Raw genomic sequence first — 144,179 nt, forward strand, 5'->3', positions numbered from 1 at the left:
TACTGACGACAGCTTCCTGTGTACTCACTGAATATACTTACAACAGCCTCCTGTACTCACTGTATATACTGACAGCAGCTCCTTGTGTACTCACTGTATATACCGACAGCAGCTTCCTGTGTACTCACTGTATATACCGACAGCAGCTTCCTGTGTACTCACTGTATATACCAACAGTAGCTTCCTGTGTACTCACTGTATATACCAACACCATCTCCCAGTGTACGCACAGAATATACTGACAGCAGCCACCTGTGTACTCACTGTATATACCGACACCAGCTCCCAGTGTACGCACAGCAGCGGGGTACAGCGATGGGGAGTCCATGTGCCCCAACTTACGCAAATCTGTACCTCGGCTGGTGGGAGGATAGGGTCGTCTTCGGAGAGGAAATGCTACGGTGGTCCAGGCACATCCAGCTATGGATTAGATTCATAGACGATGTGCTGCTTATTTGGTCCTCTACTCCTGAAAATTTCAGCCAATTTGTTGATGAGCTCAACAGAAATGAGATGGGCCTACGGTTTACAAAGACCATTGACCAACACCATATGGTCTTTCTGGATTTGGACATACAAGTAGCACCCACAAAGAAACTTAAAACTACTGTCCACCGGAAGGAGACAGCTACAAATTCCTTATTAAAATGGGATAGCTGTCATCCACGGCCATTAAAAGCCGGTATACCTGTTGGCCAATACTTGCGCCTACGGCGAAACTGTTCGAGCTTGGGAGAATTTAAGATCAAGGCTGAGGATTTGAGGAATAGGCTAATGGATAGAGGGTACCCAAAAAAAGTCTTGAGGCAGGCCTATTGGAAAGCGCTACAAAAAAGCAGAAATGAATTGCTTGCCATGGGACAAAAAGAAGTAAGTGATGACCATTTGTCTCGCATTATAGGGACCTATGATGTGAAATCGGACGAAGTAAGAGCTATATTGACACAATATTGGCCGGTGCTACAGTTGGACTCTACGATTGCAAATGCGATATCAGAGACCCCACAGATTACGTTCAGACGTGGACGTAATTTAAGGGACCGATTGGTCCACAGCTATCTACCACTCACTGATAAGGTTAAATCCACAAAACCGACAGGAACTTACAAGTGTAACAACTGCACTATGTGCAAGCATATAATTCCTGGTAAAATATTTACAAGCAGTAGCACAGGAGAATCATATGAAACAAGAAGCTTTGCTAACTGCTCTACGAGTGGAGTGGTGTATATGCTTACTTGCCCATGCCCACAAAACTATGTGGGAAAGACGTTCAGACCATTAAAAAAGAGACTGAGCGAACATGTGGGTGATATAAGGAACAAAAGAGAGACCCCTGTAGCCTTGCATTTTGCTGAAAAACACCGAAGTGACTGTGAATCTCTCAGATGTCAAGTGATAGAAGTGGTGGAGAGATCACGACTTCGGGGTAACTATGATAAAAAACTCCTGCAATGTGAAGCACGGTGGACATACCGGCTAAATACTGTGAAGTCGCACGGCTTAAATGATTACATTTCATTTGTATGTTTCCGATAAAAACAATATATATAAAATGAATGATCTACATATTGACTCGGCGCTGCTATACACAGTAGGAGGCTTGACACGCAAACAGCGTCCCAGGTCTCCTAGCAATGATTAAAACAAAATACCTCCAAGATGGAAGATAAATGTACCGTTCAGGCTAAAAGTCCGTAGCGAGGCTTGACACGCAATATGCGGTTCAGGTCATCTGATAGGAAATAAGCGATCATGTGATCACCTCTCTGTTGCGTAATAGATGGGCCGGACCCAGAGGAGGGGATAGGCCACAATAGCAATCAATCAAATCGGGAGGAGGACCCTCGAGAGATATAAAAGAGAGCTCAGTAATGGGAGTCAGTGTGCGGCCATCACCAGTGCTGTGCATATGGATATAATAACGGGATATCTGTGAAGCTACCAACCGGCCCCTGATGATGAGTGGTTCAAGAAACGCGTTGGGCCAGCGAAATGAAGTATGAAGGAACCCCTATAAAAGTAAAGAAATACACTAAGGGAAGTACAAAAACCTTCTTTGAAATATTTTAAAAAAAGTATGAATTTTGAAGCTCACAGAAAAACATTGTATATGGAACTAATATAAACTGTGATATGAACTTAATGAAATAAAATAAGCACCAAAAAATTGCTGTGCATATTACACTATTGCGGAAAGGTTGCAAAAAAACACCGGTGAAATGTGCAATACAGTGAAGGGGATTGAGCAATTTAAATCAAGGTGCAATATGAATTTGAGAATAAGCACTTTATAATTGTTATGCACATTACACGATTGCGGGAAAAGTGCAAAGATAATGTGAATAGTGCAATACGACTATTACAAGGACTGTGCAATTTCTATAAGTGCAATATGAACTATCCTGATGGATTTATGTACGGTGTTTTGGTGATGGCCACTGTATAAGTAAAAAGTAAAAAATCAAAGTAATGAATTTGCTGATTCTACGAACTGAGAGTTTTAACAAGGTAATAATAATAAAGGTTATATTTTAAAGTTTTCCTCTATCATCAGTATATTACTCACTGTATATACCGACACCAGCTTCCAGTGTACGCACAGTATATACTGACAGCAGCTCCCTGTGTACTCTGTATATACTGACAGCAGATTCCTGTGTACTCATTCTCAATGTATATACTGACGACAGCTTCCTGTGTACTCACTGAATATACTTACAACAGCCTCCTGTACTCACTGTATATACTGACAGCAGCTCCTTGTGTACTCACTGTATATACCGACAGCAGCTTCCTGTGTACTCACTGTATATACCAACAGTAGCTTCCTGTGTACTCACTGTATATACCGACACCATCTCCCAGTGTACGCACAGAATATACTGACAGCAGCCACCTGTGTACTCACTGTATATACCGACACCAGCTCCCAGTGTACGCACAGTATATACTGACAGCAGCCACCTGTGTACTCACTGTATATACTGACTGCAGCTCCCTGTCCCCTTCTAGGGTTGAATGTGTAAATTCCCAATCCCCCTGCTGGCTGTATGTTTGGATTGTGGCAGGAAAAGCAGGCCCGCCCGGCGCACACCCACACAGGGAGAGCATCCACACTTCTTGCCCATGCGGGATTAGAACCCAGGACCTGAGCGTCCCTAAGCAACAGTTGTCAACTGCCACAGACAAGCACAGGCTGAGGCTTCAGCCAGAGTGCCGTATGCAAATGAGGAGCCAGCCAGAGGGCCGTATGCAAATGAGGAGGCAGCTGGTGGTGGCAGAAATGCTGTTAATGCGCCTCCTTGGGTGAGAGTTTATGCTCAGGAAGTGACTATTAAGACCGGGAAAGAGTGTGGCCATGATTTTTTGGCCAGTCTTTTTCAATGGACTTGTACAAGGGGAAATGGCCCCGGGTCTCTCCCCAATGAATAGTCACAAGCTCCTGTGGGGTTATAAATACCAAGATGACCCACTCATATAGTGTGCTAGGAAGGCGGAGCTTGTATCATTCAACCACCCTCAATGACACCCACAAGGAAGACACCCACCAGGATATATGTCCGAAAGGACCGACGACGGACCGAAGAAGATTCATTGAGGACTTGAATGATTGCAATGCCTCCCTGACACTTTTGGCTTCTTCTTTTTACACATAACTTTTACTTCATTTGCTTTTTGAGGGACAGAGGAATCACAGCCATTGCCCCCTGCCCTCTATCACTGCAAAAACCACCGCCCACTACTTATGCCCCTTTAACTACCTACTCATCTGCCTGCCTTCATGGAGTAAGGAGGGAGTTGGGGGTCACATATCACCCACTAGCGGAGTACGGGCGTTTAATTTTTAAAGGGGTTGGTCACTTTATAGTAAAATAGTTCACTTAAGTGTACTCACTGTATATACTGACAGCAGCTCCCTGTGTACTCACTGTATATACTGACAGCAGCTCCATGTACTCACTGTATATACTGACAGCAGCTCCCTGTGTACTCACTGTATATACTGACAGCAGCTTCCTGTACTCACTGTATATACTGAGAGCAGCTCCCTGTGTACTCACTGTATATACTGAGAGCAGCTCCCTGTGTACTCACTGTATATACTGAGAGCAGCTCCCTGTGTACTCACTGTATATACTGAGAGCAGCTCCCTGTGTACTCACTGTATATACTGACAACAGCTCCCTGTATACTCACGGTATATACTGACAGCAGCTCCCTGTACTCACTGTATATACTGACAGCAGCTTCCTGTGTACTCACTGTATATACTGAGAGCAGCTCCCTGTGTACTCACTGTATATACTGACAACAGCTCCCTGTATACTCACGGTATATACTGACAGCAGCTCCCTGTACTCACTGTATATACTGACAGCAGCTCCCTGTGTACTCACTGTATACACTTACAGAAGCTTCTTGTGTACTCACTGTATATACTGACAGCAGCTCCCTGTGTACTCACTGTATATACTGACAGCAGCTTCCTGTATACTCACTGTATATACTGACAGCAGCTCCCTGTGTACTCACTGTATATACTGACAGCAGCTCCCTGTACTCACTGTATATACTGACAGCAGCTCCCAGTGTACACACTGTATATACTGACAGCAGCTCCCTGTGTACTCACTGTATATACTGACAGCAGCTCCCTGTACTCACTTTATATACTGACAGCAGCTCCCTGTGTACTCACTGTATATATTGACAGCAGCTTCCTGTATACTCACTGTATATACTGACAGCAGCTCCCTGTGTACTCACTGTATATACTGACAGCAGCTTCCTGTATACTCACTGTATATGCTGACAGCAGCTCCCTGTGTACTCACTGTATATACTGACAGCAGCTCCCTGTACTCTCTATATATACTGACAGCAGCTCCCTGTGTACTCATTGTATTTACTGACAGCAGCTCCATGTGTACTCACTGTATAAACTGACAGCAGCTCCCAGTGTACACACTGTATATACTGACGGCAGTTCCCAATGAACTCACTGTATATACTGACAGCAGCTTCTTGTGTACTCACTGTATATACTGACAGCAGCTCCCTGTGTACTCACTGTATATACTGACAGCAGCTTCTTTTGTACTTACTGTATATACTGACAGCAGCTCCCTGTGTACTCACTGTGTATACTGACAGCAGCTCCCTGTATACTCACGGTATATACTGACAGCAGCTCCCTGTGTACTCACTGTATATACTGAGAGCAGCTCCCTGTACTCACTGTATATACTGACAGCAGCTCCCTGTGTACTCACTGTATAAACTGACAGCAGCTCCCAGTGTACACACTGTATATACTGACGGCAGTTCCCAATGTACTCACTGTATATTCTGACAGCAGCTCCCTTTGTACTCACTGTATATACTGACAGCAGCTTCTTGCGTACTCACTGTATATACTGACAGTAGCTCCCTGTGTACTCACTGTATATACTGACAGCAGCTTCTTGTGTACTCACTGTATATACTGACAGCAGCTCCCTGTGTACTCACTGTATATACTGACAGCAGCTTCTTGTGTACTCACTGTATATACTGACAGCAGCTCCATGTGTACTCACTGTATATACTGACAGCAGCTCCCTGTGTACTCACTGTATATACTTACAGAAGCTACATGTGTAGTCACTGTATATACTGATTGCAGCTCCCTGTGTACCCACTGTATATACTGACAGCAGCTCCCTGTGTACTCTCTGTATATACTGACAGCAGCTTCCTGTGTACTCATTCTCAATGTATATACTGATAGCAGCTCCATGTGTACTCACTGTATATACTGACAACAGCTCCCTGTATACTCACGGTATATACTGACAGCAGCTCCCTGTAATCACTGTATATACTGACAGCAGCTCCCTGTGTACTCACTGTATATGCTGACAGAAGCTTCTTGTGTACTCACTGTATATACTGACAGCAGCTCCCTGTGTAGTCTTTGTATATACCGACACCAGCTCCCAGTGTTCGCACAGTATATACTGACAGCAGCCACCTGTGTACTCACTGTATATACTGACTGCAGCTCCCTGTCCCCTTCTAGGGTTGAATGTGTAAATTCCCAATCCCCCTGCTGGCTGTATGTTTGGATTGTGGCAGGAAAAGCAGGCCCGCCCCGCGCACACCCACACAGGGAGAGCATCCACACTTCTTGCCCATGCGGGATTAGAACCCAGGACCTGAGCGTCCCTAAGCAACAGTTGTCAACTGCCACAGACAAGCACAGGCTGAGGCTTCAGCCAGAGTGCCGTATGCAAATGAGGAGCCAGCCAGAGGGCCGTATGCAAATGAGGAGGCAGCTGGTGGTGGCAGAAATGCTGTTAATGCGCCTCCTTGGGTGAGAGTTTATGCTCAGGAAGTGACTATTAAGACCGGGAAAGAGTGTGGCCATGATTTTTTGGCCAGTCTTTTTTAATGGACTCGTTCAAGGGGAAATGGCCCCGGGTCTCTCCCCAATGTATAGTCACAAGCTCCTGTGGGGATATAAATACCAAGATGACCCACTCAAATAGAGTGCTAGGAAGGCGGAGCTTGTATCATTCAACCACCCTCAATGACACCCACCAGGATGACACCCACCAGGATATATGTCCGAAAGGACCGACAATGGACCGAAGAAGATTCATTGAGGACTTGAATGATTGCAATGCCTCCCTGACACTTTTGGCTTCTTCTTACACATAACTTTTACTTCATTTACGTTTTGAGGGACAAAGGAATCACAGCCATTGCCCCCTGCCCTCTATCACTGCAAAAACCACCGCCCACTACTTATGCCCCTTCAACTACCTACTCATCTGCCTGCCTTCATGGAGTAAGGAGGGAGTTGGGGGTCACATATCACCCACTAGCGGAGTACGGGCATTTAATTTTTAAAGGGGTTGGTCACTTTATAGTAAAATAGTTCACTTATGTGTACTCACTGTATATACTGACAGCAGCTCCCTGTGTACTCACTGTATATACTGACAGCAGCTCCCTGTACTCACTGTATATACTGACAGCAGCTCCCTGTGTACTCACTGTATATACTGACAGCAGCTCCCTGTACTCACTGTATATACAGCAGCTCCCTGTGTACTCACTGTATATACAGCAGCTCCCTGTGTACTCACTGTATATACTGACAGCAGCTCCCTGTACTCACTGTATATACAGCAGCTCCCTGTGTACTCACTGTATATACAGCAGCTCCCTGTGTACTCACTGTATATACTGACAGCAGCTTCTTGTGTACTCACTGTATATACTGACAGCAGCTCCCTGTGTACTCACTGTATATACTGACAGCAGCTCCCTGTGTACTCACTGTATATACTGACAGCAGCTCCCTGTGTACTCACTGTATATACTGACAGCAGCTCCCTGTGTACTCATTGTATATACTGACAGCAGCTTCTTGTGTACTCACTGTATATACTGACAGCAGCTCCCTGTACTCACTGTATATACTGACAGCAGCTCCCTGTGTACTCACTGTATATACTGACAGCAGCTCCCTGTACTCACTGTATATACAGCAGCTCCCTGTGTACTCACTGTATATACAGCAGCTCCCTGTGTACTCACTGTATATACTGACAGCAGCTCCCTGTACTCACTGTATATACAGCAGCTCCCTGTGTACTCACTGTATATACAGCAGCTCCCTGTGTACTCACTGTATATACTGACAGCAGCTTCTTGTGTACTCACTGTATATACTGACAGCAGCTCCCTGTGTACTCATTGTATATACTGACAGCAGCTTCTTGTGTACTCACTGTATATACTGACAGCAGCTCCCTGTGTACTCACTGTATATACTGACAGCAGCTTCTTGTATACTCACGGTATATACTGACAGCATCTCCCTGTACTCACTGTATATACTGACAGCAGCTCCCTGTGTACTCACTGTATATACTGACAGAAGCTTCTTGTGTACTCACTGTATATACTGACAGCAGCTCCCTGTGTAGTCACTGTATATACTGACAGCAGCTCCCTGTGTACCCACTGTATATACTGACAGCAGCTCCCTGTGTACTCATTCTCAATGTATATACTGACAACAGCTTCCTGTTTACTCACTGAATATACTTACAACAGCCTCCTGTACTCACTGTATATACCAGGGGGACTCAACTGGCAGACCGCGGTCCAGACCGCGGATGCCAGCTGTCCGCACCCCTGGTCAGACCTAACCGCCCCGGATCCGGTCCGTCCCGGGGCGGTTAGGAGGTCCTGCTCCCCACTGCACTGCCTCCCGCCCTATAGGCGTACTGTCCTTAGGTTGCAGTACGCCTGTGGGGCTGGGGGCAGTGTCGGCCCGGCCCCTGGATGATACGCGCTCTCTGGGGAAGTCCCGGGAACTCCCCAGCAGAGCGCGCACCACAGACCTCAGTGTACGCCGCCGGCCTGAACTTCCGGGAAGTTGAGGCCGGCAGCATACACTGAGGTCACTGGTGCGCGCTCTGCTGGGGAATCCCCGGGATGTCCCCAGAGAGCGCGTATTAGCCGGGGGCCGGGCCGACAGGAGAAGAGGACAGCCGCAGCGGGGAACGAGGTACCTAATACCTAATACGAGGTACCTTTTGTACCTAATATCAAAGGGCTGGTGAGAGAGAAAAAATGCCAGTTTTCCCGCTAATAAGCAGCAATTCTGTATATAAATAGTTGAACGTTTGTGAAAAGTAACAAAACACGTTTCCTACAGTTGTTCAGCTCGGACCTTCACCTGACAATAGACCCCGGGAAGTGGACCTTCACTAAAAGTTGTTGAGTACCCCTGCTCTAGGCCTTGGGTCTCCAAACTGCGGCCCTCCTGCTGTTGCAAAACCGCAACTTCCATCATGCCTGGACAGCTAAAGCTTTGGATTTGGCTGTCCAGGCATGATGGGAAATGTAGTTTTGCAACAGCTGGAGGGCCCTAGTTTGGAGACCCATGCTCTAGGCCGCAGTTTGGCACAGGGCTGCAAGTTTAAAAGTTGTTTTTTAGGACAATAACTGCATTACCTGCCGAACTGACCCCAGGACAGCTCTTGGATTAAAAGCAGCTAAACGAAGGTACAAGCGTTTTTTTTTTTTTGGGGGGGGGGGGGGGGGGCAGATTGTGGGTACAGAGTCGCTTTAAGATCCAGCTCTGATAATACTTGTCACACTTTCACTGCCTTACCCAATTCATTTTTTATAACTATAGGTGTCACCACCTTGAAGAAGACAATCTATTAAACCAGCCCAGGGCACAGGTTCACTTTAAAGGCTCCAGGCATGAACACTGGCTACCATGAGTGCAAAGTGTACTAAGTGTAAGTTCAAGTAGCAGTAAAACACAAACATGTGCAGTGTCCAAGTACAGGGTCCTGTTATACTGAAACGGTTGGTTGTCACCACAGTTTTGTTACTTTGTATTACTGACATTGCACTGCCTTGTTTTATGTGTGATGTTGCTTTGTAATATGGTGTTATGCTGCCATGTCCTGTCTAATGTTTACCAAGCTCAGTATAAGAAAGATACCAACACACATTGCTGCAGATGGTGTCAGTTTGCAGCAGAAGAACCAGCATTCAGACTTTATGGGAATAGTAAATTTTACTTCTAACGCACAGAAAAGATCATGTACAATATAATCAAAATGGTGTATAACAGGAGAGTAATTGACATGATATCCAGATAGTGACACGTACATTATGCAGGAGAAACGCTATGACTATTAACACTTACCACATGGAGCAATAAAGTTTATTTTGCACAGTTTTAGTGAAAGGTATCTATGTGCACCAGATTGGAGCGTGAATCCATGCAGCACATGTGTAGAACAGCATAACAGAATTTTTTTAAAAAAGTGGGTGGGACTTCACAACAAAGGGAATGAACCATCAAGTGGCGTAAACTATAGTAGAAATATACTCTAGCTAGGAGCTGTAATAAATTTTTAGGACTGTCACTTTGACAGACAAAGAAGTGCTGGATTTATGAATAAATGCGAAAATATGTGTTGGGGACCCATTCCCAGGTTGGTTGGTATCTCTATTTCTGGGATAGGAGTTTAATATTTGTGAAAATAGACATTAGGAATAGACCTTACTTACCATTAGAGATGAGCACAACTAAAGCATGCTCGTATCTGTTTTTCATGGCTGTATCCATATTTACCCGGATTCCCACTCCTCTTCAGCCTCTGGTAATCAAATGGCGAACAATCAGACTCTAACATGCTCGAGTTGCGCTTATCTCTACTTACCACTCAACTTTACATGTTAAGCTATACATACATGTTTCTGTATATAGTGGTTTAGGGAGCCACCACCTATTTTATGATTATGTGGTTCCCATTGTATAGGTGACGTGATTGAACACACATATATTGTTGCCTGTATTTATACAGAAGGGTTTCCAATCATTTAAAGAGCGCCAACAGGAAAGAACCTCGATCTCAAGATGAAGTGAAATTATTCTCCTCTGACAGGTTTTACTTTTCTTCCACCAGCTGAAATAAGGTAAAATGATGACATCAGTTGTCATGATACCAGAATTTTGAGTTCGATACCGATACCATCTTTTTTTTTCCGATACTCAATACCATTTCGATACTTTTGAAAAAAAGCACTTAAAATACAAATATAATGACATCCCCCCCCCCCTCACCCAGACTGTGGGTATGATGCCCCCATGCACCACATTTTTATTTATGTGACTTTTTGATCGCTTTTTTTGTTACTTTTAATGGTTCGGACAATTCCGCATGCAATGATGCCAAATGTTTATTTTTTGACATGAATAAAAGGGAAAGTTATTAGAACTTTTATTCTGAAATTTTTTTAATTGTCATCTGCCTCATAGGGGTTTTCGCCTTCCCCTGGATCAGCACAGTAGGATTTCCCTAGGTTTTTTTTTTTACACTTTTTAATTCCCTTGTACCTCCCAGCATACCTTCTTGTGCACTACAACTCCCAGCATACCTCCTTGTCCACAAAGAGGTATGGTGGGGTTGTAGTACACAAGAAGGTATGCTGGGAGGTACAGTGGTGCAGCAGCAGCCTCCCAACACAACAACTCCCAGCATACATCTTTGTGCACAAGAAGGTATGCTGGGAGTTGTAGTGCACAGAGGTATCCTGGGGGTTGTTGTGGTGTCAGGAGGCTGCTGCTGCACAACTGCAACTCCCAGCATATCTTCTTGTGCACAAAGAGGTATGCTGGGGGTTGTAATGCACAAAGAGGTATGCTGGGAGTTGTTGTAATGGGAGGCTGCTGCTGCACAACTACAACTCCCAACATATTTCCTTGTTTGTTATAACTCCCAGCATACCTTCTTGTGCACTACAACCCCCAGCATACCTCCTTGTGCACAAGAAGATATGCTGGGAGTTGTAGTGCACAAGGAGGTATGCTGGGAGTTGTAGTGGACAAGGAGATATGCTGGGAGTTGTGTCGGAAGGCTGCTGCTGCACAACTGCAACTCCCAACATCTTCTTGTGCACTAGAACCCCCAGCATACCTTTGTGCAAAGAGGTATGCTGAGAGTTGTAGTGCACTAGAAGGTATGGTGAGAGTTGTAGTTGTGCAGCAGCAGCCTCCCGATCCCAGCATACCTCCGTGCACTACAACTCCTAGCATACCTTCTTGTGCACAAGCAGGTATGCTGGGAGGGGACTGGCCGGTGTGAGGGACCGCAAAGTGCAGCGGCGGGTCCCGGGGGACGGAGGGGAGGGGTGGATGAAGGGCTGGACTGGCGGTGCAGAGGTGGCTGCCGGGGCTGACAGTGGGGGGCAGGACTGGAAGGACGCAGCCGCGGTGGGGGAATAGTTAAATAACTGCCACCCGTAATATCGCGGGCTGCAGTCATTAGCAGTGGGGGCCGCTCCATATACAGCAGACTTCTGCTGCATATGGAGTGGCTCTGGGGGGGGGGGGTTAAATGCCGCTGTCAGTTGTGACAGCGGCATCTACCCTGTAAAATAGCCGGCACTAGCGATCGCTATGTGCCGGTTATTTGAAGTTGGCGCCACCGGGAGCGGAGAGCGCGCGGGCGGAGGAGGGGACACCAGGGGGCGGCACACAGAGAACACGGCCGGCGCTCAGCTAGCTGCCGGCCGTGGTCTCTGCGCTGTACTTTATATTAAGCTGCGCTATTATGCAGCTTAACATAAAGTATCGATACCAGGAAATCCTGGTACCGAACCGTTTTTCTGCCCTAAATATCGATAGTATTATCGATATTTCGGTGCATTGTGCAACACTAACTAACATTGGCAAGAACATGTTTACCCATGTAGATGGTAATGTGTTTGCGTCTTTATTTTAGGGGTTATCCAGTGCTACAAAAAACATGGCCACTTTTCCCCCTACTGTTGTCTCCAGTTCAGGTGCGGTTTGCAATTAAGCTCCATTTACTTCAATAGAAGTGAGTTTCAAAACCCCACCCGAACTGGAGACAACAGTAGGGGGAAAGTGGCCATATTTTTGTAGCGCTGGATAACCCCTTTAACGTCAAAGACTAAGGGCCCTATTACACAAAGCGATAATCAGCAAAATCGGCCCAATTCGGCTGATTATCACTCTGTGTAACAGAGACAAGGATCAGCTGATGAAACGATTATTGGCTGATCGTTTCTTTGGGCCCTGACCTAAAATCATCGGCGGCCGACCACGTATCGCGTAATAGTGGTGTAATAGTGTAATAGTGATGCGAGGCCAACAGCTGACGATTCAACAGTTTAATTTACCTGTCCACTGTTTCATTCTCATTCTGACCACTGTCTGTAGTGGTCTAAGGGTTACATAAAAGATCCAGCAATCCTTAGTGAGGCCCTACCTACCTGATGCTCAAGCAATGTAAAGGCTCTGTAAGCAAGTGCCGATCTAAGAGATCAGTACTCATTTACTATGGAGCATTGGTTTATGTAATATCTAGAAATCTTATCTAGGTCAGGATTTCTTTGCCATGGGTGACTTGTGTCCCATTTGCAAATAAACACATATATAGCTTCCAGCTGCAGCAAATAGAACTCCTACACAGCTCCCATACTGTATCTGTGGTGTCTTCAATAGTAAGTGTAGTCACTGGAAAAACATCTTTTATTCCGGCACGGGAGGCAGAGAGAGAGACGTGAGATAGTCATGTGGGCGGTGTCCGGGCTGTGACTAATCACGGCTCTCTGCCTGTCTGTGTGCTCTGCCAGGATGATTGACTGGCAGAGAGACACGTTAGTTGCCTCTTTGCATGTCAATCATATCTGTAGAGCACACTGACAGGCAGAGCCATGACTAGTCGCAGCCCAGACACCACAAACACGACTAGTTCACAGCTCTCCCCCTGCCTCGTGTGCAGGAAAATAAAAAAAGATGTTTTTCGAGTAGCTACATTTACTGATGAAGACACCACAGATTTAGTATGGGAGTTGTGTTGGAGATCTATTTGTTACAGCTTGGAGCTATAACAGCATGATCATGCTAAATGGTTGCCTTCAAGCGGGCTGGAAGAAGGTTCAAGGGAAATATACTGGAAGACCAAAGGGGGGGGGGCAAAAATCATTATGGGCAGGGGGTAGGGCGACAATAAAAAAGACACTAAGCTTTCCTGTCCCCGCATTGTGCCACATGACTGGGTTCCCATATCCCGCCAGGTGTCATCTTCTGGGTTCCGGGTATGTCACGACTCGGCTGAAACTCGGCGTCACAAGTGTGTGGAATTTATCCAGCTCAGGCAGTCAGTAATGGCAGAGGTGTCCCGACCCAGTCACTGACTGACTAAGCAGGGAATCAGTCAGGCGGGTTGTGATGTAGCCGTAGAAGAGCTAAGAAGACAGGCGGCTGAGGTCCGCGAGGGGTCTGTGGCGCTGTGCAGGTGAATATGATCTATTTTTTAAGTTCCCCCACCTCCGGCCAGAAATAATTTTTTTGCCCCTCCCCCCCCCCAGACCTCACCTCTAAAGTGTCACTGTCTTTATAACGTTCATAATTTAAATTAACAGTAGATAAAGCACATTCTTGCCTTTCACCCCTCGAGAAAGGCGTGTTGCCGAAACGCACGTTGGGGCATACCGCATGGGCGTAGTGTGAACCAGCACTTTAGGTAATGCTTTACCAGTAGGGAATACTGTTATTTTTTTAGATTGTCGACACATGTAGTTTTCATATTGCATATAGTCCAACTGGTTATGTAGAATACAGTGGTCCCTCAACATACAATAATAATTGGTTCCAGGACAACCATTGTGTGTTGAAACCATTGAATGTTGAGACCAAAACTCTATGGAAAACTGGAAATTGGTTCTAAATCCCCCAAAATGAGAAAAAATTAAACATTAAAGGAAAATAATCAACTAACTAATATGGATAAAGCAAACCCTTACATACAACTGTGAGAAAGATCTACAAGAGATTCTAAATTTCTTTCTGTTTAGAGGACTGGAGCGTTTTCAGGGTTCTGTACAGATCACACAGGGTCCCAGAAAAATAAAATGAAGCCGCTCTCACCTGGTGCCCAAAGGAGCGACTCATCCTGGCCCAGGTACAGAACATGTAGTATCACACCGTACTGTAGGAAGGAGATACCAACCAGCCAACCAGTGCAGATACTTCACTAATACTGGGATTTTACCAGTAAAATAGCCACTCTCATTGGTCGATCAGCTATTTTTTTTTTACATGTTTCGCAGATCTGGACTTTCTGTAGCACTGTATGTTGAGTCTGGTCTCAAGTTACAATGGTCCAGAAAGTATTATTGTATGTTGAAAATATTGTATCTTGAGGCCATTGTAAATTGAGGGATCACTGTATTTGGATTACTGGTGTTAGGCACCTTATTATTACCATCTATATATAGACTTTATGTCATTTCTGTCCCATAACCACATTATACGTTTTGTTCTTTTGGCCATGTGTCTGCAAGCAGCTGTTCTGATCCATCCATTGTTTTTACAATATGGTATTTTTGCTCATGATTAATAAAGATTCATTTTATTACATATCTTTTGGGTAGAGCATTTTGTTTTTGTTGGTGGTCTATATTGTTTTGCTGTAGTATAACCCTGTTTAGTCTCCCTGTAATTGTATCATATGCACTGGCTTTATCTATGTTGGAGGGGTTATTGGTTTAGCTATTACATATTAGTTGTGTAACATGTAGTGATTTACATGTACAAAAAACAATTTTTATATCCTCACTCGTGTATCTAATTTATTGTGCCCTACCTTAAAAACTAACCTAGTAATAAGGGTGGAAAACTTTAAAAATACAGTAAGACCGTACTGCAGCACATTATTCATGGTTCTTTAGACTTTTCTTTTGTGGATTTCTGTTATTTGAAGTTTCACTTGGACTCTTCCCCTGTATGTTCATGAATGATTAACCTGCCTGTCATAGTCATTTATTAATTAACTTAGCTTCAGATGATCTAACATTTCTTTACTTACCTAATTTTTCTATGTGTATATGTATGCAGAAAATCCACACATTTTGGAAAATTATGCGAGAATTTTGCATTAAAATTCATCTGTGGAGCAGTCCTAAAGTGGTATTCCACTCAAACATAACTTTTGGTTTATTGCTGCCCATGGTGAGACTAACAATTCATTCCATACTTGTTATTATCTATTCAGTCTCCTTCCCCCAGTTCTGAGCTGCTGCTTTCTGCTGAAGACACAAAAATCTGTGTGTGAGCCTCTCTCTTCGTCTTTCACTCCTCCTCCCTCCCTCTCTTCTGGAACAGCTAATGTAAACAACTCACTGCATTACAAAGAAGCTACAATGCTGCAGATAAAGCCAGTCAAGCACTTGTTTACATCAGCCGTCTCAGAAGGGAAGGGGGAGGAGGGGGGCAGAGGGAACAGCTCACACATACTTTTTTGTGTCTTCAGCAGAAAGCAGCAGCTCAGAACTGGGGATAGAAGACTGAATAGATAATAAGTATGAAATGAATTGTTCGTCTAAACATGGGCAGCAACATGAAGGAAACAAAAATACAGTTCAGGTGGGGGGAACATGATAAAGAACACATATTTAACGTTCCCAGTGCCAGCACTTTGCACATCCTACTCCAGGGCTCCCAGCTCTTCAACGTCACAGCCCAGTTGATGAATACTCCACTCAGCCAGTCAATGACTGCGGTGGGACACCGCTGCAGTCACTGGTTGGCTGATGGGGCATCCATCAGCCAGGTCAGGCATTTCCCCCCAAGTTGTGACGTTATCAGAACCCAGGGGAAAATGCCTTCTGTTGCGGGTCCCAAACCTTTTGCGGGCACATGACAATTCGCAGGTAAGTAGTTGTGTAGCTGTTGCTTATTATGTTCCCCCCCTGCCAGCTGTCGATTTTTTTTTTTTTTTCTTAAATGCCGAACTTCTCCTTTAGGCTGGGTTCACACTACGTATATTTCAGTCAGTATTGTGGTCCTCATATTGCAACCAAAACCAGGAGTGGATTGAAAACACAAAAAGGCTCTGTTTCCACAATGTTGAAGTTGAGTGGATGGCCGCCATTTAATGGCAAATATTTGCTGTTATTTTAAAACAACGGCTGTTATATTGAAATAATGGCAGTTATTTACTGTTATATGGCGGCCATCCACTCAATTTCTACAGTGTGTGAACAGATCCTTTCTGTGTTTTTATCCACTCCTGGTTTTGGTTGCAATATGAGGATCACAATACTGACTGAAATATACGTAGTGTGAACCCAGTTAGGCTATGTTCACACTATGTATATGTCCGGCCGCATATTTTCGCGGCCGGACATATACGTGTTAAACTCCGGCCGGGGTTTTACGTAAGTTGCGGCCGGCTACGTACGGTCTGCGAACTTACGCCCGTAGTCTACTTACGCTTCCCGAGCGCCCTACGTAGCGATCTGACAGCGGTCTTTTACTTGGAAATCTTCGGCTAGCCCCGGACACCCCACAGAACCTTTTGGATCGGCAAAGAAAAGTACAAAAATGAAGAAATCACCACTACGTACGGGACCGCATGTAACGCTACGGGTGTAAGTTACGGCATTTTCGTCCTCAAACAATGGTCTGTTAAAATTTTTACGGTGCCGCGTACGATCTTGGCGTAGTGTGAACTGTGCAGCCGTAGATCGTATACTTTTCATTGTACGCAAACTACGTAAATCTCCGGCCGCTTATTCACGGAACACGCTACGTCCGAAAACTTACATAGTGTGAACATAGCCTTAAGAAGGGTTTACATATGTTTTTCAATTCAGCACAGCTGCCATCAGAGGCCACATCAAAAGGCAACTATGACAAAGGGTCCATAGGCCCAGCACCCTACCTATAGTATTTTTCCCCTAATACCATAGGTTTGGTAAAAATGAAGTTTACTACCTCGGACTACGGAGTGAGCGTGTAATCTGTAGTCTGAAGTATTGATGAGCTGCTGCTTCATCTCCCTGTTTATTGATGGATAAACCTTCAAAGTAAAAAATTACCAGATAAAACATCTTAGGTTACTGGAAAGAATGCATTGCTTCCTGCAGGACATACAGCAGCTGATAAGTACTGGAAGACTTACCTTTTTAATCCTCAATCTTTATCCAGGTTTGATACAAATGTGGGTATTCTGCGCTCATTACTGTTGAATAGATGGTCGTCCTAAAACAAATAGGGGATGACAATAAATGGGTAATATTTAAAGGGGAACTCCGGATAAGAAAAACTTGTTTTCTATTAAAAGTACATCAAAGGGAATCTGTCAGCACCTTTTCAGCTTCTGAGGTGCTGACATTGTGAGGAAGGTGTGTGTGTGTTCGTGTGTGTATTACCTTTCTTTTTCTGGTAGCTGCTGTAATTTTTCCATAATCTGTTCTGTAACTTGCGGCACAAGTGCCAAACAGGAGTCTTGGTGCTGCGTTCGTGATGCACTTCGTCCCGCCTCCAACTATCTCCTCCTCCCAGCTTCACCTGAATATTCATTGGGGGCTGGCTGCGGCCTTCCTGGCGACATCATCTGACGGCAAAGGCCCCATGCACACTTGTCAGTTCGCGCATACACCCCGCTCTGTGCAGTACGTGCGCTCCCGCCGAACAATTTGCACATGCGCCGTAAAGCATCAGAGCGGCGCAGGCGCACTGTGCGCATCAACTCTGGCCCTCAGCGATACCACGTCTGCAAATTGTTCGTCGGGAGCGTGCGCGCCGCACAGAGCCAGGCCGCATACGTGAACTGACAAGTGTGTGCGAGGTCTTTGCAGTCAGATGACGTCGCCAGGAAGGCCCCAATGAATATTCAGGTGAAGCTGGGAGGAGGGGGTAGTTGGAGGAGGGACGAAGTGCGGCACCAAGACTCCTCTTTGACACTTGTGCCGCAAGTTACAGAACAGATTATGGAAAAAGTACAGCAGCTACCAGAAAAAGAAAGGTAACACACACACACCTTCCTCACAATGTCAACACCTCAGAAGACGAAAAGGTGCTGACAGATTCCATTTAAAAGTTATATAGATGTGTCTATACAATGTATTACCGTATCTGTGCAGTTCTGCCAATGGTCATTGGGCCAAATGTGCCAAGTATTGTTGTATGAATTAGAACTAGATATTTATAGCAACAAAATATATCATATAATTTAAAGTGCAAAAGAGCACCAAACATATTTCTAATTGTGTATATAGCAATACTGGGCACATTAAATCAATATTTACATGTTTTAATGAGCTGATAAATTATCCTTTATTGCCTGTTGGATGGGATGTATAGACTGGCTCCTGCAGAGGTCAGGGGTTATCAGTGCACCAGCAGTAAAGCAGATATCTCCTTGTCTTTTGAACACTGGGTCACTTACACACTGCAGTACATAAGGGCTTAAGCAGAAGGTAGTCCGCTCCTGCACCTATGTATGTAATCATAACAGCTCCTAATGGACCTTTGTAGTTAAATACAGTGGACTGACAAAGCAAGCAGCCATTGTCTCTCTGCTCTACCAGTCAATCTTTTGGCTGCAGGCAGGATTCTGCCTCTGGCCACAAGAGATTTTATTTTTTGGCCACATGACCTGGTAAATATATACAGTGGTACCTTGGTTCTCAAACTGCTCGGAACTCAAACAGTATTTTCAAAGAAAGATTGCTTTGGTTCTCAAACTCTTGCTTGGTTTTCAAACACTTTCCGGGCACCCAGTCTTGAAGTATAGTAATACCCCGGTATTTGAACAAAAATTTATCTGGAAGTAACGTTCTGAATTCAAACTTTGCTCGGTATCTGAACGTTTTTGAGTGTGGATGGTGGGTTGTACCTGGTAAGTTTAGAACTGGTGTGGCTCCACATACAGTACAGTACTGTATAAGACTTCTGGAGTGCATATAGAGTACAGTAGTAGTACAGTCAGTGCACCACCATCTCCCATACTTTACACTACTGGAATGGGGGGTGGGGAGTTGGTGACTACTGCACCATAATTGCTGGTTTTGTTGAATGTTTCTTGGGTATAATGTCCTGTACAGTATATAGTGCTGTTCTGTTCTGTACTGTAGAGATTAAACTGGGCATTATACAATATAATATATGAATATTCTAGGTAATTATTGGTGTGTGCTGGAACCAATTAAACACATTTACATTATTTCCTATGGGAAAACACTGCTCGCTTCTCAGAGTGCCTTCCTGAACCAATTAGTTTGAGAACCGAGGTACCACTGAAATATACACAGGGTACACTTTGTGTTGTGCGTAGGGGAGAGAAACTGTTTTTTTTTTTACTATGGGGCCCCATGAATCCTAGGTATGCCCCTGTCTGAAGCTATGTTCACAATACGTAAAAGTACAGCCGTTGTTGCCATCGGCAACAACGGCCGTACTTTATGCAGTGTGGAACATTGCCTACATTTCTATGGGATCCCGGCCGGAGCGTATACATATTGTATACGCTCCGGCTGGGATCCCGTGCGGACCCGCAAATAACGGCCGTAGGAAACCCTGTCAGTTCACACAATGAAGTGAGCGGCTCCGGACGCTTGCTTCATTGTGTGTTGTGGAAGGTTCTGATGCGGGCGCGTGCTGATGCGCCCGCTTTAGAACCCTGCGGCCGGAAAGATCACCCGGTTGGTACTTAAGTGCCGGCCGGGATGATCTGGGCAGAGTCCGGCCGTTCCGTGACCCAGCCAGTCTCATACGTAGTGTGAACATAGCCTAAGAGTAGGTTCAAACTGAGTTTTTGCAGTATTTAACAAATCTGTTTATAAATGATTTCTTTTAATGTACACAAAACGTGGTCAACTATGTTTTTGTTTACTTAAAAAGAAAAAAAAAGATCTGTTTTGATCATTTTTTTTTTATAATTCAAGACAATGGAAAAATGGATCCAGGAGGATGCACACAATTGCATCAGTTTTTGCATCCCTTTCCATTAAACGGATACACTGTAGTGTAAACCTCCCCTTATTCACTATTACTATGTTCACATGCAGTAAAAAAAAAAAAAAACACAAGTGTAATTTTGAGTGCAAAAAAAACAATATGTTAAAAGGTGACAAAATTGGCTGTATTTTGCAAAAGCAATTTCCTACTGACTTAAAGGGGTACTCCCCCCAAGAGCTAAAAAAATGAAATGCTCCCAAACCTAGCTGGCCTTACTCACCAAGTCCCCCTGAGTATTTTGAGCCGTCTCCCGCCTTTCTAGCTGCTGCCGTTCCTGAGTTACAAGTTTTTCTAAAAGCCAATCTATATCCAAGATAGGAAACTACATTTCCCATCATGCAATGCTTATGCCTGATGATGGTGAAGTAGCAGAGCTGAGACAATGAAGGAGATGATGACAGTGTAGCAGAGCTGAGATGGCGGTGTCGGTGTAGCAGAGCTGAGTTGGAAGTGACGTTGTAGCAGAGCTGAGTTGTGGGTGACAATGTAGCAGAGCTGAGTTGGGGATGACAGCGTAGCAGAGCTGAGTTGGGGCGACCGCGTAGCAGAGCTGAGTTGGGGATGACGGTGTAGCAGAGCTGAGTTGGGGGAGACTGCGTAGCAGAGCTGTGTTGGGGGCGACAGCATAGCAGAGCTGAGTTGGGGGTGACGGTGTAGCAGAGCTGAGTTGGGGGTGACGGTGTAGCAGAGCAGAGTTGGGGGTGACGGCGTAGCAGAGCTGAGTTGGCGGTGATGGTGTAGCAGAGCTGAGTTGGGGGGGACGGTGTAGCAGAGCTGAGTTGGGGGGGACGGTGTAGCAGAGCTGAGTTGGGGGGGCGGTGTAGCAGAGCTGAGTTTGGGGGGACGGTGTAGCAGAGCTGAGTTGGGGGGGACGGTGTAGCAGAGCTGAGTTGGGGGGACGGTGTAGCAGAGCAGAGTTGGGGGTGACGGTGTAGCAGAGCTGAGTTGGGGGGGACGGTGTAGCAGAGCTGAGTTGGGGGGGACGGTGTAGCAGAGCTGAGTTGGGGGGACGGTGTAGCAGAGCTGAGTTGGGGGGACGGTGTAGCAGAGCGGCGGACGATTGGGGGGCGGAGCTTGTTGCGGGCGATGGGGGCGGAGCTTGCCGCGGGCGATGGGGCGGAGCTTGCCGCGGGGGGGGGGTGCCGCGGGTGAGTGCGGCGGCTATGCCTCGGGTGAGTGAGGGGTGCCACGAGTGATGGGGGGGCGGTTGGTTGTGGGGCGGGGGGCCGTGTGCTGCGGGTGAGTGCTACCGGAAGGCTCTGGACACAGCGGGTGAGCTCTGGGCTGGGGGTGACCGGGTGGCTGCTGTTAGCTGCGCTGATCACTGTCTCCCTCTCTAATAGCAGCCACCCCGTCAGTGTTCTCAGTCACTTTACTGTGCTGGGACTGAGGACACGTGATGCCGACACGGAGGGTGGGGGCCAGGAGCAGGGAGCGTGTCGGGTTGGACTGAAGTCTGATGATTCTATGCAATCCGTGGAGGTGAATGCAGCTGGATAACAGCAAAACTGTGCAGAATCCGTAATAACTTTATATTGGAAAGATGGAAAGCTATGGGTGGGCAACGTATTAATGCAGAAATAATTTTGGGGGGAATACCCCTTTAAATGGAGAATTTATAAAAAAAAAAATGGAGCGCCTAATATCATTATTCTGATTTTATTTTAATCTTACAACCACAAAGTTATTTTTTTACCGAGAAAGATATAGCAATGAGAAAAAAGAGTTGGAAGATCAGTTGGTAAATCTTAATGTGAATGATGATGATAAGAAAGACTTTTTGGAATAACAGAGAAGCATTGTCACCTTACATACAGCACCATCGATATCTCACTTACTTGTTAAACACGGGATAGCTTGTTAACATCTTAAAAAATAAAATTTACATTAACAAATATTACAAACAACAGAAACAAAAAAGTATAGTCCATGAAAAAAACAAACACGTGTTGATGAGTCAGGGACAGAATGAACTGGAACACATTTTATCATATGATTCCATAATCAGGGGTGTTTTGGCTATTTTGACCAATGGTGGGTTTAAAGCGACTCTGTACCCACAATCTGCCCCTCCCCCCAAAAACCGCTTGTACCTTCGGATAGCTACTTTTAATCCAAGATCTGTCCTGGGGTACGTTTGGCAGGTGATGCAGTTATTGTCCTAAAAAACAACTATTAAACTGGCAGCCCTGTGCCCAACAGCCGTGGTTTACATTGTGTATGCATTTGGCTGGCACAACCTCTCTGTCCCTCCTCCCCACCATCCTCATCATTAGGAATGCTCCAGGCAGATTGTCTCCTATTCCCCACCTGTGTCAGCCCGGCACATGGGCTGGATTGTTAAGGCACCTGTGCAATGTTCAGACAGGAGAAAATGTTCCAGTGGCATTCCTAATGATGGAGAGGGTGAGAAGGAGGGACAGAGGGTGGTGCAAGGTTAGGGCACAGATACTCTAAGCCCCGGGCCGTTGGGCACGGGGCCGCAAGTAGGTACAAACGACAGAAACACCTCCAACACCAAAATACACGGATCATGGGGCGCAGGTCCAACTTGGGATCGAGGCAGAGTTGAGGCGGAGCTCATCGCACAGTCCCAAGTTTCTAACAGCGTCACCTCAGCGTACACCACACGCTCCCTCCTGCCGTCCGCTGGTTATGTCTCCCCCTGCAGGCGTGATGTTCGCATTGATCCTCGCTATGGAGCGCTGTCGCCCTTTGTTTTGGCAAGTAAGTACAGATTGTCTGAATCCTTCAGCTTCTATTTCTTTCTTTTCTATTTTTATTATTTATGAATCTATGATTGATGGGGTTACCACTACTGGAAACCCTGTGATGGCTAGAACTCAGCCACTGTTTTGGCCAATCTGATTAAAAAAAATTAAAAAGTGGCAGCATATATGCTCAACTGCTATTATTTTAGGACTTCCTTGTCATTACTATGATGTTGAGAACGAATGGTGGATTCAGGACCCCTATATTTGTGATTAGATGATGTCACAGCAGTAGGTTCCCCACCAATTATTCATTTATCACCCAGCTGAAGCGCAAGTGAGAAAAAAAAAGTCAATTACTGGCAAATATATGAATCGATGTAAGGTGGTGACAAAGTAGATGATAGTATCTATTAAAACAAAAATTTTTATACACTACAACTGTGCCAAGCCTGATGAAAGACAAAGCAAATAAATAAATAAATAGGGGGACATTTTTCAAGAAAGGTGTACAAGAATGCCAATTTTAAATAAAGCCCCGTTCTCAGTTTCCCAATGAGATTTACTAAGAGGCGCATATCCCTTAGTAAATCTAGTAAGGAAGCTGGTGCAGGCATCGTGCAACTAATCTAAACCTGCTCGGAAGCATATGTAGTTTTGGCCGCGCCCTCCTGCCCGCCCATCAGAAGAGCAGGGGGTACAGCTGGCGTATGCCGCAGAAAAGGGGGGAATCTGTGGCATCCATACATTATTTTGATAAATGTCCCCCTACTACCCTTGCTTAAATAATTTTTCTTATTTTCCACCAAGCTGAGCACAATTATAGATAGCAGTATCCCTTTAATCCTTCCCTCATAAGGACATGCCAGTCAGTGCGACTGAAATATCTTTAGGGAGAACAGAGGGAGAATTCTTCTTCCGTTTACTATCGTGGCTCTATGAATTGATTGCAGAGTCCAGATAAGTAGGCCTCATTGAAGCCTCCAATGTCATAAATACGTAAGCTGATCAGGCTCTGGCCTAAGGCAGAAGCTGATCAGCCTATAAAGAATACAGTGGTCTAAGGGGGATAATAAAGTGCAGTGCAGAACAGCACTACAATGTATTATTATCTATCTGATCAGACAGTCAGATAGTGAAGTCCCTTAGTGGGACAGTAAAATAACACATAAAAGTAAAAAAAACAAAACACTATAAAAATTAACACATAATACCCATATTCCCCAATGCAAATGATAAATGTAGAGGAAAAAATAAAAAGTACACATATTTGGTATCGCCGCGTGTGTAAAAACTTAGGCAATAAAGTTTTACATGATATAACTAGAGATGAGTGAATATCGAGCATGCTTGAGTTCGTCCGAACCCGAGCGTTCGGCACTTGATTAGCGGTGGCTGCTGAAGTTGGATAAAGCCCTAAGGTTATCTGAAAAACATGGATATAGTGATTGCCTGTATCCATGTTTTCCAGACAACCTTAGAGCTTTATCCAACTTCAGCAGCCACCACTACTCAAATGCTAAACGCTCGGGTTCGGATGAACTCAAGTATGCTCGATATTCACTCATCTCTAGATATAACCCACAAGGTGACTGCAGAAAATTTTATTTTAGAAAAATGCAAACTTTGTCATTTTTTCATTAAATGTGAGCAAATGTGGTTCACATGGATATATTAAAGAGTCACTGTCGTTATAACTTTCAAAATCTAAATCAACAGTAAATGTGATATAAAGCAAGTTTGCAATTAATCATTTTTTGTTATCATGGAAAATACAGCACTTCTTGTTTTCTGACTCTTTTTTTCTCAAAAAACAGGAAACAGTCAGAAAACAGGAAGTCCTGTGTTTCCCAGGCCATCTGAGCATTCTCAGAGAGAATGCTGTCATGTGATTGATGAACACATTGAGCTGTGACTCTCTGTACTGGCCGGAATTCCTGTGCTTAGTCTGTTTTTTTCAGCCAGCACCAGCAGAAAATCTGCCATCAGGAGAGTGGACCTGGATTTCTGGTAAGTTCAGCTTTGTTTTACAGCATGAGAACAACAAAAAAGGTAAAAAAAAAAAGTATATTGCAAACTTGCTTTCACTTACTGATGATTTAAATTTTGAAAGTTATAACGAAAATGACAAGATTTACCACTAACCTAAAGTACAATGCGTATAAATGAAAGAAGAGACAGCAACCAGCACTACTATATATAAATGAATAGTATCATATGGTTATTTCTAGTGTAGGATCTTGCAATACATTTTTCCATATGGTGGGGCTCACTCTAATAACTGTTCGTACAATGTAGCAAAATAACTGTAGAAGCGTAGCCTCGATATGCGAAACAGCTGCCCTGCTGATTAGGAAGCTCAGGCATCCACATCATGCTCGTCCTGCACTTATACTATGTCAAGCTTTAAGGAAGATAAAATAAAGTAAAGTTTTAACTGTGAGTGCCCCCTAAAGTACAATGGGGGAGATTTATCAAAGGGTGTAAAATTTAGACTGGTGCAAACTGCCCACAGCAACCAATCACAGCTAAGTTTCTAGCTCTGGTGAAAGGAAAGAGGAGCTGTGATTGGTTGCTGGGGGAAGTTTGCTCCAGTGTAAATTTTACACTCTTTGATAAATCTTCCCCAATGTGTTACAAAAAAATCTTAGAATTGCATGGACAAGTTAAAGCACCCCAGAGCTATAACCACATAAAGTTAAACAGGTCAGTTATAAAAAATGGGCTCTGGTCCTGAAGGGGTTAAGGAAATAAAATATTTACCTTTTCCATGGTATTAGAGTCAAATTTCTTGCGGTCTTTTTTATTTTCTTTCAGTGTTTTAATTGTAGTAGATCTGATAATGGTTAAAGATGAGGAAACATTCATTACTTTTTTTTTTACTTTAAATTTTTATTCAAAAATTTTTCAAAATAAATCTCAAAGTTTAAAGGGAACTAATCACCGGAAAAAAGCATATAGAGCTTTTGAAATGTGCTGTTAGACCACACAGCACACTTGCCACACGTGTTTTCATAGACTTCGTGCCTTTCCGGTGTAAGCCGCAAAGAAACTTTATAAAACCGGCGCCCTGTATGCTAATTACCTGAGGTAGTCACCTGGGCGGTGTTCGGCTAGCAGGTAGTCACGGTCCCCTGGGCGTTCTTCCGCTGTAATCACGCCCCTCTGGGCGTGATTCAAATGGCCGAGTAGCTGTGGAGTCACTCGGGAGCGCACCATGCCCGAGGTCGGCGCGCTTACGTACTGATGCCGGACGCCGCCGCGCATGCGCAGTGCAGCCGCTTCCATTCCGGCTGGACTGCGCCTGTGCCGAATAGCCTCGAACTCCGGCTCACAGGCTATTCAAGGCTATTCTGCACAGGCGCAGTACAGCCGGAATGGAAGCGGCTGTACTGCGCATGCGCGGCGGCGGCCGGCATCAGAATGTCACAGTCACAAGGCCATTCGAATCACGCCCAGAGGGGCGTGATTACAGCAGAAGAACGCCCAGGGGACCGTGACTACCTGCTAGCCGCACACCGCCCAGGTGACTACCTTAGGTAATTAGCATACGGGGCACCAGTTTTATAAAGTTACTTTGCGGCTTACACCGGGAAGGCACGGAGGCTATGAAAACATGTGTGGCAAGTGTGCTGTGTGCTCTAACAGCACATTTCAAAAGCTCTATATGCGTTTTTCCGGTGATTGGTTCCCTTTAAGGTGAACGTTAATCTTTTTTTCTCTCCTCATCTTCACGACGGCACCACAGGAGTTAACTCGTACCCTAGGGACAGGAAAAACACGCACGAGAGGTTAAAAGCCCCTCCCCTTCCACTTCCACCAGTGTTTTTCCTGTCCCAACAGGGCAGGCACGAGAGGTGGGGATCCGTCGTGGAGATGAGGAGATCCCCTCTAAGAAGAAAGAAAAAAGTTACCTTGCCAGCGGATCGATCGAGGTCCGCCTCCTTCCTTCCTGAGGGCGGCTGGTGGGATATTATATCCTGAGGTATGGGGGAAGACCTGGGGTCCCGCGTCTTCTTATCCCGTGACGGAGGGCACTCGGGTCCCTCTTCGGAGGCTCCTGGTTCACAGTGACCCTGCACACCCATGGAGGGGAGGGAGAGAGGATTCAGCGTCCTTCAGCAGCTTGGGGGCATACGCTTCTCTCCCTCGTGTGCGGCCTACTTCCGGTGGGAGTCGCGCGTGCGGCAGCTGGATACCTGGCCTGGAGCGTAATCTCGCGTGAGACGTGAGCTCCGACGTCACACCGGAAGAGTCATCACTTCCGGTCCGCTCGCGAGAGCGGCATCCTCAAAAGCAGGTGAGGTCTGAACAAGCTGGTCTGAGGTCTGTACAGCAGCATGGAAGGATCCTCGTCCACCACACCTGACAAGCCCTCTCAGCCGCCTCCGGCGGTAAGTGTGCCTCCTCGGCAGCCACACAAAAAAGGGGGAAGACAGAGACTGCGAGTGGTGATTGCAGGCATACACCTTCGTTATAATCCACTTAAGGTCTCCCTCAAAATATTCATACACTGCTTGTATTGATACCTAAATCAGATCCTTATAAACATGTTATTATATGCTCTGTTTAGGAAAAAGAGAAAGGAGGGAAAAAGGACAAACCAAAATCCACTCCTGTGAGGAGATGTATAAATTGCAATGCTAAGCTCTCTTCTTCATGGCGAAAAAATATATGTTCTGCCTGTGTAAATGATATCATAAAGAAGGACAGAACTTCATTTCTTGCTGATATTAGAGAAATGATGAGGGATGAAATAAAGGCAGCACGGGCAGCAGAAACAGATTTATCACCTGCTCCCATTGTCCCTGGGTCAGTGGAGTCTATAGATCAGCCTCTACCACCCCCTACTTCCATAGAACCTCCTGTACATTCAGCAGCTTCTGTGACAACCTTTCAAACAGCTAACCCTCCAGCTACCCTACCAACCTTCCTAACTCCACCCAATCCCTTAATTGTACCATCTGTGACAGGATCAGGATTTGGAGAGGGAAGTGTATCCATACACTCTGACAGATCCAAAAGACGCAGGCAAGCATCTTCAGAATCTGAATACGAATCTGGTCAGATTTCAGATTCAGTAGAAATTATTTCAGAGGGAGAACCTTCTCATTCTGGAACAAACAAATATTACTTCTCTTCAGAACGCACGGACAATCTGATACGTGCTGTTCGACAGACTTTAGCAGTAGAAGAAGTACAGGAGGAATTATCCGCAAAGGATAAATTCTTTGCAGGACTAAAAGTGAAGGAAAAGCTAACCCTCCCGGTACATGAGACATTACAGACACTTATCACTGATGAGTGGCAAGATCCAGAGAGAAGACTAACGATATCAGGAGAGATGAGGAGACGTCTTCCCTTTAAAAAGGAAGATTTAGAGAATTGGGGTGAGATACCCCAAATAGACGCTCAGGTAGCAAAAGCTGCCAAAAGATCTCTCCTACAATTTGAAGATTCCTCACAATTAAAGGATCCAATGGATCGGAAGGCGGAAAGTCTTCTCAGAAAATCATGGGAGACAGTCTCATATTCCCTAAAAAACAATATTGCAGCAACTTGTGTTGCTAGAGCTATGTATGTATGGGTAGACCAGTTGGAGGAACACCTTAGGAATAAGGAAACTTCGAGAGAACAAATAATTGATTCCCTCCCTGTTCTTAGAGACGCTGCAGCTTTTCTATCAGACTCCACAGCAGATGCGGTACGAGTAGCCGCGAAAGACGGGGCCCTAACCAATGCAACAAGAAGGGCATTGTGGATGAAGAATTGGTCTGGAGATAGTATCTCCAGATCTAAATTATGTGGCATTCCCTTTGGAGGGAAATATGTATTCGGGTCAGTGCTAGAAAAGATTGTTGAAAAATCAGTAGACAAAAACAAAGCTCTTCCCGAGGTGAAAGTACAAAAGAAAAAAGAACAGCAGTACAAACGCCCTAAAACTCAGGAGAGTTATAGAGGGAAAGGGAAAGGAGGCCACTGGAGCTATCCAAAAGGGGGAAATAAAAAGAATATTTTTTACACCCCCAGATCCCAGGACAAACAATGACACTGGTCCGGTAGGGGGGAGATTGACCAGGTACCGAGAAGCCTGGTCAAACATAACACAAAATCCCTGGATATTGGACATAATCAGTCAGGGCTACAAAATAGAATTTATAGCCCCTCCCCCCAGACGGTTTCTAATATCTCGACAATCTTCCTCAAATCTACAAGACCATCTAATAAAATCAGTGAAGAAACTGATCTCATCAAATGTAGTTATGCCCGTCCCAGTGACGGAACTAGGGACAGGACATTACTCAAGCCTTTTTTTGGTACCCAAACCAAATGGCACTTACAGATTGATAATCAACCTGAAACCAGTCAACAAGTTTGTAAAGTACAAACGCTTCAAGATGGAGTCGATCAAGTCAACCACTCCTCTGATACAGAAAGATGCAGTGATGGCTTCCATCGACTTAACCGACGCATACTACCATATACCTATACATCCAGAATCTCAGAGGTTCCTGAGATTTGCAGTACGAATACAGGGTAAAGTACACTTCCAATTCAGAGCTCTTCCCTTTGGGATTTCCTCTGCTCCTCGCATTTTCTCTGCTGTTATGGGGGAGGTAACTTCCTTTCTCCATATACAGGGTGTAAGCATTGTTGCCTATCTTGATGATTTGCTCCTTATTTCAGAATCCTCACAGAAACTCCTCCAGGACCTGAAAACCACGGCCGATCTACTCAGATCATTGGGCTGGCTGATCAATCTTCAAAAATCAGACCTCACACCGGGTGCTCAAAAGGTATTTTTAGGAATACTTTTAAACTCCAATAGACAAATGTCTTTTCTCCCTACAGAAAAAAGGCAGGCTCTAATCCAGAAGATTAGATTCTTCAGAGCAAAACCAACCTGCAGTATCAGAGAAGCGATGTCTGTTCTCGGTTCTATGACGGCCTGTATCCCAGCAATCCCATGGAGTCAGGCTCATTCCAGAATGCTACAGAACCAGATTTTATCCACTTGGAACAAACGTAAGTCTGGTTTGGGAAAAAAGTTTTCTCTGTCTTCCCAGGTTCAACGCTCCCTCAGCTGGTGGTTGGTACCGGAAAATCTAGAGAAAGGAGTCCATTGGAATCCAGCACCCAGGAAGATCCTATCAACAGACGCCAGTCAGACAGGATGGGGGGCACGAGTAGACTCTCAGCTCTTCCAGGGGAAGTGGACCAAGGACATTGCAGCAAGGTCCTCCAATTTCAGGGAGCTCATGGCGGTGTGGATATCATTACAGCAGGCTGTGAGTATTCTAGAGCAATGTCACGTTCATGTTCTGTCAGACAATGTAACAGCAGTGGCACATTTAAGACATCAGGGAAGCGCCAAGCAAAATTCACTGAGACAAATATCAGACAAAATATTGTGCTGGGTGGAGGAAAATGTCCTATCCATCTCAGCAACACATCTCAAGGGGACAGAAAATGTACATGCAGATTACCTGAGCCGACACACCATACATCCAGGCGAATGGTGTCTAAAGCAGGAGGTCTTCGACATGTTAATTCACAGATGGGGGCAACCTCAGATCGACCTCTTCGCCACAAGACAGAACAGAAAAGTACGTACTTTCTTCTCTCTAGATCCGAAGGATGGACCGGAGACGATAGATGCTCTCTCCCAAACTTGGGACTTCTCCCTGGCCTACGGGTTTCCTCCAATACCCTTAATTCCGAAGACCTTACAAAAGATTCAAGCAGAGGGAACAATAACGATTCTTCTAGTTCCTTACTGGCCCAGGAGAGCATGGTTCGGGCTACTTCAGACCCTGGCCTTGGAATCTCCAATTCTTCTTCCCAAAATACCGGATCTACTTTACCAAGGTCCATTCTACCATCCAGATCTACTATCCTTAAAGATGTCAGCATGGATCCTGAGAGGACAATGCTCAGGAGCAAAGGCCTCTCAGAGGAGGTAATAAATACTTTACAGAGAAGCAGGAAGCCGGTCACCTCAAAAATATATCTTAAAGTCTGGAAGGTTTTCTCATCATGGTGCCCAGAAGTGATAAATACCTTTCCTGATGACCCAGATTTCTCTAAAATATTAAATTTTCTACAAGCTGGTTTAGAAAAAGGACTAAAACCAGCTACATTAAAGGTACAGGTAGCAGCTTTATCTTCCATATATGATTATAATATTGCAGAACATAGATGGATAAAAAGATTCTTAAGAAGTGCTACTAGACAGAATCCCACTATTAAGGACTTACACCCCCCATTGGACTTAAACATCGTCCTAGAAGGATTATCTAGGCCTCCATTCGAACCTATGGAGGAGGCCAACATAAGATTAATCTCCTTCAAGACTGCATTTTTGGTGGCAGTTGTTTCTGCCAGAAGAGTGGGGGAGATTCAAGCTCTCACAATACAAGAACCGTATTTTTCTATACAGGAGGATCGGATTGTGCTAAAAACAGATCCGAAATTCTTACCAAAGGTTGTGTCATCATTCCATTGCTCACAAGAAATAATTCTTCCTTCTTTTTGCACAAACCCCAAAAATGATCTTGAGAAAAAATTTCACTCTCTGGACGTAAGAAGATCAATTATAAATTATCTACAAGCCTGTAGTTCCTGGAGGAAGGATCAGGCACTGTTCATACAGTTTCAGGGTCCTAATAAAGGGAAGAAGGTTTCAAAGTGTGTATTATCCCGTTGGATAAAGAAGACCATAGAAGAGACATATAACATACAGAAGATACCATGTCCTCTACAAATAAGAGCTCACTCCACTAGGGCAGTATCCACCACATGGGCAGAGAGAGCATGCGCATCAATAGACCAAATCTGTCGAGCTGCCACATGGTCGTCTCCACATACGTTTACAAGGCATTACAGACTGCAGCTACAGCGTAATGAGGATCTCGCCTTCGGTAGGAAGGTTCTTCAAGCTGTGGTCCCGCCCTGAGGAATGGTTGGTATTTTCCTGTGGTGCCGTCGTGAAGATGAGGAGAGAAAAAAGGGTTAGTCTTACTGGTAAGACGTTTTCTCCGAAGTCTTCACGACGGCACCAGCATCCCTCCCTATACTGTGTGATATTACACTCACGTGGTGCCAAGAATGGTTAAAATTACACTGGTGGAAGTGGAAGGGGAGGGGCTTTTAACCTCTCGTGTGTGTTTTTCCTGTCCCTAGGGTACGAGTTAACTCCTGTGGTGCCGTCGTGAAGACTTCGGAGAAAACGTCTTACCAGTAAGACTAACCCTTTTTTCCATTTTAACTTGTTCTCTTTCTATTAGGCTGTATACAAGTTTTCTTTGTTACTCTATTTTAGGCCTCTTTAAGGCCTTGTTTGTTTGGTTGGAAACATTTATTACTATACATTATCATAAATAAAAATAACAGGTACAGGTCGGGTGGAAAGTAGTAAGGGGTTAAAAACATACAATTCTTGAATAACACTATCATAATGTTCAGAAATACATAATTGAAGTTGAAGAAATTCTAACAGTAAGTATTCTGTGTCACTGCACATTATAGACTGGCTTCTCATATGCACTATGCTGCTCCTAGCCCCAGATTCAAACTTTTATAAATGATCCCAGTTTTACATCATGGTACTTGCCTGGAAAACTACATCTCCCAGCATGCATTGCCACCTGCCAAGTACCCGTCCCTGTGTTGTGTATCTGCCCACCACTGGCTTGATTGGCTTGAACTTTGCACAGTAACCACAGTACCTAGCTATTCATCTACATATAGATAGATTAGAGAAAGAGATCAAACAACAGTGTCTCCTTTCCACTATCTCAGAAGAGGCTGTTTCCCCGCCTGTGGACAGGTGTCATGTCAGTGGTGGGCACAGTTACAGACGAGTTGTTACAGCTTGCCTGGCAACAGAAGAGACAGAGATCATGTGAAATCTGTCTCAGAAGGGAGGGGGGAGGACAGAGGAGTGGAGACAGAGTGGACCAGGAAGTGAGGATTTTCTGCAACTTCAGGGTGTGAGTCAAGATGTGCTGCAGACAAATGGAGCAATTCATGTAATAGAAACCTATTACAAACAAATTTAGATTTTGGGTGGGGATTGAACAGGATTAAATCTTTCTTACCCTGAGTTCCCTTTTAAAGGAAAGTAATTACCTTTTATATTCTTTTTTTTTTACCAATTTAAACCAGATACTGACTGAAGATGTCTTCATTCTATTTTCTGAACATGATTATGGGGATAATCATCTTGCCAAAATTTATGTAGACCTGCTCTATGCCATGCAGACAGGGAGAGGAGATGAGCTTTTACCATCACCTATTAGGAATGGTGGATCCTGTGTTATCTATATCTAGGTGTTAAGTTTTATTATAAACCTGGCTGTGGTGATAATAATGTGACTACTGAGAATGAGATCCCTACAGAGCAGGAAGTGTCAGCTTATTATAACGCTCAGTAGCCAGGGCAAAACATGATTTCACATTTTTGTGATGGTCATACTTTTTTTTTTTACACTGAAGCTAAAATCATGTGTTGTTTAAATATATTGCACTATATCTCTATAGTGAACCACCAAACATTTTGTTATGTAAAACTCAAGACTTACAGTTACAGTATACCTACCTACGTGGATAAGACTGACACGGTTTGAGAAAGCTGTCACAGTTTGTTTGAACGAGGTACCACCTAGTCAAAAAGAACAAGCCATAAAGATCATAGTTATTGTGTGACTAATATTCATAGTATAGTTACACATACTTTACTTTGCTTGGATGAACATCTACACAACCAGATTTTCAGTCCTCTACTTACAACATATTTGTTTTAGGGTATAAACCCACACACCGTATATGCAGCGTATTTACTGCTGCGATACGCAGCAAACTCGCAGCAAAATCGCAGCAGATTAGATCTAAATAACTGAACACAGCATCAAATCTGTACCAACAAATCTGCTGCGTATTTGTTGCATATCTGCTGCATATACGGTGTGTGGGTTTATACCCTTAAAGAGAATTACTTTCCTAAAAGGGTAAAACCTCTCTTTCTGTGTAAATGCACCCCTAGGCTGGGTTCACACTATGTATATTTGAGGCTGTATTTGTGAGGCTGTATAGCAACCAAAACCAGGAGTGGATTGAAAACACAGAAAGGCTATGTTCACATAATGTTGTAATTGAGTGGATGGCCGCCATATAATGACAAATTTTTGCTGTTATTTTAAAACAACGGCTGTTATATTGAAATAATGGAAGTTATTTACTGTTATATGGCGGCCATCCACTCAATTTCAACATTGTGTGAACAGATCCTTTCTGTGTTTTCAATCCACTCCTGGTTTTGGTTGCTATGAGGACCTGACATGAGGACCAAATACAGCCTGAAATATACATAGTGTGAACCCAGTCTTAGGCTATGTTCTCACTGCGTACGATTCTGGCCGCATTTCGTACGCCGCCGTACATGTGCGGCTTAAACTACGGGCGTGGGAAAAATCGACATGCGGCCGGATGCGTACGGACCGCGAACATACGCCCGTAGTACACTTATGCTTCCCTAGCTTGTTTCGAAGCGATCTGAAACAGGTCATTTACTTGGAAATCTTCGCCCAGCCCAATAAAACTCACAGAACCTTTTGGATCGAAAAATCAAGTTCAATTTGGCTGAAATAAGTACTTCGTACGGGACCGCATGGAAATCCACGGCCGTGAGTTGGAACAGTTCCGTCCTCAAACAATGGTCTTGTTCATTTTTCACGGCGCTGTATACGATCCGGTCGTAAGTTCATATGTAGTGTGCATTGTGCGGCCGTATATCGTATACTTTCAAGCGTACGCATCAACCTCAAAACTACGTGCGTATATTTGCGGTTCGCACTACGGCCGGAAATATACGTAGTGTGAACATAGCCTTAGGGTACAAACACACGCCGTATATGCAGCGTATTTACTGCTGCGATACGCAGCAAATACGCAGCAGATTAGATCTAAATAACTGAACACAGCATCAAATCTGCTGCGTATCTGCTGCGTTTACGGTGTGTTTGTACCCTTTAAGGGGTTCTCCAGCCAGGTAAATTACCTATTCAATTATGAATTATGTTCCATTCTTCTCCTTCCCAAGTCCTGAGTTGCTGCCTTCTGATGAAGACACAGAAAACTGTGTCTGAGCTGTTCAGTTCGGTTAAACACAGTGTTCGGTTAAACACAGTAAGGGTGGTATTACACGGGCCGATGGGGGCCCGATAATATCTGTAAACGAGCACCGATCTGCTAGATCGGCACTCGTTTACAGGGCCTATTACACAGCCCGATAATCATTTAACAAGGGCTGCAGGGACATCGTTACCGAAGTCCTTGCAGCCTTTGTTTAAACTGTATACATTACCTATCCAGGTTGCAGGGTTTCCTCTTCCTCTGTGCTTCTCCGCTGGGTCCGCGTGCTCCAGCTTCACAGCGGCTTGTCTCAGCTGACAGGCCGCTCAGCCAATCACTGGCGACAGCGGTCCCGGCCTGTGATTGGCCGAGCGGCCTGTCAGCTGACACAGGCCACTGTGAAGCCAGAGCGCGCGGGACCCGGTGAGAAGCTCAGAGGAAGAGGAGCCCTGCAACCTGGATAGGTATGTATTCCTCTTTTCATATCTTCAGCGTCAGCCGCGCACCGCTATTAGACGTAGCAGTGCATGGTCGGCGCCCGATGATTATAGGTCAGAACCTATATCAACGATCAGCCGATGACAACGATCATCGGCCGATCGTTGTCTTTATAACACGGAACAATAATCGACTATATAGGGCTGATTATCATTCCGTGTAATAGTACCCTAAGGCCGTACACACAGAGGGTGCTGGTGCCGATCAGAGACTGATGATAACAAGTATGGAACAGATTTTGTTAGTCTGTCTCCAGATGGAGGGCATTACATAACCCCTTTTTTAGGATGGGTTCAGGCTAAGCATTTTTTTGGAAAAGAAAAATGTCACTAAAAATGCAAAATGGGCACATGGCTTTTTTTAGGGTCAAAAACACAGCCAGATGTTAGCTGAGAGTCAATGGGGAAAAATTAAATGCTACACCCACATGACGTTTTTTGGTTTGTGTTTTTTTTTTTTCTTTTTAGGACAGTTTGGTGTTTTGCAGTGCCCCTTGGAATGCACAAGTAGCATCTCTACTGTGATGATTCCTTTTATGTTCCCCCTTACATATTCACAGAGCCCATGCACATCTTATGGTTCCTTCCTTTAAGCCCCTATTACACGGGGCAACTGTAAGGAGCAAACAAGCAATGTGAGTTTGCTCCTCGTTCCCCGCTCGCAGCCACTGCTATTACACGCAACGCCAGTGAGCGAGTAAGTGCAGGAGGGGCTGCAGGGAGGGGGCGGGGGCTGTCCGGGTGATCGCTAGATCGTCTGGCCAGCCCATAGAGGATAGCGGCAGTCTGCTGCCGCCGCTTCTATTCCGCGGAGCGACAGCAGCAGATCGCTGCTATCATTGTCGTTTGTCTTTTAACATGTTGAAAGACAAACAACAGCAACGATAGGCCAACATCGTTCATGTCAGTTGATCGCTGCCTTCTATTACTTGCGACGATTATCGGCCATGACAGCCGAATATGGCCGATAATTGTTCCGTGTAATAGGGCCTTTACCCTTGTTAGGTTATGTCCTCCCTGATTCATGCCCAGTTCCCTCACTAACACCTAGCCTCCCACAGGGGCTTGCCACACAGTCTCTCCCGTCTCAGCAGAGCCCCTTTTTCTGTGTCTCAGCCCTCACCTCTTGCTAAATTCTGTTGCCCTTCTTCCTCCAATAATGGAGAGGAGGGGACACCTTAGCTGCATTGGGCTCGGAAATTTACGATGGTGGCCCAGACTAAATTCTCAGGTTAATTTCATAGACGCTACAGTCTATGTGATGATGAACCAATACATAACCCCCAGAAGTCCCGCTTCTTACTTTAAATATAGCATCTTTCATACACAAGACACGAGTCACACCCTCATCTCCAGCCGAGCCTTACTTTTTCTTAAAGCTCCAGTTAGTTTATGTTCATTCTGTAGTTTTCTTTTATGCTGTTTATTACATGAAATGTGACATACTCACTTTTCTTTACCAGGATCCAAATAACTGTAATATACAGAAATGTTTCTATCACGAGTAATAACAACTCCATCCCTTGTGCCGGACACCATGAAGTAGGCATTATTAAGAATTGGAGTCTCCGTTAGTCTTATAAAAGCTGTCAGCAAATGTTGGCATTTACTAAGTGTCTGTTAAAATAAATAAAAAAATAAAAAAAAGTAATAAATTAAAAAGTGTGCCTTGTCTAGAATAGATAAATGTTAATTTCTCTTCTGATCCTCTTTATATGAGATGGCCATTTTTGTAGACTTCATAGCCGAATTATATGAAAGGAAAAGTTACAATGTTTCCTAATATATAGTTTTAGCATCAATTCTTACAAGGAACACAGGAGAATAAGCACCCCAAAATTTGTTATGCAATTACTCCTGGGTATGGCAGTACTCCATATGGGGTCATACCCTACTCTTTGGCGATACGGCAGGGCTCAGAAGGGAAGAAGCACCAAAAACAAAGTACATTACAGTACAGTACATTATACCCACACTTACACAGCTCTACTGCATACACAATAGGTACACAGCTCTGCAGCATCATACACACTCAGCTATGCTACATCCAAATACACAGCTCTATTAAACTCTATTCTTAATTAAACTAAGATTATACAGTATATAAGTATATATGAGGTTAGTATGTTTTACTTACTCGTCTTATTAACCAACTGTCTGGAAATCCTTTTGTCAGGAAAGAGATTAAATGATCCAACCAATTCATCTGGCCTGAAAAAATACATTCACGTGTTTAGACAGAGGTAATTTTTTTTTTTTTATTTAAATTTTATTTTAGATTTATTAATTACAAAAAAAAAATATTCTAAAACGACAATTCCACCATTTGGGAATAATACAATACCATTACCAATTATATTTACAACAACAACTTAAACCCCCCCACCTCCCCCCTTCCCTCCCAGGCCACTGCTGGAGGAAGACCAAAAAAAAAAAAAAAAATTACAGAGGTAATTACACTCCTTAAAGAGGTTCTTGGGCAAACTTCAAAAACCAGGGAGGGCAGGGGGTGGTGGGAACATAACAATGAAGTGATACTTACCTGTCCTGGTGCCCCCGAAGTGCCACCACTCAGGGTCACCCACTGGTGTCCTGTATCACCCGGTTCCTGTTTCACCACAACACCACGGAAACTACCCCCTCAGCCAGAAAGAGACAGTTGTCCCGTCACAGATTGGCTTAATGGGCATTTCTGTGTAGGGCAATGACATCACAGGACTGGGCCATACAGGAGACCAGTGGGTGCTCAGAGTACCCCTTAAGTTTTCAACATGGGTACAGTTCTGGGCACTGATGTGTAGTACCAGACACAGCCACAGAGGGCAGACCTCCTTTACATATTAAAGATTACCCTAAGAATATGCTGTTAATATAAGAGAAATCCTAGAAAATCCTAAAAAATAAGGTCTTTTAGTCATTGATTTAAAAAGAGAACCCATCATTGTGCTTCTATGGGACATAATGATTTTTGGCCTGTGGAGGTCCCAGCTGTTTTGAAGGCTAACATGCATTAACATACGATAACATGACGAAGAGTGTGGACTTTTGGTGAAGGCTTTGACAGAAACTATAAAATCACATTAAAATCACTGATAGGAGAAATGAATAATATGATTTCAGGACCATGTATTTTGTCATGGGAGAAGTAAGTTACTTTGACATTGTCAAATTATTGTGCCAGATAAGTGGGTACTTGGCACATCTGCAGTAGAACTGGGCCATGGTACAATGGAGGGTGGCCTGGTGTTAATTATGTTTTCACTTACATCATGTGGATGGATGGGTGCATATGTGTTGCTTACAAGTATGGCAGCAGTATGCACTGCCGACCCCTATTCATAACAGAGCCGGCGAGGATCGATATGGAGATCGTCGGGGGGTTCAGGGGTCGGACCCCGCGCGATCCCCTTCTTTTACCCTAATCTGTGGATAGAGGAAAAGTGAATATTTCCCAGAATACCCCTTTAAATTACCTCTTCCCGCGCCTCTGGTGTCACAACTTGGCTGATAGATTGCCTACAATCAGTGGCTGGGGCGGACACTACTGCAGTCACTGATTGGCTGAGGGGGCAATCAATCAGCCAGGTAAGCCATTTCCCCCCAAATTGAGACAGCATCAGAACTCGAGGGAAAACAAGTACTCTCCAGGATCCTGGAACCTGTGATGCTGCACATCAGGGGCATGGGGAGAGGTAAGTAACACTAATATATAATGTTACTTACTGCCCCTGCCTGCTGACAAATGTTAAAAATCACTGGACTTTTCCTTTAAGTACTTGAATTCATGGTGGATGTAATTATAATATATAACATTACCATTACCTAAACATTGCAGCAGACCAAATCTAGTCCTTCATGGCAGCATATTTCCTAAAGGCAGTGCCCTCTTCAGCAGGGTAAGACACCCCACCACATGGCTAGAAATGTTCAGGAATGGTTTGAGGAACATGACAAAGGGTTAACATTGCTGACTTTTCCTCAAAATTCCTCAAAATCTGTTCGGTATGGTATCAAAATAAGTAACTCACAGGACACAAAGGATCTGCTTGGTCCCAGATGTCACATGACCCCTTATGAGGAGTTGTTTAGTCCATGCTCCTTTGGTGGCACGCAGTATTAGGTCATGTTCACATAGCGTAAGACACCGGCCGTTCTGTGACTAGGCCGGGTTTACAGGATGGCCGGTGTCAGAGAAGATTCTCCCAGCCGGTATTGCAGTATCGGCTGGATGATCTTCATTTCTGATGAATTGGGATGCGTTTGCATCCATGATGCGCCCGCAGCCAAATTCACCGCAGCACACAATGGAGGGTGCAGCCGGAGCCGCAGGCTCCATTGTGTGAACTGACATGTCTGTGCGGCTGCTATTTAATGAATAGCAGCCGCAGAAAACTGACATGTTGCAACAACGGCCCATGATTTATGTCAAACTGACATGTTGCAACAACGGCCCATGATTTATGTCAAACATATGCCGTGTGAACCTCAGGCAGGCAAATTTAATGGCTGACAGGTCTTTGTATAATAAATATATATAAAATGTAGTGTACCTCTGGCATTTCCTGATATGGTATACTTGTAGGGTCTTTGCCCAGTCCACAGACCAACATAACCCACAAAGGTCGTCCCTGTGTATGCAATCTGAAACAGAAATCAAAATGATCATGTTATTGTTTCAACTAAAATATTAGGTATTGATCTCTTTAGAAACATCTAGATTTTTGCATATAAAATAGATCAGCAATAACAAGTGTTTGGAAGCAGAAGTCAACTGAATATTAAATCTGCAACAAAGAATAAATATACCAAAGAAAGATCCTCCCTGTCCAAGAGGATATACCCTCTAAGCAGTTCAAAGCATTATACCATAAAGGAAAAACACATGTAAAGTAGAGGACTGAACAAACTATCTTTAAATTAAATACCAAATATAAGTTAAAAACAGCAATGTATATGGTAGAGGCATATAATATAACATATATCGCACACAAGGAACAATACCCTCTGTGTTAATTGGCAAATAGGAGGAAATTCATAAATATATATAATCAAATACAAGTACATGATTATGGATAATTTGCAACTCTATCTGATATTCAACAATGGCCAAGTGTCTTCAAATCAGAACGAATGAAGAGGAGAAAAAAAAACACAATAGAAAATAAATGAAAAAAAAAAAAAAGCTCCAGTGGGATTTCATGTGAACGTATACATAGGGCTGTGCTGTAAATGCACAATAGTTAGTATACACAGTATATACAAATAATCCAGTACAAATGAAAAAAACAAAACAAGCAAAAGAGCGCCCTCAAGAAAATGCCTAAGAGAGAGTAAGGGCCCTATTCCACAGTAACAATAATCAGCCGGATCGGCCCCATTTGGCCCGATTCGGCCGATTATCGTTTGGTGAAATAGAGGGAACGATCAGCCGATGATCGTGCTATCGGCTGATTGTTCATTTAGGGCCAGACCTAAAATCATCGTTCCCCCACCGCGCATCGCTGACCGACGATTTGACAAAAAGCAGCAGCATCATCATACATTACCTGGCTGCAAGGCTTCTTCTCCGCGCTGTCTTCATCCCCGGGTCCCGCGCGCTCTATCTTCTGAATGGCCGGTCAGCTGACGGAGCGCTCAGCCAATCACAGGCCGGGACCGCCGCGGCCTGTGATTGGCTGAGTGTGGCCTGTCAGCTGACCGGCCATTCAGAAGATAGAGCGCGGGGGACCCCGGGAGGAGACTGAGCGGAGGACAAGCCCTGCAGCCAGGTAATGTATGATGCTGCAAGGGCTTCAAGGACATCGGTAACGATGTCCCTGCAGCCCTCGCTCAATGATCATCGGGCCGTGGAATAGGCCCAGTAAACGAGCAGCGATCTAGCAGAACGCCGCTCGTTTATATCGTTGATCGGGCCCTCCTCAGCCCGTGAAATAGGACCCTTAAGGTTTCTGTGTTTAATACAAAAAAACAGATGCTTTTTTTTTTTTATAATGGAAGTCAATAGAAAAATGGATCAAAACGGATGCACACAAATCCATTGTTTTTGCAAAATGCATTGCAAAAACGTAGTGTGAACCCAGCCTAAGTGGGGAACAAATGCAGAGAAAAAAGCATTGAGTATGAGGGGGCTCCCCACTCTTTTTTAGGTATCTCCTTGGAGACGCACCTCTGATATTCTAGCCACTGTTCTGCTTGTTTTTCTTTCATTTTTACTGAACTGTATGTGTATACTGACTATTGTGCCTTTTAAGCGCAGCCCTATGTATACTTTCACATAAGACCCCAGTGAGCTTCACTTTTCGATTTCTTTTGTGCTTATTTTTCCTCTTTACTTGTTCAGATTTGCAGACACACGGTCATTGTTAAATATCAGATGATGTTGCAGGTGTTTCCATAATCATATACTTTACAATAACTCAAGTATTTTCTCCTAGGTATATTTTCCAAGTAACACAGAGGGTATTATGCCCTATGCGCTGTATACATTATCAAGCTTTGTTCCATGTATCTACTGTTATTTTTTTGGCCCCTTATTGTCTCTTTCTTGCAGTGAGCAAGGGTCCTTTTATGCCCCTATCATGTACATTGATGTGTTTAACCCCTTAAGGTTAAAGCCAATTTGCGTTTTTGCACTTTTGCTTTTTCCACTTTATGTTTAAAAGGCCATAGTACTTGCATTTTTTCACCGAGAGACCCATATGAGCACTTATTTTTTGCGAAACCAATTGTACTTTGCAATAACAGGCATTATTTTTCCATAAAATATGCTGTGAAACCGGAAAAGAATCATTTGCGCTGTCAAATTGAAAAAAAAAACTGAATTTGTTTGGATTTCGGGGAGTTTTGCATTTAGGCCGTTTGCCCTGGGGTAAAACTGACTTGTTATATATGTTCCTCAAGTCGATACGATTACAGCGATATATGTAACATGTATAACTTTTATTGTATCTGATGGCTTTTAAAAAATTCGAACCATTGTTAACAAATATATGTTCCTTAAAATCGCTCCATTCCCAGGCTTATAGCGCTTTTATCCTTTGGTCCATGGGGCTGTGTGAGGTGTCAGTTTTTGCGCCATGATCTTTAATTTCAATCGGTACCTTGATTGCACACATGCAACTTTTTGATCACTTTTTATTAAATTTTTTCTGGATTTGATGCAACCAAAAATGCGCAATTTTGCACTTTGGAATTTTTTTGCGCTGACGCCGTTTACCGTGCGAGATCAGGAATGTGATTAATTTAATAGTTCGAGTGATTACGTGCGCGACGATACTAAATATGTTTATTTATTTGTTTATTTATTTATATTTATAAAAAGGGAAAAGGGGGGTGATTCAGACTTTTATTGGGGAGGGGATTTTTTTTATTAATAAAAACACTTTTTTACTTTATATCTTTTACATTAACTAGAAGTCCCCCTGGGGGACTTGTATATACACAGCACTGATCTCTCATAGAGATCAATGCTGTGTATATACACAGCAAAGATCCATTAGATCGGTGATCCATTGCACTGGCCTGCTGCAGGCGTCATTGCGACGCTGAGGCCCGGCACGGGCAGAATAACGGATCTCCCTCCCGCAATCGCATCACGGGGGGGGAGATCTGCCCCACTAGACACCAGAGACGTGAGTTCTGAAGCATTTCAATGCAGCTGTCAGGTTTGACAGCTGCATTGAAGTACTTAATTAGCCGACGCGGCAACGGGACCCGTGCTGGCTAATAGAGGTGCTCCCCGGCTGCAGATATCAGCCGGAAGCAGCGCCGTTCAGAGCGGGACCCCTCTCTGAACTCCCCCCGCGGCACCATGACGTACCAGGTACGTCATGGGTCGCTAAGGGGTTAAAGGAGAAGTCCAGTGAAAATTTTTATTAAAGTATTGTATTGCCCCCCAAAAGTTATAGAAATTACCAATATACACTTATTACGGGAAATGCTTATAAAGTGCTTTCTTCCCTGCTCTTACTACTGTATCAAGGCTTCACTTTCTGCATAAAATGGTGATGTCACTTCCTGGCTCAAATGGTGATGTCACGACCCGACTCCCAGAGCTGTGCGGGCTGTGGTTGCTGGAGAGGATGATGGCAGAGAGATGCTCAGTGTCCCCCCAGTGCCCTGTGCCCCTCAGTGTCCCCCTGCCATCATCCTCTCCAGCAGCCACAGCCCGCACAGCTCTGGGAGTCGGGTCGTGACATCACCATTTGAGCCAGGAAGTGACATCACCATTTGAGCCAGAAAGTGAAGCCTTGATACAGTAGTAAGAGCAGGGAAGAAAGCACTTTATAAGCATTTCCTGTAATAAGTGTATATTGGTAATTTGTATAACTTTAGTGGGGGGGGGGGGGGGGCAATACAATACTTCAATAAACATTTTTGCCGGACTTCTCCTTTAACCTTACACATTTTTGTGCATAGAATAAAATAACATATATGATATCACTGTAATTGCCATGAGATATATATTCAGTTCTCGAACTTAATTGGTTCCAGAAGGCAGTTTGAGAACCAAGCAGTGTCTTCCCATAGGAAATAATGTAAATGTGTTTAATTGGTTCCAGCACCCACCAATAATTACCTACAGTATCCATATATTACATTGAAAAGTGCCCAGTTTAATCTCTACAGTATATTACAGAGCAACACTATACTGTACATTACAGAGCAGCACTATACTGTACAGCAGTGCTTCTCAAACTGTGAGGTGCCCCCTAGTTGCTGGTGAGGCGCAGCTTGGGGAGGCACTTCTCACAAAAGTGACCATAAGCTGCACAGTCCTTTCCCTGACTCCAACAATCTCTGCTTTAGGAACATTTTTGACTCATTTTGTACTTATTTTATGTTATACAGAGATAAGGAGATAAATGGAGGGTAGACTGAGCAATAGTTTTTATATTTGCATGGACTTCCACAACAAATGATGAGGCCTTAGCTTCCCCTTTGGTTAGTCTGGTGAGGCCCAGGCATCATTTTGCCTTTTGGGTGAGGCTCCAGTAGAAAAAGTTTGAGAAGCACTGCTGTACAGTACATTATACACAAGAAACATACAACAAAACCAGCAATTATATAACAGTAGTCACCAGCTTTTCACTTATCCCTTACTGTATAGAGTCCCCCCCATTCCAGCACTGTAACGTATGGGAGATGGTGGTGCACTGACTGTACTACTACTGTGCTCTATATGCACTCCAGCAGTCTTATACAGTACAGGATAGGAGATGGTGGTGCACTGACTGTACTACTACTGTATTGTATATGCACTCCAGCAGTCTTATACAGTACAGGATGAGAGATGGTGGTGCACTGACTGTACTACTACTGTACTGTATATGCTCTCCAGATGTCTTATATAGTACTGTAATGTATGTGAAGTCTCTCCAGTGCTAAACTCACCAAGTACAACCCACCATCCATGCTGGCAGAAACGTTCAGATACCGAGTACTTCAAGACTCGGTGCCCGAAAAGTGTTTGAGAACAAAAGCAAACTTTCCTTGAAAAAACAGTTCCAAGCAGTTTGAGAACTGCCATGATCCCTTCTGCTCACCAACTCCTGGTCTGCACTTTAGAAGTAAAGATTAGAGATGAGCGAACCTGGAGCATGCTTGAGTCAATCCGAACCCGAACGTTCAGCATTTGATTAGCGGTGGCTGCTGAAGTTGGATAAAGCCCTAAGGCTATGTGGAAATCATGGATATAGTCATTGGCTGTATCCATGTTTTCCAGACAACCTTAGAGCTTTATCCAAGTTCAGCAGCCCCGGCTAATCAAATGCCAAAGGTTTGAGTTCAGATCGACTCAAACCCGATTCGCTCATCTCTAGTACAGATATATATCTGCACAACCAATTAAAACAACATAGTGGGCAAAGATTATGGTGAAAAAAAGTTTCAAACATAATACCTTTCCACTCCTCTTAAAATCCACATCAATAGTCAAAGTTCTTAACAGAGGATCAAAGTTTACATCTAAATTTCTTCCATGGAAAATGACTCCTTTATTATCTTCAACCATTATATTAGTGCCAAACCTACATTTTTAATAAACAGTTAAAAAAAACACAACAATGTACAAAAGCAGTCAGGCCACATATCTATCTTTATAATGTTTACTATGAATGGTGTTATCAGTGCCTTTGTATCTCTACTATCTTTACTAGTTAACCCCTTACCGTCTATATATATCTTCCTATTACCGATGCTCCCTGCAGTAGGAATGTGTGTGTATATATATATATATATATATATATATATATATATATATTGTTCCTAGAGTGAATGGGTTTTAATATGTGCTGGCCTGCTCAAGTGTGAGCATCCATGTACATATTAATGTGGCAGGAGCCGGGCATAATGACAGGCAGCAGCGATCACGCAGCTGTCTTTTATTAACCCCTTAAATGCTGCAATCTATAGCGAAAGTTTAAAAAAATTTAACAAAACCCTTCCCAGTAGGGTTGAACTCATCCTCTATTCCATTTTACAAAAAAAAAAAAAAAAGTTTTATAATAAACATATCTAGTATCGTAAGCGTTCAGAATTGTCCAATTTATTATAATATGGTTGGCACGCAGTGAACAGTGAAAAGAGGAAACATTTGCTGGATTTGCAGGATTGCTGATCCCCCCCCCCCAATTATATATCAGATTAAAAAAAAAAACAATAAAAATTTCCATTTACACCAATATGGTGCCAATTAAAGCTATATAACATGGGAAAACAAAAGAGTTCTGGCTCCTAGTAGGCAAAGAGGAGAAGGCAGAGATGGACATCTGTGAATCAATGACCTTTGGTCATGATGGGGTTAATATGAAGTCCCATTTTGGAGTGACACAAACTTCATCTGTACCTGTATGCATTTAAATCCTGGATGGATGTGCTATGTGTAATCTGTTGTATGGGTGTTTTTTGTTTTTTTTTTAATTCTGAATTTTATTAAGTTTTCACATTTTATGTAACAAAAAGCGCTACTAGCGTCTCACAGGACGTAGAGGCACACAGAGGAAACAATAAACAAAGAGCAACCAACCACGGCTCCCGTAAAGTGTCAAAGTAATATACAACGAACCTCAGTTGTGTGGTAGGGAGTGAGCTAGCGCTCAACCGAACAACAGATTGGGGGGAGAGGGAGGGAGAGGGGGGAAAAGAGAGAGGGTAAAGTAAGCGGGCAGGTAGACAGGACGGTAGGGAAGCGAACAGGGATGGCACGCGGCTTCTCACTGAGTCAGCAACGATCTGTAGTCCGCGGACTCGGTAAACTGGTCCCAATAGTACCATGTTCTAAAGAACCGGGCATTTTTGTCGTGGATCTGCGCCGTCAGGTCCTCCATATGTTTGATATCTTCCACTTTCCGGATCCACATCGCCAGGCTAGGTGGATCCTGTTGGCGCCACAAGGCAGGTATACAAGCCCGGGCGGCGTTGACCAAGTGTCGGAGGACTGAAGAACGGTAACTCCTTTGAGGGATGTCGGACACATGTAAGAGGAAAAGGGCAGGAGAGAAAGGTAGAGGGTAGTCCGTAAAGGTGGAGGCTATGCGCCACACCTCTCTCCAGAAGTGCACTATTTTGGGGCAGCTCCAGAATGTATGCAGAAGAGAACCCTCCTCTCCACAATTCCTCCAGCACAACGGGGACACCTCAGGGAAGATGCGGTGAAGGCGGGTGGGGACCCGGTACCAATGGGAAAGGAGCTTATAGCCCGCCTCCTGGATGCGAGAGGAGATCGAGGAAGAGTGCGTACAGGAGAGTATACGGTCCACCTGTGCGGCGGTGAGGGATGTGTTCAGATCTTCCTCCCACGCTGTGAGAAAGGGGGGTGGCGACTGATCCGGGGGGGAGCCCAACATGGCGTACAAAATGGAGAGAGAATGTCGGCAAGGGCCAGATCCCAAGCAGAGGGATTCAAACTGAGTAGGTGAACGGGCAAAGCAGGAGGGCATCGGGAGAGTAAGGAGGAAATGATGGAGTTGAAGTGCTCTCCAGAACCCTAGAGGAGAGTGGTCCGACAGGGCACTGAGGTCAGAGAGCGTGGGCCACGCCGAGCCCCTGAGAAAGAATTGGGCTCGAAAGCATCCAGCCCGCGACCAGGTGCGGAAGCCAGCGTCTTCCATCCCGGGGCGGAAGGAGGGGTTGCCCAGAATCGGAAACAGGGGAGAGGGGTGCGGGGCCAGGAAGCCAGCGGAAAGGTGTTTATGACAGACTCGGAGCGTCGGGACGATAGTGGGGTGGGTGCCTGCAAGGCGTGCAGAGTCTGGCCGCCAAGGCGCTGCAAGCAAGGACAGTGGGGCCATCGCCATTTCCAAGTCTACCCAAAGCTTGGAGGAGGAATGGCGGTGCCAGTCTATTACTCTGGACAGATGGGAGGCCACGTAGTATTGGTAGAGATTAGGCAGCCCTAGTCCCCCCCTTGATTTGGGGCGATACAGGACTGTCCTTGCTAGCTGCGGTGGCTTGTGCGCCCACACGAATTTGGTCAGGAGCGAGGTGAGTTGCCTGAAGTATGACAAGGGCACCGCAACTGGGAGGGCCTGGAATAGGTACAGGAGACGGGGTAGGACATTCATTTTGAAAATCGCGCATCGGCCGAACCAGGAGAAGGTGCCCCTGTGCCACCGCAGCAAGTCCCTCTCTATCGACTGGAGCATGGGCGGAAAGTTCATCTTGTAAAGGTCGGATGGGAAAGGTGTAAGCTGGATCCCTAGATACTTAAGGGAAGAATGGGACCAACGGAAGGGGAAAGACGCCGCAAAGGAGGAGACCGCCGCCGCCGGGAGGGTAAAATTGAGTGCCTCAGATTTCTGGAGGTTAATCTTGTAATTAGAGAGGGCTTGATAACTGGATAACTCCGACAGTAGGTTGGGGAGGGAGACATTGGGTTGGGAAAGGAAGAACAAGAGGTCATCCGCATAAGCGGCGACTCTGTGTTCCACCGGCCCCACCTGCACCCCCGATATATCCGGGTTACACCTCACGTGTCTAAGGAAGGGCTCCAAAGTCAGGATGAAGATGAGCGGGGATAGGGGGCAGCCCTGCCGTGTTCCGTTGGAGATGGGGAAGGATGCGGATAGAAGGCCGTTGACCGAGACCTGAGCCGAGGGGTGTGAGTACAGAGAGCCTATCCACTCCAGCATGTGAGGGCCAAGGCCGACATGCCGGAGTGTGGCAAACAAGAACGGCCAGCCTACGCGGTCAAAGGCCTTCTCCGCATCCGTAGACAAGAGCATGGCAAGGAGGGTGGAGGAGTGCATCCGGTGAATGACATTTATGGCCCTAGTGGAGTTGTCGCGGGCCTCCCGCATGGGCATGAATCCCACCTGATCTGGGTGGATTATGGCTTGGAGGAGGGGAGTAAGGCGGGCCACCAGGATCTTTGAAAAGAATTTGAGGTCCAGATTGAGGAGGGAGATGGGGCGGTAATTTTGGCAGAGCGAGGGGTCTTTGCCATCTTTCGGGATGACTGAAATGTGTGCGCGGAGGGCATCCAAGGGGAGGGGGGAGCCAGTGGACACGGAGTTAAAAGCGGACAGGAAGTGGTCCCGGAGGAGGGAGCCAAAGATCTTATAGTAGGGCAAGGTAAATCCGTCCGGCCCCGGGGCCTTGCCCGACGGGGATGTCTTGAGGGCCCAATCCCATTCCGATACCGTGATGGGGGATTCGAGCGAGGTGGCATCCTCCTCAGTCAGCGTTGGCAGCCCCGAGTCTGTCAAGTATGAGGCAATGGCCGCATGGAGAGATGGGAGGTCCGAGGGAGTCGTGGGAGTTGACAGGCCATAGAGAGAGGTGTAGTATTCCCGGAAAGAGTCTGCTATTTGGGAGGACAGGGTTCGTTTCACGCCAGAGGGGGAAGTTACATGGGAATGAAGGAGCGAGCTCGCTGTTGTCGCAGGGCCCGAGCTAGGGTCTTGCCTGGCTTATTGCCGAACTCGAAATAATGGCGGCGACAGCGCGCCAGAGAGGCCTTGGCATTCGCAAATGTGAGGTCTCTGAGCTTCCCTCGCAAGTCCGCTAGCTCCGAACCTGTGACAAGATCCAGGGTCGTTTTGTGTCGTTTATCTAGATCCGCGATTCGCGCGAGCAGTGACAGTATTTTGGCCGATCTTTCTTTTTTTAAGCGGGATGCAAGCTTAATGAACGTGCCCCTTATGAAGCATTTGTGAGCTTCCCACACTATCAGCGGGGAAGAATCCTGCGACGTATTGTTAGAGAAGTAAGTGGTGAGGTCAGCCTGGACCTCCGCCAAGACCCCCGGGTCCCTCAGTAGGGTCTCATTCAGGCGCCACCGCCAGCTTCGCGGTCGGGGGGGGGAGAAAGATAAAGAGAGAGTGATGAGCGCGTGATCCGAAAAGGAGATGGGATCTATGGAGGCTGCCGTCACACAGTCCAGACTGGCATGGGATACAAAGAGGTAGTCAATGCGGGAATACACGTTATGTGGGTGCGAGAAGAAGGTGTAGTCCTTGTCACGGGGGTGGAGCAGTCGCCAGGAGTCCATCAGCTGGTGGGAGTGAAGAAGTTGCTTTGCCCGTCGTAAGGAAGAGAAAGAGAGGGCAGAGCGGCCCGAGGAAGAATCTAGAAGAGGATCGAGAGCCATGTTGAGGTCACCCCCGAAGACAATCACCCCCTCTAAAAAGTCCTCGACGTCAGAGAGGCATCGTTCCAGAGAGGCGGACTGACCTACATTCGGGAGGTAAACTGTGCCAAAAGTGCACAGAACACCTGCCATTTTCCCCTTAACAAAGAGGGACCGGCCCTCAGCGTCCGACCTCTGGTCTATGAATTCCCAAGGGGCCGAGCGAGCGAACAAGATCGCTACGCCTTTCGTTTTGTAGTCTGGAGAGCAACTGTGATATGCATCCGGAAAGTGGTGGTCGGACAACCTCTGAATTTGATCCCCCCGGAAGTGGGTCTCCTGAATAAAGACCACCGAGGCCTTCTTGGCCCAGAGAAGGCATAGGAGAGAGGAACGCTTCTCTGGAATGTTTAGACCTTGAGCGTTGAGTGATAAACAGAGCACAGTTGACATGACTCAGTGAGGAGCAGACCTGTGTAGGTGGAGAGGGAGGGAGGGGCCCCCGAACCACGGGGGAGGAAGAAACAGGAAAGAGAAAGGCAAAGAGGGGGGGGGGTTATGAGGCAAAAGCCTCCCAAGCAATAGGGGGGGCGGGGGTCTTAAGGACCGCCGTCCAGCAAACCTATGCAGAAAAAAAGGGAAACCACGGGGAAACGTGGAGGAGCAGGCCAGGGGACCCAGTCCGGGCCCTCAGATCGGTAACGGTCGTTTGTGGGGCAACCCATCACGGGAGACAGAGGAAAGTGGAGGAACGAAAGAGTAAGGAGAAAGGTAGGTAGAGTTTGAGGTCGGTTGAACGCCATAGACGGTAGCGCACGAGGGCAAGAGAGTACCGGCCGACCCTCCTAGCGAAATGACCCATACCCACCAGTGTCTCCAGAAAGAGACACAGGAGTACACATCGTACACTGAGATGCAGACGTAGCCCTACAGGCTCAGGAACTAGAAAACATATATAAAAAATTATGAAGAAGGGGAGAGGGGGAGGGGGGGGGGGGAGAGGGAAGAGAAGGAAGGGGAGGGGGAGGGGAGGGAAGGAGGGGGGGGGAGGGAGGGGGGGGAGGGAAGGGAAGGAGGGGGGGGGAGGGGAGGGAAGGAGGGGGGGGAGGGAAGGGAAGGAGGGGGGGGGAGGGAAGGGAAGGAGGGGGGAGAATGAGGGGGGGGAGGGGGGAGAAGGAGGGGGGGGGGAGGGGGGAGAAGGAGGGGGGGGGGAGGGGGGAGAAGGAGGGGGGGGGGAGGGGGGAGAAGGAGGGGGGGGAGGGGGGAGAAGGAGGGGGGGAAGGGGGGGAGAAGGAGGGGGGGAAGGGGGGGAGAAGGAGGGGGGGGCAGGGGGGGGAGGGGAGGGAAGGAGGGTGGGGGTATATCGGTATAGGGGAAGAAAGGAAAGGGGAAGAGTGGGAGGGGAAATAAGGGGGGAGAGTAATCGGGGAGATGGACAGGGAGGCACTTGGTAAGGGAGGGGAGGCGAGGGGGGGAGGGAGGTGAGGGCAGGTAGGGGAGGGGGGGAGAGGGACTAGGAGAAGGCAGAGGCAGGCAAGGATAACACAACAATGGCAATAACAATGACAGTAACAGTCCCCCCCCACAACCATTGGCGGAGTCCATCTTGTCCATCCGGCTAGAAAGTCTTGTCCCTTCCCCAATCCCGGGGGATGGGTGGGTAGGTGAGGAAAGGGCGGGGGCGATAGGTTCCTTGAGGGGCTTCTAATCGGCGACTCCGTACCTCGGAACTCCGGAGGGGAGGGGGGGGGGAGGGGGAGTGGGAACCTCCTAGGAGGGGAGAGGGAGGGGAGGGAGGGCTGGGAAGGACCGGGTAGGACCTCAGTGGGGAGGGGGGGAGAGAGAGTGAACGCGGGGTGGGGGGGGGGGAAAGAGAGTGAACGCGGGGGGGGGGGGGGAGGGGGGGGCTCCACGGGCCTATAGGGGAGGCTACATCATGACCGCGTAGGCCGAGAGTCACGAACAGTCTTACTTAGCTTGTGGGAGTATCAGGGTCCCCGATCTCCGTCAATGAACTGCAACAGGCAGTGACCTCGTCCAACAGGGACACCGCGGCAATGTCTCTAAACCCAGCAGGGGAGAAAGGCGACTACGGTGGCGGAATCGGGTCTCTGCGGGGGTCCAGTGGGCGGCCTGGCGGGAGGTGGTGATCTCGTTGGCGGGGAGAGCGGGGGGGATCCCCGCGGAGAGGAGAGCGGGATCTGTGCGGTCCAGGTCGCGGGAAGCGTGCGGCGACTCCAGCGGGTGGGGGCGGAAGGTCCGGGGCCGTCCAGTCCGGCAGGTGTAGTGAGGTCAAACCGAGCAGTTCCAGTGCGCCCGGCAGGTCTTTCGGCGTACAAAGCAGATAGGTGGTCCCGGCATGCCGTATGATAAGATGGAATGGGTACCCCCATCTATAAGAGGCCCCAGAGTCCTTGATGGCGTCTAGGAGGGGACGTAGCATACGGCGCATGGCTAAGGTGCGCCGGAATAGATCCGGGAGGAGAGTGATCTCTGCCCCCTCAAATTCCATCGGGCCACGCTCCCAAGCCCTCTGCATGATCGCCTCCTTCTGTTGGTAGAAGTGCACCCGGCACAGCACGTCACGGGGGCGGTTCCTATCAGGCGGACGCGACCCAGCCACTCTATGGGTACGGTCCAGCTCAATGTGGGTGTCTGTGGGGTCCCCTAGGTACCGGTTGAAGATAAATTTAACCGCTCGGGTGAGGCGGTCCGGTCCAATGTCCTCGGGCAGCCCGCGGATCTTTACGTTATTGCGGCGACCCCGATTCTCGAGGTCATCCACGTGGGCAATCAGGTCCCGCAGAAGCAAGTCATGAGAGTCTAGGCGGGGGGTTATGGAGGCCAGTGACTGATTTGTGGCATCCTGCCTAGCTTCCAGCCCGGTCACTGCTGCCGTGACAGAGGAGAGGGACGCCTTGAGCTCCGCCATATCGCCGGCGCGGCGTTCCTCCATGCGCCCCAGCTGCGAGGCGAGCTCCTCTCTGGTGGGAAGGGCCTGAAGCAGGGACCGTACCTCAGCGAGCAGGGCAGCAGAGGCCGTAGAATCCAGCGGGTGTTGCTCGGTGGCTGCCGATGGCGTCATGTCGTCTCTCTGCGGGGTGCGGAGGACAGCGGGCAGTGGCTGGCTTAGCTCCGGGAACACAGGAGCAGTCTTCTGTGTGGCGCGGCGGGTAGCAGGCGCGGCAGCCATCTTGGTGTGCTGTGGGGAGGACGGGGAAACGCTCGGTGCCGCCCGGACAAATCGATCTATGGAGTGGCGGGGGTTGACCGGCTTGGTGGCGGGTGTCTTCTTGCCCCCAGTGGGCATAACGCTGAGGCGGTGGTGAGGGGTAAGTCCCGTTAATGTAGCGCGGGGCCCGGAGCTGCGGTCAGGCACGTCTTCACCCGGCCATGCTCAAGCCACGCCCCCCTGTTGTATGGGTTTTACTATGATTATGTAAACTGAAAAATCTGTATGACTACTGTCTACATATACAATACACAGTCAACTATACATAAACTCCTTATAAAAAAAAAAACTTACAGAAAAGTTTCAAAGTAAAGGTTCAATAAAGTAACATCTCCGACACTCATATTTAGTCCTTTGGCAATGCCTTGCAATTCTTTGGCATAGGTATGAGGGTGATTCAGAATATACCTCTCTAAAAGCCTGTGGATTAGTTGTTTTTCATAAGAAAGGAAAACTCTGAAAGAGAAGGTCACAGACCACGCTTCAGTTAACACATGTATTTCAATGATATACTGTTCAGAAGTCTAGTGCATTATTCTGCCCATTCTTATGTGTATTTTTTACAAGTATCGAAAATCACTTACGATAAAACCTTTTTGGCAACTTTCTGCAGGTGTTTGCAGTAATCTTCCAAGATTGTCTCTCAGCGCTTTTCAGGCTTTTGGTACAGGTCAATAGTATATCGGGGGACTGCTTGCAACATGCGGAGGTGGTCAAAGCATATAACCACAGTAAGTATAGCCAAACCATGGCAAGCGAAGGAAGTCTTATCACACACCCAAACAAACAAAAAAATAATTGAATGAAAAAAGGATTCCTATGTTGTTCTAAGGCAATAGATACTGCACTGGCCTCCAAAAACTATTTATAGGGCATGAGTGCTTAGAGGAGTGGTTTACAGGAGAAGGTAGTGAAAGGTTAAGGTGACTTTAGGAACAGGAACAAAGCATGAAGTCTGTTGCATTGTTACAGTTGTTATCTTTGCACATTAGTAAAAAGTTATGCCAAGGAACACTTAAATTAGCTTATTAAACAATATGACCTTATGACTATAAATGTAATGTTCTTTTCTACTTGGATACTATTTTTACCACAGCAATAGTGATTATTATTAAAATAAGAACAATGTAACTCCACTGTCCTTGTGCCCAGCTTGCATTCTGAGTGGTCCGTACACTGGGCCAGGAACTTGAAAATGCGCCTTAAGTTTGAAACTTTGGTTATGCCAAAGAGATGTCTTTTGCCTATTCTGCGGTGGTCTCTGAGGGATAGCCCCTACCACTGCTTGCCCGATCTCTGTGTCATATTTTCTAGGTTGGTTTACAAACATCTCTTGTACCCTCCATAAAGTGCCACTCTAATTGGGCTTATACCGTGGACATACAACCCACACCAGTTCAGCCAGTGACAGCTAAGGATTTGACATGATATGATATGTCATGGTCAAACGTGAAGGCGAATAGGAATATATGTTGAAGGAGAATTCCAAGCCTATGTTAAAATCTGGTGTGGGCAGGGGATGGATGGAACATAGTAAAGAATCTATACTTACCTGTCCCTGTGTCACCAGCCCTTGTTGGGCCCCTGACAGGAGGTGGGCCTCCCTGTCTGAGTCTTTCTACCAGAAAATAAAAACTATTTCTATGCTATAGAAGCACAGACAAATATATATTTCTCGTGCGTCTTATTGGGGGACACAGACACCATGGGTATAGGCTGCTGCCACTAGGAGGCTGACACTAAGAAAAAACAAAAAAGGTCGGCCCCTCCCAGCAGGCTATACCCGCCCACTGGCACTGAGCTAATTCAGTTTAGCTTAGTGTCAGTAGGAGGCAGACGCAGGTCTGGTTACTCCAGACCAGTTTCTGCTTGTTTTTTGCTTAAGATTACAAATTTTTTCCTCCTTACAGGTCGGGGCACGGTGGGTCACCAAAGACTCACCCTGATCCCCCCCCTATGCAACCAGGGCACAGAACCTAACTGGAAAGGGGCTGTTTACCCTAGGTTGCCACCGGCCGGACCCAGCGCCCAGGACACAGACTAGCTCTGCTGTCTGTTGCTCCTTCATGCGGATCTACTCCGCCAGCCCCTGCCCGCCCAGCCTCCCTAAGTTGAGCGCGGCAGCGCGGCACAGTGCCGGCAGAAGAGGAGATGGACCAAGACAGCGTCGGGGTAAGTAGGTGCTTCCCTGCGCTTCTCTCTCTCTCAGGGCTATGGTCCCTGCATCCACGGGTCCCGCGATCCCCCTCCCCCTTCTCCCTCCCAGGGTGGTCTTCGTTTCCCTCCGGAGATCCGTCGGATTCTCCATTCTCCTCTAGCTCCGGGCCCCCTGTGCCTCTACTTAGCCCTGCGGCGTTCCGTTCACCGCATGCGGGGGTGCTGCGGGTGCCGGGCTTACGATCCGGGCGCGGGGCCTTCTCTTCTGTCGGGACCGCGACTTCCGGTTTACGGCCTTCGCTTCCTGGTCGCGGTCTCGGCTCTTGCAGTCCTCTGCTCGGGCGCCATTCTCCTTCTTCCTGTATCTTTCGTATTTCCCGCGCGCGGTCTTTTCTCCCGCGCGGGCCAGCGCCTGACGTCACCACGCACGTAGCGCGTCATCCAGACGGCCCGGTCGGTGCAGCAATCTTCAGACTGCGCAGCGCCTCGGTCTAGGAGATTCAGCCGTGGGACTACAACCCCCAGCCTCCCTCAGCAGCCTCTGTGCCCTGATCGGACCTCTGCCATCTCTGATCCTTGTTCCTGGTAAGCTCCTCTGGGACTAGTTCTGCCTGTTTTCCTCAGTTTTTCCTCTGAGTATCCTCACTGTGTATTCTGTTACTCTGCAGGCCTGGTTTCTTCAGCCTCCAACAGCTGTATACTGAAGGAACACACTAGCTGGCTGTTTTTTTCCTACTATATATTTGTATTTACAGATATATGATATATATATATATATATATATATATATATATATATATATATATATATTTATAGATTCTTGATTGGCATTATGTCTGACTCAAGATCTGATTCCACACGCCGCCAGCACCCTCCTCCTTCCTCTGTTACCTACTATTTCTGTACGTCTTGTAACACTAAATCTGCTTTTGGCCACTCTCAGCCACTCTGCGCTGCCTGTTCCATGCAGTCCAGCTCGTCTCTCTCCATGGATCCTGCTCAGGACCCCCCTCCGGAGTCTGAGGAGCCTGCCCCGGCCTGGGCGCGCTCCCTCTGCCAGTCAGTGTCGCAGATGTCTCAGTTGTCTCAGTCGGTGGCGGCCGCTCTTGATCGCCTGTCTGCGTCCTCTTCTGCGCCTGTCCAGTCCCGTCCTGCGGCCTCCAGCGTCCGTCCCGGCAGGAGCCGCTCTCGCAAGCGTCTTCGCCGTGGCTCGTCTCGATCTTCTTCTGGCTCCCCTCGAACCAGTCTGGCCCCTACGCATCCCTCTCCTACCAGGCGTTCCCGTTCGCCTGGAGACCCGTCGGATTCTGAGTTGTCTCTCAACTCCGATGCTGAGGATGCTTCGCCCATGGCTTCCACTGTGGATAGCCTTGTGGCCGCAGTCCGTGATACCTTCCAGTTGAAGGATTCACCGGACCCATCGCCCTCTGATGAGGTCTTTTTCCATAAAAGCGGCCGCCGTGTCCATAGCACCTTCCCCAGTCACAAGGAATTTGATGACCTGTTTTCCAAGTTTTGGAAGACTCCAGACAAGCGTTTCTCAAAGCCTAAACACTTGTCGATTCTTTATCCTTTTCCTGAGGACCTTGTGGCTCGCTGGTCAGCTCCACCCTCAGTGGATCCCCCGATTTCTCGCTTGACCAAGGTCACGACTCTTCCGCTGGACAATGCGTCGTCCCTTAAGGACTCCACTGACAGACGCACTGAGTCCTTAGCTAGGTCGGCTTTTGAGGCCTCCGGTTCCTCTCTCCTACCCACACTTGCGTCCACTTGGGTCTCTAAATCTATTTCAGTGTGGGCTAAGCAGCTGAAGGACGGTCTTATTTCCGGCACATCAGCCGAGGAATTAGCAGACCTCGCACAACAGATTCAGGACGCGGCTCAATACTTCTGCTCTGCTTCTCTGGACGCTGCAGCCTGTTCGACTTTTGCTTCAGCCAATATTGTGGCCATCCGCCGGTCTCTGTGGCTTCGTGAGTGGCGAGCTGACAACGCTTCCAAGCGTTCTCTCACCAGTCTTCCTTTTGCTGGCTCTCGTCTTTTCGGAAAACGTCTAGATGAGATCATTTCTGATGCCACGGGGGGGAAGAGTACCAATCTTCCCCAGCAGCGTCCCAAGCGTCAGGATTCCTGTCGCAAGCAAGGGTCTTTTCGTTCCTTTCGGTCGCTCCCACCGTCTCGCTCCGGGAAATCTGCGGCCCCTCAGAACAAAAGGTCCGGTTTCTCCAAGAACCGTTCTTCCTGGCAGGCACGATCCGCCGCCTCCCGCCCTCCCTTTAAGCCGGGCACCTTCAAGCCTTCCTCCTCCTGAAGGTTTTCCCCCACCCGGCTCCCAGGTGGGCGGCCGCCTCCTGTTGTTCCAGGAGGTCTGGCTTGCTCATGTTCAGGACGCTTGGGTGCGGGAAGTGGTTTCACAAGGTTACAAGATCGAGTTTGTTTCCGTTCCCCGCGATCGTTTTTTCCTTTCTCGGCCCCCCAGGTCTCCTGCCCTGGCGGCCGGTTTTTCCCAGGCCATCCCTTCGCTCCTCTCGAAGGGAGTGATTGTTCCCGTCCCTCCTCTGCAACGGTTCCGCGGGTTTTATTCAAACCTTTTCGTGGTCCCGAAGAAGGACGGTTCGGTACGCCCGATTTTAGACCTCAAACGTCTAAATCGTCATGTCCGACTTTCTCATTTCCGAATGGAGTCTCTGCGCTCTGTGATCGCATCTCTGGAGCCGGGCGAGTTTCTCTCTTCGGTGGATATTCAGGACGCGTATCTTCACGTGCCAATTTTCCCTCCGCATCAACGTTTCCTGCGCTTTGCAGTAGGGGAAGAGCATTATCAGTTCGTGGCTCTCCCGTTCGGCCTGGCTTCGGCCCCGAGGGTCTTCACGAAGACCATGGCGCCCGTCATGGCCCTTCTTCGGGCTCGGGGTATCTCTGTAACCCCTTACTTGGACGACATACTCGTCAAAGCCCCGTCCGAGGACCAGAACTTGGAGAGCCTCCATATCACCCTGGAGACACTCTCACGCTTCGGTTGGCTGATCAACCACCCCAAGTCCTCCTTGATCCCGGCCCAGTCCATTGTTTTTCTGGGAATGCGCTTGGATTCAATACGGGCACGCGTTTTCCTTCCAGCGGAGAAACTGCAGTCCCTTCAGGCCGACGTCAGAGCTCTTTGCAGCCGCCGCCCAGTGTCCATACGTTCCTGTATGAGGGTTCTGGGGAAGATGGTGGCGTCGATGGAGGCAATCCTCTTCGCCCAGTTCCATTCCCGTCCGCTGCAGCTCTTCCTGCTGTCACGGTGGGACAAGTCGCTCCCCTCCCTAGACCGGAGGGTGAACATTCCGGCTCGTCTTCGTCAAGACCTTCAGTGGTGGCTGCGATCCCCGAGCCTCTCTCTGGGTCGCTCCTTCCTCCCCGTCCATTGGCAGATCGTGACCACCGATGCCAGCCTGCAGGGCTGGGGAGGGGTTTGGAACGACCTGACTGTTCAAGGAACCTGGTCGTCCGAGGAAGCTTGCCTCCCCATCAACATCCTCGAACTGAGTGCGATTCTGCACTGGCAGGCACAGCTCCGCGATCTCCCAGTTCGGGTGCAGACGGACAACGCCACTGCAGTGGCTTATGTGAATCATCAGGGCGGGACCCGCAGCAAGGCCGCCATGATGGAAGTGGCGCTGATCCTCTCCTGGGCGGAGAAAACCGTGCTTGCCTTGTCCGCTGTACACATTCCGGGTGTGGACAATTGGATGGCCGACTATCTGAGTCGTGCATGGGTGGATCCAGGGGAATGGTCCCTGCATCCAGAGGTGTTCTCCCAGATCTGTCGCAGATGGGGAACACCAGATGTGGACCTGATGGCATCTCGCTTCAACCACAGACTGCCGAAGTTCGTCTGCCGGACGCGGGACCCTCTGGCTCTGGCCTCGGATGCCTTGGTGATTCCCTGGCATCGGTTCAGCCTCCCTTACATCTTTCCTCCTCTCCCGCTCCTGCCGCGGGTGGTGAGAAAAATAAAGGTGGAGGGAGTTCCGGTGATCCTCGTGGCCCCGGACTGGCCACGGCGCGCCTGGTACACGGATCTCGTGAATCTCGCCGCCGACGTCCCTTGGCGTCTACCAGACCGGCCAGATCTTCTCACTCAAGGGCCACTCTGCCACCCGCGTTTAGCCACGCTACGTTTGACGGCGTGGCTATTGAAACCTGGATTTTAAAGGCACGCGGGTTTTCTGATGCGGTCATCAGGACCATGATTAAGGCTCGGAAGCCTGCGTCGGCGAAGGTTTATTACCGTTGTTGGCGGGCCTACCTCCGTCATTGCGAATCCTGCTCTGCGCCACCGCTTTCGTTCTCTCTGGCACGGCTCCTTGCCTTCCTCCAAGCAGGCCTGGACTCTGGCTTATCCCTGAGCTCTCTTAAGGGCCAGGTTTCCGCTCTTTCAGTTTTCTTCCAGAGGCCCTTGGCGTCGGTGCCCCAGGTCAGGACCTTTCTCCAGGGGGTGGCGCACGTTGCGCCTCCTTATCGGCACCCAGTTCCCCCGTGGGATCTGAACCTGGTCCTGGATGCGCTGCAGTCTCCTCCGTTTGAGCCCCTCTGAGATGTGCCTTTGGCCATCTTGTCCTTTAAGGTAGTTTTCTTGGTGGCGGTCACGTCGGTCAGGCGGATTTCGGAGTTGGCGGCTCTGTCGTGCCGTCCTCCCCTGCTGGTGTTGCACCAGGACAAGGCGGTTCTTAGGCCCGTGGCGTCCTTCCAGCCCAAGGTGATTTCCCCTTTCCACCTCAACGAAGATATTGTTCTTCCCTCTTTTTGCCCGGCCCCCTCTCATCCAAGGGAGCGCGCGCTCCATACGCTGGACGTCGTTCGCGCCCTGCGCATCTACCTTTCCAGGACTAAGTCTCTTCGGAATTCGGACTCACTTTTCGTCATTCCAGATGGTCCCCGGAAGGGATCAGCGGCGTCTAAGGCGACTCTGGCTCGCTGGGTCCGCTCCGCCATCGCTCAGGCATACCAGAGTAAGGGTAAGTCGCCCCCGTTCCGGATTGCGGCTCACTCGACTCGTTCGGTTGGGGCTTCCTGGGCGATCCGTCATGGGGCCTCGGCTCTTCAGATTTGCAAGGCCGCCACATGGTCCTCACTACACACCTTTTCGAGGTTCTACCGTGTGGACACTTTTGCATCGGCCGATGCGAGTCTGGGCCGCAAGGTCTTGCGGGCGGCAGTGGCTTCTTCCTCTTCTTAGCTCTTCTCTGTGTCTTCCCACCCACGGGACTGCTCTTGGACGTCCCATGGTGTCTGTGTCCCCCAATAAGACGCACGAGAAAGGAGGAGTTTTTACTCACCGTAAACTCTCTTTCTCGTAGTCTTCATTGGGGGACACAGCACCCACCCCTTGTTGAATGTTTTAGGGTTGCCTGTTGGCCTGTGTTTTCAGATTTTGAGTGTGGATTGTTTTTTCTATTGGTTTCGGCTCCTCCTACTGCTTTTTCACTACTGAATTAGCTCAGTGCCAGTGGGCGGGTATAGCCTGCTGGGAGGGGCCGACCTTTTTTGTTTTTTCTTAGTGTCAGCCTCCTAGTGGCAGCAGCCTATACCCATGGTGTCTGTGTCCCCCAATGAAGACTACGAGAAAGAGAGTTTACGGTGAGTAAAAACTCCTCTTATATATATAAGGCACCATGTGTCTTCTTGACCTAACAGCATCTAACAGTGTCAGCAGTTTGGAACACGAATTACAGCTGACAGAAGTCTCGTAACAAATGATAGGCAGGCAGTGGAGTGTGGAAACATAATAAAGAAACTATACTCACCAGTCCCCGTACCTCTGGACTGCTCTCTCTCCCACAGCCGCTGGAAGTCATTTTCAGTCATTTTCGACCAGGTTCTGTGTATGTTATGGCCCCAGCTCAATGTCACATACTCGGCTGATGGATTGCCTGCTCAGCCAGTCAATGACTACAGCGGTGTCCATCCCCAGTCAGTGATTAGCTGAGCGTGCAATCCATCAGCCGTGTATGTGGTGTTGCAGCTGGAGGAGGCTGGTGGCTATTGGATATCAATAAGGAAGAGCTTCAGGGGCACAGGGACAGGTAAGTATACTTTCTTTATTATGTTCCTGCACCCCCCTGCCTATCTGAGATTTGTTAAGTTTATTGAAAGAAGTCCCATGAAACTAAGTGGCACGTTATGCTGTTTGCATAGAGTGACTGACAAAATACTAGTAGTGAGCTAGCATCGCTGGTTACATACACAGCTCTGTGTAAAGTTGCCATAGTAATGTGAAAAGTTTGGTGCTTGTTATATCTGGTGTGGTAAGTAGGGTGGGCCAAAAATCATATTCCCAGGTGGGCTCAAGGTACCCCAGCCTGACACTGGCCAGCTGGTTCCCCCCCTCTAAAATCCATGGGATAGGGGATATCAAGCTAAAAAAAAAATCTTTCAAATAAACTGGTGACAGAAAGTTATATACAGTGGTGCCTTGGATTACGAGCATAATTCGTTCTGGGACTGTGCTTGTAATCCAAATCCACTCTTAAACCAAAGCAAATTTTCCCATAAGAAATCACAGAAATGCAGACAATTGGTTCCACACTCCAAAAATAATGATTTATTATTCTGAATAACAGGTAATACAAATGAAACAAACATTCAGAAACAGCAGAATATGTGATATTATAAGTTACTGTACAGTAATGGAGAGGATTGGAAACACAAGGGCTGACAGAGACTGCAGGGAGCATAAAGGAATGAGCAGGGCATATGTGGGCACAGTATAGCAGCGATCTCTGTCCAGGGAGAGAGGGGTTACAGCTATGGAGAGATTACCTCTACAGTCCTGTCCCCTGATGTAAGCCCCAGCCTGAAGTGGATCTGGTATGATTTGGAAGGTGAGGAAGACCTTCTGGGTCTGAGTACAGGGCTGTAGACCCCGCTATGCAGACCATGCCCCTCCTCCATGCGCGCTCCCACAGTACAGGGAGCTCTTAAACCAAAGCAATGCTCTTAAACAAAGTCATAATTTTGAAAAACTGTGAGCTCTTATATCAAAACGCTCTTAAACCAAGTTTCTCTTAAACCAAGGTACCACTGTATATTTTTTTTATTTACTTCTACTAAAATCCCTCTAGCCTACCAATACTTATCAGCTGCTGTATGTCCTGCAGGAAGTGGTGTATTCTTTCCAGTCTGACACAGTGCTCTCTGCTACCACCTCTGTCCATGTCAGGAACTTACTTTAGACAGTTCCTGACATGGACAGAGGTGGCAGCAGATATCACTGTGTCAGACTGGAAAGAATACACCACTTCCTGCTGAACATACGGTAGCTAATAAGTAGAATTAGATTTTTTTGATAGAAGTAAATTACAAATTTCTGGCACCAGTTCCTCTTTAGTTGTTTAAACGTAAAATAGCCCACAGTATTACACAGCTCCTTTTGTACAGTCAGTGCAGTTTCTCCATTGATCAACTAATCGGGTGATCACCAATTTCCTATGAAAACCTGGGGAATGTAGTTTACATGCCACCCATACTGCTTTTCTTTTACTTTGGAGGATTTCCAGGTAGGGATCCCCTCCTTCTCTATTCATTTCAACAGTTTTATTAATAATACTCTTTGGCCGCCCTTTCCTCATACAATTACATCAGATTGTTAGTCGTCTCCTTCATGTTAACAAATCCGCCGTATATAACCGTATACCAGGGGATGCTAAACTGAGTGACAGGAAATGCTGGGAATTGTAGTGTATAGAAATGTTGGGAAGTATGGAGGAAGGGATGACTGCAAAGCATTATGGGGAAGCTTGATGTCATGTGTTTTTAGTCATCATCATCATAAGCTTTACAGCAATGGAGCAGCTTTATAAATCTGTCAGAGACAAAACACAGTCTAATGTGCCCATAGCAACCAATCACAACTCACCTTTCATATCTTTACAAGCTCTTATAAAATTAAAACTGAGCTTTGATTGGTTGCTATGGGTTGCTATAGACTGTCTTAGTTGCGCATGGCAACCAATTACAGTTCAGCTTTTATTTTACCAGAGTAATTTGAGAAACAAAAGCTGCTCTGTGATTGGTTGCTATGGGCCACATCCAACCATATTATTTCGTGTTCTTAGTGTGGCCTAACCATAAGCTGTTTGCTTGGTCACAAGTGTGTTTAGTGACCTCTGCAGTAAAGCACATCGCCAGTCATTAATGGGTTAATACTTCAGATGTGTTTACCTGCAGTAACCATGGCAACCGTGCACTGTGATGACACGCGCTTATGTCATAAAGAAGGTTCCATAAAGCAATGCACCGCGCCCTGATCAGTGCCATCTTGGATGCATCAGAGGACCTTGAGCTTGACTACTTTACTGCCCCCTACCCTTGATGTAATTTGGAGGTTCTAGCAGGTCTGCTTTAGACTACCCCTTCATCGAGTCTCCGCCTTCTTGAGCTGGATCTGTGAGGGAGAAGAGATACATCCGCCTAGCCATCAATAAGGTGACAGATATTGCAGCCAGATTTCTCTCTCGTCCAGTTTATTATATTTATAGTATGATATCACCCTCTAAGCCCAGGGGAGGGGCAACTCTCCAGCCATGGCTCCCTCGAGGTTTCCCTCACAGGGGTTTTTCCTCGCCTGAGTGCTGGAGGGTGACTCTTAGTGAGTCGGGGGTCTGCCATTTTTAGAGTCATGTAATTTTAAATAAAATTGGGACCCTTTGGCACCTGATTACAATGTGTTGTGTCTTTATTTTGCGTTCTTTTGGTGTAACTTATTATGTCTGGGAGTTGGGGATCCATCACATATTGCAGAGTCATAAAGCTGGACATCTGCCTGCTACACAGATCTATCACCTGCACAATGAGCACAAGTAGGATGGAGCAGTGGATAGTAGAACTCCTGCATGTATGTGCCTATCCCTGGATTAAAGGGGCACTAAAATCTGGAAGAAAAAACATGCATCACAAGGTTTATACCAACATCTGCAAGGTTTTTCAAAAGGTTTTTTAAAGTGACAGGGTCACACCAATCATAGCTTATCATAGCAACATGGACACCACCATAAATATACATAATATATACACAACCCAGTGGCTCTTGTGTGTGTGGGCAGCATGAGAAGCAAGATAAAGTATTACACCCCCCACACCCATACATGCAGCTGTGGCCTAGGTAGCTGCCCCCTCCCCCTGCAAAATCCACAGGATAGGGGATATCAAGCTGATTGGTAGGGGTCCCAGTGACGAGAATGTGGGGAACGTGTCCCCCTCAAATAAACAGTGGGGACAGTTCTCCATTAATTCTCTATAGGTCTTGTTATCCCTTATCCTGTGAATAACTTTGGGAGAGGGGTATGTTCTCATGTACTATATAGCTAAACTCAGTCTAGGCGTTATTCAGAAATATGGCAAATGGCATTTTTGGGGTTCAAAAACGCAAAGACCAGATGTTATCTGATAGTCAGTGGGGAAAAGCGAAACACAATACACAGGACATTATTCTGCTATGGCGTTTTTTTGGTTAGTGAAGTCATAGCAGGCTATGTGTTTTTGCCACAGACTTCTATGGGGGGAATATTGTCATGCTTATATGAAAAATAGTGTTTTCTCCCCAGTTCTTCAACAGCAAACCTGGAATCACATGATAAAGAATCGCATGACTTTTACTGAAAACCCCCCCCATGGGGCATAAAACACTAATAGTACTTTACACCAAAATGAGACAATCTGATTTCTAGTGAATTCAGTAGAATTAATTGGGTACGCCGGTGAATTATTTTCTTTCAAATCAACTGGTGTCCGAAAGTTATAAAGACTTGTATTTCACTTTTATGAAAAAACAAACAAACAAACAAAAAAACTGTACTTATCAACTGCTGTATGTCCTGCAGGAAGTGGTGTATTCTATTCAGTCTGACACAGTGCTCTCTGCTGCCACCTCTGTTCATGATATGAACTGTCCAGAGCAGGAGAGGTTTTCTATGGGGATTCGCTACTACTCTGGACAGTTCCTGTCATGGACAGAGGTGGCAGCAGAGACTGTCCACTGTGTCAGCCTGGAAAGAATACAGCACTTCCTGCAGGACATACAGCAGCTGATAAGAACTGGATGACTTTTAAATAGAAGTAATTCACAAATCTATATAACTTTCAGACACCAGTTGGTTTGAGAAGTAAAAAAGTTTTTGCCAGAGTACCTTTTTAAATTAAATAAATAAGTCAATTAGCTTGAGAAGTGGAAACTTTGGCTAGACAGTGTAAAAATGCACCATATTAAGGTCTCGTTCACACCACACTTACTCTTTTTGCTCCTTGACAGATACCTTTCCATATAGTTATGATGGACGCCACTTTATACCATCTGTTATACATAAGACTCCCAAAATTAATTCTGCAATACTTCCCATTCTTGTTTTTTTTGTCCCCCAGGGGGACTTCAAATTATTATATGGTAAAAAGAAAAAAAAAGTTTTTTTTAATAAAAAACAAAATCCTCCCCTAATAAAAGTTTAAATCACTTCCCTTTTGCTATTTTATGAACAAAAATAAAGAAACAAAACATATTTGGTATCGCCACCTGTGTATTCTCCTGAACTATTAAATTATCACATTCCTGATCATGCACGGTAAACAGCGTAAGTGCAAAAACAAAATGCCAAAGTGCAAAATTGCGCATTTTTGGTCACATCAAATCCAGAAGAATTGTATTAAAAAGCTATCAAAAAGCTGCATATTTGCAAGCAAGCTACTGTTAGAAAGTATGGACCATGGCAATCAGGGTGAATGAAGTAACTCCCTCCCCCCCCAAGAAAAAAAATTGTATCTTATTTTACTTTCATAATGCTAAAGTGCACAGTGCTATGGCCCTTTTAAAAAACCATAGCATGAAAACGAAAATTGGCCTGGTCTTTAAGGGGTTAAGGAAGTGCTACAAGGGCACCAAAACGTATAAGTATACTTTTGTTATTATGGTTCCACCTGCCTGAGATTTGTCAGTTTAATGGGACTTCTTTCAAGAAACTTATGTGGCACCCTATACTGTTCGCATAGAGTGACGGACAAGTTACCAGCAGTGAGCTAACATCGCTGGTCATATACACAGCCCTGTGCAAAGTCGCTATAGTAATGTGAAAGGTTTGGCACTGGGTATATCTGCTATATGTAGGGTGGGCCCAAGATACCCCAGTCCGACACTGGAGGCGGGGCATTGCTTCAGTCACTGACTGGCTGAGCGGGTACTTCCCTCTGGGACATGACTATGCAGTAAGGGCCCTATTACACGGGACGATTATCGCGTGAAAAATCGTTTGAATTTAAACAATAATCGTTCTGTGTAATTGCAGGCAACGATTGAAAAATCGTTCGTATGTCGTTGATTGTTGATTTAGATCTGAAACTAAAATTATCGTTAATTGTTCGCTGTAATTCCACATTCGTTCGCTCAACTTCTGCATTTTTTCACTTATTGTTCCGTGTAATTGCACATTGTTTGTTTTTCTGGGATCAGAAGGAATAAACGATCATAGTAACGATTGCAAGAACAATCATATAAACGATCGTAACTAATGATTATCGTTCTGTGTAATATGGTGAACGATTTCAGGTTAACGATAAACAGTCTCGTTTGCGATCGTTAATTGTTAAAAATCGCTCGGTGTAATAGGACCCTAAGCCAGAAGAAAATGAAAACCGGCAGAGGGCTGTTGCCATGGCACTGCGGGGGCATGGGAACAGGTAAGTATAGATTCCCTATTATGTTCCCACACACCCTTGCTGCCTGCACCAGATTTTTATGTGGAGCCTGGAGTTCACCTTTAACCCCGTCTTACTAGTCTGACAATTGGGAAAAAATTATATATCCCCTGTTAGAATGAAGAACACTGAACTCTATATTTTCCACAGCTCCCTACAAGAATTAATCGGGTCACTGTTCTGGAGATTGTTAGGGGCCTCCCAGCAATCAGCTAGTTGTCACATATCCTGCGGGTGTGAAAAAGGAAAACCCCTTAAAGCACAATTAATAGTAATATATGGCCACACTACCATAACTCAACATAAGCCTCTCTGGAGGAGATGTTCTCTACAGTGTCCACCCCTGGGAAGCTTACTGACTTTTCCAATGGCATAAGGCTGCCATAAAACACACAGGTTTTTGGTTAACTGCCACAGCAGTTTTCGAACCAAAGTGAATCCAGCAAGAAGTAGCGATTCCTTTACATTTCCCATTCTTTTTCAATTCACTCAAAAAGTACAGTGACCGTTTTCTAAAAACAAGAACTGCCATGTGCAAAGGCAACCTAAACGTGGGGTTTTAATTCATGTATTTCTATTAAGTGTCTATATGTGCCTATATGGTGAGGTCATTTTGATTTTCTAAGATTCATGTTCTGAGTTTTTGGATCTTAATCATATATACCTAAATATACTCTGCAACAAATTACAGACCAGATCCATTTCGCAGTTCATGTTTAAATGGGAAAACCATTTAAAAAATCCATTAGAAACTTTTTTTTTTGGTGACGTAATCTGTGTTTTTTTTTTTATTAGCACCACTTTTACATATGACTTTTTGATCAATTTATATTCTATTTTTTTCCTGGGATGTGAAATCATCTTGAACTTTGGCTTTTTTGTGCTTATACCATTTACAGTATCAGATCAGGAATAGGATAATGTAATCATTGTGGGCAATTCTACATTCCATGATACTAGTATAGAATGATATTTTGTTAAAATTTTTTGCATTTAAATAACAGAAAAAAATGTGGTAATATAATAAGTAACCATCACAAAAAAAAAATAAAAAATCAGAGAGACATATCAAAATTATTATCGATCAGGGTGTCAAAGTGTTTAGACCCTGACCGATCTATGGGATAAGAAGGGAGACGACCGCGTTGCCGCTTCCTCCATTCTCTGCTCCGTCTGTGACCAAGACGGACCCCCAAGACTTGCATTCAAAGTCCATCTAGGTTATGTAACACAGAGCCAGGAGTAAATAAGCTGAGAGTGGACTTCCCTGGACTCATTCCCCTGATTGGTCATTGTCTGAACTCTCAAAACTTTTGATGTCTCTCTGATATAACAAAAGTTTTTTTTTAGTGGCAGTGCCCATGTGAACTTTTATTATCGGATGAATTTATATTTAAAAAAAACTTTTACTTGACTGTTCATAGAGTATTGCTTTAACACGTTCTCCGTGCTGCTCTCAAGGTGTGTGTAGAGACATAGATAAGCAGGATCTCCTCTTCTGTGTGTGCGCAGTAGCTGAGGGACAACTGAAAATTAGAGATGAAGCTTGAGAAGCAGACATTTGGTGCAAAATGCCATGAACAAGGTATGTAAATTGCCAGAAATAGGGCTGAATCATAAGTTTATGATGATTTACAGAAGCTCCACATATGCACAAATAAGACTTTGTGCCCATGAAAATATAGCTAGCTAACAACTGTCCTTCCTTGGACCAATTTTGGTAGGTATGAAGAGCGTCATATTGGGAACACCCCACTACCTGGGGATGCTTTGACCCAATCATCTAAACATTACAATCTGTCCCTTGTCAGAGTCATTTAGATCCTTACACTTGCCAATATTTCCTGCTACCCACATATCAACCTCAAGAACTGACAGGTCATTTGTTGTCTTATATACCCAGTGGCATAGCTACCACGATGACAGACCACGCAGCTACTACGGGGCCTGGGCATAAGGTGACAGCACCCTCCTGGCCGGCACAGTGTTCCTGCATTCTCTTAGCCTTCCTGCCACACAACAGATTGATGAAATGTTGTGATAGGCCAAGTGAGTGTGGGGTTCAGGGACAGAGATGTCACGACATATGGGGGGGTTCATAGGGCCCAATACAGTTTTCTGCTATGAGGCCCCATAAATCCTAGCCACGCCAATGAATATAACCCACCCCTTGAAAGGTATCGTTCAGGAGGATTGGAAGATGACATAGGATGACACCAGGGGAGTGTGGAGAGGTAAGAAAGTTATTTTTAAACTGAATACCAATTTCATTTTATGGCTGATCATTAAATGAAATAATGAATATAACTTTTGGCATAAAAAAAAAAACAATCCAGGCCAGACAAATAAATAAATACACAGTTACTGATATAACAGTTCACTCTGTTTATTTTTCAGAAACCAATAACCACCAATGGCGTTTAACAATATACATACAAAAGTCTTGACCGGGTGTGCAAAAGTCTTGGCTGAGGCTGGGAAAAAGAATTACTAAACAATACTGGGGAAAGAGAATATCCTGTTATTTAATAAGCCGTTTCCGTTTCTTCAGAAGTGAATCTCGCAGAGCAATCTGAGGGGAAAAAAAGGAGTCATGGAAAAGGACAAAAATTTGGCAAGTTACACATTACATAACTGTGAGTGGTAGTGGAAAAAATTTCAGGTGCATCTGAATGTTCAGACCTGTACTGATTGTGAGAACGAGCCGGGAGAAGACAGAGCTAAGCATGGTCCTCTCCTGGCTTTATATCACATGATAAGTCGGGTTACTAATGTAAGTCTATGGAGCCTGACTCTTCACTGACACAGAGCAGGGAGGGGACCCGCTGTAGCACAGTAGCACAGTCTTCACCCAGCTTGTTCTCACGATCGGTACAGGTCTGAACACTCAGACCTGGACTGATCAATATTCTTGACATGTCAAAAGTTTTTAAAACTTTTAAAGGTACACTTTAATGCATGCAGAAATCCTTTAATTTTTGACAAGATAAGCACGCCTACTGAAATTAACATGCATGTTGGCAATAGTGCCAGGAAGAATGCCCCTTATGTGCATGGGCAGCATTAGTAATTTTCTGCAAGTTATTAGTTAGCGTTACCTGCTTGTCTCTGAATGAACGCTTGTTTTTGGACCGGACATTCTGGCTATATCTCATCATCATAAAGTTCTTATTCTTTTTCTTCTCCTTGTTGGTGGTGCTGGCATTAGGATTCATCCTCATTTTTTTCCTCACAAATTCTTTTCGGTCTGTCTTACTAGCCTATTAAAAGAAATTCATTATAGAGTAAAGACTGGTCAAACACAAAAGGTTATTATATAGATTTTGTTTAGCATAAAGCTATAGACTACGCAAAGTGAAACATCATAGCAATAGATTGTCTAAACCATCACAATAAACAGGTTCCCTTTAAGCATACACACGTCTCTCAGACTGTCAAAATTACTTTTATATTGTATATATAATTACATATATATATAAGATGCATTTGACAGCAACTTTTGCTGCTTACAAAGAAACAAGTTTCTTCGTCTTTTTTTTTTCTCTCGCTTCGCCCGGGATAGGGGAGGATGGGGGGGCATTGTTGTTTGATGGTTCAGGTGTTGATATCCTGTTTATTAATCTATGCTTGCCATGTGGGGTTTAAATAGTATGATGTGTTAGATTTGTAGTCATGTGAAGGAGAAATAAATATTATAATAAAAAAAAAAAACTTTTGCTGCTTACATACAATATACAGATGAAAGTGATACATTTTTCAGGGGGTAGGTAAAATTTTGCTTTATGTGCCAACTACTACTACTTTTTGAAGCGCTGTATTACATCTGTCATAATAAATCAAACTAATAATAATAAAACTCACCTGAGCTGTTGCCAGCCGTGTTTCTTTATCAGACTTGGGCTTTTTGTGGAGATGTTCAATATCTCGGAGTGACAGCAATTCACCTTTGCTAAAAATAAAAGAAGCATGAACAGTCAATAAGTGCAGGTACGCACTTAGGTTACACTTGCATCTTTAACAAATCCAAAAATCTACCTCCATGTTTATAAGAACACCCTATAAAAGACTGTTACACAGAGCAGTTTAGTTGCAGTTTTACTGCACCAGTGAAGCCTAAGCCAGATACGGATCATACCAAATTAAAAACGACTGTATAAAAGAACAAGCAGTTCATTCTGTTCTTATTTTTTATTTTATTTTTTTTTTTATTTCAATCCATTCTACACCCTGTGTATGAGTATAAGTAGCAACCATTCTTTATGTGATCTAATTCATAATGATCCACACCAGGTTTTATCCACTGTGTAAAGGCAGCCAAACATAAATGTACTGATCAGCTGAAGCATTAGAGCAGCTGACCGATGAAAGGAGTAGTCATTATTTTGTGACAATGGCCACTGTGAGGGTACGGGATATATTAACCCTTTCACTAATCAGCCAATTAAAATTTTAGCATTTTGATTTTCTCCTCTTTGCCTTCTAAAAGCCCCCCCCCCCCCCCACACACACATCACCACCCACAAAGACATATGGGGCTTGTTTTTTGCAGGACTAATTGTACTTTTTCGGCCCCCTTCACAGCTCAGTAAAAATCAATTCCGATTTCTTATAGAGTTCTAATGGGCATTGACACAGTTTTCCGGCACAGACAACATTCAGGAAAAATCCTCATAGGTGTCCGTTCCAGAAAATAGGCCTGGAAATTATAGGACATGTCCTCTAATTGTCTGGAATTCCAGCACAGATGCCCCATAGAATCCTATGGGGGCATATGGAATTCTAAATAGCTCTGGATGTACGTTCCAGAAACTGTCCAGAATTGTGGATGCAATTTAACTTGTGCACTCGCAGAGCCGGGAGCCAGAGAAGAGCAGAGTATGCATTTTTTTCTACTCCGCTTTTACGGTCAGGAAACACTAATGGTTTACTGAAGCCTCCTATAACGACTTCCAAATTGGGGTTTCCTGACCAAAAAACGGCCAAGGTAGTGTGAAGGGAGGCTTATTGTTATGGCTGACTAATATGGACACTTAAAAAAATAAAATAATTTTTTTTTTTTTAACTAGTAAACAACTATACAAAACTAGTAAACAACTAGACAAAACCAGTAGAGGAATGGGGTACAATAATACTTTTGTTTATAATCCAACATCTCTTGTGGCGATCCACGGCTGACCCCTGGATTTCTGCCATGATTAGGAAGTTTGCTCTGCTGCAGAACCACACAACAACCCATTGTTATCAACTGGGCTGATCCCCGGGGTTACCACAGCAAAAATGTGACATTTTACTAATTAAATGTATGCAGATTAACAGAAGATTAAACAAACCTCTCTTCCTCATCACTGTCTATTTCTATATTTTTCCTCTTTTCTGCTTTTCCAGGTGCGGACTTTACTTCTTTCGCCAACTGGGCAACACGGATTTTCTTGAATTCTTCTTGTGTAAGGAACCTGCTGGCACTGACAGCTGCAGCCTTGGCTTTTCGCTCACTTTCTGGCATTGCTTGAAGCTTTTCTGCCTATTAGATCACAAGAGACATGACATGTACTTTAATACTCTGCCTATGACTATCAAGGTAATAAAAGGAACTACCATCAGCTTTAAAGGACCAACTTTTGTTGTGATTAGGAATTCATTATATTTTAGGAAAATCATTTAAGCATCAGAAAAAGGATTACTGATCTTTTTACAACGTTATCAAAATGAACTTCTATTGGCAAAATAACATTTTCTAATACCAAAGTAGTGCATAAAAACATACCACATTGCTCATTTATAGCTGCAAACCTATAAGGCTGTGTTTGCACAATGCAGTTTTCATGCTGTACTGTTGCAGTGTTGCGCGATATCAGTGAAAATGCTGCAGTGTTGCGCGATATCAGTGAAAATGCTGCAGTGTTGCGCGATATCAGTGAAAATGCTGCAGTACTGCAATGCAATGTGTGTGAACACAGCCTTAGCACACTGTAAATGCTAAACTGTAAAAATAAAACTTTCATGTTTGTTTTCTGATTCTTCTTATTTCATGTGTAGTACTTTATCATGGGGCAGGCAACATGCTTGAGCTGCCTTTAAAAGAACTAAACGAGATTCTTTACAGCCAGCCTCATGGACATCAGAGGGGCACATCAGACCCAACACACTTGTATGAGAGTTTGCTAGATAAGTTTTTCACCTGTGCAGAGAAGACAGGCAGGTTACATATACTTTTCTATGTCACCTTTCACTGTAATCCTGTCTTTGATAAGGAGGATACTGCTAAGAAGTCCTCTACAGAACAGATGTGTCAGCTTATTATTAATCTTAGTGGCCAGAATAAAATCCAATACTACAGTGGTCGCAAGTTACATATTAACTGGTTCCAGGACAACCACTGTAAATTAGAACTATAGTATCGAAACCAAAACTTTATAAAAAAAAAAAAACTGGTAATGGGTTCTGCAAACCCCAGAAAGGTCATCCAAAAATAGTAAAAAAGTTAAGATTAAAATAAATAAAATAAGCAGATAGCTAATATACCTAAAGCAAGTCACTGCACATAAAAGTCCAAAAGAGCTGGTGGTAGCTGTCAAATAATTTATATGTTAAAGGGGTTGTCCAGTGAAAATCTTTTTCTTTCAATCTTTCAGATTTGTAATTTACTTTTATTTAAAAATCTCAAGTCTTCCCATACTTATCAGCTGCTTTATGTTGTGCAGGAAGTGTTGTTTTCTTTTCAGTCTGACACAGTGCTCTCTGCTGCCACCTCTGTCCGAGACAGGAACTGTCAAGAGCAGCAGCAAATCCCCATAGAAAACCTCTCCTGCTGTGGACAGTCCCTGTCTCGGACAGTGGTGGCAGCAGAGAGCGCTGTGTCAGACTGGAAAGAAAACACCACCTCCTGCAGTACATGCAGCAGCTGAGCTTTAAAATAGAATTACAAATCTATATAACTTTCTGAAACCGGTTCATTTGAAAGAAAATGATTTTCGCTGGATAACCCCTTTAAAGAAGGGGACTTCTTCAATGTATCGGGGGGAAAAAAAAAAAACTGAGCAGCTGTTACTCGGTATCTAGGTATACCATCCTGACACAGGTGAATAGTACAGAACTTGTAGCACTTGTTACAGGCTCTACTAGACAACCAATCAGTGCCTGCACTTCTGTAATCAAGGGATTTTACTGTTGAAATGAAAGATCTGATACATATTGTGAATCTGTCCATAGCTTTAAGGAGATACTCTGGTATGAAAATATTGTATATATAATTATCATCCTAAGACCTATTACTTACTAATATAGCATTATCACTAACAGGGCTGACTTTAGTGTGCATTTGCATGCTTTATCACTGACAGGAAATGGAAAATAGAACTACAATATGTATATTGTTTCCAGCTCCCCGAATCCTCCCTCTCTCCCAAGATACCGCACCATGCTCTGATGTCACAGGAGGAATGGCTGGATCTTGTCTTTAAGCTCTAGTCCCATCCCCCTGAGTGACTCACCATCTCTGCCCAGCCCATTTATCTTTTATCACTCTCTCTCTATTATATACACAGATACATATATATATATATATATATATATATATATATATATATATATATACACACACACATACATATATATATATATATATATATATATATATATATATATATATATATATATATACACACACACACACATATATATATATATATATATATATATATATATATATATATACACATACATACACACATACATATATATATATATATATATATATATATATATATATATATATACACACACACACATATATATACACACACACATATATATATCTTTATTGGGACATTTAGGAAAGGTAATAATATTATTATTATTATTAATAATAATAACATAAAAAGAAAGAACAGACAGGGAGTAAATACAGCAGGTGCTGCGACCTCATTGCAATATTTTGCAGTAAAATTAGATGTTCTACAACAGCTTTGGGCAGGGAACTGGCAACTGCTGTGGGAGGGGAGTAGGCAGGGTGGGAGGACTGATTAACAGCTGTGGGAAAGCAATACATTTTGGGAATTGTAATACTAAGCATCTGCACAACCAGAAACTACAACCACGAAATACAGAGTTTGGGTGGTTTCAAATCTGGGGCAGAAGAAAAGCAATGCTATATGTTTCTTTAGCAAAGTACTCCTTTAAGTATGGTTTCATTTACAATGGTCTAGAAAAGGCCATTTTATGTTGAACATATTGTAACCCATATTGTTTTATATGTTCCTGTGGGACACATAGGTCTTTCAACTTACATTTCTGGTGTCTGCATTATAAGGAAAATGGGCAAAAATCATACCAAAATGCAATGATAAAAACAGAAAAACTATATTCTGCATGATATGGGCATAGCACGGACAGTGGTATTCAGGATATGGATGCATGTAATATGTGCTTTGGATCTCACTCTTAGTGCAACACACAATTGCGAATGCGGATAACTAGCCACTCATTTTTACAAAATGTTGTTCATTCACCAAAACGGAGTGTGTGTGTGTGTCTGTGTGTGTGTGTAATTATATATATTATAACCCACACACACTGTACAGAGGCACATTGGGAGTGATATTTACAATAAATAAGGTTCCAATATATCACATCAGTATGATGTTATATATTTAAACTTAGAAAGCACGTGCATCCTATTCCTAGGCTGATGTAAATTGTAATTTTGCCTTTTGCTGTCTGCCAAATTTAAGAACAATGATGAACAGGTCTGCTCTGTTAATCAAACTCAAACATTCTGCTCCTGCAAATCACAACTTGAAAGATGATAGATTTTTTTTTTCTTATTACACTTGTCACCGATACCCATTGTTGGTATACAAAAAATACCCATTTGTATAACACTTGGCTGAACACATACAATAACTTCTTCAGGTTTGATGGATTGTGGCACCAGAAAGTTTTACTTATGAGTCCAGCAGACAGTCTAGTCAGCAGTATTCTTTGTACAGATAGCTACTAGCAATCACAAAGTTCTATAAGAAACTATAATAACATTAATAACAACAACAATAATAATAATGGTATGCTTAAAAGGGGCTGTCCGATTAGGTAAAAATTAAATGTGTGCACACACGCACAGTACAAATGTGTATATTTTTTTTTTCTCTGTTCTCCTCAATGGATCTGATCAGTTCTGGTTTTCCTCTCTTAACAGTGACAGTTCTGTTGGTACGCAACAGGGTAGACACTTTCCTACAATCATTCTTGCTTGTAGGCTAAGTGAAAACCAACTGGCAGTATTTCCTGGAGACTGCAGTTGAACTGAGCATGCCTGACCCACCTTAGCTGGTCGTAACCAAGGGCAACAAGTTATTAAAGGGGAACTCCAGCAATCCCCTAAAGAAAATGCACAAAAAGCATATAGGTGCCCCTCCTGCCGCAAGAACACAGACAGAAAGCTGGAACACTGGGCCTTGTAATACAACCTTTAGTCCTGGAGCTGACATGGCAAACCATAACAGTATGCAGCTACCTGACTGGGCAAGAATACTAGGTACAGCTGCTATAGTACTTTTTTTTGTCTCCATGCTGTGAATTATGCATTGCCACCCATGTACAGTGATTTTTGTAACATAATTTTAAAACAACTACACTGAAGCCAGGCTAGGTTTACATAGTAGTTATCTGGGGGTCTTATATTAGTGGCCGCTAGGGCATTCATGTATAATCTTTGACAAGTATCACCAATGATGGCCTGAGCTCCATTAAAGTGTTAGGTACTGTAGTGAAGAGGCACAGCAGCTCATTCTTTCTGCAGATTGGCTGGGGTTCGAAGGGTACAAAATAAAGAACTGCAGCACTGATTAGAGTGCCGAGCAAAGGGGGAGATGAGTACATTGGGAATGAGAATTTTATACTACTGTTAATCTATCTGGACAGGCTCCTAACTATATCCCCTTGATAGCCATATATTACTTTTGTCTCGTTCATAAAACACTAAGTGACTGATTAAAATTCTTCCATGTTGTTGAATATATATATATACACAGGGTGGTCCAAAAGTAGGTGGGGACTGTATGTGTAATAGGGATATGAAGGGGGAGATTTATCAAACATGGTGTAAAGTGAAACTGGCTCAGTTGCCCCTAGCAACCAGTCAGATTCCACTTTTCATTTTCTTAAGATTCTGTGAGGAATGAAAGGTGGAATCTGATTGGTTGCGAGGGGCAACTGAGCCAGTTTCACTTTACACCATGTTTGATAAATCTCCCCCCATCAGTGTAAAAACCCCTTCAATATGTTTTATGCATACTTGTGAATTGTACTATGCTCTGTGTGTTTTCCTGAAGTATAAATAAGCAATAGGTTATCAATATAAATGAAGTGTTAAACGATTTGTCAAAACGTACAACTTCCTGCTGTTCCTCATCAGAAGAGTGATGGACGTCAATCCACTCCCCATCTTCATCATCATCACTGAGGCTAGCACTTTCCCAGCCATCTGAAAACAGAACAAATCCTACATCAATACATCTGCAGCCAGAGGTGTCACTCCCCAACCATCTGCCATTTTGTTTCTTCCCGTTACCATCTTCTTTTGCCTCTTCTGTCACTTTATTTTCAACTTCCAACACTTCAGCTCCGGGAATATAGTCCGTTGCAACCAGCTCTCCATATGCGTGTATTTTTGCCTCTGTAGATGCTTCTGTTGGTTTACCCTGTAAGAACGTATTGGTTGCTTACAATTAGAACACCACATATACTAAACAAGAAAGAAACTTTACATTTTCCAAGCTGGCGAAACCAAAACACAAAGATAAGCAGTAAAAATACTCAATGAAAAAGCAAAACAATAGTATTGTCTAGTACTCTGCTATCTTTCAGTCCCATATACTTTAAATGAAGCAGTAGTGCACATGCCCAAATGCCACTCCATCCAATTGGTAAATAAAAGACCCCGAAAGCTTGTGAACAGTGAGGGTTCCAACTGTGAATAGGTAGTAAGTGTTGTGTCTGAGAAAACCCTTTTCAAATCATATACCAGAATTATAAAATAAATGCAAATGAACGTCATCCCCTCAGAAAACGGATTATAACTAGTAATGTAAGCAGAAATAACACCCACCCTGAATTTCTTGTGCAACATTTGAGGGTCTAAAGCACGGAAGAGCTGTATCAGTGCTCTGGCAGACATTGAGACATCTAATTGAGACAGAAGAAAAAAGAATTAGAAATAGTTAGTTTTTTTTTTAGTTCTTACGTATATATATGAATTCCTTGAAATAGCTTTTTAAACAGTGGACAGTAAACTTAACTTTAGTGATCAGTGCCAGGCAGCAGCTGCCAAGGCTAACAAAATAATGGGATGCATCAAAAAATGTATAAATGCCAAAGATAACACAGTTTTGCCTCTTTAAATCACTGGTCAGACCACATATGGAAAGTTGTGTACATCACCGGGCATCTGTATATAAGAAGGACATGGCTGAACTAATGCGGGTGCAGAGGAGGGTATCCAAGGTCATTAAGGGAATGGGTAGGTTACAGTACCAGGACAGGTTGGGGCTAATTAGTTTAGAATAAAGACTCCTTAGAGGTGATCTAATCTCAATGTATGAATGGACAGTACAGAGATCTTTGTAGTGATCCCATTACACCTAGGCCTGTAACCAAGACAAGGGGGCATCCTTTATGTCTAGAGGAAAGAACGTATCACCATCAGCACAGACGTGGATTCTTTACTGTAAGAGCAGTGAGACTGTGGAACTCTCTGCCACATGACGTTGTCATGGCTGATTCATTAAGTTCAAGGGAGGCCTGGATGCTTTTCTTAAAAAATGTATTATAGGTTATGGGCATTAGATTTGGTGATACATTAATCCAGGGATGATTCTGATTGCCATTGGAGTTGGGAAGGAATTTTCTCCCTGTAATGGGGAAATTGTCATCTGCCTCATAAGGGTTCTTGCCTTTCCCTGGATCAACACAACAGGGTTTCTGTAGGTTGAACTTGATGGACTCTAGTTTTCTTTCAACCCTATTAACCATGTTACTATATAGTATTTCTGGCATCTTCCAAAGAGTTGTATATGCTTGGCTGTCGCCCCCCAAAACCCCTCCTTACTGTGGAAGTGCTGTTAAAGAGGTCTGTAGTCCAATGGACTGGTGACTGTAGGGGGCCAACTATACAGCTTTTTACAGAACCCAAGCAAATTCAACTAAAGCAGTACAGCTATCTCCTAGAGTGACTATCCCTACTGGTTAGGCAGGAATTCCTTTTTTTAACTGTGCCATTGTCAGTGTCAGTGTTTGCTTATGTGCCCCCGGGGTATATTATGCTTATGGTTCATGGATAAAACGCTGCACAGTTTTACAAATCTTACTTACTTTTATCCTTGTGAGTCTTATACTGTGAAAGATCCTGTAAAAGGTCTTCCTTCATAGCCAAAGGACACCTTGCAGTTAGCTCCTTTATGGCGTTTATTCTATAAAGTAAAAGAATGGAGGACATAATTCAAGCAAGAGCAGGAAAGCATGTGAAGCACAACCCCCCCCCCCCAAAAAAAAAAACAAAAAAAAAAACAACAAAACACACAACTTTCAACATTTCTTCTAACCAAACAAACTATGGCAGTGATTTGGCCGTGCCCCACAAAAAGGCAGACTCCAGCCAAAATGTTTCATGTCTCAATGATCAGTCAAGACTGACAAACAAAAAGGAACAATGTAGCAGTAACCCATGTACAATTACAATTTAAGAGCAGTGTGTTTAAAGTAGACAAGTTCACCTTCAACTAATCAAATACAATATAAATATGGAAAGTTTTGCTGTATGAATTCTACCAGAAGACTGGGGTCTGCTTCTATGGATGCTGTAATTTAGTCCGTCTCCCCTTAAAACAACGCAACTTGTGTAAAGCTCTGTGCACTGCATGTGAACTAATACAAGCTTTGTTATTCTCAATGTACAAGTGAAACTGTTCCAAGGGGATAGAGAAAACTGTTCCAAGGGGATAGAGATAGGGTCCTATTCCACGGGCCGAGCAGGGCCCGATCAACAATGTAAACGAGCGCCGATCTGCTAGATCGGCGCTCGTTTACTGGGCCTATTCCACAGCCCGATAATCGTTTAGCCAGGGCTGCAGGGACATATTTACCGATGTCCTTGCTGCCCTTGTTTAAACATTGTACTTTACTTATCCAGGCTGCAGGTCTTCTGTGCTCCTTCTCCCAGTCCTGCGCGCAGCAGCAGCTTCGGAGCGGCCTGTCTGAAGTGACAAACCGCTCAGCCAATCACTGGCCGCAGAGGTTCTGGACAGGGATTAGCTGAGCGGTCTGTCAGCTCAGACAGGTCCCTATGAAGCTGCTGCTGCGCGCGGGACTGGGAGAAGGAGCGCAGGAGAAGACCTGCAGCCTGGATAGGTAAAGTATGACGTTTTTAAATAGTCGGTCGCCCGCCGCACGCCGCTATTCCACGGTAGCGATGCGTGGGTGGTGACCGATGATTTTAGGTTTGCACCTAAATGAACAATCAGCTGATGACACGATCGGCTGATCGTTTTTTCTATTCCACGGAGCCAGTAGCGAAATTTGGTGGGGGGCAAGGGGGGCGGTCGCCCCCGGGCCCACTCAGACAGGGGCCCACTGAGGTCTTAGACAGTTAATGCTGTCTGCAAAAGCTATTGCTTTTGCAGACAGCATTAACACGTCAGTAGTGGCCGGAACTGTATGCGCTCGCACTCCTAATGAGCGCATACAGTTCCGACTGGGCCAGGATGTGATTGACACAGCATCAGGAGCCATTGGCTCCTGGCTGTGTCAATCATTCTTGTGGCCGGAGGCAGCGTTATGCCTCCAGCCACAAGAGGCTGCGCTCCGCATCGGCACAAGCCCCCCGAACCGCCGAGCCCACCCCCTCCTTTATGCCTCTCTTGCGACCGCAAGCACGGTCTTGCTTGCGGCCGCAAGAGGCAATCTTGCCCCTGTCTGATGCGTCGCTCCCTGGGGGATTCCCAGGGAGCGCACGTATCAGGAACCTTAGTGCGCGTCGCTGGGACTTCCTGTACCGGAAGTCCCGGCCTGGGCGCACACTCAGCTTCCGGATGTGTGCGCTGCCCGGGAATCCCCCAGGGAGGGACGCATCAGCTGGGGGCAGAAGAGAGGACAGCAGCGACGGGGGAGCGCTTGTTAGGTGAGTTGTGTGTTTGTTTTTTTTAATCTGCTGTGCAGGGGGCAAACTATAAGGGGGGATACAGGGGGGGGGGAGCCATCTATAAGGGGGGGATACAGGGGGGGGAGCCATCTATAAGGGGGAATACAGGGGAGGGAAGCCATCTATAAGGGGGGAGTGCAGGGGGGGGGAAGCCATCTATAAGGGAGGGATACAGGGGAGGGGAGCCATCTATAAGGGGGGATACAGGGGGGGAGCCATCTATAAGGGAGGGATACAGGGGAGGGGAGCCATCTATAAGGGGGGGGGGATACAGGGGAAGGGCCATCTATAAGGGGGGGGATACAGGGGGGGAGCCATCTATAAGGGGGAATACAGGGGAGGGAAGCCATCTATAAGGGGGGAATACAGGGGAGGGAAGCCATCTATAAGGGGGGGAATACAGGGGGGAGCCATCTATAAGGGGGAATACAGGGGGGAGCCATCTATAAGGGGGAATACAGGGGGGGAGCCATCTATAAGGGGGGAGTGCAGGGGGGGGAAGCCATCTATAAGGGGGGGGGGGATACAGGGGAGGAGCCATCTATAAGGGAGGGATACAGGGGAGGGGAGCCATCTATAAGGGGGAATACAGGGGGGAGCCATCTATAAGGGGGAATACAGGGGGGGAGCCATCTATAAGGGAGGGATACAGGGGAGGGGAGCCATCTATAAGGGGGGATACAGGGGGGGAGCCATCTATAAGGGAGGGATACAGGGGAGGGGAGCCATCTATAAGGGGGGGGATCCATCTATAAGGGGGAATACAGGGGAGGGGAGCCATCTATAAGGGGGGATACAGGGGGGAGCCATCTATAAGGGAGGGATACAGGGGAGGGGAGCCATCTATAAGGGGGGGGATACAGGGGGGGAGCCATCTATAAGGGGGAATACAGGGGAGGGAAGCCATCTATAAGGGGGAATACAGGGGAGGGAAGCCATCTATAAGGGGGGAATACAGGGGAGGGAAGCCATCTATAAGGGGGGGAATACAGGGGGGAGCCATCTATAAGGGGGAATACAGGGGGGGAGCCATCTATAAGGGGGGAGTGCAGGGGGGGGGAAGCCATCTATAAGGGGGGAATACAGGGGAGGGAAGCCATCTATAAGGGGGGGGATACAGGGGGAGAGCCATCTATAAGGGGGAATACAGGGGAGGGAAGCCATCTATAAGGGGGGATACAGGGGGGAGCCATCTATAAGGGAGGGATACAGGGGAGGGGAGCCATCTATAAGGGAGGGATACAGGGGAGGGGAGCCATCTATAAGGGGGGGGATACAGGGGGGGAGCCATCTATAAGGGGGAATACAGGGGAGGGAAGCCATCTATAAGGGGGGAATACAGGGGAGGGAAGCCATCTATAAGGGGGGGATACAGGGGGGGGGGGAGCCATCTATAAGGGGGGAATACAGGAGGAGCCATCTATAAGGGGGGAATACAGGAGGAGCCATCTATAAGGGGGGATACAGGGGAGGGAAGCCATCTATAAGGGGGGGATACAGGGGAGGGGAGCCATCTATAAGGGGGGGGGGATACAGGGGTAGCCATCTATAAGGGGGTAATACAGGGGGGGCATCTATAAGGGGGCAATACAGTGGGGAGCCATCTATAAGAGTCAACCTACCCACTAAACAAGGGTGTAAAGGGGCCAATACAGATGTGCAGTGTGTATAGAGATGAGGATGGTGCCAGAGTGTGGAGCCTAATATGTATGTCTGGCAGATTCTGTGGATTCGTGGCTCGGAGAAGTTCTCATAACGGCCCAGGACAGATGGAGAAGAAGATGAAAAGGGAAGAACTCTGATCAGAGAAGACGTCACCTGTGAGTCACTAAATATATCTGCACTGTAATGTATATGGTGTGTAGAGCCTGTGTAGAGCTGGGGCTACTGCTAAATGACTTGAAGAGGTGATATTGCTCTGTGTACAGTGGATTATTCAGTTGCAGCAGTGGTGTTAGTCAGTATGTGCTGGTATTAGTCGGTATGTAGTGGTATTAGTCGGTATGTGCTGGTATTAGTCGGTATGTGCTGGTATTAGTCGGTATGTGCTGGTATTAGTCGGTATGTGCTGGTATTAGTCGGTATGTGCTGGTATTAGTCGGTAAGTAGTGGTGTTATTTGTTACTTGTAATCTGGTACTGTGTTTTATTGGATTTAGTATAGAGGATTTAGTCAGTAACAATATGGTGGTGATGGTAGTGGTTGTGGCGATATTTCCCCCTTGTATACTGGTATTATTGGTAATACCATATATATATACCAGTAGCATGCACTTGGTCGAGGAAGGGGGGCTCCAGGTTGACAGTCTGCAGCCCTCAGGGTATGCTGGGAGTTGTAGTACAGTAGTACAATCCTCCGATACCTGCCGCTGTAGACAGATGTATTGCTGGAACTTCAGGGCTGATGGTTGTCACCCACAGGTTGCAGCCACCAGGAGAATCAAACTGAGGACAAGAGTGGTGCTGTCTGTGGAAGAAGGCAGCTATATTTTTCTAATGTTAAGCCCTTTTACTTTTTTTATGGTTCTATATTCCAGATGTAGAAGCCTCTTACACGGCTCTGTATCCTTATTCACTATAAGAAATGTAGAAGAATATTCCCTTTATTATTCAAAAAAATCCTTGTCACCTGCTGGGGTTCCCTATGGGTAACGTTGGTTGGGGGCCCACTCAGCCTCACTCGCCCCCCCTAGGCTGAACCCCTAGCTACGCCCCTGCACGGAGCGATAATCGGCTGAATAGGCCCCTTAAAAGCTTTGTGCAATCATCTATCTGTAAAGATGCCGTCACTATGAAGATTACAGCTCATCACTTACCCAACAGTCATCACTTCGCCTGAATTTCTATCAGTAACAAAGTTATTAGCAATAGTCATCAGCAAAGAGTGAGCAATCTGAAATGAGAAAACTCAGGTATGAGAAACAGAATGTCACTACTATCATTTCCAGATAGAGTAAGGGTCCTTTTACTCAAACCGATAAATCGCTCGTTTAGCGAACAAGTGGTGATTTTTTTTTTCTTTTAAAGGACGAGAAGATAAAATCGCTATGAAAAGTCATTAATGCAATCGTAATTACAATCATAATTGTGTTAGTATATATATTTTTTGAGAATATTCGTAATTGCATATATATATATATATATATATATATATATATATATATATATATATATAAAATAGAAAATAGTAGTAGAACGGCACTGTGCAGACTTCCAGTCAAAAGCGGCTTCAAGCCAATGGGTGCACGTCACTCAAGCAGTCGACCCCCGACTCCACTTCATAAGTAACAAACGATGGGAAGATGGCACTCCAATAGTGAATTAAATGCGTGATAATTTATTCACCCATACACGTAATGCGACGTTTCGACTCAAACATGAGTCTTTCTCAAGCAAGTACATAGTGTGATACATGTGGTATTTATACAGAGGGAGACACCCCCAAAGGGTATGTGTCTCAATCAGTGACATCATAGGTAAACAGTGTACATATTATGCAATAACATTTCATCAATATGGTGATGTGCACAAATTCATACATATCTATATGCAAACTTAGATATCGAATGCAGTGTGACTCCAATACATATGTAAAAGTCTCTTCAAAGTCCATATAATCGTAAAATAAAACAAACATCCATCTTGTTAAGAGTTAATCTGGAGGTTGGACTACACTCACCGTCCGTGTTCCACCAATCCCACGACATTGTAGCCATGCTGCTTTCAGCTTGTAAACAAAAGAAGTACGCAACTCCGGATGTTGTGGAACCACCTGACCAAGTACAAGTCACATGATCTCATAAGCGGATAGCGCGCACGCGCACTCACATTCCGATTGTACGGGCGCCATCTTGGAGTAGGGAAAGAAACTCTAGGTGCCCAGATTACAAATCTGTGAGTAACGGAACCAACGACTAGTAGGGAAAGAGAGCATGCAATCGCCCCAAATCCTTCGAGATCGTCATAAACAGGTAAATCCGGCCATATTGTAAGAGTCAAGCCCATCCATGGTGAGTCTTCACTCTTATGGGCATTCAGACTCTATATCGTACTCATAGGTCATATTTGGCGTCCGGCGACCATTCTCTAGGGTAAATGCAGCTTCAGGTCTCTACAAAATAATGTCATTGGAACGCAGAGTCAGGGGTCAGGGGGATTTGGGGCGATTGCATGCTCTCTTTCCCTACTAGTCGTTGGTTCCGTTACTCACAGATTTGTAATCTGGGCACCTAGAGTTTCTTTCCCTACTCCAAGATGGCGCCCGTACAATCGGAATGTGAGTGCGCGTGCGCGCTATCCGCTTATGAGATCATGTGACTCGTACTTGGTCAGGTGGTTCCACAACATCCGGAGTTGCGTACTTCTTTTGTTTACAAGCTGAAAGCAGCATGGCTACAATGTCGTGGGATTGGTGGAACACGGACGGTGAGTGTAGTCCAACCTCCAGATTAACTCTTAACAAGATGGATGTTTGTTTTATTTTACGATTATATGGACTTTGAAGAGACTTTTACACATGTATTGGAGTCACACTGCATTCGATATCTAAGTTTGCATATAGATATGTATGAATTTGTGCACATCACCATATTGATGAAATGTTATTGCATAATATGTACACTGTTTACCTATGATGTCACTGATTGAGACACATACCCTTTGGGGGTGTCTCCCTCTGTATAAATACCACATGTATCACACTATGTACTTGCTTGAGAAAGACTCATGTTTGAGTCGAAACGTCGCATTACGTGTATGGGTGAATAAATTATCACGCATTTAATTCACTATTGGAGTGCCGTCTTCCCATCGTTTGATATATATATATATATATATATATATATATATATATATTATACACACACACATACATACACTGTGAACAATGAGTGTTTACACTCATAGATGATTCTGAGGCCAGCTCCAAAAGGTGTGTTCAACAACATATAAATACATTGTTGTTCATAGTTTTATCACACATGTAACAACCCACACCTCTCAATAAATCCAGTGAGTCTCTGGCTGTCATGTGGATTTTTTCCATGATTTACACCTGCTCTGCATCTTGCCCCACCCTTGGTGCCCACCCATCAAAGAAGCAGGACATATACCAGCAAAAATTCACAAATTCACAAACCAGCTGGCGGAGTTGGGCGGAACATTCCAACTTTTTTTTTTTTTTTTATCAAGCAGGGATTATAAAACCCACAACTCACAGGCAAGCGGGGAATGCAGGAACATAATAAATAAAGCATACTTATCTAAACCCGTTACCCCCCCCCCCACTGTTGCCGTACCAATTTCTGACAGCCGCTAGCCTACTGCAGTCCCAAGCTGCTGAAACGTCACATACCTGGCCCGCTCAGCCAATCAGTGGAAGCGCTGTCAGTCAGTGGGACACCGCTGCAGTCACTGACTAGCTGAGTAGGCAATCAATCAGCAGGGCTGTGACGTTGTGGCAACATGATCCGGGAACCGGACATACCCAAATGTCAACCAAAAATGCTATGGGGGCAAGGGGACAGGTAAGTTTACTTTCTTATTATGTTCCTGCATCCCCTGATTTTTAACTTTCAGGGGACTTCTTTAAATTTAATAAATCTTCTATGCACTTCACTAAATTTGTGGAATTTTTTTTCTTTGCCTGTCAGTTGTTTCAAGCTCCCTGAAATATTGCAGTGTTTCAGAAAAAAACAAAAACCACAACAACAACAAAGCCTAGCTGATTCTATCTACAAACAGCGGCGAGTTGTAATACCACACACAACCTGGGGACATGTATGGTGCAGTTTTTGGAACCAAGCAGCTATGTTTTTCTAATCAATCTGTGGATCAAGCCGCATAAAACAACCGGTAGGAAGTATGAAGTGATTAGTTGGAATATTTTTTTTCTCAGAACTGGGATTTTCTTTACTAAATACATTGGAATAAGCATGTTGTACTAAAAAATATATACACCATTCAAAACTTACCTCTGGAGGTACCAGGTGATGAGTAGCTTGGGCAGCAAACAAGAGAATCTTGGTTACCTCTAATTAACAGATAATAAGTAATTAGAGAAGTGAGGTCATGTATTCCTACTTACTGTACTGCACATAGAGCCTGTATACATTTAAGAATCTAAGTAGCAAAAATCCCCAGGCAAATTCTCTCTTATAATAAATAAATCACAAGATTTCTGGGTAAAGGAGGGATTACATGCCATATTTTAATGTTTTTATAAAGTTTCTGATTAAAAAACTAAAAGGAGAACAAAAAGTCCATACTATAATGTCCAATATTCTGAAGTAGAAGGACATTATGGGACAAATAGTGCACATATAAAACATACAAAGAAGCAATAACAGCTCCTGGAACACGGACGTGGAATGCCTGTAACGGACTCTTCAACCCCCCCCCCACCCCACCCGGGCAGCATCTGTGATAAGATGCTGGGAGCGGGGGAACTGTACAGATATGCGCCGCGCTGTAATGAAGCAGCTGTGCGGCTCTGTCATTACAGTGTGGCGCATAACTGTACAGTTCCCCCACTCCCAGCATCTAATTACAGATATTGTCCGGGCGGGGAAGAGTCTGTTACAGGCTTTCCACGTCAGTGTCCAATGCTTAACACAGAACATGTGGATGCAGCCTCATACTTTAAGCAATTAGCATTATATATGCTCAATGCTTAGATATGGTCAAACTTTACTACCTGCAGGGCTGTATCTGAAAATAAACCACGGAAGCTTACCTCTTTGGTGTGGCTGCAGAAATCTTTGTATAAATGGGTAGAAGTTAAAAAGAAAAAGCTGTAAGAAAGTAATGATTATAATAAGTATATGCTACATGTACACATCTTTACTTTTTTTTTTAGTTATTTTTTTTTTTACCATTTTGGTGATGCTTAATACAAAAATGGCGCTAGAGCTGCTGAATGGGGTCTTGTTTTTGAGATACTGGATACCCCACAAATAATAACTTCACCCCAATATGACCTGTATCTGCCAATATACGGAGCAGGGTGTCCTGGACTAATAAATTATTAACAAGACGCAGAAATCAGTTTGTAAGTTCAACAGTGATGAGAGTTACAAAAAGTCTCAGTTCACAAGACAAAGCAAAAAAAAAAAAAAAAGCGTGCAAAACTCTTTCAAATCAACTGGCGTCAGACAGTTGTATAGATTTGTAATTTACTTCTATGAAAAAATCTCAAGTCTTCCTATAATTATCAGCTACTGTATTTACTTCAGGAAATGTTTCATTTTCATTTTCATGTTTCATTTTCATTTTTGCTCTCTGCTGACATCTCTGGCCGAGACAGGAACTGTCCAGAGCAGGAGAGGTTTTCTATGAGGATTCCCATAGATAGCTGATGAAGGAAAGTTATGAGGGTAGATGGCAAAGACTCAATAGCAAAAAAACAAAACAAAAAAAAAAAAAAAAAAACACCATAAGTCCTGATGACCCAAGTTAAAAAGAATCAGTGTTCTCCATTCATTAATTGTGATAATCTAAATTAACTCAATGTTGTTCTGCTATTGTATTAACACACTGAGATTTTTCATGTGAACTTTTGTACGAATGACAGTTATAACAGTGACACTTTAAATATTAACTATCAATTAAAAAACTTCTGACATGTCATAAGTTTGCATTGGTCGGGGTCCAGGTGCTGAGACCCTCACGATCACTAGAACAAAGGGGCAGACACGCTCTGTCCCTTCTTCTCTGCTATAAACTTTAATATAAGCGATCTGCGTTATAACTGGAGCCTATGAAACTTCCGGTAGATGGACGTTCAGAGTTATTCATGTAAAGGGGCAGAGAAAAATTCTGAAATTTTTACTAACGCTGAACATAAATGAGTAAAAATAGACATCAGATATGCCACATATGAGCATAACCATCAAAGGGCTAACTGCAAGAGTTCTGTACTATAATTGTCTCAAGAGTATGATGGGCGGGACAAAATTTTGTAAAACCATCCAAATTCTTCATTCTTGGAAAAATGTCATTGTTTAGATTTTTACAAATCAATCAGACAAACCAACCAACCAAAATAATTAGGAAAACATTAAATACCAAACTTACTTCATGGATTCCTACAAGCCTAGAGATTAGATCCATAAGCATCATCTTGACTTCAAACCGTTCTTTGGATTTCTCCAATTCCTTTAAAAGTTTTTCTGCAAACTCTGAAGGATATGGAAAATGCATATAAATATAAAGAGCTTTAAGTTTGTTTTTCCCCAATTCATCATTTTGCTCTAAAAATTCTCTTTAGGCTGGTGTAATGCTTTTTGCAAACCACCCCCCCTCCCCCCCCCCCCAAAAAAAAAACGCCATGAGGTTTTGGCCAAAATGCTGCAGCCAGATGCTAGCTGTGTGTCGGTAGAATTTTATGAATTGCCATACTTATGTGGCTTTTTTTTGTGGCATTTTTTCTCTGACATAATTCGGTGTGATGCAGCGAGCTCTTGAACAGCCAGAGCGTTACATTACCGAACTGACAACTTAAGGCCATGTTCACACAACCTATATTTCCGTAAAAGTACGGCTGTTGTTGCCAACTACACGAATACGAAAAAATATGTTACGTTGGCATTACAGATTTCTGCGGCCGCTACTCATTAAATAGCGGATACAGAGAACCTGTCAGTGCACACAATCAAGCGCATGGCTCCGACCGCCCGCTCCATTGTGTGCAGTGGAGAGTTCTGATGCGCCCACATCAAAACTCATCGGCGCTAAAGATCATTTGGCCGGTACTGCAGTACTGGCCGGTATGATCTTATCTGACACCAGCCGGATCACGCAACGGCCGGTGTCATACAATGTGTGAACATAGGTGTTCAAGATGACATTATGACATGTAACAAGAGACAGATTATTTTTGATTACATTAGTAGTATTAGTGAAATGTATATTTACCTTGAGGATCATGCACAAGATGAATTGCTGAAAAGTTGAATACTTCTGGCCTCTTCTTCTTTTTATGTTTCTGTGCAAATCATAAAAAAGGAATAAATACCTGCGTTTACCATGTTTGTTATTCCCTCTCTTTCTAATGGTGCATTTACACACAGAGATTTATCTGACAGATCTTTGAAGCCAAAGCCAGGAATAGACCATAAACAGGGAACAGGTCATAAAAGAAAGTCTGGGATCCATTCCTGGCTTTGGCTTCAAAATCTGTCAGTTAAATCTCTGTGTAAAAGTACTTTTAAGGTGAAAGTATGATTTGATATTTTACTGGCAGTTTTGACACGGTAGAAAACCTTAATTTTTTCATGAAAATTTACTTGACTAGTGTTTCATACGGATCCTCCTATGTGGAAACTCAAAACATTTCACTGATCAGAAAAATAAGATAGAACACAAAAAGAAAACTAATGACACCAATATCTAACCCATATGCACCTTTAAGACTTTCATGGCTTTCTCCAATTTCTTCTTGCTCTTTGTATTCTTTTTCCCAGTGGCGTACCGCACCATTAAATCTCTTGCAGTTGGTCCTTCATCCTTTAAATGAAAAAGGGCGTTACATTTAAACAGGATTCAAGTGTGCAGCCTTGAAATCTCTATCCTGACAAGACTAACCTCAGATTCCGAGTCACTGTCTTTCTTTTCAGCATCCTTTCCTAGGAAGAATTGTAAGGCAGCAACCAGGATCTGGGAAGAAATCAAAATGAGTTAACAGACTGTATCAGCCAGATTTATTTCTCTAAGGGTGCGTTCACACCTACAGGATCTGCAGCAGATTTGATGCTGTGTTTAGTTATTTAAATGAAATCTGCTGCAGATCCTGTAGGTGTGAACGCACCATTAATTAATCTTTTTAAAGGAGAAGTCCAGCAAAAAATTTTATTAAAGTATTGTATTGCCCCCCCCCCCCAAAAGTTATACAAATCCCCCAATATACATATTACGGGAAATGCAGAAAGTGCTTTTTTCCCTGCACTTACTATAGCATCAAGGCTTCACTTCCTGGATAACATGATGATGTCACTTCCTGGATAATGGTGATGTCATGACCCGACTCCAAGAGCTGTGCGGGCCGTGGCTGCTGGAGAGGATGATGGCAGGGGGACACTGAGGGACACAGGGCACTGGAGGGACACTGAGCATCCCTCTGCCATCATCCTCTCCAGCAGCCACAGCCCACACAGCTCTGGGAGTTGGGTTGTGACATCACCATGTTATCCAGGAAGTGAAGCCTTGATGCAGTAGTTAAGTGCAGGGAAAAAAGCACTTTATGTGCATTTTCCCATAATAAGTGTATATTGGTCATTTGTATAACTTTTGGGGGGCAATACAATACAGTAATAAAAGTTTTCGCCGTAATTCTCCTTTAAGTTTGTGAACTTGTGAAATTATGGTATTCGTCAACGACTAAATTCTGTCCATACCTCCCATTTATGGTGGTTGCTTGAGGTTTTTGAACTTACCTTGGTGACTTTTGAAAAACAGGCAGTTGTTATTACATTCACTGTTTTAGCATCATTCCTGTGGCAAAAAGTCAGAGTTAGTTAACAACATAAACAGCACTTATAATAAAAAAGTTAAATATTAAGTAAATTGAGATTAAAAAAATGAATCATTATTAAAAGTATTTAGTGCCATGGACAGTGTCTAGTTACCTTTGGCATTCCTATAGACAATACATGAGCAGCAGTCAAGTATGTTCAAGTACGTTATAAGGTTACAATGAGCACCAATAGCTCTGGAAGATCTATCGTGCATTACCCAGAGACTGCTAGGAATGGCTATTGTGTATACTTAAAGCATTATTGGCATTTGAAGTACTTTTTGACATGTCCTGCAAACATAACAGGTCAGAACTGAAGCAAGCACTACACTAAGCTAAAAGAGCTTAAAAGGGGTGGTTCACCCCAAAAAGTTCTCTCAAATCAACTAGTAATTTGTAATTTACTTTTATTAAAAAATCTCAAGTCTTTCTTGTGGATTTTTGTGGATGCCAACACAGGGATCCCAATGGCAGTGTCCTTTTTTTCAAATCGCCACTAAGCTCCCAAACTCAGCCTCATTCTCTTCTTGTGCACTGGCGCGCTCTGCCTGGCACCCCCAGAGTAACATTATCCTCCTCCCTCGGTGAAGCGGTCCTGCTTGATTCAAATGGAGGTGCAGTACCGAGGTGAAGGGATAATGTTACACTGGGGGGTGCCGGGCCCACCTCCAGTGCATAGAGCAGGCTGGTGCCCAAGAAGAAAATAGCTCCGAGTGTGGGAACCTGACAGCGCTTTGAAAAATGGACCACGCCACTGGGATCTCTGCATCGGCACCCACAAGGTAGTGGGGGAATGAAAATGTCACTATTCATAATGGTACATTTGTTTTAATTTTACCATGTACGTATGATCAAAAATAATTCTATTACAACATGGAAACACACACTTTTTTTTTTTTTACTCACCAGATATTCCTTCTGTACAGCTCTATCATGACATCCAATGACATCTTAGCTGCGACTGAATTGCTGTCTCGGAGCATTGTATACATAAAGTTCTGTAGAGTCTATAAAACACGAGAATGTTACTATCTGACGCCATTCATTTCAGGGTATTTCCTAACCCAATAAAATACATTGGAGATTGTACTTACTGTGTTCACCTTGTTGTTCTTATGTTTCGCATTTATATTTTTGATGTCTGTCACAATGTGAGTGTATAAAGTCTATAAAGAAAATGGGTTACAGAGATTACAGGCCACCCTCAAAGATTTTATTAGTTTACTCCTACTTAAAACAGGTTACATTTTTACATAATCTGACACAGAATTTCATAGAAAATCCAATCAGAAACGCACTTAATTAGATGCGGATTAGCGGCAGATTTCTGTTCAGAAACCACATCAATGAAATGACATGTCTTAAAAGGGAATTTATCAGCAAGTTAGGACATCCTAACTTGCTGACGGATCCTTACAGGGGGCGTCAAGCAGAGGCACATAGTGCCTTTAATATGGCGCTGTGGTGAGCATATTTTACGAAAAAAGGGGGAAATTTATCAAACTGGTGTAAAGTAGAATTGTCTCAGCTGCCCCTAGCAACCAATCAGATTCCACCTTTCATTCCTCACAAGTGCTTTGAAAAATGAAAGGTGGAATCTGATTGGTTGCTAGGGGCAACTAAGACAATTCTACTTTACACCAGTTTGATAAGTCTCCCCCTATGTGTTTTAGCAATGGCACACAGCATGCTATAATAAGGGCACGATGTGCCTCTGCCTAATGTCCCCATAAGGGCCTGTTCACACTATGGAATCGGCACCAAAATTTTGTGCGTAACCCCCCTACTCGGACATGTCAATTCTTTGAGCGGAGAGGCATGTGAGCCCTCCCATTCAAACAGATAGCAGGCAGGATTCGTCGCAGAGTCCGTGACCACTGCTACCAAATGTATGGCATGAGCAAGGATGAGCGCCAGAGGAGAAAGTGGCATTCACACAAGCGCAGTGGCTTCTCCATACAGTTGATGGCCGTGGGGTTGGACTCCCACTGAGCTGATATTTGTAATAGATGGATAAGCCATTTCAAGGACCAAGTTAGACACACTCATCCGTCTGTACTGAAGAATTTATATCATAGCTGAAAATGTAATTACCTTCCTTAGAAGTTTATCTTGACATCTCAAGAGTTCAAAGAAAAGTTCCAGAAGAACTGAAGGGCTTATTAGGTCCTTGTTTCTAAGCAGGACTAGAGCTTTGCATAAAGTCTGGAAGACAAAAGGAAAATGAGCCAACACATAAAAAATGACTGCACTCATATCTGCAACATTAAAGGGATTGTAGTATGAAGCAAAGTTGGTGGGATCAGATGTGTTCCACATACATGTATACAAAGGAAAACAATATGCCGCTAGTATATCCCTCTACTGCTTTTCTCCCCCATGGATCTAATTCAACTGTGACCCTGCTATTACCATGCAACCATGCACACACCTTCCCACAATCCTCCTTGCAGCAGACTCAGTGGAGACCAAAAGCCAATACTTCCAGGAAATTAAATTGAGCATGTCTGGCCCAACTTAATGACTGTAACCAAGGGAAGCAGGTTATCAAAACAATGCAGACACATGGAGGATTAAAGGGGAACTCTGGGTAGAGGTTAAAAAAAATGAAACTTCTGCAGAAGCATATAACAATACTTACCTATCTATCCCAGCTTTGAAACTACCAGAAATCCATTTGTTTTGGGAGGTTTTGTTCTGTTTTGTGTTTCTGTATTTCCTGGTTGAGCAGATGTACTCAGTACTACAGGTTCCAGAATGCAATGCTTTCCCTCAGCTATTCCATCACAGTCCCCCACCTTGCCCATTCCCGCCCAAATCTGTTGCAGAACATCTAGGCTGTGTTCACACATTGCAGTTTCATTGTGTTACTGAATTATTTGCAGTACTTTATCATTTCATTGTGGTCCCACTCGCACAGCGCTGTATTCTCTACCTGTAATGCTGATTTTGGAATAAAGCAAAGAACTTTTTAAATTTAATTTAATTTTTTTTTTTCATCTCCACGCACATATTATGATCAAGCATCTTTTATCTTTGAAGTTGATTCCCACAATGAGGAAATGATCCCATATTGTCTTACATGGGATATACTGTTTGTGCCTTGTTTTTTGTGCAGATGGGATTGGCAGTGCCGGCTCTGATCCTCTCTGCTGTTTAGCATTATCTATTTGTGTTACTGCATCATTTTTGTGAATACGCTGCAGTACTGCAATGACACTCCAACATGTGTGAACACAGCCCTAATTTCTCTGTAGACTTTTGCACAATCAGCGAAAGTTGAAACACCTGCTGAGACAAGCAGACTGAGACTAGCAGACACAATGTGAGAGAGACATGGAATATTTGTCTCCTAAGGTGGGAGAGCAGAAGGAGCAGGAGACAATGTGGATTGACACAGAGGCCATTTTTTTTCACTTCCTGGATTTCTATCAGCTACCAGTGTGGCAGAACCGTACAGATACAGTAATACATTGTATAGACACATCTATATAATTTTTAACGTACTTTTAATAGAAAACAAGTTTTTCTTATCCGGAGTTCTCCTTTAATAAGGATTAACACAGTAAATTTTCAAAAAGAGAGCCATATAAAGACTTTTTGTGTGGGACCCATTGTATATTACATTGACACCTTTAATTTTCATAAAACGTACAGAAATACAAAAAATATATATATTTGCGGGTAAAAAAAAAACAAGAAATCTGCATTGGTGGTTAAACAGTGCACTTTACGATAAAACTGATGTTATCTGTATTCTGCAGGTCAGTATACTTACGATACTCAATTTATATAGCTATTGTTTAATTTTCTTACTTTAAAACCATTTAAACTTGAGAAATAAACATGCTTATAAATGCCCTGTACCCCTATATTTCTTTTTGTCTTCTGGGATATGTCAGTGCACTATGATCTATAGTTTTTGATCACAGAACAACTTATACTGGGCGCCGGCCACCTGCCGGTGGACGGAAAACCCCTTCAATAACAGGAGTGTGGCTGAGTAGTTAGCACGGCTTACTTTCACTGCTCAGGTCCAGGGTTTACAACCCCCACCAAGGGCAACATCTGTGCAAGGAGGTTATATGTTCTCCCTATGTTTATGATGGTTTCTTCCCACATCCAAAACATAGGGCCCTATTACACAGAGCGATAATCGGCCAAATAAGGCAGATTATTCCTAAGTGTAGTAGAGACAACGATTTCTTAAGGTTCAGACCTAAAATCATCAGCCGCCGACAGCTGACAATTAAATAAACTGTTTATACATTACCTCTCCACACTCCTGGTCTCATTCCAGCAACGCGTGATGCAGCTTCTCTGAGCTGAGAGGCCGCTCAGCCAATCACTGGATAGGACCAGCGCAGCCAGCGATTGATTGAGCGGCCTGTCAGTTCAGAGAAGCTATGGCGCAAGGGCTGTACGGATGTCGTTAATGATGTCCATGCAGTCCCTGCTAAACGATAATCGTAAATGAGCACCAATAGGTTAATTTAGACCCCTAATATAGACAGGGACCAATGTGGGTGATGTAATGTGCTGCGTAATAACTTAGTGTTATATAAATAAAGGAATTATTAGTAAGATGATAATTACCATTCTGAGATCTGGATCCATAACTGTATGCTGTGAAGACAGGATTGACTTCAGCTGCTGTGGGAAATCCTGAAGATGCTGCGGATAGCAGTGGGCAGTCTGAAGAAGCAAAGAAATACAAAAAGTGTTACATCAAGGCCAGATTCACTGGGTACAATGTGTCTTATAGCCTCAACACTACAACCCCACACACCACAGCTCTAATGGACCAAGCTTTAGATGAGCAAAGAACCATTTAGTGAAATTCATTTGGTATAGTAATACCCCGGGTGTCCATGTATGACTGTAACAGAGAACACCAAAATACTTACGACAAAGATCCTAAAATAAAACAAATTCATGAAGTGATAACTCATAAAGTAATGTGATAACTCAAACAAGTAAAGTGATAAAGTAACTTACCTGTGCCATAAACATCACAAGGGTGGCCAAGTCTTTGTTAGGTCGGTCAGGCTGCAGCTTGAAGACCTCAATGATGGACTGATAGTGTTTGTACTGCTGTAAGAACTTCAGAAAACAACCAAACCTTAGTATTTTATCATGGTATCAAACCACATGCTGCCACTGTAACAAAGATGACACCCATTTAGAAATTTTCTTAATGTCCTAGTCATTTTTTAAAAACTTTCGACATGTCACAGATGCATGTGCGTGCTTCTCCCGACTCTTAACTAGCGGTGGTCGAAACGCCCAGACCCCAACCGATCTAAGCCCTATGTTGCCACAGACTTCACAGCGCTGTGTCCTTTTACACGTGTGCTCCTGCATTCATGGTATACAGTAAAACGCACAATAAGGAATACAATCACTTTTTTTTTTTTAAATACATGAGAATTCAAACAATAGGTGAGGTCAGCAGCACCAATAGACCCTGGTAGGTAGATGTGTTAGGGCCCTATTCCACCGGACGATTATCGTTTGCATAATCGTTAACGATCTCAAACGACCGCTATTGCGAAAGACCTGAAAACGTTTACTCAATTAACGTTCACTCAGGTCTTATAAAGCGATCAACGATTTCTCATTCAGTCGTTAATCGTTAACTGCATTTCAACCGAACGATTATCGTTTAGATTTAACGATAATCTGAACGATAATCGTCTGGTGGAATAGGGCCCTTAGGATGCACGCTAGAGAGCCTAGAATCCAGGGCCGTATTTACCACTAGGCACCCGTGGTCCGGTGCCTAGGGCAGCACCTTGCAGGGGGGCAGCACCAGGGAGCAGGGTGACAGAAAAAACTAATTTTTTTTGTTTTTATTTTTTTAGTTTCCCTCCTCCCATTCAGACTTGCCAGTAAATCTAGTGTCTTTTCCAGGGGGGTGGGGGGTATGGTGCTATTGGTCAGGTCTGGTACCGCCAATAGGTGCGTGAAGATGGGGTGTCTTCAAGTTTAGTGCCTAGGGCAGCAGCAGCTGTTAATACAGCCCTGATAGAATCCCCCAGAAGGGCTTATATAAGGCTGGGTTCACACTACATTTTTGCAATCAGTTTTTCAGGCATTTTTTGCAAAAAACGGATTGCAAAAACGTAGTGTGAACCCAGCCTAACTTGTAAACAGGAGGTCCAACAGCATCCAGAAAAGAACCTCTATGTAAGCCATACCTGACAAAGACCCCAGTGGGGGTCTAAACGTCATATTCTATGTAAGCTTGGCTTTCAATAAATGTTGAAGTTGACATCTGGATGCTGTTGGACTTCCTGTTTACATGCAGTGTGCCAGTAACTGTGCAGGACCAGGAAGAGGGGAGGTCAGGCACGCTCACAATAAGGCTACCGACACACTGTAACATTTGCTGTATGTGCCAATTCTCCCAACACATAAGGCAAAGATATCCAAAGACTCCATCACCTTAGGAGTGTCACTTCACCTGCTATTTTGGTGGTTTCCTTTAATATCTTGGTCAGAATAGTGTCTGCGCCATTTTATAGGGGGGGCATCCAGCTTAATAAATGTATACAGCGTGTGTATTACAGATGCATTTGTGTATGCTATATATACACACATTGGAAGTCCCCCAACATAGACATCTGACAGACACTGCACATACAGTGTGAACAGAGCCTACCCCTAAATAGGGGAAATAGTGACCAAATAGTGACCATAACTCTGCATCAACAACAAGGAGGAGCGTCACAATAGGGGAATCTCAGATAACTCTACATAAGAGCCAATTCTAGCTAGGAATACCCTATACCAGGAGTGTCACACCGATAGCCTTCCAGCTGTTGAAAAACTACAATTCCCATCATGCCTTAACAGCTAAAGTGAAAGCTCTGGCTGTCCAGGCATGATGGGAATTGTAGTTCTACAACAGCTGTAGGGCGATAGGTGTGACACCCTTGCCCTGTACCCCTGTGGTATGCCCCAATACACAGACACTGGCACTCGTTGCACCGGGTGTTACCTCCTCCGTGTATGAGGTCGGGTCCCTCTTGATCAGGTTCTGCAGCTGCGGCAGGTTGTTGGGCAGTTTGTTGTTATTTCTCCCGGACATGATGGCGGCTCCGCGAAAGACCTGTCAAACCAGACGGCAGGCACTACCGATCTCCCCTACGGTACCGTATTCTCTATACAAGCTGCTAAGCAATCGCTTTCAGTAACTAGCACACGTGTGTACACACTTGGAGGCCACCATGTTGAATCCTCATGTCCGTCAGAGCCACGCGTGACGTCAGGACGGTAGCTCAAAAGGGACAAAGCTACAAGTCATCAAATGTGGAACAGAGCGCCATCTAGTGTTTTCACGGGATATTACAGCGTTTTATTTGGTAAGCGTGCATGTGGTGGGGCATGTTCATGAGCATGATGTCACTGGGTGAGAGTTTTATCACTATAACTTGGGTGGCAGGGCTCCTGCTAGGTGGTAGTGCTCCTGATTTATTATTATTTTTTTTTTTTTAAGAAAAGGTATTATATGCTGGATACACACACACACACACACACACACACATACTGTATATATATATATATATATATATATATATATATATATATATATATACACACACAGCGGTGCCTTGGATTATGAGCATAATTCGTTCTGGGACCGTGTTTGTAATCCAAATCCACTTCTAAGCCAAAGGAAATTTTCCCATAAGAAATCATAGAAATGCAGACAATTGGTTCCACACCCCAAAAATAAATATTTATTATTCGGAATAACATGTAAAACAAATGAAACAAACATTCAGAAACAGCAGAATATGTGATATTATAAGTCACTGTACAGTAATGGAGAGGATGGGAAACACAAGGGCAGACAGAGACTGCAGGGAGCATGAAGGAATGAGCAGGGCAGATGTGGGCACATACATGCAGCACTCTCTGTCCGGGGAGAGAGGGGATACAGCTATGAAGAGATTACCTCCACTGTCCCCTGATGTAAGCCCCAGCCTGAAGTGGATCTGCTATGATTTGGAGCGTGAGGGAGACTTCCTGGGTCAGAGTACAGGGCTGTAGACTCCACTATGCAGGCCATGCCCCACCCGCACTCGTTACTCTTAAACCAAGGGACCAATATATATACAGTGGTACCTCGGTTCTCGAACTTAATTGGTTCCGGAAGGCAATTTGAGAACCGAGCAGTGTCTTCCCATAGGAAATAATGTAAATGTGATTAATTGGTTCCAGCAGCCACCAATAATTACCTACAATACTCATTTATTACACTGATAAGTGCTCAGTATAATCACTACAGTACAGTACAGCAATATACTGTACAGGACATTAAACATAAGAAATGTTCATCAGAACCAGCAATTATAGTACAGTAGTCACCAACTCCTCACCCATCCTTTACTGTATAGCATCCCCCCCATCCAAGCACTGTAATGTATGGGAGATGGTGGTGCACTGCCTGTACTACTACTGCACTGTATACGCTCTCCAGCAGTCTTATACAGTACTGTACTGTATGTGAAGCCTCACCAGTGCTAAACTTACCAGGTACAACCCACCATCCACGCTCGCAAAAACGTTCGAAAACCGAGCAAAGTTCTAATTCCAAACACTACTTCTGGCTAAATTTTCGTTCGAATACCAAGCAGTTCGAGTTTCAAAGCGTTCAAAAACCGAGGTATTACTGTATATATATATATATATATATATATATATATATATATATATATAGTGTTCCACGACTACTGCATTGTTAGATGGAACCTGTACACACAATACAGTAACATGCTTTGGTGATCAAGACTGGAGGATGGTGGTGACTGATAGCTAGGGTACCACTGTATTAGAGTAACCTCTGATTTAAAGGGGTTATCCTGCTAAAATATTATTCTTTCAAAACAACTGGTTTTAGAATGTTAAATAAATTTGTAATTTACTTCTATTTAAAAATCTCAAATCTTCCCATACTTATCAGCTTCTGTATGTCCTGCAGGAAATGTTGTTTTCATTTCAGTGCTCTCTGGTGCCCCCTCTGTCCATGTATGTAACTGTCCAGAGCAGGAGATGTTTTCTATGGGGATTTGTTGCTGCGCTGGACAGTTCCTGTCATGGACAGCGGTGGCAGCAGAGAGCACTGTGTCAGACTGAAAGGAAAACAATACTTCATGCAGGACACCAGTTGATTTGAAAGATTTTTTTTTCTGCTGGATAACCCCTTTAGGTCATTTAAAGGGGTATTCCCATCTTAACTAATATAGTTATACTTGTAGGGGCCATCAAGATAAACATATTTGCAAATCCCCCAGGGGAAACTATGGACCAAACACACTGCAGAAATTCTCAGGGTAACTTGTAGGGCATGGAAAAACATGATGGCAAAGTTGACTTCTTTAGAGTTATTGTCATTATAAAAGTATTGCCATCAGCAAGAGGTGGTGATAGAAGGTGTAGACTCCATTCTGGATTTTCCGGTTGGAGAGCTACTTTCCTAGTGGGTTGAATCAGCGTTGTGAATTGCTGCTATATTATTAAAATTGTACGTGCATTGGATACATTATTTTTATATTTACCAATTATTGATAGTATGTCACTATGTATTGTTTGTATGTATTGTATTGTTTGTATGTATTGTTTTTAATACAACTGAGTGCTATTTATCTGTTCGTCCCCTCAGACATTTAGTGGCAGAGGTGGGATAGTGCTACAGCTGCTGCATGGCTGAGGGGGCCCTCCATGTCACGTCTTAAGTCCCTTTCAAGACCAGGAAGCGGACGGACATCGGGGACCAGAGCAGCGGTATACAGGCAGCAGTGCGGGAGCCAGGGAGGTAAGTGGATGGTAGTTTTTTTACCATCCTTCAGGCGTTGAAAAAATGGGTCCAGGCCAGAGTTCTCCTTTAAGGTGGATTCACGAGTGGCGGACTTGCAAAAATTTCTGTGACTGAAAATAATTTTCTCCTGAAATGAGGTTTATGGCAGCAACCACATAGATGTCTGCAAGCAGCGTTCAACTGAATAGAACATATCTGCCACATTTTAATTTTGACTTGTATGAAAAGGTTAAGAGTAGAGATGAGCGAACCTGGAGCATGCTTGAGTCCATCCGAACCCGAACTTTCGGCATTTGATTAGATTAGCAGTGGCTGCTGAACTTGTATAAAGCCCTAAGGCTATGTGGAAAACATGGATATAGTCATTGGCTGTATCCATGTTTTCCTGACAACCTTAGAGCTTTATCCAAGTTCAGCAGCCCCAGCTAATCAATGCCGAACGTTCGGGTTCGGAACGACTCAAACCTGAACCGGGTTCGCTCATCTCTAATTAAGAGCTAATGTTACCACATGCAACCTAAGAGGTACTGGCCTCAGCACGTCTCCTGCAGTACATACAGCAAGAATGCACTAGGGGCCATTGATTAGCGGCAGTATTACATTCACATTGACGTGACGGAACTGCTGACGGCTGACACCAGGGCAGCAGCAAGTTAGAAATGTATAAGCATTTTTTCCCAATCCCAATCCCAATCCCAATCCAAGTATTGTCGAGGCTGAATGTTTTGTTAGGTCTTATATTGTGGCGAAATAGTGATGAGGGAACTGCTAGAGATATGTGTGAGTGGAGCATGATCGAGTCCGATTTTTCGTCATTTGATTACAGGTGGCTGAAGAAGATGGATGCAGCCCTATAGAGTCCGGGAAAACATGGATACAGTTTATGGCCTATGGCTGTATTCATGTTTTCCAGGACTCCCCAGGGTGGCATCCAACTTCTTCAGCCACTGGTATCCAAAGCCAAACAATCGGACTCGATTATGCTGCAGTCACCCTCATCTTTACTAACTACCTTTATGGAAACATCCTTCACGGTGCTAAATGCAATAATTTGCTTTTTTCCCACACGTGGATATCAATGCTTTATTTTTCATACAACATACATACAACATAAAAAGCTGGAAAACCTCACAAAAAAATTCTATCCAAATGAAAAGTGTGAAGTCGAGTTCATAAAATGAATAATAAATTCAAGGTTTTCAGCAAAAAAGAAATTAAATTTTATTACCCGTTTTCATATTCAAAGTCATTGATAAACAATTTTTTGACATGATGACATAAACTGTACAGCAAATAGTTACACAGGAGTAATGATATAAAATGAAACATTTATTAAAGTGTTTGGCTGCTATAAGAGCTCATGTATTATGGCTTTGTGAAGTCTCAAATGTTTATGTAGTCTTAAAAGGGTTGTCCAGTGAAAATTTTTCTTTCTGGTTTCAGGAGGTTATACAGTAATTTACTTCTATTTAAAAATCTCATGTCTTTCAGTACTTATCATCTGCTTTATGTCCTGCAGGAAGTGGTGTATTCTATCCAGACTGACACAGTGCTCTCTGCTGCCACCTCTGTCCATGTCAGGAACTGTCCAGAGCAGGAGAGGTTTTCTACAGGGATTTGTTCTGGACAGTTCTTGACTTGGACAGAGGGGGCAGCAGAGAGCACTGTGTCAGACTGGAAAGAATATGCCACTTCCTGCAGGACATACAGCAGCTGATAAATATGGGAAGACTTGAGATTTTTAAATAGAAGTAAATTACAAATCTATATAACTGTCTGAAACCAGTTGATATGAAAGAACAATATTTTCAATGGAGTACCCCTTTAATATGGTGCCAACACAAGTATATAACACCTCACAGTATTTCTCCATACCAATTGCATTTGGAACAACAAATCATTTTTTCTCCCAGGGCAGGCCGTAATTGCATTACTTTAAGAGTACAAAAAGCTTTATACATATAAAATCCAAGCATCTGTACCGCAGTGCATGGAGGTCGGATTCAAACATGCAGTTTTTGATGCATGTGTAATTCCAGTCTTGAGCTACATTCATGCATTCTGTAGTTTTTCAGCATCATATATGATGTCTGCAATTATGCGCAATCCGCAAAAAATGTGTATCAGCAATCTGTATTTTTTGCAGATCAGCAAAGAAGGGGAAGGCGATAGGCAGTGTGAACAGCCCAATTGAAATTATCAGGCCTTCCGCATTGAGGTGCAAACACACACACCGTATATGCAGCGTATTTACTGCTGCGATACGCAGCAAATACACAGCAGATACGCAGCAGATTAGATCTAAATAACTGAACACAGCATCAAATCTGCACCATCAAATCTGCTGCAGATCTGCTGCGTATTTGCTGCGTATACGGTGTGTGTGTTTGTACCCTAAAGGAAAAAACTACGGAATGTGTGATTGTAGCCTTGGGTACTTATAATCAACTTATCAAATGGTGCGTTTACACAGAAAGATTTATCTGACAGATTTTGGAAGCCAAAGCCAGGAATGGATTTGAAAAGAGGATAGATCCCAGTCTGTCCTTTATGACCTGATCCCTGTTTATAGTCTGTTCCTGGCTTTGGCTTCAAAGATCTGTCAGATAAATCTGTCTGTGTAAACGCACCAAAAAGGGGACTTATTATTAGGAAATTGGATACACTTTATTGATGCATTGTATATGTATTCCGAATTTATTGTCAGGTGTTGATAAATATGTTACACAGCTTTGATCAAGAAGCCCCTCCTCATCCTCTGTAATGCCCTATTTGAAAATAAATACATTGGGTTAAAATGAAAAAGCACATATGTGCACACCCAATAGGTTTAGAAATATATATATATATATATATATATATATAAATTTATTTTTTTATTTTGAATAGGCTATATGCAGATAAAACCTGCCAGGAAACACAGTGTCGGCAGCTTCACCCACCTTCGGTGCATGGCTTGGATTTCCACAATATTTTTCACCAGCACTTCGGTCTTCATGGCTCATGTCGCTTTACTCATGAACCATCACTAAGGCTCCTTGAGAACCAAAACCTGTTGGTGAACCATATTTTTCTTCCCATGATGATATACTGTACGTTTTTTTGTTTTATAGAAAAAAACCAGGAAAATTTTGTCTTTCAGACATGGGGATGGTGGGCCAAATAAGGAAGGATCCCTGATAAAGTTGCAAAGCGCAACAATACATATTGTCTTATCCTGATCATGTGGAGCCCTGTTGCTTTGAGTTATTTATGTTTTGCTTTGCTATTATAGTAAATAGTTTTTCTATTAGTTTGCACTCGGCATTTATTTCAGGCTTCTAATCACATTGGGGGAGATTTATCAAACATGGTGTAAAGTGAAACTGTCTCAGTCGCCCCTAGCAACCAATCAGATTCCACCTTTCATTCCTCACAGACTCTTTGGAAAATGAAAGGTGGAATCTGATTGGTTGCTAGGGGCAACTGAGCCAGTTTCACTTTACACCATGTTTGATAAATCTCCCCCATTCTTTCCACCAATTAAAGGGGTTATCCAGCGCTACAAAAACATGGCCACTTTTCCCCCTACTGTTGTCTCCAGTTCAGGTGCGGTTTGCAATTAAGCTCCATTTACAACAGTAGGGGGAAAGTGGCCATGTTTTTGTAGCGCTGGATAACCCCTTTAATTTCCTTTGGGGAGGGAGTTGGGTATCTCCACTGTGATACAATGGTCTGCTTATATCTGCGTGTCATTATTTTACATGCTTTTCACTGCATATAGCCTGTTAAAAAAAGTCATTCTTACTTTTTCTCCTAATGACTACACATTTTCTTGCTGTGTCTGTACTACTATTCCCATTTTACATGTACCACTTTGGTTTGTTCATTGCCGTATTGCCTTGATACTTGTCTTGTGCTATCTAAGCTTAGAACATCACTCCACCGATCCTATTCCCTGGACACCAGAAAGATGGTGGTTTAAAGTGTCACTCTTGTTATAACTTTTAAAATCTAAATCAACAGTAGATAGTGTGATATAAAGCAAGTTTGCAATATATATTCATAATTTTTTTTTATTAGTTGTTTTTTTTTCTCTCAAAGAGTCAAAAAACAGGAAGTCCTGTGTTTCCCAGGCCATCTGAGCGCTTGCAGAGAAGGTAGTCATGTGACAGACACATTGAGCTGTGACTCTCTGTACTGGCTGGAATTCCTTTGTTTAAGTCTGTTTTTTTCAAGCAGTACAAGTCAGAAAATCTGCTTTTAGGAAACTGGACCTGGATTTCTGGTAAGTATAACTTTGTTTTTTAGCATTATAAAAGCAAAAAAAAAAACAACTTAATGTATATTGCAAACTTGCTTTATATCACAACTAGTGTTGATTTAGAGTTTGAAAGCTATAACGACAGTGACACTTTAAGTAGCTGGTTGGTTGTATCTGAGGCCGCGTTCACACATAGTATTTTGGTCAATATTTGTTCCTTATTCTGGTCAATATTTTAGCCAAAACCAGTAGTGAAACCAACTTTTAACAATGACATTTTACCCATGCTTCTGATACAAGAAGAATCTTTCAGCTATATTGGCTGGTTTGGGACTGTACTATGCCCTTTTTCTAGAAGGCTTGGAGGTTTGTGGCGGATATAAAGCTCCCTTCTGTATGTTACTTCTCCATTTCAGCTACTGAGGGTGAATCAGGCGTGTGCTATCTAAATATACAACAAATCCCTAAATAGTATTTGTTGTTCTCCTGCTGTGAATGAGTCTAAAATATAACCCATAAATAGTTAAAAACTCAATTGCATTTAGATGTACTGGCATTGGTTGAATGAGATGGCAAAGGATGCTTTTCATGGATGTTAAAGGGGTACTGCAGTGAAATTTTCTTTCAAAATAGCTGGTGTCAGGATTTTTTTTACCTTTTTGTAATTTACTTCTATTTAAAAACCTTCCAGTACTTATTAGATGCTGTATGCCCTGCAGGAAGTTGTGTATTCTTTCCATACTGACACAGTGCTCTCTGCTGCCACCTCTGTCGATGTCAGGAACTGTCCTGAGCGGGGATTTGTTACTGCTCTGGACAGTTCCTGTAACAGACAGAGGTGGCAGCAGAGGGCACTGTGTCAGACTGGAAATAATACACCACTATTTCTGCTAGAATATACATCTATTATGGCCTGACTGTGTGCTATTTAAATATACAACTAATCCCTTAATAATACAGTGCATATTTTCTCTTGCTGTGAAAAAAGTCTAAAGCTTAAACCATCAATGGTTAAAAATACACAAAGCCTTTTCATAATTATTAGAAGTGTATATTGCTATTTATCAGCTGTAATTTATTTTCATTCCGTATTTTTTATTTTTATTTTTTGCTATTAATTGGGAATTTCTACATTTTGTATAAAAACGCCAATAGATTGCATGTTGCCTTTTATAATGCTGTGTTCATTTATTGTATAGAATCAATGTTAATATACTGTAGGTTTAGCAGATCTAAACATGTTTTGATTAACTTTATGACTACTCAACCCTAAAGCGAAAATTATTAGGTGCATAGTTAATATAGTTGGGAAAAAAGGGTGATGTTAGTTATTACGCATATGGACGCTGCATTATACTAGAGTAGAGTAGCCACTGCTGTCATCTTCTCCTTACTCTCCAGATGACCTGTAACAAGAAAGAAAATATGAGTATGCCATGTGGGCTGGGTACAATTCCTGGGATTAAAGACCATACTAGATGATAAACGAGTGTTAATCTGCTAGACTGGCGTTTGCTATGACATGGTTTAATAATCCTGCGATCAGGGCTGCACGGACATCATTTGAGATGTCCGTGCACCCCTTGCTATAATCAGCTGTCAGTCGTGCATCACCTATCACACAGAGAGATGTGCAGCCGGCAGCCAATGATTTTTTGACATGTTGGAAGACAATGATCTAACAGCTTAGATGGTCTAACGTGCAGCAGAGAATATACAACAAACGTGCCTTGTAACTATGGCGCCAAATCATTATACAAATATACATATACTGTGCTGTAAGAGGATCATGCATTACTGCTTGTTGCATGCCTTCTGAGATCGTATAGAAAACGGTGCTGCGGTATTCCTAGGTTAAGGCCTTACCTTTTCTTTGCGATGCTTATAAGTGACTTCACCAATCTCGAGTCAGGATTGAGGCATTTGTCTTTTGTGCCATCCTTGAATTTTACACTTTGAAGATTGAAAACAATGATAACAAAAGGTAAATGTGGTAATGATTTTTATGTATTAGATATGACTTATAAAAGCTCCATCTGACCCCCTGCAGGTGAAGTGCTGCATTACATGGTGGCCATTCTTATAAATAGTCATTAAAGGGCAACTTCAGCACAAAAAAAAATTATTTTAAATTAACTGGTGCCAAAAAGTGCCAGAGATTTGTAATATCCTACATATGAATGCTTATGTCTACACAATACAGCAGCTGATAAGTACTGGAAGACTTGAGATTTTTAATCTATGGCACTTTCTGACATCAGTTGATTTGAAAGAAAAAAAATACCTCTGGAGTTTCCCTTTAACTCCTAGACCACCGCCTTTCACCAGGTGAACGCAAAACCGCTATGAAGCGCTGTAGCTCTTTGAAGGTAAGGATGAAGAAAAAAATGCAAAAATGAAAATTGGTCATTTAGGTAATTTCGGGCTGGGTCATGAAGGGGTTTAGGTGTAAATGTCATTTAAATGTCACTTTTCAGAAATCAATAACTATCGATAGTACAAGCAATTCTAAGAAGCCTCCCTTTTCCTACCTTCCGCTCACTTCAGAAGTCGGATTTCTTTGTCCATTATGCTCTATGGTGGTGGCGGGAGTGGTATGAGGGAGCACAGAGAGGAGAAAAATCATCTCGGCACAAAACATCATCCTGGAATATTCTCTCACCAAGATCCCAGATAAGCGCTGACCTTTCTGACCTCTGAATCCAGCATTTTATGTGTCCTGTCTCCAAACAGCAGGGTTGCTTGTCTCCTCTTCCTGCTCACTCATCTCCCCTCCCCACTTAATAGGTTATAATTGACACAGTAGAACCCTTCTTCACTTTTCTTCTCTGTAATGAAGACGGTTTTGCTTGATTACACACAGATAAGAGGTGAGGAGGCTGGAAAACAGCTTTTTGAATACAGAAAGAAGCTTTTTTGCCTAATAAAACCTTTTACAGTTTTTCTTAGAATCGCTTATACTACTGATTTCTGCAAAAATATATTAAATGAACGTTACACTTTAAAGCAATGTATGGGTGGGCTGGGTTAGCCCAAACAGGTGCCACTTTTATCGAGCAGTAAAACATAAAAAGTATTTATGCTATATATTGTATTGATGACGTAAAAAGAATATTGATTTGCTAATAATCAATTACTATCAAATGTAATCTGAAAAAATGTATCTTATAGTATGTATTCTGCTTTTATTTTCTCGTGAAAAACCTTTGCCCTACATCCCTGGCTTCTGTGTGTTCCAGGCAGGAATTTGTTTATCTTAGCCATATAAAATCATGATGGAAAGCAGCACAAAGGGTAAAGACCTCTGTAGACATTATAGTCTTTATAGATTTTACAGCAAATCATGAATGAAGGATGTGTATAAAGAAACATCTGAGACTGAGACATCTCCTTTTTTTCAAATTCATTTATGGCTGAGAACAATAAAGAACAATGCAGGCACCCTGTAGCCGTAAAATTACCTTAAATTGAATCTGTTGGCTGCAGTTTACCTTCCAAACTGCTGACACTGTTAGATAGCTGTTAGGTCAAGGAGACAGATGGCACTTTTCATATGTCTGTGCCTCTATAACATAGAAAATGTTTTCTCTCTCCAGTGAAAGCAGTGGTGTAGCTACTATAGAGGCAGGCCAGGCAGCTGCTATGGGGGCCCATGCAGCAGGGTGGCCCGGGGAAGAAGGTAAAAACTGTCCTGTGTCTTTCTGCTTAAACTCTGCTGTGTGCAAGTGACCTAATGTTTACTTGTATGCTGCAACACAAAAAGGGGTTAAAACAAAAGACAAGGAGCTCTCTACTTCACTGCACTGATAACCCCTGTTGCAATCAAGAAGGAAAATGTTCAGAGGTCAGGGGTTATCAGTGCATGAGCAGTGAAGCAGAGATCTCCTTGTCTTCTGCTTCGTAACCCTTTTTTGTGTTGCAGCATGTAACTGAACTTTGGGTCACTTGCACACTGCAGAACATAAGGGGTTAAGAAGAAGGTAGTCTGCTGCTGCACCTATCTGCTCCTAATGGGCCCTTACAGTTAAATACAAGGGACTGACAGAGCAAACAGCCATTGGCTCTCTGCTCTGCCAGTCACTCATAAGAGAGGTTAGGAAAGTCTCTTTGACACTTGTGAATAAAAACATTTACTTACATTATGCCCAGGTGAATATGTGAAAGGTGCCATGTGTCTCTGTGAACTAAAAGCTCTCTAACAGTGTCCGCAATTTGGAATGTAAACGGCAGCTGGCAGATTACTTCCTATCTTGTCTCCATGTACACCTATTTTCTTTATTGACATTTTTATAACATTGTAATCTTCTTTTCTACATTACTTCCAGTTGCTTTTATCCACTGTGAGACAAGATCTTTTCTTGGTCCATATCCACCCAAAAGGAGAAAACTGCGTCTGTAGTGCAACCTATGGCTCTGCTGGAGAACTCATTTATTTTCATAGTCTTTTCCTATAATTAAGCATTGCCTGTAGGAATTCCTACAACATCTGGTTTTCCTCAATGAGAACCAGAACTCCCCCTTCCTCCCCGACCCTGAGTTTAATAGACAAAATATCTCAGGAATAAAATATTGTCTATGTCTTACAAGCTTGATTTAGAGCAAACTTAGTGTTAATACAGTAAACATACATGACTTCCATTTTCTCACACTTGGAGCTTGGAGGAAATACTTCAAATTTCCTGATTTCCTTAAGGTTCACTTGACTGGCACCAGGTCCCTTGCACATACAGCGTCTTTTCCCCAACAGGGACATACCTATAAAGAAATGATATGATTCTTTATACAGATATTTAAGACGATCAACTTTAAATAGAAAACATATGCTCTATCTATAAAAACCACATAACATTACATTTTCACAAACAGAACATTTACAGAAAAGTGTTGGTGGTCTTCAGGACCTTACATAATGGCTTTGGGACCTGACAGGTGAGAAGAACAGGGCTCTATGTAATGTCTCATAGAGGGGTGCTTGTAAACGGTGTGGGTCCAAGGGGTCAGCATTTCAGTGGTCATACATTTATCTTGTGTTGTTAGTGGATGGACGTACTTATTTAAAATTTATAATATAATAATCTCTAATTTATTTAACTTGCCTGATAAAGAAGCTTATGTGCTACGCAGTCCCCGACTAACAATATTCCTGGCCCGGCAGATGCTCAGTGGGCCGCTGGGCTACATGTTAAGTACATGTTGGGACTTGTATGTGGGTCAGAGGAGGTCTGGGGTATACATTTATTTAGTGATCTTGGGGGTGCATTTATTTTAAGGTCTGCTATGAATTAATTTAGACTCTAATATATAAATATGTTAAGGGGTCCAGGGTAAGAATTTATTTAAATGGTGTCAACTGGTGTCAGAAAGTTATACAGATTTGTCAATTTATTCTATTTACAAAACACAAGTCTTCCAGTACTTACCAGCTGTTGGATGTCCTGCAGGAAATGGCGTTTTCTTTCCCATCTGACACAGTGCTCTCTGCTGCCACCCCTGTCCGTGATAGGTACTGTCCAAAGCAGTAATTAAAGGGGTTATCCAGTACTACAAAAACATAGCCACTTTCTTCCAGAGACAGCCCCGCTCTTGTCTTCAGCTTGGGTGGGGTTTTGCTGCTCAGTTCCATTGACGTGAATGGAGCTTAAAGGGGTTATCCAGTGCTACAAAGACATGGCCACTTTTCCCCCTACTGTTGTCTCCAGTTCAGGTGTGGTTTGTAATTAAGCCCCATTTACTTCAATGGAACTGAGTTTCAAAACCCCACCCAAACTAGAGACAACAGTAGGGGGAAAGTGGCCATGTTTTTGTAGCGCTGGATAACCCCTTTAATTACTGCACCTGAGCTGAAGACAAGAGTTGTGTTGTCTCTGATAGAAAGTTGCCATGTTTTTGTAGCACTGGATAACCCCTTTAATCCTCATAGAAAACCTCTCCTGTGGACAGTTCATGACAGGGATAGAGTTGGCAGCAGAGAGCACTGTGTCAGACTGGAAAGAAAACACCACTTCCTGCAGGACGTAAAGCAGCTGATAAGTACTAAAAGGCTTAAGATATTTAAACAGAAGTAATTTTAAAATATATATAACTTTCTGACAATGGTTGATTTAAGAGTACCCCTTTAAGAGTTTAGATATGAGTTTATGTTGCTATATAGGGTGGAAAGGATGTAGAAGTAAAGGACCAAAAATGCCTTGACTATAAACTCTGCACTTATTCAGAGGTGGTCCATGGGAAAGTGAGTGACCTGTGAGTCAGTGGATTATAACAAATTGGTTTCCTCTCCTGACACATCTTTTATCATACATAATTGTATTACACATGAACTAATAATTCTGCTGTGTTGTAGAACTCTGTGAACTAGACCTCTTAGAACTCTGCTTCATCTGTGAGAATAAGGCCTGACTTACATAGAGACTCTGTGTGACACAATAATTAATCAGTAGAGCTACAGACTCAGTCTCAGTATAGTCCTGGCCTGATTGATATCTATGTGTTACTAATCCTCTGGTCAGTAGGTTGTGTCCCTACACAGTCTATTGGACAGTGTCGGTATGTGGGGACTAGGGGAATGAACATCAATTTTGTTTAATGAATTTTCAAGCGGAGTTACAGAAATGGCACAATACAGAGTTCTTCACAGTTATTTCTTTATAATAACTTCAAGATAAAATAAAAATGGGGCACTATTTTCCCCAAAGTCCTTTTATTCCTTTATTATTATAAATTATTTCAAAGACAGTACTTACATTCGCTAAGACAGACATGACAGATCGCTTCTTGGCCTTTTGGCTAAGATGAAGTGTAGTATCTATTCTGGCCGGGTTCTGGTGGGGCTTTTTGGGTCTGGTCTTGTGACATGGGGGTTGCAGGGCCGTTCCATGGCCCCCCTTCCCTGCACGTGCACGCTTTGCGGGGGCGGCGGTCACTGACCGACACGCTGTGGAGTTAGCATAGGGACCCGTGTGAACCAGAGGACCTGCACGTTGGTACATGGGGCTATTATGGCTTGATCAAATCATATACAGACACTCTGGTGTTGATTTTTAATATAGGCCTGGCGGCATTAGTATCAGCCATAGATGGGATGTGCAACCATTCCTTTCTCTCAAGTTTCCGTAGTATCTATTCTTATCAGTTTAATATATGATACGTCCCCTATCTGGCGACCATGTATTAAATGAATTTTTAGAACAGGGAGATGGAAAAGGAGCTTTGACCTGGTATTGCAGTGCTGCCAGATTCAGTGCACAAAAAACAAACAAAACAGACATGACAGGAGAGTGAACATAGAAGTGAACATAGATCTCCTAAAACTCCAGGGAATCTGATGTGTTACATAAAAGATAGAACATAAAGTATCTGTCTTGTCTGATTCTGTGGCAGAAACAAGCATGGTGGAGGAGTTTGGATACTTCACTCGCCACTATGCCTCTTCCAGGTCATCCCACTTTCTTCCCCGTCTTTTGAGGTCACACCATCAAACTCTTTGGACCTGATCTTTTTCTCACTCTGCTCTCTCTCTAACTTGATGCTTTCCACCTCTCTGACCATGACCTTCTCTCTCTAGAAAAAAATTCTCATCCTCCTCTGGACACTCCAACTTCATTAACATACAGAAACCTACATACCAACAACACCCTATAACTTTCTTTTCTTCGATCCCATATGGACTCTATGTTCTTCTAACATTCTAAAACTATTATCTTTCTGCCTTTTGTCTCAACCCTACTCCTCATAGATTGTTAGCTTTTGCTAATAAAGCCTTCGCCCCTCTGGTCTCAGTACTTTGTGTATATGTATTATGTCCCCCCAGAATTTGTTGGTGTTATATATATAAAAAAAACAATTATTATTATTATTATTATTATTATTATTATTATTATTATTATTATTCCACCTGGTCATTGGTATAGGAGTAGTTGAATCTTGGCAATGGCTACTAGGCAGACACTAAAGCTAAGTAACCTGTCAACCAACATCCTGCCTCCTCTGTAAGGCGATGTTTCCCACTTTAGAACACGGAGGTGACCTTCTCGTTATAAGCACGGTCGTGAATAATTATCATGTACATTATTTGTGGCTGTGAGTTTAACGTGATGGTCGTCTTTCCCCGCTATGTTTCCAGAGTGAGAACATAGCCTAATCATATATATTTATCCGAATAATGGCAGGTGGATAAGTGACTATGTTATGGTGTATGTTCCAAGAGAACAAACAGGGAATAAACAGTTAAATATTTAACCTTCCAATCGTTTCTGCTGATAGCTTCAATCTCAGCAGTCTAACCCCTTCTAATGCAGGCTGTGGCATTTATGCTGTCAGACAGAGGGAGTGTTGCGACAAAGAGATGTTGATACGTTTCTGTAGCAGATAGGGGGTCTAACTAAAGCCGCTAGGCCTGCCAATGGGTGAAAGTCTATTAACCCCTAGATGACATTGGACGTACTGGTATGCCTTGGGTGACTTTCTCCAGAAGACCCTGGGCGTACCAGTACCTCCTGTGCTGAGAAGTGGGGGCCGGCTGCAGTGAGCAGCCGGGCCCTCACCGTTAATGACACCCCACTCAGCCCTGTAGGTGAAAAACCAAAACCGTTATAAGAGTCACAATAGGACCATTTTATTAATAATTAATTGAAAAAAAAAAAAGGATTTCATAAAAAAAATATATATAACATTACAGAATCTGTGTAAACCTGCATATGGTTGTGTTCGTACCTATAGAATAATGGTATCATGTCACTTTTACCATATAGTGCATTACGTAGACACAGGAACCCCCCCAAAAGTTACCATGTTGCATTCTATTTTTAAGATTACATCAATTTATATCTTCATAAATAATATTTTTGGGCTTCCATCATACATGTTATGGTAGAATGAAAGATGCCATTACAAAGTACAACTACTCCTGTAAAAAACAAGTCTTCACATGGCCTTGTAGATAGAAAACTGAAAGTGCTAGAACTCTTAGAAGGGGAGGAAAAAAAAACGAAAACACAAAAATGAAAATTTGCGCGGTCCACTGGGTCATTTTGGGCTTGGTCCTCAAAGGGTTAAGTCATGCCAAGCTAAGTATTCCAAAGCTTTATAAAAGCAATCAAATAATTGCCAGTTTATTGTCTAGATGGAAGAACAAATGGTCAATTGAGGACCAATAAAAATATGGCAAAATAACCTCCCCTTTCCCTGCTCAAAAAAATAAAATATTAGGAAAACAATAGATATATTGTACCATTGCTTACATCAATGGAAAAATAGAAAAGTTGTGAGTCTTGAAAGTCGTCACATAAAAATGATTTCTGTGAAAAGCGAGCCCTTTCTCTACATAAAAATAATTTAAAAAAGGCTCTGCAGAACATTGCACAAATTATATGAAAACAATCTCCTGAACAATAATAAAAGCAAGCTGCACAATGCCGGCATTCAGCTCACGAATGTCACCGCCTTAAGCCGCCTATTGTTTTCACATTGAAAGGGTGAGACAAGTTAATATTCCTTGGTATGATGACAGCGATTTTTCTAATGAAGGTTTTAACAGTACAATGCAATACCTCAGATATATACCTATAGAGAATGGGGGTTGTGGATTTGATCTGATCAAGCAAAAACTTTTCTTTCATACTATCAGCATGGGTTTCTAGTTGATGAATTTTGAATGAATTTTCCTATATTTCAGTAAATACGGGACATGTTACAAACTGAAAAAAAAATCACAATTGTTACTGACACTATATGGGAACAATAAAGAATGAGTAATTCCCAACAATAATTAATTACCAATCAAGGGAAGCGGGGGATATGGCAGGCGTACGCCAGGGAGAAGGGGAGCATCTGTGGCTTCTCCCTGGTGCAGAGTTCATCAATGTTCCCAAAAATCTCTATATATCTATATTATGCCAAATATACACCAGCCAGACCACTGTTTTTAGATCAGATTGGTGGTCGGTAACCTAGATTACAAGCTGTCAACAATAAGAGGGAAAGAGCAGGAATATCAGGAGAAGGAGTGAAGTTTAGTAAATGAATGTAATTGCAAAAATATATAACTTGACAAGTCCTACAAGTATAACTATGTCATATGAGATGAGAATAACCTTTAACCTATAAGACCTTTAAGGTCTTTCTACATTAGTGGTTATGAATATAGGTGGTGACCAAGATAAATAAAGAGTGAATCATGTCTATAATAGTAGATACATGCAGCAATTAGGGTAGTGATTCCATATATTCATATATAACAATTATATGAATTATAACAATTATAATGTTACATAAAAAACAACAATACATTTGGGCTATTGTATGTAGCATTACTTACCTTGTACAGATGACTGAAGAAGGAAGAGAGAGCAGAGAACGATGACAATGAGTGGTCGGTACATTGTGGTGGAGAAATGGAGAAGTATATATTTAAAATGATGGTCTTGATGCTGGACGGCAAAGAGGGATAACTAGCAGTCCAGTTTGTGGATCCTATATAAATATCCTACCCTCCCACTGAATTCAGAAATCACCATGGGAAAATCCCATGACTGGGACTTGGACTGGGACTTTCTGACTTTGTTGACTTTGTGACAAGTTCTCATTTACTTTAAAAGACAGATGTTAGAAGAAGAGCACAATACACATAATAGACATTATAGTACAATAATAGAAAGCTATAATAGAAACACAATTTGCCATTTAACCCATTCTCGTTGCAGACAATTTTGGCGCAGCAAAATTTTTAGTCTTTTTTTCCTCCTCACCTCAATAACAATTTTCCATCAACAGAGGTTTTTTTTTTTTTTTTTTTATTAATAAAGTTTTTACATCAATTAAGTTTTTGTTTTTTGTTGGACAGGTTGTACTTTTTAGTGGCACTCATGATCATTTTAGTGCCCTTTTTAGTTTTATGGCATCTACTGTGAAGTAAAAATGTAAGAGAGTTTATCAGTAGAGATGAGCGAACCTCGAGCATGCTCGAGTCGATCCGAACCCGAACTTTCGGCGTTTGATTAGCGGTGGCTGCTGAAGTTGTATAAAGCCCTAAGACTATGTGGAAAACATGGATATAGTCATTGGTTGTATCCATGTTTTCCAGACAACCTTAGGGCTTTATCCAAGTTCAGCAGCATACTGTACAGTAACTTATAATATAACATATTCAGCTGTTTCTAAATGTTTGTTTCATTTGTTTTACATGTTATTCAGAACATAAAATCATTATTTTTGGGGTGTGGAACTAATTGTCTGCATATCAGTGATTTCTTATGGGAAAATTTGCTTTGGTTTAAGAGTGGATTTGGATTACAAGAACGGTCCCAGAATGAATTATGCTCGTAATCCAAGGCACCACTGTACTTGTAAAATAAAAAAAGTAGGGGTAAATGTATCAATGTGTTTGCACTCTTTTTTTGGGCTAATACAGATTTTTGTGCTCTGCGTATTTTTTGTGTGCTTATCAAGGCAAATTAGCTAGATTTCTCTACTTCACACCACGTTTCTCAGTTTTTGCGCCAAGGTTCTAGGTTAGCTACCTTTTGGCTGATTTATCATATTTGTTTTTTACTTTTGCTACCCTAGCTTAGTTTTTTTAGACAAGCTGAGTTTTTTATGACAAGCTGAGAACAACCATAACATTTTGTACAGCCCATGTAAAGTTCTACTTTCTCAAAAAAATTGTGTACATAATACATTCTCCCTAATGATGCATTTTATTTATTGAAATATTGTTGTGTAATTACTTCTTCCCTAAGCAATGCACCGTTATGCTGCGTTTACACGAAACGATAATTGGTCCGATCGTACGATTAACGATGTCGGAGTAACGATTTTTTTTTCATAATGGTCAGCGTTTAGACGGTACGATATATCGTACGGAAAATTCTTTTGCAATCGTTTTGCGATCGCTTAAGCCTATCTCGCACATAGGAAAAATCGGTGAACGACTGTTTACACGGAATGAAATGCGAATTTCTGCGAAAGACGATTTTAGAACATGTTGTAAAATCAAAATGAACGATTTCTCGTTTGTCGTTTGATCGTTTGCTGCATTTATCAGATTTGCAGATTCGCACGATAATCGTTCAGTGTAAACGCAGCATTATACACAGATGAATCTCTTTATGTGGTTCTATTTATCTACCTATTGGGGGGGGGGATTGGGGGTAATTAATTTTAAATTGAAAATGGTTTTCAAGAGCCAGACTAATAAACTAAACTCAGTTCTGGTGTGGGCAGCGGTGAGCCAGGTATGTGTGTCTGGGGAGTTGGGGGTTGGAGGACAGAATTACAGAAACTTCACTTTCTCTCTCCCTCTCCATCTCGCTCAGACCATCATTTCTTCCAGATACAATTTATCTCTTCAGAACCTGCCAGACAAACATCATAGGCTCCACACTTTTCCTTCAACCAATAGTAAAATAGAAATTGGTGTAAATTGCTTGTAGGAACCAATCACAGCTGTTTTTGGCTCTCGTAAAATGAAAACTGAGCTGTGATTGGTTGCTGTGGGCGGTTTACACCAGTTTTAGTTTTACACATTTTGATAAATCAGGGTCATTAAAGGGGTATTGAAAAATCTCAAGTCTTGAAAGTACTTAACAGCTGCTTTATGTCCTGTAGGAAGTGGTGTATTCTTTCCAGTCTGACACAGTGATCTCTGCTGCCATTTCTGTCCATCACAGGAACTGCCCAGAGCATAGAAAACCCCTCCTGCTCTGGACAGTTTCTGTCTCGGACTGAGGTGGCAGCAGAGAGCACTGTGTCAGACTGGAAAGAATACACCACTTCCTACAGGACATAAAGCAGCTGATAAGTACAGGAAGCCTGGAGATTTTTAATTAGAAGTAAATTACAAACCTATATAACTTTCTGACACCAAAGAATTTTTTTCCTCTGTAAATACTGTAAATAAGTATATTTATCTGACGTTCCTATATCTCTTATGTCTCTGAAATGACAAGTTATATAAGTGCTGTGCTTTTCTATGCAGTTATTGCTCATGCTATGTTGTGCTTATTTTTTATCATTTTGGGATATACTGCAATGTATCTTACGTGACAGCATTTCTAGTAACACAGTTATTGTCTTGTCGATAGAATGGCCTGGAAATGCCTCCTGCTTGGCTTTGGTTATGTCAAGTATGGGCACTGCCAGATCATTCATAATAAGCCTTACCACAATTGTTTGATTCTTTGCACATTGCTTTTTTTACTTCATAAACCAGTGAGTTGGTCTCCGCCTCCCCTCTCTGTTATTTTAGCTTCTTACATATACTTGTATTGTATTGACACATGATTTTACTGCATACTTCTTTTTTTAATGTACAATTTGCCCTTTATTATTATATGTTTACTATGCAGATATATCTATATAATGAAGCATTTACACAGACAGATTTATCTGACAGATCTTTGAAGCCAAAGCCAGGGACAGACTATAAACAGGGAACAGGTCATAAGGGAAAGACTGAGATTTCTCCTCTTCTCAAATCCATTCCTGGCTTTGGCTTAAAAAATCTGTCAGATAAATCTGTCGGTGTTAACGCACCATAATACATGTATATTATGTGATTGATGGCATGTTTTGGCACTAATTCAATGTTATTTTTTTGCATTAGGGTCCATTTACACAGAAAGATTATCTGACAGATTATCTGCCAAAGATTTGAAGCCAAAGCCAGGAATGGATTTGAAAAGAAGAGAAATCTCAGGCTTTTCTTTATGACCTGATCTCTGTTTATAGTCTGTTTCTTGCTTTCTGGTTTCTGATAATCTTTCAGATAATCTTACTGTGTAAATGGACCAGTCTTAATGAAGATTAAATATGAAGGTTTTCCTGGAAATATAACTGTAGAGATGGAGTATTAGGGCATGTGCATTGTTACACTGAAGAGGACTTGAAACAATAAGGGGTGAAGATGAGTGAACTTACAGTAAGTTTGAATACACCCGAACATGAAAGCTCTGTATTTGAATTATTTTCTGTGGCAATAGTCCAACAACGGCCATAGTGTATGCTGGGTGTATACACTATGGCCGTTGTTACTTTGAAATCAATGCAAACATATTGAATTTAATACCAACGGACATTCTTTGCACTGAAAATTCAATTTCACTGTTAATAGAATTAATACATTGTGTAAACAGCCTTAAAAAGCAGTATTTTTTTATTCTTGCTTTATATTTATAAGGGTACACCAAACATTTTCTCTATAGGTATCTATTATACAGATATACTGTTACTTGTCCAGCCTCTACAATGTGCTGTATGTCAGACTGAGGATTATTTTTAAAGTTTTTTCATTTTGTATTGGTGCAGTGGTGTCTATAACCTTTAATTTGCTGGTGATAATAAAGGGTTCATATATGTGTTATGTGTTCTAAGTGCATACCAAATAATAGTTACACTTTATAGGAATAAGGGGTACTATATGCTTTAGGGTAATTGTAATAATAATAATAATAATAATAATCCATATTGAAAGAATCCTTATGTTGATGACCTTACTACAAGATAGTTTGTTTTCTGATATCTAGCGTCTACTATCTTAATCATTCTGGAAGTTCTAAACCATCTGTGCAGCTGAGCATTTTCTCAGAAGACAAATACATTTCCCATAATATCTAACCTGGTATTTCCCAGGCTAATAGAAACTGATAATGACTGCTTTGCTTTCACGGAAAGGGAAAGTGAAATCGCTTATGGTGTCTTTTATTGCACTAGGTTCTTATTTACTTCTTTGTCAGGATAATTATATCCAGGGGTATAGGTAGAGTCCCATGGGCCCAAGGGAGATTTATCAAACATGGTGTAACAAACAAGTGTAACTGGCTCAGTTGCCCCTATCAACCAATCAGATTTCACCTTTTATTTCCCAAACAGTCTGTGAGGAATGAAAGTTGGAATCTGATTGGTTGCTAGGGGCAACTGAGCTAGTTTCACTTTACACCATGTTTGATAAATCTCCCCCAATGTATATAAACAGGGGGAGTAAAACATCTCAGGACACCCTTTTATTTCAGAAACAAAGGGAAAATTACTTATCTGAATACCCCCAGTAAATAATGGGGGAGGTGGGGCTAACTTTTAGTCTATGTCTGGAACATGGCTGCCATCTTCAAAGTTGCCATATTGGATCAAGGGCAAGTTTTCCAATGGGAAGGCAGTCATGTATCAAAGAAGACCCAAATTGTCTCAGAAATAAATTGTAGCAATCAGATTTCCTACATGTCTAAAAAGTTATCAATAGTTGTAACAACAACCAGCAATGTTTCCGGTGGTACACAGCTATTTGACGCGTTCAGTGTGTTGTTCTTAGTACTAATCAAAGAGTTAAAGGCGCTTGATCCAAATGTTATGAACCTGCATGAAAATCTCTGGGGGTTCATAACAATTGGATCCAGCGCCTTCAGCTTTGTGTTCAGCACCAGGGACAACACATTCCCGCGCCTGAAAAGTTGTACAGGAGATGACCGCACGTGACCTGCTAAACAAATGATGGGATTTCGTGATTACATGATCAGAGTACACTATCGGGGGTATTTATGAAGACTGTGCTCAGCGTACAGTATATCTGCAAAAAGCTTTGTTTGCACACAAAAATTGCTTGCCTTGTGTAAAAATCTGTGATTTTTTGCCGATGTATGCTTTCCGTTCCAGATGGGTGAGCAGTGGGACTTGGGGAAGCATGCAGGAGGCTTCTTAGCAGGTGTAGATCATGATGAAAATCTACACCAGTTCAAGATAAACAAAAATTGACCATGGATGGGGATTGGGAGGTTAAAAAAAAAAAAAAAAATGCATGCAGCAGCCTGGAGGGAGTATGTAGCGAGGAAGCTCAGTGGGATGGTTGGCAGGAACCAGGACACTAATTGAAGGAACTAGGCCTCTATCACACTATGGTGAAGGAGGTCACATTAGCTGGGATTTTACCACCAGGTCTCCTACCCTTCTTGGACTGATACATGGATAATGAAGTTGCACATAGATATGGTGGTGGTAGAAGTCTCTGTTATTTGGATGGGTTTCCCACTTTGGTCATTAGGAGATTAAGAGATTTAAAGTTTTAAAGTGTGCTGGCATAAATCATAGCATATTTAAAGGGGTACTCCAGCGAAGTCTTTTTCTTTCAAATCAACTGGTTTCAGAAAGTTGTAATTTACTTCTTTTTTGAAATATCAAGTCTTCCTATACTTATTAGCTGCTGTATGTCCTTCAGGAAGTGTTGTTTTCTTTCCGACCTGACACCGTACTCTCTGCTGCCACCTTTGTCCAAGACAGGAACTGTCCAGAACAGCAGCAAATTCCCATAGAAAAGCTCTCCTGCTCTGTCCAGTTCCTGTCTTGGACAACTGTGGCAGAAGAGAGCACTGTGTCCGACTGAAAAGAATACACCACTTTCTGCAGGACATACTGCAGCTAATAAGTATGGGAAGACTTGAGATTTTTAAATAGAATTACATTTCAAATCTTTACAACTTTCTGAAACCAGTTGATTTGAAAGAAATATATTTTCGCTGGATAACCCCTTTAATGGCCACACTCCTATAATACTACATTCTGCCCATTGTTGTAAATTGGCAAGCATGGCTTAGACTCACTCAAAACCATGATAAATAGTAATACAGTTCATCCCAGATAATGCTCTGGGCTGATTGCATGGGCACTGTACCTGTAGGATGAGTCAGCCGCATCTGATTGTTTTATATAGTTGGATCCCTGTTGCCACTGCTGGGATCAGAGATGAGATATTATTCTGGCAGATTAACACACTATAGCATCTAAGTTACAGAGGGAAGGGGGTTTCCTCTTTTACCTATTGGCATCCTGTAAATATGGGTGCTGATGGTTCCCTTGGCCTAACAAATGCCCCAGGCCTGCCACTGCTGTGGGCTTATTAGGCCACGAACAGGCAGTAATGCTTTGGTGTACTGAGTATACAGAATAATAAATACTGAAATGTGTTCAGTAAATAGTAAATTTGGTAAAAGGAAGAAGTTGTGGTCAGAGAATGAAAAGGAGAATTAATTAAGTCAGAAACTAAGCAAAGGCGGAAGAAGAGCAGATCATGTGAATTTCCATCTTTGCGTGGAGGAGAATTAGTAAGTTGCAAAACATGTAGGCAGGGGGTAAAAGAGAGAAATTTGGAGACGGCAACACTGGATTGTCAGTGGGGATTAAAAAAAACAAACAAAAAAATCTACCATCAGATTAGAAGACTCCAACCTGCTGCTATGTTCCCTTACCGCCCCATGTTCCCATAGCACCCCTGAGGATGAAGGTCATTTTCTTACCTATCCTCCGTGCCATTTTTGGAAAATCTTCACTATATTCAATATGCAATCTAGCCCTCCCCTCCTATTGAATATAGGAGCGGCACCCTGCAGTGACGTCACTCCAGCTTGAAGAGGAAGGAAGAGCCGGTGGGCGGATTGGTGTATTGGGGATGGTATTAACCCAGTGCAACAACCAGCCTAAGGATGGGTTTACACTGTGTTTTTGAAGTCCATTTAACATATCCATTCAGAAACACGTGGCTACCACGTTTTTGTGTACTCTAACAAAAAAAAAAAAAAAAAAAAGGCATTCGTTTTAATCCGTTTTTTTTTTTAATTTTTTATAATGGAGGTCAACGGGAAAACGGATCCAAATGGATTCTTGTTTGTTACCCCTATCTATTGTATAGCGCTCTGGAATGAAGGGTGCTTTATAAATAAACAATAATAATAATGATAATAAAAATAATAATAATAGAACAATGGATTGCGCGCAGCTGCATCCTTTTTTCATCTTTTTTTTTTTTTCATAAAATGGATATGTTTTTGCAGTGTGAACAGTGCTGAGGTACTGTAAGAACACCATCTTCATTCTCAGCGATCTGTGTGCTCTGGGAACGGAACAGCTGGTTACAGGGGCGTAGCTAGGGGTTCAGCCTAGGGGGGGCGATTGAGTCTGAGTGGGCACCCAACTGATTAGGTTACCCATAGGGAACCTCAGCAGACAACAATGTTGTCTACTGTAAATAATAAAGAGTATATTCTACTACATTATTCATAGTGACTCATTACTCATTTCACATATATAAAGCCGTGTAAAAATTAAAGGGTTTATCCAAGATTAAATAAACATAGCTGCCTTCTCCCAGACACAGCACCACTCTGCTCCTCAGTTTGTCTCTGAAGTGAATGGATCAAAGTTATTATACTGCACACAACCTTAGGGCAGGTATGGGGCTGTTTCTGGAAGAAAGCAGCTATGTAATAATCTTTTAGACAGTAAAAGATGTCAGCTGGTTGTATTCTGATGTTGGGATCGTACATGTGTTTGCAATTCAAGATGTGATGAGCTGCTAGATATCTGTTTCCTACTGGATCTATCAATGTACCTCATATTTCTATTCTATCTATCTATCTATCTATCTATCTATCTATCTATCTATCTATCTATCTATCTCCTATGAATCAATAGAGTAAAATTTTACTGCGAATCAAAAGATGCCATCAGCCCCGGATCAGGCGTTTTGCAAGTCCTTGGCTGATCGCTGTCACTTTTACACTGGCCGATTATCGACCGCAGGAGGGTTTCTAGCATCTTTCCTGACCAATATTTGCCTGTGTAAAAGCCCCTGGCTGCAATTGATTTCTATATTGTCAGCAATAATTTGTTAGGATTGGAGTGATTTTGAAATACTCACCTAATCCTGGCATGGAGCTGGTCTTCCTCTCTTCTGGCTCTCTGCTCTCCTTTCCAGCCTGTTAGCTGGAGGATCCATCTGCTGGCATGATCAGAGAGGGTGATGTGTGAGGTGAGATCTGAGGAGGGGTGGTGCTGGGGAGATCAGTGAGGTTTGTAGGGAAGGAGGGTTTTGTGAGTGCTGCCTGGTGCCGACATTCAACCCAGAGCTCAGTGTGGTCCGGGGGAAAACTGGCACCAAAACCCCCTAACCTTGCGACCCCTCCCATCTTCCCAGTCACTTCTGAAGCCACCCTACTCCTTCCCCTGGACCTGCCCCACATAGTAGCGAATCCATGCCCAAAAGTGCCCCATACAGTAGCCAATCAGCACCAATAGTGCCTCATATAGTAGCCAATCCCTCCATAGTGCCTCATAAAGTAGCCAGTCTCGTCTATAGTGCCTCATATAGTAGCCAGTCCCTATAGTACCCCATATAGTAGCCAGTCCCCATAGTGCCCCATATAGTAGCCAATCCCCCCCATAGTGCCCCATATAGTAGCCAATCCCCCACAGTGCCTCATATAGTAGCCAGTCCCCCCTATAGTGCCTCATATTGTAGCCAGTTCCCCTTACAGTGCCTCATATAGTAGTTAATCCCCCATAGTGCCTCTTATAGTAGCCAGTCTCCCCACAGTGCCCCATATACCCATATAGTAGCCAACCTCCCCCCCGTTCCTAAGGATTCGAAGGCAGCGCTGCGCCTGCGCTGCTATTTGGTGGCTGAGGGCTGCCACTGGACTAAGGGAACTACCAGACACTAGGTCTGGTAGCGGCCCTTAGCCTCCAATTACTGCGGCTTTGGGTTAGTGCGTGGGGATGCCGGGTGCTGTGGGGCGTGTGGGTGGGTAGGTGAGGGTGTCCTGTGCGGTGGCCTGGCCCGCCCGGTCATAGAAACGACCATGAACCTCAGTGGGTCCCTGCCAGTGTGGGTCAGGCAGTGATGCCCCCCCCCCTAATTTCACTACTGGCTGGTTAGAGTGTTCTAACCTGATGCTAATTTCCCTTTAAAGTGACCCAGTGTGAAGTCAACGGCGGAGTGGTTAACAAATGTCACTTGCAGAGAGAATGGCTCCTCCTTCACTCTAGGAGAATGGCTACCATGAGCAGCAGGGTAAGGCAGGGTTCATGCTATGTTAATGCAGTGTGACCCAGCATATCAGACCCTGTCACTAGCTATGTTTGGAGCCCCTGAAGTGAATGGGGCCAAAGCAGTGTGTCACAGTATATGTCAACATCCTTGTTTTTGCAGGATCTGACATATAGCTAGAATGCCTTCATTAGCACAGCGTGATTCCAGCATAATCAGTGTTGGCAGTGGCAGGGCAGATTCAGTTTGACCCATACTTCTTGGCATTAAGAACCGTAGCTGCAACTAGAGTCTTTCCCACTCTATTCCATCTAATCTAGACCGCCATGTCTTCTTCCATCTACAGAAAAAAACCCAGAAAGTGCAACAGCAACCCACAGGTGCAAGCGCTTGCTGTGTATACTCCCCCCTGGTGTGCACACAATGAAAACCTGCTCTGTAGGTATTAAAAAATGAGGATTTTAGCAAACAATTTGGTCAAACAGAGTGTACCATGTCGCCAGGTTAAGGTGTTCTTAGAGACATGGTCCTACTCTAGCATTTTCACACTAGCAATGGCTTCTCCTGGGCTGAACAAGCCTACAACTGGGCAGACATAATGCAAATAATCTCTTTTTATAGCACCCTTGGGACATGGGTGGAGTGCAAGTCAACACTCCATCCATGTCCCAAGGGTGCTATAAAAAGAGATTATTTGGATCCTATCTGCCCAGTTGTAGGCTTATTCAGCCCAGTAGAGGCCATTGCTAGTGGGAAAATGCTAGAGTAGGGACTATGTCTCTGAGGACACTTTAACGTCGCGACATTGTACACTGTGTTTGATCAAATAGTTTGCTAAGATCCTCATTTTTTAATATCTACTAATTTTTTTCACGTTTACTCCGGGGGCAGTATGTACGGTAAGCACTTGCACCTGTGGGTTGCTGTTGCATTTTATGTATTTTTTTTTTGTCTGTACTTAAGCCGCGTGCAACCTACAGTGTGAACAGAGGCATAGAGGTGCTTCTATTTTTTCCTTTTCTTCCATCTACGTCTCATCTCTGTCAAGTTTGAAGCTCTGACATCTTCAGATCCTAAAGATCCTTTTGCAGCAGATCCTCATTCTGTAAACTAAGAAAGCTGCTCTACACTGCACCCTCTGAATACCGCCAAATACCATACCTCCTAAATAAAATACTGCCGGATACTGTACCCTCTGAAAATAATACTGCAACATTCTGCACACTATACCCTCTTCTGCTCCTCCCTTTATGAGATATAATGCACTGCGTCCCTCTTAATGAGACATAAGGAATTGTGCCCACCATAATCAGATATAATACACTGTACTCCCCTTAATTGGGTATAATGTACTGGGGGGGGGGTGTTAGTGCATTATATTTTATTAAGGGGTTGGGAGTATAGTGTATTATAATGAGGTATACTATGCCTCCCTGAGCAATGCTAATACTCACCTGTCCCGCTCCCGCTGCTGTGGCATCTACTCATCACATCTGGCTTCTAGTGTGAGATGGAGGCAGCTGATTACCTATCACGCTGCCTCCATCTCACATTGGGAGCACAGAGAGGCGGTGCAATTAGTTGGAGGCTCCGTACACCACCAACCCCCGATACACAGCGCCTATGTTACCAGCTTTATTCTGACAGAGGCACCTTGCAGTCAGGATAGCTGCCTCCCCCTTCCATCCCTCACAACTCCCCTGGGTGTTGGACTGTTGAATTCATGCTTCTTTGAGGGCAACTAGGTTGCATTTTTACCTTACTTATCTAAAAATATCAATACATAAATTTAAAGGATTATTCTGGGCAAAATAAAACCAAGGCAGGCATTGTTATACTTACCCATTCCGGAATCCCCTGCAGACACATTGCCACTTTTGGTGGTCTTCTGTATCTTTCCACTCCTGTGACATCATGACCCCTCAGGATCAGTGTCCTCACTCATTGATGGTTGAGAGGTCAGTTCCTTTGGGGCAATGACATCACTTGAATAGGGACTGCAGAGGATGGCACTGCAGCTGGGGGGCACAAGAAGTGTGAGTTGGTCATTGTTAGAAATGAGCGAATTTACAGTAGAAACAAAGTTAATAACTTATCAGCCAGCTGCCTTTGAAGTCTGTGCCACTCTGCTCCAGGTGCCAGGAAAAACTGGATCCAGTCCGGGAAAAATTAGGAGATGTTCCCCACAACTGGATGCAGCTTTTCTAGGAACCCGGGGAGGAGCGGCACAGACTTCAAAGGCAGCAGACTGATAAGCCAATTGCTGAGCTGATGAAGCAATTTGCTTCGTTTTTACTCTAAATTTGCTCATCTCTAGTTATTATGTTTTCACAACCCCATTCCTGCTCTGTGTTTTTATTTTGCCTGTACTACTCCTTTAAGGCCGGGTTCACACTAAGTAAAAACTTGGCCGTGTTTTATAACAACGGCCGTGTTTGCACAAACAGCCGTTATTTCCAAAATAAGGGCCGTTGTTTACTCAAATAAGGCCGTTGTTATGAAACAATTCAGTAAATTGCGGCCGCAGAAAGACCTGCTTCATTGTGTGCTATGAGAGTTCTGATGAGAGTTCAGAACACTGCGGCCGGAAAGATCATCCGGCCGGTACTTAAATACCGCCCGGAATGATCTTTGCAGAGACCGGCCGTTCCGTGACTCGGCCGGGTCATGGAACAGCCGGCCTCTCACGTACTGGGAACATAGCCTAAGGGTGTATTCACCACAATTGTGCATGTACCCCATTTACCCCTATTGCCTAAAGGTAGTCAGCTAATGACTATGTTCGGGTCATTTCCCCCTGTGTACAAGATTTCACTCAGACTCAACAATGTAGTACAAAAATAATTTCCTCTTTATTATCTCAAAATTTGGAACCAATGTATAAAAAACATTTTTTTAGTATAAAATGCAAATGGGGACCATTTTACAGTGTATCCTGTACACTATTTACATGTTATTTACACATTATTTTATATTTACATGTATACTGTATATAAACAAACAAGATCCTATAGAATGCCAGCTGTAGAATGATTCACAAAGGGGGAGATTTATCAAACATGGTGTAAAGTAGAATTGTCTTAGTTGCCCCTAGCAACCAATTTTCATTCCTCACAGATTCTTTGAAAAATGAAACGTGGAATGTGATTGGTTGCTAGGGGCAACTAAGACAATTCTACTTTACTTCAAAATACATAAAATTATTATTGATCAGTTATAATGGCATATAACTATGCAAACTATTCAGATGGTCGCTTTCATCTTCAAAGCATCTCCACATTTATTGATGGTGAATCACTTCAATATGCTTGAGATGCCTAGGAAAATAATTATTGGGGTTAGAATGTTTAACTATATAGATACATACTGTAGACAGACAGATGCTATAGAGAGATGGTAGATAAAAGATTGATATAAAGTAGGTTAAAAAAAAATCTGTTTGCATGCATGGGATTCTGATTGCCTGCTTTCACTTTGGGTTTTATCATCTAAGGGTGCCTTTACACAGACAGATTTATTTGACAGATTTTTGAAGCCAAAGCCAGGAACAGACTATAAACAGAGACCAGGTCATAAAGGAAAGACTGAGATTTCTCCTCTTCTCAAGTCCATTCCTGGCTTTGGCTTCAAAAATCTGTCAAATAAATCTCGGTGTAAAGGCACCCCTAAATTTGTGACTTCCATAAATTGTGAATGAATATGAACACTTACCGGTTTTTCCTTTTTTTCAAAAGTGCCTTTATTTCTTTTAGGTCGGGACTGACACATATGGGAACACTTCGTTTTTTTAAAAATGCCCTGTTAAAAAAGAGAGAAAACAATAAGCCTTTCTTGTTTAAATATTGAACACCCTATAGGTGTTTTATGGACCTGTATTTTTAGTTGCAATTGGAAGCAAAAGAAACCTTAGAGCAGGGGTAGGGAACCCTGGCTCTCCAGTGGGTGCAAAACTACAACTCCCATCATGCAACCACTGGAGAGCCAAGGTTCCCTACCCCCGCCTTAGAGATTAATAATAATAATAATAATAATAATAATTATTATTATTATTATTATTCCTTTGTTGCTGATTATAAACAGTATTTTAGCTGACAATTTAGCAAATCCTTTGTTAGGCTTTGTTCCCACACATTATTTTTGCTCAGTATTTTGCAACCAAAACCAGTAGTGGATTGAAAACACAGAAAGGCTATGTTCACTTACTGTTGAAATTGAGTGGATGGCCGTCATTTAATGCATTGCATTTCTGTATTGAGCAAAAATATTGTTGTACTTATGCAAATGAACACAAAAGCTATAGTATATAACTTTATAAGGTGTAGCCTTGAGACGCAGTGTTTGTAGCCTATAGCAGGTGTAAAAATACATATACAATCTTACAGCTGGGCTACGATATTTAGCATGCACGTGCAGTAACCTACATATATATGTATATATATATATATTATATATATATACAGTATATATATATATATATATATATATATTTTTTTTTTTTTTTTTATAGTCATAGCTATATGAGGACTAGGGATACACAATACTGGGGGCTATATGGGGGATAGGGATGCACAATACTGAGGGCTATATGGGGGATGCACAATACTGGGGGCTATATGGGGATTGGGATGCTCAACACTGGGGGCTATATGAGGGATGCACAACACTGGAGGCTATATGGGGATGCTCAACACTGGGGGCTATATGGGGGATGCACAACACTGGGGGCTATATAGGGGGTGCACAATGCTGGAGGCTATAGGGTGATGCACAACACTGGGGGCTACCTATAGGGGGATGCACAACACTGGAGACTACCTATGGGGGGGATACACAACACTGGGGGCTACCTATAGGGGGAAGCACAACACTGGGGGCTACCTATAGGCGGATGCACAACACTGTGGGCTACCTATAGGGGGATGCACAACACTGGGGGCTACCTATAGGGGGGGTGCAAAACACTGGGGGCTACCTATGGGGGGATGCACAACACTGGGGGCTACCTATTGGGGGATGCACAACAGGGGGGGGCTACCTATAGAGGGGATGCACAACACTGGGGGCTACCTATAGGGGGATGGGGATGGACAACACTGGGGGCTACCTATATGTGGAATGGGGATGGACAACACTGGGGGCTACCTATGGGGGATAGACAACACTGGGGGCTACCTATATGGGGGATGGGGATGAACAACACTGGGGGCCATTTGTAAGGGGGACAACACAGGGGGCCATCTATAAGGGGCATGTATAAGGTAGGCCATCTATAAGGAGGACAACACAGTGAAGGCATCTTTAAGGGGCACTACACAGAGAGGGACAACAAATGGGGGCCATCTAAAAGGGGAACTACACAGAGGGGCCATCTATGAAGGGGACTGGGGGCATCTATAAGGGGAACTACACTGGGGGGGTGTATACACTAGGGCATGCAGAGAGGAGGGGCATCTACTATAGTCGACTCCACAGAGGAGTCATCTAAGAGGACTACACAGAGGGGATCATATACTATAGAGCAGGGATAGGGAACCTTGGCTCTCCAGCTATTGCAAAACTACAGCTTTAGCTTTGACTGTCCACACATGATGGGAGTTGTAGTTTTGCAGAAGTTGGAGAGCCGAGATCCCCTACCCCTGAGGTAGGTGATGCACAGAGGGTCATCTACTATAAAGGGATTACACAGAGGAGGGCTCCCTACTATAGTAGATGCACATGGGGCTATCTATATGGAGGACTGACCAAGGGGACATCTATAAGCTGTCTACACAGAGCCTGATTTGTCTGTCTGGCAGATTCTGTGGATTCGTGGCTCGGAGAAGTTCTCATAGTGGCCCAGGGCAGATGGAGAAGATGATGAAAAGGAAACAACTCTAATGAGAGAAGACGTCCCCTGTGAGTCACTTAATGCAACTGCATTGTAATTTATATGGTGTACAGAACCTTTGTAGAGCTGTGTTGATGGCGTAATGGTTGGTCGAGGGGGAGGGGGCGGTGAAGGGCGGCAATCAAAAGTTTGCTCTGGGGCCCAGCCATTTATAGTTACGCCCCTGGTGCCCCCTCTATTCATCTACCCACTTTGGGATACTGTGTATGTTCTACCTGTTCGTAGGAGGGTGTGCACCCTATTCACTCGGACCTGTTTTTTACCCCCATCACCCTGTACTCACACCCAGCATACCTGGTAGTGCAGATTGCTTCTTCTATATTTCTATAAATTATAATATTGTCTAATTTTTTTTTTAGGGTACCATTTTTCTGCCTGGGAACAGAGTAGTGGAGCATCCATGCAATGAAGAAAGTCTAGGGAAATTCTTATTTGAAGTGGTTCCAGGTAAAGTACTTGGCAACTTTTTCAATGTGTGTGGTCCGTTTAACCTACTGTTCAATCCAAAGAAGGTCTTTGCTATGAAAAACTCCTTCTTCTTTCCAACCATTGAACCATAAAAGCATTCATCATTTGGAACCATCTCACAAAATATATTGTGAAATCTATAACGCTTTTTTCTGTTGCCACAGATCATACACTATGAGTAAATAATTTTGTTTTCTTAGCTGGATTACAGTACAATATTTTAGTGATAACATAGATTCCAGGGATGCTTTCAAGTTCAAATGGATGGCAGCAATCTTCCAATAAACTTGGAACAATCATATAGTTGGTCAATAAAAATGTTTGTAATTGAAGAAAACATACAAAAAGTATTTTATTGTACCCTTTAAATGGTACCTATCTGTAAGCAACTTACCTGCCGCGGATCCAGCGGCATCCTCCTCGGCCTCGCCCCCGTCTGACGGCGCTAGGACCCAGCGCCGCAGCAGCCGCCGGAGCCGTGTGATGTCACGGAGACCCGATGGCGTCCTTAACAACCAGGGACGCTGCGGCTCCGTGTCACAGCCAGCTACCGCCCAGCTCTCACAGCTGAGTGTGGTCACACTCAGGCTGAGGGGCAAATTGCTCTGCCATTCAGCCTGCAGTGTCTCAGCTGCACTAGATTCGGATTCAGGAGGCCGGACCAATGAGATGTTATTTTAGGTTTACCCTGGTTGACCCAGCATAGTCCTGTGTTTGATTGGGCAAACTTGTTCAATGGGGGCCAGGATGTGCCGCCCATTGTATTTCTTTGAATTTAACAGAATGTTCTTCGTTAGAAGGGGAGCTCCCTGAGTTTCTATCTGATTTTCTTGATGTTTTCGACGAAAAATCGGTGGACGAGTTACCCCCTCATCGTCCATACGATTGTGCTATTGATTTGGTTCCTGAGTCTAAGTACCCAAAGGGATGAATTTTCAATTTGTCTAGACCTGAGAGGGAGGCAATGCGTGATTATGTTAAAGAAAGTTTACATAAGGGTCATATCCGCCCTTCCTCTTCTCCCCTTGGGGCTGAGTTTTTCTTTGTGGGTAAAAAGGATGGTGGTTTACGCCCTTGCATTGATTATCGGGAGTTAAATAAAATCACGATTAAAAATCAACACCCTCTCCCTCTGATTCCTGATTTGTTTGATCAAATTGTGGGGGCTCGGTGGTTCTCCAAGATTGACCTCCGAGGGGCCTATAATTTGATTCGAATAAAGGAGGGTGATGAGTGGAAGACTGCATTCAATACCCCCGAAGGACACTTTGAATACCTGGTCATGCCCTTCGGGTTGTGTAATGCGCCTGCAGTTTTCCAACTTTTTGTTAACAATGTGTTTCGCGACTACCTGGGACGTTTTTTAGTGGTATACTTGGACGATATCCTGATTTTCTCTCCAGATTGGTCTTCACATGTTGGTCATGTCCGCAAGGTTATGGAAATTCTAAGACAAAACCATTTATTTGCCAAGTTGTTAAAGTGCCAGTTTGGCGTTCAGGAGGTCTCTTTTTTGGGATATAAAATCACCCCTAGTTCTTTTGGTATGGATCCCCTTAAGGTGACAGCCATTGAAAAGTGGGAGCGCCCAAAGAATCTTAAAGCTTTACAGAGATTTTTGGGATTCGCTAACTATTACAGAAAATTTATTAAGGGATTCTCAGTGATTGCTAAGCCCTTAACTGATCTTACCAGAAAGGGAGCTGATGTGGATAACTGGACTCCTGAAGCCATTCTGGCATTTGACAAACTTAAAAGATGTTTTTCTGTAGCCCCGGTGTTGATTCAACCTGACTTTGAACAACCTTTTATTGTAGAGGTGGATGCCTCAGAGGTGGGGGTGGGGGCTGTTCTTTCACAGGGTCCTGAAACACTCACCAATCTAAGACCCATAGCCTACTTCTCTAGAAAGTTCTCCAAAGCCGAGTGCAACTATGATATAGGCAATAGAGAACTTCTTGCCATTAAGTGGGCATTTGACGAATGGCGACATTTTTCAGAGGGGGCTAAACACAAAAAACAAGGTTTTAACCGACCACAAAAACCTTGTTTATTTAGATAAAGCCAAGCGTCTTACTCCACGGCAAGCTCGATGGGCGCTCTTTTTCACACGGTTTAATTTTGAAATCACCTTCAGACCGGGTTCCAAAAACATAAGGGCAGACGCTTTATCTCGTAGTTTCAACGTTAGCAAAGTTCCCATAAAGGAATCTGAAAATATTTTATCTCCGGGTGTGGTGGTGGCTATACTGCAGCCCGATCTGGCTGCTCAAGTTGTCCAGTCTCAATCTATGGCGCCTAGGAATACCCCGGAGAATAAACTATTTGTTCACCCAGATCTTCGTTTGAAAGTTCTGGAGGAAACACATTGTTCAGTATTGGCAGGTCATCCAGGCATTGCGGTTACCAAGTATTTATTATCTCGCCATTATTGGTGTCCATCTTGGGTCAGAGATACTAAGATGTTTGTAGAAGCTTGTGAGATTTGCGCCTGGTCCAAGGATCCTCGCAGGTTACCCGAGGGACTTCTCCAACCCCTACCGGTACCGGCTAGACCTTGGACCCATATCTCAATGGACTTTATAACTGATTTACCACCCTCTAAGGGTAAGACTGTGATTTGGGTATTTGTCGTCAGGTTCTCTAAGATGTGCCATTTAATTCCTCTCAGCAAGCTTCCCAATGCTCGTACCTTGGCCTCTCTTTTTATCAATCATATCTTGCGTTTACACGGGGTACCAGAGAATATTGTTTCTGACAGGGGAGTACAGTTCGTGTCTAAATTCTGGAGAGAGTTTTGTGGTCGCCTGGGTATATCCTTGTCCTTTTCTTCAGCTTTTCATCCGCAGTCCAATGGACAAACGGAGAGGGTTAATCAATCACTGGAGCAGTTCTTAAGATGTTTTGTTGCAGGGTCACAGGAGAAATGGAGAGAATACTTACCGTTGGCTGAGTTTGCCCTAAATAATCGTGAAAGTCAGTCTCTCAAAATGTCGCCATTTTTTTTGTAATTTTGGGTTTAATCCTCGATGTTCTTCTGTACATGCTACCGAGTCCATTAATCCATCCGCCGAAAAAATTTACAGAAAGCTGTGCACAGTTTGGGCCCAGGCTCTTCAGAACCTGGTTAAAGCCCAAGAAAATTGTAAAAACCAATCAGATAGAAGACGCATATCTGGCCCTGAGTACAGGGTAGGTGACAAGGTATGGCTCTCTACTAGAAACTTGAGATTAAAGACACCCTCTGGTAAACTTTCTCCTAAATACATTGGTCCTTATGCTATAGTGAAGGTCATTAATCCAGTTTCGTTTAAGTTACTTTTGCCGAAGAGTCTAAAAATTCACAATGTTTTCCATAAGTCTCTGTTGAAAAAATATGTTAATCCCGTGTTACCATCTGCTCCCCCTGCTCCTTTGGTTATTCAGGGTGAACTGGAATATGAGGTGGAGAAGATTCTGGATTCTCGCCGAGTTCAGAATTCTTTGCAGTATCTGGTTCATTGGAGAGGATTTGGTCCAGAGGAGCGCACTTGGGTAGCAAGATATGCATGCACCACGCCTCATTCGGCAATATCATTTGCGCAACCCTTCTAGATCGGGTCCTTTTAGTAAGGGTCCGGAGGCCCCTCATAAGGGAGGGGGTAATGTTAGCAACTTACCTGCCGCGGAGCCAGCGGCGTCCTCCTAGGCCTCGGCCCCGTCTGACGGCGCAAGGACCCAGCGCCGCAGCAGCCGCCGGAGCCGTGTGACGTCACTGAGACCCGACGGCGTCCTTAACAACCAGGGACGCCGCGGCTCCGTGTCACGGCCGGCTACCACCCAGCTCTCACAGCTAAGTGCGATCACACTCAGGCTGAGGGGCAAATCGCTCTGCCATTCAGCCTGCAGTGTCTCAGCTGCACTAGATTCGGATTCAGGAGGCCAGACCAATGAGAGGCTGGTCTGGGCTCCTGATCCAGGTATAAAGGAAAGCCAGTATCAGATTCCTTTGCTGGCTATTAGAGTGTTCTAGTCCCAGCTCCCCTGATCCCTGTCCTGCCTACCCTACCCTTGACTATCCGCTGTTGTTACATTGTTTCCTGACCTTCTGCCTGTTACCGACTTCCCGCTTGCCTTCCGATTTTGTACTTCGCTGCCCGTGTGTTGCTGACTTGGCTTGTTGACTTCGCTCTATTGTGTTCGTTCGTCTGTCTTCGTTTTATGTTTGCACTTACATCAGTATAGGGACCGGCACCGTGGTTGTCCACGACCGTTTAGGGTCGTTGCGGCAAGCAGGTAAGGTCAGAGGGTGGCTCTAGCCTTAGGGTCACTGTCTCGTGTTGTATCTGCCTTCCCGAGTCTGACACTATCATTTAAATAAACAGTTTTCAGTTATTCAACTACTTTAATAATGAAGCCTTGGAAGCCTTGATGCTTATGTAAACATAGTTAAAGTGACTGTACCACCAGGCCCAAGCTGAAGCACTGGAGGCGGGCCGACTCACCCTTAGTGGGAGGAAACCCTAGCCCCTCTATGATAGGATTTCATTGATTCTAATGGAGTCACGTCATGGAGGGCTGGAGTTTCTTCCCTCTGCTTCAGCCTTGGCCTGGTGGTACAGTCACTTTACAAGAGTGACTGACAGAAAGGGAGCCAATGGCTCCCGCCCTGTAAGTGCTGCTGCTGCATGTAACTATGAGAGCTCATTACGAGTGCTCATAGTTACAGTTCAGATCGCATCAGCGAGCAGGGCAGCGGCCCTGTCCAGCAGTTTTGAGCACAAGAGCAGGACGTGGGGGCCCCCCTGGATGTTGGGGGCCCCAAGCGATCGCTTGGGGTGCTTGGTGCCAAAGACCGCTACTGTGTATGTGGACATCCTTGTTCTGGAAGCAGGGAGAAATGGCCCTTGGTTTCAGTCACATGTGGGGAGAGAATTCCCTTCCCCGCACCAGCAGTATCCCTAAATGTGTTTGGTATACAGTGGTGCCTTGGATTACGAGCATAATTCGTTCCGGTACCGTGCTTGTAATCCAAATCCACTCTTAAACCAAAGCAAATTGTTCCATAAGAAATCATTGAAATGCAGACAATTGGTTCCACACCCCAAAAATAATGATTTTATATTCTGAATAACATGTAAAACAGATTAAACAAACATTTAGAAATAGCTGAATGTATATAATGTATAGTGAGTGCATAAACCTGAAAAACAGCAGCAGTTTATAGATACAGGATGAAACTGCAGATCCCCATAATGCAGTAGCTTAGTACAACAGGCTAGAATAGAGATGCAGGGCTGCTGTCAGAGGTCTGTGTGGTCACATGACAGTGATGGGGAAGGGGTGTGTGTTCAGCATGGACCAATCAGCACTGACAGAGACTGCAAGGAGCATGAAGGAATGAGCAGGACCTATGTGTGCACATAATGCAGCACTCTCTGTCCAGGGAGAGAGGGGTTACAGCAACGAAGAAATTGCCTCCACAGTCCTGTCCCCTGATGTAAGCCCCAGCCTGAACTAAATTTGCTATGATTTGGAAGGTGAGGAAGACTTCCTGGGTCAGAGTACAGTGCTGCAGACCACCCTATGCAAACCATGCCCCTCCATAATTCTCCCTCCCACCCAGTACAGGGAGCTCTTAAACCAAAGCAATGCTCTTAAACCAAGTCACAATTTTGAAAAACTGTGAGCTCTTAAACCAAAACACTCTTAAACCAAGTTACTCTTAAACCAAGGTACCACTGTATATGTTTTTGGTAAATGTGTTTTATGTATATAAAGTGTATATATATGAACCAGGGGCAGCTCTACCGCCGAAGCAGCCGTAATGGGCCTCCCGGGTGTTCAGTGTTCTGATTGACAGTGCGAGAAGCCATAGGCTTCCCCCCCTGTCAATCATTCTTGCTACCGCGAGCAAGTGTTTTGCTTGCGATCACAAGAGTATCCCGCCCGATGAGCAGCTCTCTGGTGGAGTCCCGGGCAGCGTCATCACTGAGCTCACTGTGCGCCGTGGCAACTGGGACTTTTGGTTTGCGCTCCCTGTAACGGATGTCCCAGCCGCCACAGCGTACACTGAGCTCAGTGAATGGCGCTGCCCGGAAATCCACCAGAGAGCTGCTCATCGGACAGAGTAAGAGAGAAGAAGATAACCGCGACCGACGGGGGAGCGTGAGGTTTGGTTAGTTGTGTTTTTTTTTCTTTTCATCAGAGGGAGACAACACTGGGGCTATATGGGGACTGGGGATGCACAATACTGGGGGCTATATGGGGGGCTGGAGATGCACAATACTGGGGGCTATATGGGGGATGCACAATACTTGGGGCTATATGGGGGATGCACAATACTTGGGGCTATATGGGGGATGGGAATGCACAATACTGGTGGCAATATGGGGGATGGGGATGCACAATACTAGGGACTATATGGGGGCTTAACACTGGGGGCTATATGGGGGATGAGCAATACTGGGGGCTATATGGGGATGAGGATGCTCAACACTGGGGGCTACCTATATGGGGGATGCACAACACTGGGGGCTACCTATAGGGGGATGCACAACATTGGGGGCTACCTATAGGGGGATGCACAACACTGGGAGCTACCTATGGGGGGAAGCACAAAACTGGGGGCTACCTATAGGGTGGATTCACAACACTGGGGGCTTCCTATATGGGGGATGGGGATAAACAACACTGGGGGCTTCCTATATGTGGGATGGGGATGGACAACATTGGGGGCTACCTATAGGGGGATGGACAACACTGGGGGCTATCTATATGGGGAAAGGGGATGAACAACACTGGGGGCCATTTGTGGGAGGGACAACACAGGGGGCCATCTATAAGGGGCATGTATAAGGGAGGCCATCTATAAGGAGGACAACACAGAGAAGGCATCTTTAAGGGGAACCACACAGAGGGGCCATCTATGAAGGAACGAAGGAAACTAGGGGACATCTATAAGGGGAACTACACTGGGGGGGGGGGAGTATACAATAGGGCATGCACAGAGGAGGGGCATCTACTATAACGGATTACATAGAGGGGTCATCTAAGAGGACTAAACAGAGGGGATCATATACTATAGGGCAGGGATAGGGAACCTTGGCTCTCCAGCTATTGCAAAACTACAGCTTTAGCTTTGACTGTCCACACATGATGGGAGTTGTAGTTTTGCAGAAGCTGGAGAGCCAAGATTCCCTACCCCTGATGTAGGTGATGCACAGAGGGTGTTGTCTACTATAAAGGGATTACACAGAGGGGGCTCCCTACTCTAATAGATGCACATGGGGCTATCTATATGGAGGACTGAACAAGGGGCCATCTATAAGCTGTCTACACAGAGCCTAATTTGTCTGTCTGGCAGATTCTTTGGATTCGTGGCTCGGAGAAGTTCTCATAATGGCCCAGGGAAGATGGAGAAGATGATGAAAAAGGAAACAACTCAAATGAGAGAAGACATCTCTGTCTAACAGCCTATGGTGAAAATGTACATGTGCATGAAATATCAGGTATACTTCAAATGTAAAAAAAATGTAAATGTAAGTAAACAATTACTGTACATATGTCTTTATCTATAATTACATTTTTATTATATTTCTTTGTTGGGGAATGTGTCCTCTTCCTCTCATATGAACCAACTTTATGGATGGCACCATAAAGTACCCCAGGCCCCTTTCTTTTTATTACCATTAATAGTGATACTTTGCATATACTGCTATCTGTGCTTTGACTATTGTCATTTTCTAAGGAGAAAACCAGACATGGATGTTAGAGATGAGCATGAATCAAGCAGGCTCAAGTCCAATTGTTCGGCATTTGAATGCTGATGGCTGGAGAAATTGGATGTAGTTCTAGAGAGTCCTGGAAACATGAATACAGCCTAATTTAGCACCCAGGTTCTGCATCCAACTCTAGGCTATGTTCACACTACGTAAATCTACGGCCGTAGTTCTCTCCGCAGAACTACAGCCGTAGATTTGCGCGGTGGAACATAGCATTATTTGCTATGGGATCCTGGCTGGAGCGTACACACATCGTATACGCTCCGGCCAGTTCCCATACGGCGCCGCAAACAACTGACAGGTCCATTATTTGCGGACGGAATTCAATTAATTCTGCCCGCAGAAGGACCTGTCAGTTAACACAGTGAAGCGAGCGGCTCCGGCTTCACTCTGTGCTATGGGAAGCTCTGATGCGGAGGAAAGATCATCCAGCTGGTATTTAGGTACCGGCCGTGATGATCCGGGCTGAGACGGCCGTTCCATGACCTGGCCGGAGTCACGGAACGGCTGGTCTCATACGTAGTGTGAACATAGCCCATTACTGTATTTATGACTACATACAGAATATCTACTTTTACTAAATAGTTTTTGCTCGTAACAATTCATTAACGGAACTTTTATTTTTATTTTTGCTCTTTTTTAACAGTTTATGTATGCCTCATATATGTCTTTTACTGCTTTATTTTTTTTTTTTTATTATTAAGCACTGAACTATTGCATATTCAAGCCTAAAACCTTATAGTTTTGCTTTGTTGATAAAGAAAATTAAACATTGAAATTTTTTTTAAGTAATCGGCTATGTTCTCAAATTGTAAAAATAAGGGCAAATAATGGCCATTGTTGATCATGAACATTAAAGGGGTATTCCCCTGAAAACTTTTATTAGTTTGTGCAGGTCCACTCCGACACGCTTCTCTTCTTTTCCTCCCTCCAGCCAAGACGGGATTACATGATCCGTGGGCAGGATTAGCTAACCAATGAGAGCTAACTCAGCCCACAGTAAACGTCACACTGATCACATGTCATGAAAATCTGCTTTCTCCTGCATAACATCTCTACACAGATTGCACAGCAGCCTCTCCCTATCCATGAGGGGGGGGGGGGGGGGGGGGGAGGCAGAGGTGTCAGCCATGAGGTGCTGCAGCTCTGCCCAGCTTCTCCCCATCCGCGGCTGGCTGCACCCGCACCCCCAAACTCTTCCTAATACCAATGCCTCCCTGCAAGCACCTCCAGCTATAGCCAGCCTCACACTTGATCCCCTGTACCACCCCTACCCCATTCCCGACATAAGTGTCTCTCAACCAGCCCCTCCAGCAGTGGCAGCTGTAGCCAGCAGCACAAACACCCCCTCCCCCCCAGCCAATACCTCCTCCCAGTGCTTCCACTACAGTTCACTGTGCTGGGAGTTGTAGTTCTTCAGCAGCTATCAGTAATATGACTGCAGAGCAGGCTTCATATTACTGATAACTGCTCAGGAACTACATTCTCAGCATAGTGTTCATCTAATTCAGAAAAAGTCAGCACCACCCGTCTGCTGCAGCTCTTTGAAATACATCATCATCAACTCTGCTTTATGGTCCAATCAGAGAAAAACACTGCATGATGGGAAATGGCGGCGCCATCTTGGATATAGACAGGCTTTTAGAGAAACTTGTAACCCAGGAACGGCGGCAGCTAGAAAGACAGGAGACAGCTCAAAATACTCAGGGGGAGTTAGTAACAGCGAGGATGGGAGCATTTAATTTTTTTTCCTCTGGGGGGGGGGGAGAATACCCCTTTAATAACAGCTGTTGTTTTGTTTTTGGTGTTTAGACTATGTCCACACATCGTCTTTTTATGTAAAATGATGGCCATTGTTTTTAAAAAAACGACCGTCAATAATGATCATGAATGTTACTTACTGCGTTTGTTATCAAACAACGGCCATTATTTTGCCTAAAAAAGATGTTGTTTGATCATAACCTTAGAATGCAGTTTGCATCAGTGAACACATTGGTCCAGATTTATCAATCTTTTTCGAGACAAAAACATGTCTCACGGAGAGCAAGCAATCCTCTAAATGACGGTTTCTGCTAAATAATAGCAGGCAGAGCTGCTGAAAGTCATAAAACCAGAATGCCTGTTCAATGTACTTTTGCTGGATAACACCTCATCTACTTTTCAAGTCCAGTAAAAGGATAAATAGAATAAAATAATTGGAATGAATTTTTTTTTTTTTTTTTTTTAGCATAAACTGTATTTGAATACCAGTGTATGGTGTATACTATTTACATATTTTTTTATAGGCATTATATTATATTTACATACATACATTTATATACAAGATTTTAAATAAAGTATGACAGTTCTAGAAAAAAAAATATTTCTTTGCCAGTGAAAACACAAAGTAATAATTGTTAATAAGGACTTATTAAGAATATACAGGTGGTCAGTATGATCTTCCATGCATGTGCAGATCTATTGGTGGCGGATGACTTCAATATTCTTGAGTTGTCTAGAGAAAATATTAAGTGGGTTAGAATATTCCTATAATTACATAGCTAGATAGGTAGATAGATAAAGGATACATATAATATATACAGGTTGTATAAATAATGAAGATAGATAATAGATATAAGATGTATAAGATGAATAGAAAGGTCAATACTGAATAAGCATTACACTACAGACTCCTGGCACGCAGATAAAGCTTGAAGATCTATTATAAAACAACACACTTTTTAGAGCAGTAACACCTACCGATTATTTCCTCCCAAAAGAGCCCTTACTTCTTTCAGGTCAGGACTGACACATATTGCTTGTTTCCGATTTTTTAAGGTTAAACTGTTAAAAGAAAGACACCAAAAAGCATTTTTTAATATTTAATCCCAAATAGATATTTAATGGACGTCTATTTTCTATTGTTAGCATTATCTAAAGAAACCCATGTAGGTATGAGCATATAAATCCCTTTGGCTATGTTCACACAACGTTTTTGTCAGCTCCTAGTTCGGATTACTAATTGGCCTTTGGATGTGTCTTAATTGAAAAGTCCATTAAATTTAATAGTAAAAACGGAGAAAGAACAGTGACAAAAGAAAAACTGTGCATGAATAACTAATAAAAAACGTCCGCTGTTTGCAAAAGATGTCTGAAAATACGAATCATGTTCATTATTTTGACGTCTGTGGTAAAAACGTCTGTTATTTAATACATTGTGTGCATTAGACATCTGTCTTACCATTGGATTTAATGCATTGCCATTGCAGTCAGTTAAAAATAACTGACATTTTTTAAAATATCAAAATGGGCCGCCTTTACTCTATTTTTGACGTTGTGTGAACATAACCTTTGTGTCCTGAGAGATATTTGCTGTTTGCTTTTTTTTTACTATTGTAAACTATTTAAAAAAAATCTGCAAACCTGCCATGTAAGATAATACAGATTAAATTACTAAATTATTAATTTACAGAAAAGACTTTTCAATAAACTGGCATTGCATTGATTTCTGTGGATATTGTACAGTATGTTCTCTATTCTCTTCCACCATTTACAGTATTTCTAGCTCTTCTTGTGTTTACAGGCTCACTCTCAAAAATTCAATGCAATTGTAGGTTACTGAAAAGTCCCAGCGTACCCCTGTGTAAATGACCTACAACAAACCTCCAAAAATGATTGCTCAAACTCTTCAAAATTAAATTTATTTATATTCGGACACAAAAACTGAAAATCCTGTAAAACATGTACACACAGGACAATGTAAAAACTACTGGAAGGAGTCAAGAACATATACAAAAATAGTAGAAAATATATATTTATAGTAATCACATGGGGACCATAGACATTAGGGATGTATTCACATTGGGGCAATGGACATATAATCACTAATAGGAGTATATTATTGCACCTGTATAAAGTTGGGCTATGGAATACAATACTTTTTCAGTATGTGGCTGATTGCTTGTGAAAATGCCTACCCCGGTCTCAATTATATTATTAAAACTAAGGGTGCGTTCACACGTACAGGAACTGCAGCGGATTTTCTGCTGCGGATCCGCAGCAGATTTCATCTAAATAACTGAACACAGCATAAAATCTGATCTTGAACGTGGGAAGGCACCC

General features: G+C 43.7%; 4 protein-coding genes and 2 pseudogenes across 7 annotated transcripts in view; 2 read left to right on the top strand and 4 right to left on the bottom strand.

Annotated features, from left to right (window-relative positions):
• Positions 1 to 9,603: 9,603 nt before the first annotated feature.
• LOC138796981 (N-acylethanolamine-hydrolyzing acid amidase-like) lies at positions 9,604 to 53,946 on the bottom strand. Of its 2 annotated transcripts, XM_069976739.1 has the most exons (9): positions 53,798 to 53,946; positions 40,253 to 40,343; positions 37,840 to 37,913; positions 37,153 to 37,319; positions 33,674 to 33,736; positions 25,837 to 25,909; positions 22,201 to 22,229; positions 17,523 to 17,602; positions 9,604 to 10,493 (listed from the first exon to the last, which is right to left on the bottom strand). In XM_069976739.1, exons 3-8 carry the CDS (start codon positions 37,906 to 37,908, stop codon positions 17,527 to 17,529), a joined length of 477 nt encoding a protein of 158 aa, XP_069832840.1. In that variant the 5' UTR covers positions 37,909 to 37,913; positions 40,253 to 40,343; positions 53,798 to 53,946; the 3' UTR covers positions 9,604 to 10,493; positions 17,523 to 17,526. The 2 variants fall into 2 exon arrangements, with proteins under 2 accessions (XP_069832840.1, XP_069832841.1); XM_069976740.1 differs by lacking the exons at positions 9,604 to 10,493; positions 22,201 to 22,229.
• A 15,806-nt stretch (positions 53,947 to 69,752) lies between these two features.
• SDAD1 (SDA1 domain containing 1) lies at positions 69,753 to 105,263 on the bottom strand. 2 transcript variants are annotated; one of them, XM_069976742.1, is made up of 22 exons: positions 104,856 to 105,263; positions 97,086 to 97,190; positions 96,684 to 96,782; positions 94,182 to 94,292; positions 93,182 to 93,253; positions 92,994 to 93,094; positions 92,008 to 92,065; positions 91,160 to 91,231; positions 90,980 to 91,081; positions 90,491 to 90,560; positions 89,651 to 89,754; positions 88,311 to 88,368; positions 87,550 to 87,608; positions 84,394 to 84,470; positions 79,754 to 79,851; positions 78,492 to 78,568; positions 77,955 to 78,084; positions 77,776 to 77,867; positions 72,718 to 72,908; positions 71,249 to 71,336; positions 70,486 to 70,647; positions 69,753 to 69,959 (listed from the first exon to the last, which is right to left on the bottom strand). In XM_069976742.1, the coding sequence occupies exons 1-22, from the start codon at positions 104,916 to 104,918 to the stop codon at positions 69,909 to 69,911; spliced, it is 2,040 nt and encodes a 679-aa protein (XP_069832843.1). In that variant the 5' UTR covers positions 104,919 to 105,263; the 3' UTR covers positions 69,753 to 69,908. The 2 variants fall into 2 exon arrangements, with proteins under 2 accessions (XP_069832843.1, XP_069832842.1); XM_069976741.1 differs by lacking the exon at positions 104,856 to 105,263 and adding an exon at positions 99,091 to 99,366.
• A 2,056-nt stretch (positions 105,264 to 107,319) lies between these two features.
• LOC138796983 (C-X-C motif chemokine 10-like) lies at positions 107,320 to 116,587 on the bottom strand. The gene is made up of 4 exons (XM_069976744.1): positions 116,472 to 116,587; positions 110,785 to 110,911; positions 108,023 to 108,109; positions 107,320 to 107,562 (listed from the first exon to the last, which is right to left on the bottom strand). Exons 1-4 carry the CDS (start codon positions 116,533 to 116,535, stop codon positions 107,547 to 107,549), a joined length of 294 nt encoding a protein of 97 aa, XP_069832845.1. The 5' UTR covers positions 116,536 to 116,587; the 3' UTR covers positions 107,320 to 107,546.
• Positions 112,923 to 113,082, top strand: LOC138797926 (U2 spliceosomal RNA; annotated as a pseudogene).
• Positions 113,248 to 113,407, top strand: LOC138797995 (U2 spliceosomal RNA; annotated as a pseudogene).
• A 12,653-nt stretch (positions 116,588 to 129,240) lies between the features above and the next one.
• Positions 129,241 to 144,179, bottom strand: part of LOC138796984 (C-X-C motif chemokine 10-like) — a 15,611-nt gene continuing 672 nt past the window's right edge. The window contains exons 3-4 of one of the 2 annotated variants that reach the window (XM_069976746.1): positions 129,672 to 129,758; positions 129,241 to 129,277 (exon numbers count right to left, since the gene is read on the bottom strand). In XM_069976746.1, the coding sequence (XP_069832847.1) occupies positions 129,241 to 129,277; positions 129,672 to 129,758 (124 nt within the window). Of the gene's footprint in view, positions 129,278 to 129,671; positions 129,759 to 142,431; positions 142,573 to 142,817; positions 142,902 to 144,179 lie in introns of those variants that run through there. The other variant, XM_069976745.1, reaches the window with a different exon arrangement.

The sequence above is a fragment of the Dendropsophus ebraccatus genome, chromosome 7 (assembly GCF_027789765.1).
Source record: "Dendropsophus ebraccatus isolate aDenEbr1 chromosome 7, aDenEbr1.pat, whole genome shotgun sequence".
Lineage (NCBI taxonomy): Eukaryota > Metazoa > Chordata > Amphibia > Anura > Hylidae > Dendropsophus > Dendropsophus ebraccatus.

Bases quoted from the DNA above. Each gene is read 5' to 3' on its own strand.
- LOC138796981 (XM_069976739.1), bottom strand. From the start codon at position 37,908: ATGAATTGGTTGGATCATTTAATCTCTTTCCTGACAAAAGGATTTCCA. The intron at 25,910-33,673 runs GTAGGTATACTG...AACCATTATCAG, and splicing joins TGTCAGTCTTATCCACGTAG to ATCTACTACAATTAAAACAC. The intron at 17,603-22,200 runs GTAAGTGAGATA...TATTTGTTTTAG, and splicing joins AGCTATCCCGTGTTTAACAA to GACGACCATCTATTCAACAG.
- SDAD1 (XM_069976741.1), bottom strand. From the start codon at position 99,180: ATGTCCGGGAGAAATAACAACAAACTGCCCAACAACCTGCCGCAGCTG. The intron at 97,191-99,090 runs GTAACACCCGGT...TGTTTTCTGAAG, and splicing joins CGACCTCATACACGGAGGAG to TTCTTACAGCAGTACAAACA. The intron at 77,868-77,954 runs GTAACGGGAAGA...TTCTGTTTTCAG, and splicing joins AGAAGAGGCAAAAGAAGATG to ATGGCTGGGAAAGTGCTAGC.
- LOC138796983 (XM_069976744.1), bottom strand. From the start codon at position 116,535: ATGTACCGACCACTCATTGTCATCGTTCTCTGCTCTCTCTTCCTTCTT. The intron at 110,912-116,471 runs GTAAGTAATGCT...ATTTCTTTATAG, and splicing joins TCTTCAGTCATCTGTACAAG to GTATGTCCCTGTTGGGGAAA. The intron at 108,110-110,784 runs GTATGTTTACTG...CAATCTTCAAAG, and splicing joins TGTGAGAAAATGGAAGTCAT to TGTAAAATTCAAGGATGGCA.